This window comes from Episyrphus balteatus, chromosome 3 (genome assembly GCF_945859705.1).
Source record: "Episyrphus balteatus chromosome 3, idEpiBalt1.1, whole genome shotgun sequence".
In the NCBI taxonomy this organism is placed as follows: Eukaryota; Metazoa; Arthropoda; class Insecta; order Diptera; family Syrphidae; genus Episyrphus; species Episyrphus balteatus.
In genome coordinates, this window is record NC_079136.1 from 78362497 (window position 1) to 78506675 (window position 144179).

At 30.4% G+C, this 144179-nt stretch overlaps 1 protein-coding gene across 3 annotated transcripts; it reads left to right on the top strand.

Moving 5' to 3' along the window:
- Positions 1 to 6097: 6097 nt before the first annotated feature.
- LOC129916918 (protein tincar) lies at positions 6098 to 120531 on the top strand. Of its 3 annotated transcripts, none has more exons than XM_055997129.1 (9): positions 6098 to 7494; positions 51128 to 51211; positions 84282 to 84869; positions 94113 to 94228; positions 95063 to 95294; positions 105328 to 107007; positions 115214 to 115538; positions 115916 to 116378; positions 118931 to 120173. In XM_055997129.1, exons 3-9 carry the CDS (start codon positions 84491 to 84493, stop codon positions 119765 to 119767), a joined length of 4032 nt encoding a protein of 1343 aa, XP_055853104.1. In that variant the 5' UTR covers positions 6098 to 7494; positions 51128 to 51211; positions 84282 to 84490; the 3' UTR covers positions 119768 to 120173. The 3 variants fall into 3 exon arrangements, with proteins under 3 accessions (XP_055853104.1, XP_055853105.1, XP_055853102.1); XM_055997130.1 differs by lacking the exon at positions 6098 to 7494 and adding an exon at positions 44978 to 45122 and having other exon boundaries at positions 118931 to 120531; XM_055997127.1 differs by lacking the exon at positions 6098 to 7494 and adding an exon at positions 50717 to 50910 and having other exon boundaries at positions 118931 to 120531.
- The last annotated feature ends 23648 nt before the right edge of the window (positions 120532 to 144179 follow it).

The following is a 144179-nucleotide window of genomic DNA, read 5'->3' on the forward strand; positions in this document are numbered from 1 at the left end:
CCCCGTTTAGTCGGGAGGACTAATTTTCTAAAAAAATTTCTCAAAATAAAAAAAAAATTAGTCACAGTATAGCACAGTACCTACATATGCATATATAGCAGTAATTTAGCCGTTATTTTTATAAAAGTTAATAATAATAACAAAATTTTCTAAAAAAAATATCTAAAAAAAAAAAAAATAATAAAATAAAATAAATTTTAATAAGTAATAAATTACTTTTTTGGAGACTATATAAATAAACAACATTTTATGAGTATAAGCAAATATTCTTTATATAATAGGGTCAATGTGGGTAAATGTAAACAGGGGTAAATGAAAACATGGCTCATAACAAGCTTAAGTTAAATCTCTTTGATGCATACATAAGTACAAATCGCGGACGCATGTATCCTTTAACTTATACGTCAAGCTCATTGCTGTCAAGAGAGAATTCATTCGAAGAGCGTGTTTTCTGTGAAAGATAATTTTTTAAAGTGCCATACAAGTCGTTAGTCTTTCAGAAAAATTAAATATTTTTGCAGATTCAATTAAGTCAGTATAATTTGCAAATACTTTTTTGTTTTTAATTTTGATGTAGATTCTATGTGATACAAGCAAATTTTAAAATACAGGACATTTATGTCGATTTGCATGTGTTTACATTTACCCCAGAATATTTTTCATAATGGGTAAATGTAAACAACGTATTCTGGGGGTAAATATAAACATATATTTTTGCTGAAATTATTGGCTTTAATAAAAATAACGTATTTTAAGTCAATTACTATTGCTAAAGTGCCGCGAAGTCACATTTTAAAGTAGCCAACACCATCATTTTCAGTGGATGATGACGTAAAAAAACAAAAAATATGACGTTCAGAGCTGCTCAGGATGCATATTGGGCGCCTATATAAAGAATCAAAGGAAGAAAACAAAAACTTTTATTGGAATTTGAAAAAGTTTTTGTCAAATACCTTCTTGAACGTTTTTCAAGTTGTTATCCATATGATAAAGAGAAAATTCTAAATTTTAAACCACCGTTTACATTTACCCCGAATTTGTAAAAAAACACAAACACGGTGGGGTATTTGTAAACATTCCATTTTTGACAGTAATGTAAACAATTTGGGAAATATTTGTTTATATTTATAAAGAAGAATTGCCATCATTTCATATTTGCATTTGAAGATACCATTCAAGTTGTTCCGTGAAAACATATAAAAATCTAAAGTCGAAAGAAAAAAAAGACATGAAATTGTTTACATTTACCCACATTGACCCTATCATTTATTTAAATAAAATAACGGAAATATTTATAGTTATGAATGATACCCTTTTCAAAAGCCAGATTCTTATAGTCTATTTAATAGAACCGAGCTCCAGAGCAAAAATAGAACAAATTCGTTCAAGACTTTTTATTGGCGATTATGATTCCTTGGCATACAAGAATACTCCAGCCAAAAGTGCTACTAAATCCATTGGTGCATTTCTGAGAAAACGGCAACACTGGTCGGTTTTCAGTTTTTTTGATTTAACTCGAAAACCAAGCCTGACTTTGAAATGGTTCAAAGACACTTTTCATAGCAAATTAAATTTTCTGTCAAGTTAAGATGGTTAAAAAATTTTAAAAATTATTTTTGTCTAAAATTCTAACCTAAAATCAAAGAAAAAAAAGTTAAAAAATTGACAATTTTATTTTTTTTTACTAAATCAAGGGGCATTTTGTGTATGTAGCCGGGACGTCCAAACTTTGTACTAATGAAATAAAGTAGAGGTAAAATCCTTTGATAATATGCAATTTTTAATTTTTTTTGTCAAGAAACAACTTAAATGTACCTATTCAAAAATTAGCACTTTTTCTAAATTTTTGACTTTTTTAGTTAAAAGCAAGTTTTTAAAACTCGATAAAATCGTATTAATTGGTAACTTTTAGACTTTTAAAGTAAACATACTTCGAGGGATTGATTTAATATAAACTAAATATGACAAACAAAAAAATTTATTTGCATCCTTATGGCCTTTTGTGCAATTTTGTGTATGTGCATTTTTATAAATTCGGGTCGAATGGATGGACGGAGAGCCATTAGCTTTGGTCTATTGCATAGAAGAACATTTAATACCAACTCTTTTACTGTTTTCAATGGCCTGAAAAACAATTCTTGTAAAATCCGCGACCAACGAAAAGTTTCTCTTGAAAAACGAAAAAAATACTCTAATGAGTTTGAAACAAAATAGCTCCGGGAAATTAGTAAATCAAATTGCACTTTTCGCGGGACAAATTTTTTTCATGGAACGTATTTAGGTGAATGTCCTTATCGTAAAAGTGAATTTTTTGGGATGATAAGATATCGGGAACAGCCGCCATCTTGGAAAAGAGGTCGGTGCCGTTTTTATTTTATAACTCCATTTTTACTCATTTAAACCAAAAATGTCCGAGGGTAGACTTATTATCAATTAAATTATCTAAAAAATGATATACAAATGAATTCCGTGAGTTAGTTAAATTCAATTTTATAGTCGGTCAAAGTCCGGGTTCTTCTCGCAAGGTTAAGACAATATGACATTTTTTTAAATATCTGAAGAACTTTTGATTTGTTGGGGATTTTCTTAAAGTATGAATTATAGCACTTTGAATTATCTATGAAATGAGTCCTTTATCGTTACTGTAACCAACATAATGTATAAGCCATCTAACGTCGAAGTTCACATTCTACTATCCAAAAGTGAGAAAATAACAAGTTTTCTTCTATTAGACCGAGCAAATTTTTGAAGTGGAGGTATAACCAAAATATAAGTAAACAGTTTTTTAACTATATTCGTCTAAATATTGAATTCAAAGTTTGAAATCTTTAATGTTAACCTTTATATGGTTTTCGAGGTTTTAAATGAAGTGAATTTTCCAATTAATGTGAATAAGCTCAAGTAACACTATTTAAAATTCTAAATATAAGAACTGATGCCCTGTCATTTTTCCTAAACATGAACACCTCAATCTCAGCATTACGATAAGTATAACTCAAGATATGAGGTGTGTAAGCCGTTATGTTTTCGAGACTATTGTGTTTAATTTTTGATTGTTTATTTGAACTATTGAAATCCCAAATATGTTCAGTTAAAAAATCGTATATCATGACTTCCACGTTTGGTTGCCTCTACAATGTGATGGTTACAAAAACAATAAAGGGTTCATTTCATAGATAATTAAAAGTGCTATAATTCATTCTTTAAGAAAATCCCAAACAAATCAAAAGTTCTTCAGATATTTGAAAAAATGTCATATTGTCTTAACCTTGCGAGAAGAACCCGGACTTTGACCGACTATAAAATTGAATTTAACTAACTCACGGAATTTATTTGTATATCATTTTTTAGATAATTTAATTGATAATAAGTCTACCCTCGGACATTTTTGGTTTAAATGAGTAAAAATGGAGTTATAAAATAAAAACGGCACCGACCTCTTTTCCAAGATGGCGGCTGTTCCCGATATCTTATCATCCCAAAAAATTCACTTTTACGATAAGGACATTCACCTAAATACGTTCCATGAAAAAAATTTGTCCCGCGAAAAGTGCAATTTGATTTACTAATTTCCCTGAGCTATTTTGTTTCAAACTCATTAGAGTATTTTTTTCGTTTTTCAAGAGAAACTTTTCGTTGGTCGCGGATTTTACAAGAATTGTTTTTCAGGCCATTGAAAACAGTAAAAGAGTTGGTATTAAATGTTCTTCTATGCAATAGACCAAAGCTAATGGCTCTCCGTCCATCCATTCGACCCGAATTTATAAAAATGCACATACACAAAATTGCACAAAAGGCCATAAGGATGCAAATAAATTTTTTTGTTTGTCATATTTAGTTTATATTAAATCAATCCCTCGAAGTATGTTTACTTTAAAAGTCTAAAAGTTACCAATTAATACGATTTTATCGAGTTTTAAAAACTTGCTTTTAACTAAAAAAGTCAAAAATTTAGAAAAAGTGCTAATTTTTGAATAGGTACATTTAAGTTGTTTCTTGACAAAAAAAATTAAAAATTGCATATTATCAAAGGATTTTACCTCTACTTTATTTCATTAGTACAAAGTTTGGACGTCCCGGCTACATACACAAAATGCCCCTTGATTTAGTAAAAAAAAATAAAATTGTCAATTTTTTAACTTTTTTTTCTTTGATTTTAGGTTAGAATTTTAGACAAAAATAATTTTTAAAATTTTTTAACCATCTTAACTTGACAGAAAATTTAATTTGCTATGAAAAGTGTCTTTGAACCATTTCAAAGTCAGGCTTGGTTTTCGAGTTAAATCAAAAAAACTGAAAACCGACCAGTGTTGCCGTTTTCTCAGAAATGCACCAATGGATTTAGTAGCACTTTTGGCTGGAGTATTCTTGTATGCCAAGGAATCATAATCGCCAATAAAAACTCTTGAACGAATTTGTTCCATCCAAAAGGGTCTATTCAATAGACTATTAACTTAATTTTCATTTTTAAATCTTGTTATTTCCAAATTAACCAGAAACTAAATTCACTGAGGAATATAGCTCTCACTCCCTTTTCTGATCCTCTACTCTATAACTTAGCGTTGATGCGGTAAGGGTATGTCAAGTCGACTTTTTGACTAAAAAGTAATTTGCATGGCCCGCTTCAAAGGCATGAATGGGTTTTATTTTAATTTAAAATTGGAATTTTAGTCCTAGAATGGGGATGTAAAGGGCTTTATTTCAAAATATGCATTCGAAATATGATCGGTAAAAGTGAAATAGTAACGGAGTTATGAATAGAGTAATGAGCGACAGAGTTATGAAAAACCGAAATTATGAAAAACCAGAGCTATGAATACCAACCAAAAAAACGTGGTTTTTGGGTTGGCAACCACTAATGGGGGGGACGAAATAAAATGAAAAAAAAAAAAAAAACAAAAACATCCATGCCCTGACTAAACCCCTGATCCTAACAAAATAGTTTATACCTTTTTGAAAACGGTGTTTAATTTAGACAAGAACCTCATCAAATATTTTTACTTTAAGGCTATATCTAAAAAAATGGCCTTTTAAGTCAACATTTAGGTACATATTTCAAATGAGAAAAAAACTTAACCCGCATTGGGCGCCATCTTGCAACAAAATAAAAATCTGCAAAAATTATCAGATTTTTTTAAATTATTTTTAAATAGTTTTTATACCTAGGAATTTGATTCTTAAATAATGAACGCCCTAATATGTACATTAGGGTGGTCCTTAGAAAAAAAAATGGGTTTGAGATAAAAATTTGAAAAAATTAGGGCATTTTTTTCCTGATTTGGAACCAATGGCGTCGCACTCAATTTTCGCAAAAAAGGAAAATAAGTACCACCCTAATGTACACGTATCAAATAAATTCTATTATTTTCTGAAGCCTATGTTAATTTTATCCAATTATGAGTACTTAGGTACAATTTGAAAAGAAAATAATAAATTCACTATACAAAGTGTCACACCCGTGACAATGAGATTGCCGAACATCACAAATTGATTTTTGTTTATTTTTAAGGATTTCTTAATATTTTATTTTTAATTTTTAAACACTGTAAAGAGCTACGCAACATAAACATCTGTTTAATTTAACAAAGATTTAACGCAGATACACACCCTCAAGCGACAAAGGGAAACAACAAAATTTAAACACTTGTTCAATGCAAAAACAAATTTCATACACCAACGTTGAAAATCAACTCGCACATTTTTATATACAAACAAGTTAAACGACGAACGTTAAAATCCCCACGCAGCGCAGGTAGATACAGCATGCAGAGGATTGCGGAAGTTGTGATTCCGATGTACCAAGCATCATCAACATCACCAAGCTGGCTTCGCTTCTACGTAGTGTTCAGTTCAGAGGTTTGCAAACCAAACAAATAATTCACTCTGAATTTCGTCCTTTCTTGTCCACCCCCGCAAACTGGAAATAAAGATGCGCCGATGGAATAAAATGGAAATTGGAATGCGTCGACCTTCTCTCTCTCTCCAATTCTCTTCTCATTCTCTGGCACTCTCTCTCGAACTTGCCGGTATGCATTCAAACTCAAAGATTCATTCGTAAAGTAATCGCTGTCGATGCCAGTTCGGGTGGCGGAATTTTTTTGTCATCAGGACTAAAATAGATTATAATTTCTGCTGTGTATCTGTATCTCACTCCTGGAAAAAAAAGCCAGACGGTTTTCAAATTAAAACATACATAAACTCATTTCTGAATGTAAAGAAATCCATATCGAAATAGGGACAATTTGATTAAAAATAATTCCCACCCGTTCGCACATTATCTTAATGTTAAATTTAAATATAAACAAATGTGCAGTTTATTGTATACCTACTATAAATTATGCCGGTAAAAATAAAACGCAAAATATATGTATAAAGAGCTTCCATTATAGTGAATGAGTAAGCTTGTGTAGTTGTTGTCTTATATCGATTTTTTGCTGTGGCATAGAGTTTGAGTTTACCACGAGTCCTTCCCAAAGCCATAGTGAATGCTCTAACAGTGGCAACAACGACCTTTTTAAGGGGTGGCATAGTCGGAATCGACGAAACTTGGAAAGTCAAAACTCACAATAAGGAAGAACCATATCTAGGGTTTTTCCAACAAAAAAAGAAAACCAAAAAAAAAAAACGTTGGTGGTTGTTTGTAACTATGTGGGATTCGTGCTATCAACCGCCAAGGATCGGATAGTCAACATCGTAGATTTTATTCGTCTGTTTTTCAAAAAAAAAAAAAAGGGTGGCAAAAGAAGCAGGAAATATTCTCTGTTCTGTCGACGTCAGTCAGTCGTTTCTTTCTCTTTCAAACTTCCCACCTGTATAATAGTGATTAAAGCTTTATATCCTACGTGTTCTTTATTTTGTGGGTGGTGTATATGGATAGTAGACGTCAAGTCAAATGGTGTGTGTAGACTTATCCTTGTGCAAATTTGAGATAAAAATCTACTTTTTAAAAATATCTATTATAAAAAATGCATTTTGCCATTATTGCAGATTCCATGTGTAACTAATTTAGTGTGATTGAAAGCCCCCCAAAAAGAAACAACAAACCCCCCTTGATAATTATAATTTGTGAGGAAATTCGATATAATTCCCATTAACCGGGTGTATAAGATTTGTGTATAGTAAGGGTTGGTTCCGGTTTTAGTTTGTTGTGTCTGCTACTCTTATTGATATAGGATACATAATTTTGTGAAAGAGTGAGCGTAAACGTACCTAGAGGAAAGTGGTAAGGTGCCATTTACTTAATAAATAAATACTGTGGTTGATGTTGATGAAATGTAAATATTATTGTCAATAAATTTTGATAGTGGTAACGTGGGATATCTTTGACATTGATTGGATATCTACGTTTAAATCAAAATTACAGTGCTAATTACAATTTTGGTTAAAGGTGTTGAATAAATACAAAAAATAAAACCTTTTAGTATCGTGCGTTCGCATATGAACAATTATATTTTAATGGATAAATGCAGTTGAACATCATTGCATGTCTTATTGGTAAGTATCTAGTACCTAGATAAGTACTTAATAAGCACCTTTTCTTTATTTTTATGTATATAATTTTACTTTGATAGTTGGAAAAGAGCTAAACGCATTCCAGTGTCGAAAAACTGTCACGAACATATAGATGTTTTGCCATTTTAATCGAAAGTTTTTAAAAAAGTACTAAATTCGGAGATAAGAAGTCACTTGGGTTAAAATAACATGATACCAACCCGGTTTTCGTCCCTCGTACCTGCATGACCGTTCTTATAAATATAATCGAAGAAATAAGAGAAAATGTGGATTGAAACAATGTAATTATTCTAATGCTGCTAGACGTTTTCTTACACCAAAAAAAAAACAATATCAATTTAACATTTTTTAAATATCAAATTAACATTTTTTAAATATCAGCCAAAAATGCTCTATAAAATGTGTTTTATGATATTTAAAATGTTAAAACAACATTTTTATTATCAGGATGATATTTAAATGTCACATTTTGGAATTTTTTTTTGATATTTTATTATCATTTTTTCATATCAATTTCTCATTCCAAATTGTTGAAAAATATTAAATAAAAAATTCTTAATGTGTACTAATTTAAAGGCGCTTTGTGTTTTTTCGAAGTAAAATGTATGATTTACTGATACTAAGATTTTACTTCACATAGTTTGGGAGAAAATAACAAAACAATTATATCACCTATAATAGAAAAAATAATATCACCATTATTTTGTAAAGAATATTCCCTTTCAGTAATGTTTTGAAAAAAGAAAGAAAATTCTTAAAATAATAAAAATAATAAAAATGAAAAGGAAAGAAATAGGTTTCATTAAAATAAACTAAAACGTAAAATCTAGTCAACATTGATATTTTAACTGTCAAAGTGAAATTTTCACTATCCACTTAAACTTAAAAAAATGTCAAAATGATATTTTAATTGTCAAAGTGAAATTTTCACTATCCCACCTGAAATTAAAAAATGTCAAAATGATATGATAAAAATCAAAATTGATATTTTAATTGTTGGACGACTTTTGTCACTGAAAAATGTTAATTTGATAGCTGTTATTATCAAATTTTTTTTTTCGGTGTAGTCATTTGATACTGTTAACTTATTTTATGTAACAAACTGATGGAAAAATTTCAACTTACCTCATCTTTAACGAAACTAACTTTTTCGTATTTATCGTCAAGATATCAAGCAGTTGTTGCTAATAACCAAATGTCAACATTCTTTGCACTAACCAGAGGTTTTCCTCGAGGATACATTTTGGGAACTCTTCTGTTTACCATGAACGATGTACTTGTACATAAATGAGCTTAATTCATCCTTTCACATGTACAACTTTGTTGTAGAAGTCCTCTTGAAAATTGTGTTTGGGAAATAATTGAAGACTTAAACAATGCGTCGCCCGAGTACCTATTGTTTTGTAGTAAACGCCACAATGCACTTTTTCAAACTATATGTGTAGTAATATGTTTAAAAATTTGGTCTTTTCAATTCTGTTATCAGATTTTTCTTATCGTGTACCGTTACTGAGATAATTGGTATCCATTTGGTCGTATATTCACAAAATATATTTCAACTGATTTTAAAAATTAGTAACGTTTTAAACTTCTCTCAAAACTTTTTCCTCCACATCTAATGGCTACAATTTTTATCAAGAAATTTTTATAATTTTTGTTTTACTTTTCAAAACCTTTTTTTCTTTTGATTTATGTATTTCTGATTATGAAAGATCAATTTATTCTCTTAAAATTGCTTAGTTTTTTGTTTATAAAGTAGAATAATTTTAATTTTTAAACAAAAACATAAAAAAAACTTTAATTTGTTGTAAATCTCAAAACAATCTCAAACGTTGGTTTAGGTTTTTGTACGACTTCTAAACTTGCCCCAAAGTTAAAAAAAAAAAAACATCTAAAACATTAAACGAAAGTCTTTAGCTTTATCCTCAAAGGTGCAAAAAAAACTCGAAAATTTCCATATTATCTTACAATGGGGAATTCAACATGGACACAAATGTTAAATCAAATAAAATGTTAAACCAGATTCAAGTTTGTAAGTAGGTACGACGATTTCAATTGGGTAAATCAAAAATATTTTAATATAAATGTAAAATATGTTGGATTTGGATGAAATTTTTGACCACGAACACAAACGATTTAATTGAGTGGAATACATTTGAATTAAACTGTTTTTTGTTACTTTTTCCTGTCTCTAAACGGATTTTGCTTTTGGATTCCTGATCGATTTATCACCAAAAATGTTATATACATTCATATTATATGGAACGTCTATATATAAAACACATTTTTCTAAATATTCAAAAACTCAAGTGCACTTAAAGTAGGCGACATCCCATCCCCTAAAAAAAAAAGGAAAGAAATTTCCATAATAATTCAATTTGAATTTTGTCCACAACTCAGAAAAAATTGAACGCATACCTATAGGTACTCTTTTTTTTTCTCCTGATTTTCCTTTTGAGAAGATAGGCATAGCGGGTGTTTTTTTTTTCGTCGTCTTCTCAAACAAAAAAAAAAAACCATAACCCCAAAAGTTATACGAAGGGGAACATTACTTACTTACTTATTTCACTCAAATTACAGCTGAGCTCAGCGGAAAATTAATTTTTTTTTGTACTTTTTTTGTGAGAATACATTAACCACAGAAGTCACCGACTGATGACTTCAAATTAAACTCGTAAAAGGAATGGCAAGGACTAAACTTTGAAAAATGTGCGGTGGAACACAAAAGTGTATTTAACGTGGAGAGAGAATGTGTAGAGGTACATCTCCACATTGGAGGAGCTGTGGGATAATGTATGCAAAAGAGGAGAAATATGAGAAAAAATTTTTATACGTCAGAGGTTAAAAGGATGGTTGTATGTAGAAATAAAGGAAGATTATAAATGAATGAAATTCATTATCCTTTTATGTGTTCAGTTGTATTTTTGTTTGGTATGAAAGTACTTATTACAAAAACCATAACAACTTTGTCTCAATTTTTATCAAAGAAGCCTTTTTTTGCACGAAATTTCTTGATGAAGATGATTCAACAAGTTTCGTGTTCGTGTTTCATGAAAAAATTAATATTTCTCTGAATCCATACAAATTATTTATATTTGTATATAAAATGCAAAAAAAAAAGTTAAGAATTTTCCTGGAAGATTCATGATAAATTTAAACTGCAAAAACTTATACATCTATAAGGTGCGCAACTAAGATTTCGATGTTTTATGAAAATGCAATTTAACTGTGATTCACCACACCAGCATAGATCGTTTGGTGAAGATAAAATTTTTCATCTTTAATGCTATCCATAAGTCAGTTTTTTGGTCTCTTCATTTAAGCCGCAATAGCTTTGGAGGTGGTTGGGTTAGCTCCGAGAAAGCCAGAACTGCACCCTCCAAATTGTTGAACCAATCAAGTCTTATTCGTTGGCCCACCTTTTGTCCACTCAAAATTTTCCTTTGTCCTTTTCAATTAAAAAAAGTAATTTTTGGGGATTTAAGGGGACTTTGAATTTTTGAGTACAACATTTGTTTTTTGAATATCTTCTTAAAGTAGGGTGGACAAATGACGATTTCTCAAATTTGGAAGCTAACAGCTTATCACAAAGTGGTTAGTTTTTTAAACAAAAATTAAGAGAATCTTAAGTTCCCAAGACCCTAAACGACTGAAACAAACGAACTCAAAAAATGAATAGTAGCTCTCTCTACTTTTTTTTTCACTTCATACCTACGACATGCAGTCAATATTATCTATGTCAATAAACACTTTAAAAGTTAAAAAAAATTAACATAGTTAACAGTGTAACACTAAAAAAATCCGTACCAATTATTTTGAACCAAACTAGTCTCACCTTTTGTCCATATTTCTCCACCCAAAATTTTCGTTTGTCCAGAGATTTGAATTTTCGAAAAAAAAGTAATTTTTCAGTACCTACAAAATTTGTTTTTTTAATATCTTCTTAACGTAGGGTGGACAAACGACGATTTTTGGTATATATATAAAAAACTCCAGGTAGACAAACGAGAGAAGTTTGAAAAAAGTAATTATTGGGGACCTTAGGGGAGTTTGAGTATGTACATTGTACACTGTGGTGTATACGTAACTTTTATTGGAAATTTTAAAAATTTGTATTTTTATTATCTGATAAACATAAGGTGGGAAAACGATGATTTTTGGTTTGTATTCATTTGTCGGTGTACAAGCGATGGCCGTTCGAATTTTTGAAAAAAAAAACTTAATTTTTGGGAATTTTAGAAAAAAATGATTTTTTGTATGATAAAAAATTTGTTTGTTGAATTTCTCCTAAACGGAGGGTGGACAAACGAGAGCAAATTGAAAAATTTTCTGTTTACCAAAGAATTATTTATAGCTTTAATGCCCCATTTACACAAATGACAATTTTCCAATTTTGTTTGCCAAAAATGTTGATATTTTTTGTATAACAATCATTAAAGACGCTTATACTTTAAGAGAATCCTTTTTTTGTCAATAGGTACCTGTTTTAATGAATAAAACCAAAAATTCGATATTAAAGCTAACGAGATTCATTAACTAAACATTTAAGACATAGTTAAGGTAAAGTAACTAATGGTCTTTTGTATATGTGTACCCTTGGAATACAGTTTTCTCAAATTTTCCATGGGATTTGGTCCTAGTGAATAAATTGAAGCAGCTTTTTTTTGCTTCCATTAAATTTGTTTACGTTCCTTTTTATAGCTTCAACTCTATGGAATTACCCCTTATATAAATAGGAACATGAAAAAGTATCCCGAATTTTTCTTTTTTCAGATGTATATAAGAACGTTTCCCTTTATTTCTTGCTTTGTAAAGAAAAGGATGCCTATTGCATGAAGTATCGTAATAAAATGAACAAAAAAAAAAAGGAACGAGTACCCCAGGTTCTTGAACTGGGAAAATAATGACCAACTTTATTTTACTCATAAAAGGAACTTAATTTAAGGAAAGGAAATAGTGACGGGGTAAATACGGCAGTGCATGTTGGGTCAAGACAAACATAGAACATACTAAATTAACAACGTTAACCTAAATGTCGAACTAAAGCGTGATATTTTAATATTTGGATTTTACGTAAATTTTTCAAAAAGTAAATTACCCCCTTCTTACCTTTTGAAGTTTGAGGACACCTTTTTAAACTTTTTTTTTCTTGCTAGCTTTTTTTTTAAATTTTATGCGAAACACCCTATAGGCTATAGAGAACATGAGTCCTATTGTTATGTTTGTTAGTTGAACCCAAATAAAATGGACCTTTACTGTATAGTTTTAATTATACATTTATACCATATACCATATTATGAAAAGGTGTGAGTTTGTATATTATTTATAAATTATAATCATTCATTCATAAAGAGTAATTAATACAAAATCAACCTTTCTTGTTTTTCTTTTTTTGTTCTGTCCAATCCAAGTCATTTGGTATTTTTCTTTTTTGAAAGCTTAAACTAAGTATATAAGTACCAAAAGAAATTTGGGTAAACATTTTCAAACTTTTCAAATGCTATCTACTTACTGCATTGAACTATATAAAAAGGGAAAAGCCGATTAATCACGCAAGGGTTTGTATTTCAACAAAGTTACCTTACACCTTTTTGGGTCCATCGGAAAGTTATTAAGTATTAAGTTAGTATACCTAAAACTTAATACATTCTTTTTTAACCTTGGGTTTGAGGCAGTGATAAGGAAATGCGTTTAGTTGTAATGGTATTAAAAGGAATGAAAATATTGAAAAGAAGTAGATATTTCATTAGGAAAAAAAAAAAAGAAGTAGACTTTTTGTTAGGAAAAAGGACTTCTATTTCTCTAAGTTCTATGTCTAAGAGCAGCTTAATGAAATATTTAAGAATGTTTGAAAAGATTAAATGAATTAAGAAAGCAGAGGCCTAACACGAGCAGATGAAAAAAAAAGTCATTTATACTATTCGAGTTTCAAGCCACAAATCAATTTATTATTTCGCATAGACAAACTAACCTAAATACTAACAAAAACAAACAAAATAAAAAGAGCAAAATTACAATGGTAGCGCCAATGGGCAAAATAAAAAAGACAAAAAAAGACTGGAGAATGTAATTAAACGAAGTTACATTCATTGAAAAGGATGTTTAATTTGCGGAACTGGCTCTAGAGTTTGTTTTCTTTCTTCGTCCGTCTGAGTGAATTGTAGATATTTTCTTCTACGAAAAATAGGAAAAAAAGGATTACTCCGACAAATGTAATTTAAAAAGTTTTTTATATAGCTTTGTTTGTTTTGGTTTTTTGTTTCTTTTCTTTTTTGTTAAGATGTTGTGTTGTAATAGACAAGAGAAAACATTTCTCTTGTCTGTGGGTTGTAATTTCATTGTAGGTCTAGTTTCTAGTTTTTCTCGTTCAATTGAGATTTTAGAATTTTTCATTTTAGTTCAATGAAATTTTTTTAAAGAATTAAACTTCACAAATTGGTGTGGAAAAAGCATTAGAAGAAAGATATAAAAACTTAATTGAATCTTCGCCAATCTTTAACATTTTTATGTAAAGATAGATATGTTTTCTAAGTGTTGTAAAAGAACAATTAAGGATTAATTTCGATCTTTAGAGCCTTTTAAGAGAAATATTGTGACAGAATATTTCGTTTGGACCATTATGTCCAAACGAAATATTCTGAAACACCAACTGAAGGGCTCTTAGAATTTGGGAACTTGTTCATCCACAATCTTTACAGTTCTCGATTTAATGCAGGTTTTGTGCAATTTAAAAAAAAAAAAAAACGAATTAGACACGTTTGGTTACAAAGTTTTGAGTTCGCTTCACGGAGCTTGGAACATTTTTTTTTCTGTTGGGGCGCAAAGTGCCGCGATTGTATGGAGATGGTGGACAAAAATCAATTTTCCAAAAAGGAATTGACTTTGCAAAGAAAAATTGTTGTAGGTATAATAAAAACAAATTCTAAGAAATTTGACGAAATTTTCACGCCCCCTGCCACGCCCACTATTGTATATGATTATTTATATCTAAAAAACGGCGTGCACCATTTGAACCAAATTACGAATATTTAATTATCCAGATGAATTCAAAAATGAAAAAATAGTTTCTACTCTTTCCGCCCCCTGCCACGCCTACTTTGTTTATATCTTAAAAACGGTTTGTACCATTTGCACCAAATTTAAAAAATTTGATTACCTATCTAGTTGAGTTCAAAAATATAAACTTGTTTTGAACCTTTCCACCCTCTGCCACGCCCACTTTAGTTGCTAAAAGCTAAAAGCTAAACGATTGCAAATTATCCTTTTTTCGTCTTTGACGACGCTTCTAAATGTAGTGTTTGTATCTTCCTTGACTAATTCACCGTTCATCAAGAGGCGATACATTTTGCATATTTAAAAGGTGTGGGCAAAATGTTTTTAAATTTTGTCCCCAATGGCGTAAGCTTCGACTTGGGAGGTCAAAGAGCAGTATATTGACACTTCTCAACGTGGGAGTTAGTCAGTTTATCGGATATAGATGGTCCAAATATTGACAACTCATTAAGACACACAATTGAACATGCCATTTCTATGATAGAGAATTTGAAACTTTCGATTTGGACCCAAATTCTAACAACATAAGAACCTTTAACGTTAAGTCGTGAATGTAACTGTTTTTTATATTTTTTTATTTTCTTAAATAACATTTTTTGTCCAAATTCCTTGTACAACTAAGATTAATCTTTTATAATATCTTAAATTCCTTGAGAAAACATTTGAAAAAGTAGCAATAATCAAAAAGGTTTAAAAAAAAAATGTTCTTAAGTATTTTTTGTTCTTTGTTATTCTCCAAAGAAAATGAAGAACATTCTTTTTAATGATACCACCTATATTTTTTGTTGGAATCCAATTAGATTTCATGTTGTAAGAACATTAAATAAAAAAAAAAATAAAACAACAACAACAAAATCATAAGAACTTTGGAATGTTTTCAAAATCGATTACCGTTACTAGAACAACAGCTGTTTCAAACCAACCCACCCAATATCATAATGACCGTACCGTCAATATTAATTTATTTCCGGAAACGAGCCAACATTCTTTTGAACACACAGATTGAAGCAAAAAAGATGCTCCCTTCCTTAAAATGGAACTGAACTGATGACTCCTGCAGGAAAAAGTCTTGTAAAATATGTATAATAAAGAAATTGCTTCACTCCCTCTTGTGTGTGTCGTTTCGTCATTTCCGATACCCATCAATTTCAAACACCCCCCTAAAAAAAAAAAAAAATTAGAAGATGTTTACCAAGCATTAAACAAGCGGGTAATAGAAAATATTTTAGCTATAGGTACTAAAATATATGTATAAATAAGAATGTCAATTTTTATCAAACACGATGGGTTGGGTTATGCTCTTCTGTTCCTGCGTTGGTGACCTTAGGCAGGTTTCCCAGAATAACCTATAATAATGACAATCTGTCAAAAAAAAAAACTACGTAATAGAGGGTGGAGTATCAGAATGAGTCAACCACACCCGTAGCCAGGGAGGGTTTTCCTGGAGTAGGGTAAAGGCGTCCTGTATCCTGGTATCCTTATCTTCCTACCTGTACATAAAAAAAAACGAATAACCTAAACTACGGCCCTGGAAAATATTTTAAACTGGTTCTATTTCACTTCAAAATCACCTTAATTACTTATTCCTTCATTAAAAACACCGTGGACAAAAATGACAAAGCCATATGTATACTTTCCGGATACGGGGTGTGTCTAGCGGTCTTATTTAACATATAAATGAACAATTTCTTTTAATGAATTTATGCTGTGCTAAAATTATGCGGTTCAAATCAGCCAGGCAAATGCTAATTATAAACATCTTACAATGTCCTGCTGCAAAAAAAAGGCAAAGCAAAAACAAATGAATGAAATGAAAAACTGAACTGTGCTGTAAGGAAACCTGGTGAAAAACAAAAGGAGAGAGAAAGAGTGAGCTTCATGTTTATTTAACCCTCCTCGTTTTTTTTTGCCTCCTAAAGACAATCCTCGTTTTGTTGCATTTATACAATTGTATGACTGCAGTTGTTGAAAAACTCAGACTCAGACTCCTTTTCTCTGTCAGTCGCTCACTCTCGTAGCGTTGTCGTCGCTCGTCGTCGTTGGTTGTTTGAAAAACCCTTGTGCGCGACATAACGAGAACATTGAGTGTGTTTTGTAAGCCGCTTTTGAATGAACCGCTTAATCCACTTGCACCGCATTATGTTAAGGGCTGACACTTAATTGTCCTCAAATAGAGGAAAAGAGAAAAAATAAAAAATAAAAGGAGAGGAAAGCCCACACACATAATGGTTAGTACTATATAAAGCCACAGAAAAATGCAAAAAAAAGTGTATAAGGACATAGTTCCTGTTCAGCAGTTAGAGATGTAATAATGTTTTGTGGGGTTTTTTAAACTGTTATATTCTTTTCATTATCATTGTCATCGTCATAAGATTAAGCATGTGGAAAATAAGATATTGTGCATATATAATCACACAGTCACTGACAAAATTTATTGGACGCATTGCAGATTTTTTGCAGAATCGCAGTTAACATTTGAAAAGCAAATTATTCGATTTTTATAACTTTAAGTCTATATGAGTTAAAATGGGAAAAATATTACTTACCTGGAATCCTGAATTTATTAGTATATGCTGGGTAGAATGAAATTTTGTGCTTCAGCTTGTTGATCCAAAATTGTATACTAGTGCGTTGAAAGCTCATCAGTATGGATAAGATTTTGTGGAATTTTTACTTTTTTTGTATGCCTTTTCTTTGGCTATGTGAAGTTGGCACTCCCAAATGTAATTTTTTTTTAAATATGTCTGAATGGATTGCACAAGGTAAGCCAAACTTTTTTTTCGCTAGTCCACTCTTAGTTCTAGAATTATAATGAATTTAATTTTTTTTAACTCAAAAACTACAAAAAATAATTTTTTTTCAGTGTAAAAATCGTTGATTTTTTTTACTGCGGTTCGTATTCCCTTAGCTCAGGATATCCATTAGCCCAGAATAGTCCAACAATTTTTCCTACCATTTTTTCAAAAGATAACAAAAACTTTTTTTTTTTTCATTTCAGAAACCGAAAAAATTAGGTTTTTGTTCCTTAGATTTAGATTGGTTTATTTGCCCAAGGCTAGCCAAGTATAGCTCAACTTTTATTTTCGATAAAAATTATACAAGCATTATTTTTTATTGAACTCAAAACTGCAAAAAATATTTTTTTTTGTTCAGTGTAAAAATCGTTGATATTTCACTGTGGTTCGTTTGCCCAATATTAGCACCAGCCAAACCACCATTTATATTCGTCATCCCAACTTTACTTGGTTTCAAAGGCCAACTAGTTTCATAATTTTTTTAGTAAAAAAAAAAAATAAAATAATGCGCATACGCCACAGTGAACTTTTTAAATTTAAAAATTTGGAAAACGGAAATTCACTGGTGTGGGAACTGCGCTTCAAATGTTATTTATTTGAATTAGAATTCTTATATTCCTGTTAAGAAGCTTAAGTTGATTTGTTTTATTTCAAGTGTTAAAATCATTGATTTTTTTGGTGAGCACCTAGAAAGCTAACATGCTTATAAAATGGTGTGTGAGGTGATTTCTTTTTCAGTACACGAATAGTACTTTTTAAACCTTTTTCAACTTACTATGGTAATTCCAACAAATTACATCACAATTTTTACACTGAAAAAAATTTTTTTTTATATTTTAAGACAAGTTTTTAACTAAGGGTGGGCTAACGAAAAAAAAAAATTGGGCTATCCTGGGCGAACCTTGGGCAATCGAACCAGGCATGTTTGAAAAACAAAATTAGCATTTGGGGGTGCCAACTTCACATAGCCATTTTCTTTCGTTATTTTTTTGCATTTTCGTTCGTTTTTTTTTTTGCTTTTTCTCTCATTATTGCCTTTTTTGTCTCATATTTTTTTTTATCTTTTTAACCTTTTTTAAAGTAATGCTACCTACATATAAAATAGTGAAATATACAAACAAAAAGCTAAATTACTCAATATGCCGATCTAACTCATTCGCAAACTTTTAAAAAACATGTAATGGAATCTTAAAGACTCAATATTTGTCTGATAGAAAATAAATATTAAAATTATTAAAAAAAAAAAACATTTCGAAAAACATTTTGAAAATTTAATTTTTTTTTTGCTGAGTACCTACTACTCCGCCCTGAAATAATGATCGCTTCCTTGTTGTAGTCAAGTTGCTGATAACATATAAAATGAAGTTTTAGTTTTCTACAAGTAAAACCACATGTCAAAAATGAAATTTAATGTAATCACATCCTGCTGTCAGATTTGTTTGCTGAAAAAGGAATTATACGTTCAGAATAGGATGAAAAAGTTTTTGATTTCATATTCTGACTCATTTCTGAGATAGTGTCGACACTTTTTAAAGGTTCAGTTACATTTGCCATACTTTATTTTTAAATTCCGTATAATAATATGCAAACTACGAAAAGGTTAAATGTACATGAACTTATAGGTTTAAATAAATTATAAATCATTTATTCAAAAGTTGTCAAGGTAAACCTAATGATTTCGGCTCCGTTTGTCATTGTCAAATCGTATATAATCATTAATAGAAATAAATTTCTGTCATCTAAATTCTAAACGACACACAAAACCATCATCATCATCATCGCAACACAACACACACAACTAAACAAAGCAAAATGGAATTTGTCAACCATAAAAGATTAGAATGAACTTTTCAGTGCACAAACCAAAATGTCACAGGATATAATATTGTAAAGCTCGTTTTTGCAATAAATTGCCTCGTGTGATATTTGAGATATTTACCATAGGAGTTAAAGGACACAATTGGATATATGGAAATTTATTACCATCCTGCCTCGTTCCACTACAAAATAAACAAAAAAAAAAAAAATAAAAAAACAAACAAAAAACAAAAATGAACACTCAGTTCATATATAGAATAAACGATTTTTGTTGCTGGTTGAGCATTCATTTGTGGCAGGATTAAGTGTAGTAAAATATGCACATATGCAAACATTTATAAGAGTATATTGTTTTTTGTTGAGAAATTGCTAACGATAACGAGCATCTCTCTGTGTAAATATTTGCAATTGAGTTTTCAACTTTTTTTTTTTTTGGTTGTTATTGTCTTTTTTTTTTTGTTCAATGCATGCATAAAATATTATATAGATTATTTTATATAGATTAAATAATAAAAATTAATCGATGGATTTTTTCATGTCATTCACTTTCAATCCCCAAACAGGATATCAACAATTATGAATATAAAATGAAAAACAGAAAAAAATTGAATTTAGCTGTGATAGGGAAATCTTTTCAATTGGAATCAATCAAATTAAGTGATGTATTTTTTTGGATTGATTTTATCAATATTTGCTTTAAGATTTAAAATGTAACAATTTTTTAAGTTTAATTTATTAAATATAAAGGAAAACATGTTGAAAATTATTGTATATTTAATATGAGCGATTGAATATAAATTAATGTTGCGTTTAAGTTCATACGAAATCAGTTAGTGAGCTGCGCCAAAAAGATCTATAAGGAACACCAGTTTTTTTAAATGGAATGAGTACGCCCCATTATTTATAAAGTATTTCCAACAATTCATTGTTTCAATAAGTTCTTTGGTTCAAAAAATCATCATCTAATGAAAAAACAAAAATGACAAACATCCAAATGATTAAGTTTTTCATTTGATCAATTTTGTTGGCCAATTTTGGATGTTCACCCTAGCTAATAATAAATGTTTGTAAATTCATTTCATTTGTTCCACTTCTCGGTATCTTTTGCTTTCTTTTCATTCGATCAAAATGCAATATTACACTTCTGATGCAATCGTTTTTTTGTCAATATCTGCAGCTTAAAAAGGCACAGCACCCTGAATCAACAGTCATAAGACAAAAAATGTATCTTTTTTGTTTGTTAAAATTTTGGATTATTTTATATCATCACGCTCTGCTTAGGGTGTGTAAAGTCGCCAGGTAGGCACCAATGTCATCAAATTTTAAACTAAGTACCTTGCATGGGCTGGACTTTGAATGCTTACTTTTAAGTTAATTTTTTTTTTAACTTTGAATGTGTTTGGACTACCACCAAAAATTTTGTTTTCAAAAGCTACAGTTACTGACAAAAGAAACATTTAAAAAAAGTTATTTTTCAAAAATGTCTCAAATGGCCTGACCAAGCCGGAAATGCACTTTTTAAACCTAAACTTAAAATTAAAATATTTAATTACCCTCAAGAATTACAAAAATTATTTTTTTGCGCAACAAATCAAAAAAACAATAATTTTCTTATTTTTGTCCTCTAACTTCATCCTTATTTTATAGTGGAGTAACTAAAGCTCAAAAATTGGCAATATTAGGGAACCCGGCCGAACAGCTTAGATTTTGATGATCTTTTTTTTCAAACGTTGGTAATTAAAAATACTTTAAAGTCTATAGATTAAAAATTGCCGGTGTTGCCGTTTTGATTTTTTAAATTTAATTGAAGATTTTTGTGAACAAAAACAAATTTTTTTCGAAAATTTTTCTTCAATTTCATAAATTAATTGATTCCAAAAGATTGTCTATAAAATTCAAGGAAAAAAATATATGGGAGTGAGGGACAATCTTCCATAGTTCAAGCGATAGATGCAATTTTCTTATTAATTGACTTTAAACACAAAAAAAAATATTTGAACACAACGGCAACACCTACAATATTCAAATATACATTTTTTAAAAGCTAGAAGCTTAGTCATATATGTAAAATTAAAATTAAGTTAATTGAATGAACGGCTTTTGAAAGAATGGTAATTGAACTCAGATTTTTGAAAAAAAAAATTATTGAAAAAATTTTAACATGTCGTTTTTTAAACTTGGTCGTAATATAAAATGCATTTATGTTCAAATTTTTTTGGCCGCATTTATTATGATTTCAAATTATAACGAGAAATGTCAATATGTATTACGGTTTAGGAAAAAAATTAAAAAGTATTTCATTTTCGAAGAACTTTTTTTAATAAAAGTTTTGAAAAAAAAATGTAACTTATTTTTTTTTAAAGTTCAACATCTAAACATAAAAGTATTTTTTATTCATTTAATAACCCTTACTGTTGAAAGTTAAAAAGCAAAAATTTAAAGTTCCTATTTACCATAGTCTTTGAGAAAATTAATTATTTCAATGCAAAAATTCAGTTTTAATAAAAAAAACCATTGAAATTGAAGTAATTTTTCATTTTTTTTTTTCAAAGTGTGATATATTTTACCTTTTTTGCTTCGAAATTCAACTGATAATATTTATGGCCAAACATTTTTTTTAAATAAATTCATATTTTATTAGAAAAAGTTTGGAAAAAAGTCTTTTTAAATTTTTCTAATAACATTTTTTTTTTTAAATTCTGAGTTTGAGGACCATTTTTTTCAAAAAGTATTGGTTAAATTTAGTGGATTTAAATTTAAGAGATAAGAATGAGCTTCTGGCTTTTTAAAAATGTATTTTAAAATATTGTAGGTGTTGCCGTTGTTTTCAAAATATTTTTTTTGTGTTTGAGGTCAGAATGTTAGAAAATTGCATTTATCGCTTAAACGATGGAAGATTGTCCCTTACTGCCTTTTATATATTTTCCTTAAATTACCTAGAGAATCTTTTGCTATCATTTGTTTTATGAAATTTAAGCAAAAAAATGGTTTTAAAAAAAAAAAAATTAATTTTAATTTAAAAAAAAACAATACGGCAACACCGGCAATTTTTAATCTATAGACTTTAAAGTATTTTTAATTACCTACGTTTGAAAAAAAAATCGTCAAAATCAGAGCTGTTCGGCCGGGTTCCCTAATAATGTGCTTCAGATACTCTACTATTAGCAGAATTTATAAAAACAAAAAAAATACTGAGGCTATAAAAACGAAGTTTATGGATTTTAATATCATACAAATTTGAATGCCGGCCAAACCTATTGTTTTTTTTTTTTTTATTTGTTTTTTTTTTTATCATTTCAGATTTCAGCTACAAATTTTTGGTTGAGCAACAAATTAGCATTTAATTAGCTTCAATTACTAAGATTTATATTTGTTTAGTCCGCCAAAGTTGGGGACGTGAGTGTAGGCCAAAAAACGACTCTAAAATATGAAGATGTAATAGATCTTTCGTAAAGAACAACGATCTTCGAATGAATATGATCTAAAGGAGGATCACTGCACGAACTTGTTCCCATAAACACTTTTTTTTTTTCTAAAAACTATTCAACTACGGAATTATTCTCTAGACAACTGACCAGGAGGTGGACACACTACAAGACAAAACTTACTCTTCAGCTTGACCAGCCTAAGGCTAGGATCACACATGCAATTTTGATCGCGCGACTATATTTAGTCTCAAAAATGGGTCCTAAGGATTTCAATGCTTGTGAATACATGCTTCCAAAAATAGCATCGATTAGAAATTAGAAAATTGTCCCCATAGGCAGTGAAACCTTTGCGATGCATTTTTAAAACTGTATCGCGCGACCAAAATCGCATTTTGTGTTCCTGGCCTAAGCCTAATCTAAGCTTATTTCATTTCTTATTCCGTTATTTCACGAAAACCAAAAACTGACTATCCTGGCATTCTGTTTATAAAATGAATGTGTTATCGGGACAGGGTGTAACACACAAAACGATATTTAAAGGTGTGCCCACATCACATTTTACTGTGTCAGCTCATTCAAAACCAAAAAAGAAAAATAACTGAAAAGGGAAAACTAAAACACAGTTTTTGTGTTTAATGCTTTTTATACTCATTAAAACGAAAGGATGCACATGGATTGTGGGTGGGCGCTTCATGGGTCTGCTAATGGTTATAGCAGCAGCTTGAAGTGAAGTGATTTCTGCAACTAAAAACTTAAGAAATCTTAAAACGACAAAAATAAAAGAAGAAATCAAAAGCAAAAAAATCCAGGACAAGAGTAGAAGAGGTACCGTATACTAAACAGAAATAAAAAAAAAAGGAAAAAATATAGACGAATATAGTAAAGTGGAGTAGTGGGAAAGACAAGTTAAAAAAAAGGATGTTGATCTTATTGTGATTAATCTACACACTTTCCGTTCCATTAATTTTTGAGTGCGACTCTCCCCCATTTTGCCAACTATACTTTCTCGGAAGTATAAAAACAAAAGAAACCTTTCATTCCTTGCTTTCTACCAAAGCACCAAGGTTCCCTTCGCTTCTCCCATCACCAATTTTGTTCGTTGTAACCTGCAGTAATGGCTTCTGGCAAAACGGTATTATACGAAGACTTGTGAAAGAATATTGTACATATAGATCCATATAGTGTGCTACCATCAAATGGACACGAAATGGTTTTTCTCTCTACTATTACCCATACATACAAACATAGTTTTTGTTCAATATCCTATATCGAGTTAATGTTGCCATAGAAACACCCTAAAACTTCAACTTCTATTATGGACGATGCACATTTTAAAGGAAACTCCGATTGACTATGCGCATAGAAAATTATATTTCATTCTACGAGTATATCTCGACAAACACTCGTACCATCAGAAAACTTAAATGGGAAGATGGTATCCTTTTTACGGAAATACACAATATATATATGTTATGGTGTTGGCGATGGGGGTATCTCAAATATTTGAGATTGAAATATACAAAAAGACATATAGAAATATACATATACCATTCTACCATTTCATGTGTGCTGACTGCTTAGCCTCCCAAAGAAATAATCAATCATCGAGAAATATCATTGTGACACAGTAGAAGGATAAAGGAAAAAAAAAAGGTAAACAGCTTTGGAAAACTTTTGTTTTGACAAAAAAAGGTTCTAGGATAGGTTCGATAAAGTTGGTTATATATGTTTCACATGTTGCCTTATGGTAATCCATTTTTGTATTTCCTCCAAAAAGATCAAACTTGCATTTTGCAAATCCAATACTTTTACCCTTAAAAATGAGGAAGTTAAAAGAACAAAAAACCTTTTCGTTATAAATCAATTCAGGAAAATTTATTTGATTCCCCTAAATTGCCTAGCGGTACACAATTATGTGAACATTTTTTTTTCGAATGTGTATATTTCTATTTTCTTAGCACGAGTGTGAGTTTATTATCAAAAAATATAGAAAAGAAGAATCATTCTATCATGATTGAGTCCGAGTATCAGAAAGCTTATTTAAATATAATATTTTTTCTCAAGAATGTTTATTTTTTGATGCCAATACCTATTGTTCTGTTGGGAATGTTTGGTAATTTATTGCTTCCAAAATATGGAAATAAGCTTAAAGGAGTTTTATTTTAGAGTCGTAAATCAAATGAATATGTAAAAGAGCGATCAAGAATATTTTTAAAATGATTTAAGGAACATTCGTATTTTGTTGTTTGCCCAAATGGTATACAGCTAAGGAAATTAACATGCTTCCATTGCTTTAACTCTTTCCACACTTCGATTTTCAAATGTGTACACGTTGTACATAAATGTGTTAAGTTTCAGACGCGACTTTTTCAAAGATCATGAAGCAAATTAAATAGAGTTAATTAGTGTATGTGTTTTTTTTAAATCAATTTTAAATAGACTTTAAATAATAAACTCAGAGCAAATTTGAGCTGTCGTACGGGAGACGGAAACAATTCCGAAATTTTGAATCCACAAAACCCGAAAATCCCTAATCCCGAAAACCCACAATCCCGAAAATAAAACAGAAAACGTAAAAAAATTTTAAAAATTGTCTGCTCACTGAAACTTTAATTGAAACATAAAATAAAACACCAATTAAATAAAAATTTAAACATTTGATACAATAATTAAATTTAAGAATTAAAACTCACAAATCACAGTTATATTGATTTTAGTTTAATGATTTTTCCCCAACTTAGCTCGATCACAACACAACACTCCTGAACGCACAATAAGATTTTGAAATCAAGTTCAAAGACATATTAGCGGAATTGTACAGTTACATATGTATATTGTTTTTTACGTGTAAGCTTCAAAACTTCAAAACACTTATTATTATATTTTATATTATATAATTTTTCGAAATCAAACATTGGATTCACTTTTCAAATTATACGCCAAAAAACAAGAAACTCGTTTGTTTTGCCTTTTTCGATATATTCTCATGGTTGACGTGAGAAAATTTGCTGAGCAATATTGTGTTCAGAAAACGTCAAAAAAACGACGTTCTGCCTATCCGTATCTGCAGTGGGAGCTTCCATGTATTACAAATACAACATCCAGCTGCGGATAAAACTAAAACTTAAATCTGGCTGCGGATAAGAAATTGACATTTTTTCGAGTATCGATACTCGATCGAAGAACATTTCGGATAATTGGATAACTCAAAGAGTTTCGAAAGCTATGTTCGCAGAATGCAACGCACTTTAAAACACATACAATTAATTCTACATTTCATTTATATACATATTTACCGTTGATTGAAACTTGACCTAGGTACTCTACTCTTTAAATGCTTTTTAGTGAAATAAAATCAAGGAACGAGTCGCACAAAGTTGCTCAAAAACTACAATAATTGTTTTTGACATCGAAAGAAATATGTTGTCTGCATAATTGCTTTTAATTTTGGGGTGCAAAATTTTCATTTCATTTTATGATCTATTTGAGACTTGAGAATCAAAAATATGGATTCGAGATTAAAAAATCAGAATCTCGATTTTTATCAAGATTCACACATAGGTACAAATCACACGCACTTTCAAACACACTTCTCTTTTTGACATTTGCTGAACATTTGTTATTGTTTTATTTTCAAATGTTAAGTTTATATGAAACAATTTCGTTAAAAATTATTACAAAACTAGATTTCATCTACCAGGAAAAATCTGAGATTTTTACACAAAAATTTAAAAAAAATTCAATTTCGATCTTTCGACCCTGCATATAAACGGGCCACCGACTCACCAAATCTACGAGCATACCCCAATATGTCAAAAACTTATCCGAACGTAAAACCAAAATAAAAAATCAAACTTTGAACAAATGCAGATGAATTTACAAATGGAAAATCAGGAAAATCCATTTTTAGCAATTTTATTTGGTTTGTTTTATTTCTAACTTTTCAAAATAATAATCTTGAATAAAATTTGTTTTTTTTTTTGTTTTTGTTTTATTATCTGACAGCTAGACAGCCGTGGATGGGCAACTGCGGATACGTTTTTTTGGTAAATCGAATTTGGCCAAAAAAACAAGCCTAATTACATTAGAACTTCATATTTTTATTTCAATCCAAACTAAATACAATTTGACTGGAATATTTTGTCATTATCATCAATTTGTGGAAAATTTAAAACTTCTAACGTTTTATGAATTTTTGAGCGTATTCAATTCTAAATAAAAACATTACTCGTTATCCCTTTTAAGTGAAAATTTCACTAAATTGATATTATCATTTCTTTTATGCTTGGTTGAAGAGAAAGGATACATCATGCTTTTGAGTTGTATACGAAGATATGTATATCATTTTTAACATTTAAAGTGTTTTCAGTGCTTTCGATAGTCACTTCAAACACAAGATACAATGTTATGTATAGGTACCGTTTTATCAACGTGTATATTTTGTAACTTAGTTTTTGTTGTTTCATCAAAGGATTATGCGTCTTTAAGCTAACGCAAGATAGCTATATCTACATTAATTACTGACCTATGCATAATAGTATTAAATTTAACTTTCAATGATGCTCAAATCTGTTTTCGGAAAACAACTATAGCTCTTCACATCGGTGTACCTAGTAAAGGTAGTAGGTATATGTTTTTAGATTGGGATCATAGACATTGTTATGCAGCAGTTACGTAGGTACTTAAAGAGTCCTTGAAATCTCATCATATATGTTTCGATTTCATAATCCAGTTGAGTGATTTTTCCTCTTTCCGTATAAGTATAATGGATGATGGTTCTACTAAACTACATGCACATGTGAGGGCATAAAACACTCAAAAACACTTCAGTTTTAGATTGATATTTGATACTTTCTTTTCATAGAACCCAGATACTCGTATTGTGAACATTTGCACTCCAAAACAAAAATTATATCTACTCATTGCTTTCTCTTTTTTTGGGCAATAGGTGAATGTTCATACGATAAACTACGCAACAGCAACAAGCGTTGGTATTGTAGATAAACAACAACAACAACAACAACAACATTCCCTCTGTCAGATATATTCGCGAAATTTGATTCCTGACCGATCAAGTTGTTCGTCTGCCTTCGTTAGCTTACTTTTCGGATTGTATGTTGTGCCTTTAACTGGGACAGGGACAACTTGAAGCAGCGTCCACCAATATAATGTTGTTGCAAATCATATCGTCATCCTCATCACATTCGAGAAGAAGTAGGTACAGTTCCGTGATAGTGATGATGAAGTGGCGGGACACATGTCGCTAACAAAAGCGGGTTTCTGTTTTTTTTTTTGTTTTTGTGTGCCTGTGCGTTTTCATCGCATTTCAGCAACAACGAAGAGGGTTTTTATTCCTTTGCTTTGTTTGTGATTTAACAGCAGGTGCAAAAATGTAACGAAAACTTACCTGATTTTCTAAAAGGGTACCACCTGTCGTTTGCATTGTATTTTGTGTCCAATATACATATAGACATACACGTCTACACCAACATTTTTGGCTGACTTAAATTGAACTCCATTCTCAGGTAGATTAATGTGTTGATTGGGATAGGAAAGGAACCTGCACTTTAAACAAGTTATTTACTTGTTTTGTTATTTGTTCTTCTTTTAGGATAATTTTGAAATAAATCTTTTGTATGTTATGCCTGTTTATAAAGAAAAAATAAACGATAGACAACACCGACTGATTACTCGCATTTGCTGACATGAAAGAATAAATTAGTCCTATATGCGTTTATTAGAGTTTAATATAGATAAACTATTACTTTTATTGTTCCATCAATTTTATTAACCTGTTCTTATTTTATCTTATGATCGTCAAAGCATACATTTGGTGTATGAAATATCGCTGTATTGTACATAAATGGTGTACCATGCTGGAAAGCTGTAGTTGCAGAGTTTCGTTGGTTGACTTAATACTGCTCTTCTTATCATTCAGGGGGTAAAGGCGATGGAAGTTAAAGTTGGTTTTCCTGAGGACCAAATGAGAGTGATTGTTGAATCTCAGGAGCTGGCAATCTAATTCCATCTGGAAGTGTCAATGTGATGCTTCAACAGTTTGCAGCTGATCGACTACCTCACCCTCATATGTTCGTCTATGGTACAATATATGTAGTTCCGAATTAGATGAGTTGATTCGGATATCCCATATTCTGAGAACTCATACAGTTTCCGAATGTGAGCTTCGACCTTCCTGGCAGCTATCATATGCGAGATTAACTTGCAGTATGTAAGTGAATCGTCGGCGTAGGGAAGGTTCTCGCACACTCTTGCAGGTGTTTCATCTGATTGGCCAATTTTTTAGACTTTTGGGCAACTTTCTAATGGAAGCCTAGTTTATGACATTTATGCATAAGGGCTTCTGTCCTGCCAAATGCTTTCTCAACATTCAGAAAGCATGTGACGAACCCCACATGCGGAGCCGTAGTGTGAAGCAGTAAAGTGGGAGAGTTGTGACCCCATCCGAGATCATGACTATCGTCGATAATGGAGAAGAAGAAGAAGAAAGCATGCGACAGTAACTTAATGGTTGTTTAAAGCCGAACTGCATGTTTTGAATGATGTTGTTATCACTAAAAAAACTTCTTTAGCTTCCTGTGTATCGACTCTTCCAAGAACTTATTTAGATTGTTAAGAAGAGATATTAATCTGTAATTGGAGATTGCGTTCTTAGAATCGCCACTTCTGGCATTGGTGATTTCTGACCAACAATTCCGTTAATGTGCTGAAAGGCATTAGGCCCGGGCTTTATTGACAACAGTCGCAGTCATTTCTGGATCTGTGTGTTGTTGTGGTGTTGAATGAAGTTACGGACCATGATTGTAGCGCATTGGAACTCATTCCTTATTGTCCGGTATTTGGCGTTTGATGTGTTCAGATCCGTATAAATTTTGTACTTGTTGCAGCAGATGTCTTCGGTTGTTTTTGATTTTCCATCAATTTCACTATTCTGCAGATTCCTACTTTTTCTGCTACCAATTTCATTCATTTGTATCTGAAAAAAACTTATGTGCATATTTAAAAATTTGAGTATAATTATCTCTGATATGATGGCGTTTTTAACCCAAATCCTTTTTATATTATGAAATGAACTTACATATACATATTTATTACTGTCCTTTAAGGGGGGAAATCCGTCTAGAATTTTTTTTTGAATTATTTTTTTTTACGTTGTAAATTCATTTATCAACCGAAGAAACTATTTTCAGTGGTCTTAACCTTAAATGAGACTCGAAAGTCCCTAGATAGTCCTGAAACCAATCTGTTCCGAACCTACCACAGTACGAAAACGAAAACTTTAAACGCATTTTCCTTGAAACTCGTTTTTTTCTGCGCCGTGCAACGTAGGTAACTCAAAAACTAATGAAGCTATCGAATTGAAATAAATTGGAAATGACTCGCTAATTCATTGGTCATTTTTTTTTTAACAATTTGTTTATAAGAAAACATTGTGTTTTTTCGTTTTTTTGGTCTCTAATTTTTAATTTGCCCGGTTTTTTACTAAATTAAGGTTCATGCAATGCGTATATATATACTTTATTGGAAAAAAATTGCACGGCGAAAACTCGAGGCGTCAACTTTAAAGAGCTGTAGAGTCGCCATTTTTTTTTAACTTAAAAAAAATTGTATCAATACTTCATAATGTCAATAATAGCATATACTTTTCCATATTTCAATAAATGCTTTCGGGTTTCCAAAAAAAAAATTATTGAAAAAGCTGTCGTCCAGAGGCATTTCCCCCCTTAAATCAAAAAATGTTTATCCCAAAGTTAATTCCTTTAGACATCCTTCAACTTAACAATGTTATAAATTTATTTTAATGCAAGCATCCTCTTTATATAGCTGGGCGTTCTGACCAATTCCTAAACCAACAATTTTTAAGTGGATTCAATAATAAATATACAATGTTTTTGTTAAAACATTTCTCTCTCTGATTTTGCAAAAAGCTTCAAATATTGCATTATATTCTACAGCTTTTATACTTATAGACCTCTTTTAGTCTGTGCTGAGTGCTCTCTCCACAACAACATATTCCAGCACTTAAACTCAATTATTTCATTAATTAGCCCACGCTTCTGTTATTATGTATGTATGTGTGAGTGTCAAATGAAATTTTAAAACCTTTATTAAACCAAAGCAAAACAAGTCCTGTGGTTTTCCTGCAAACAGCAATCCAATCTCGGCAACAATCAACGATGTATGAAGAAGACGACAGACACCATCAGGGCTTCAAAACTTCAGGGCATATAGCAAAGCAACGTATAAAGCATACACAACACACACACAGTCTAATATATATTTATCTAATATCTAACATCGATTTAAAATCTAAAGTAATATAAATATACCAACTATACTATGCTCCAGCTCTGAAGTATTCCGAGAACAACATTATGAGGACGATGGAGGCACGGACGATGACGATGATGATATGGTTACTATAAAAATGGAATGAGTCACTCTTGTATTGATGTTAGAAATATTTACCCACTTCCTTTTAGTATCACTGAAAACATATTTCATCGCTCAAGCTGTTGTCGTTGATATATTTGGTAGCAAAGAATGGTAAACTCGCAGAAGGAGTATGAAACTACCCTATATAGATATCATCACAGAGAGGCCACCTACCTATAACTTACTCGTTTCATTCTAAGGAGCCAACCAACAACGTCGTTTTCTCACAGTACCTAATACCTACTCCTTGAATTGCATTTTATCGATCGTTTCATATCATAACCCACAAAGCTTCCCTCCCTCTCCTCACTCGTTTCGATTTGAGTCAAACTAAACCAAACGAAAGAAAAAAAAAAAATACTCCACATTTATGTTCCTCCCCAATAATCAAATGCCAAGTTCAGGGTATATGTTTTGGCAGGCAATCAAAAAATCAACCGCAATCATGGGCTTTAGAATTTCACTCAATTTTAGTTTTTTTTTTTTTCAGGACATGTATTGGATTCGTGTGAAAAATGTTTTAGTTATAAGTGTTATCAAGATTATCAGATGTTTGTTTGTTTTTTCAACCTAGTTCTCACTTCATATGTACAGATTTAGGTATCTATCTGTCATTCCTTTCTTATTCAGTAACCCTTGCAAGTTCATCGTTATGGCGTTACCATCGTAACGGGTGTGACGCTGCTACTTATAACTTCTTTAAATATTCAACCATTATTCAATACCTAAATTAGCTTCGTTACGGGCGTTACCTTTGAATAGAAAATCAAATTTCTATACCGTTACAATCGTTACGGGTGTGACGCTAGTACCTACTCATAACCTCGTGAAATATTCAACTATTATTCAATATCCAAACAAGCTACGTGCGTTACATTTGAATAGAAAATCAATTTGTATACATTTACCATCGTTACGGGTGTGACGCTTGTACTCTTAACCTTGTGAAATATTCAACCATTATTCAATACATTACGGGCGTAACCTTTGAATAGAAAATTAAATTTTCATACCTTTACCATTTTTACGGGTGTGACGCTGTTACTCATAACTTCTTGTAATACTCATCCATTATTAAATATCCAAATAAGTCACGTTACATGAGTGACCTTTGAATAGAAAAATTAAATTTCCATATTGTTACCAACGTTATGGGTGTGACGCTGGTATTCATAACCTCATAAAATATTCAAATAATATTCAGTATCCGAACTATCAAAATCATTCACACTGTTATTGGCGCGACAAATACACGTTACGGGTGTGAAGTTTTATAATTAGTTAGGAGTTTTCCATATTCAATAAAAATGTTGTTCCAAGATTCCTCTTTACAAATCATTATATTATTTCTTTCCCTGGGTTCTAGAGAGATGTAAAAAAAGTCAAAAACTCTAGATCCGAGCCTTTTTTTTTACAACTTTATACTTTACTGAAAAAAGTCCCAAAACCTACTATCTAATTTTAAGAAGCAAAAACATACGACCCAGTTGAACATCTTATTTTATTTGCTGTTTTAACTCGTCTTTTTTCCATCGAATTTCAGCACCGCTAACGGTATTTGCCGCAAAATTGAGCGTGGAGAGATAGGATGGAGAGTTAGTCATAGGGTTCATACCCCATCAGGATTTCAGAATGGGAAAAATAAATAGAAAATACAACAAAAAAAGAAAACGAAGAAAATCTTTTAGTATTTTTGTGTGCTTTTGACATTTTAGCCATTTAAGTTGATTTGATTGGTGAGGGATATTGGGCAAAAGTACCTCTACCTTTTATACAAACATATAGCCATACTTTAAAGGGCAAACAATCCAAGTAGGTATGGAAGGAATGGTATGAAATGGGATAGTTGAAATGGTTTTGGTTAGTAGATATAGATTTCAGTATATTAATTGGAAGTTATAAGATTGATTCGTTAGTACTTGGGTTTTATATTTGTTGTAGGTATTTGGAGATATGTAGGTATATTTTTTTTATAGAATGAAAAAGTCAAATGAAAAAAAAGCACACGTTTGTTAGAGATCTTAGAAGACTTAATTTATCCGCTAAGAGTATAATGAAGTTGAACATGCCATTTTACTTTTCCATTTTATTAGAAAATTTTAAACTTTATCGAGGAACTAAGTAGTAAAAAGATTTTCAAATTGTAAGAAAACATTACCTATTATTATTACCGTTATTTTGCGAAGGGATCTTGAATGCTTTCAATTAGCTAATTATTGGAGTTTTTTGTAAACCAAAAGAGACCTAAGATTACACAGCCACAAAAAACAATAAAAGTTCTGACCTGGGTGGGAGTGCAACTATGCTAATCATATGTTTTTTGGGTCGCTAAAACTCAATCCGAAGTCATTTCTGCCCCATTACTTAAGGTATTCGAGATAACATCCAAAATTGTCACAGCCACACAAATTTTCCATACAAAATTTCTTTAACGAAATCTTGAACGAAATTAATTTGTTTTTGCTTGAAAACTTATTTTCTGATGTTTTTTTTTCTTGAATTTTTCTATTTGTATTTTTATTATTTTTACTTTGCTATAATAGCTGATGGTATTTTTTCGTTAACATGTCCGCTGTTGACTTTGGAGACTTGAAAATTTTTTGTTTCACAGCTCTAGCGAAAAATTGGAGAGTTTTCACTCATTTGTTACTTACTTTTTATGTGCATTTTTCTTGGTCCTGTGCAGTGCTGACGGTTTTTTCACTTTTTTATTTATTTCTTGTTTTATAAATTAATTTTGTTGGTTTTCTTGATTTTAAATAAATTTCGATTTTTTTTTTTTTTTGACTTTGACTTTGACAGAATACTCGATGATATTTTTTCGTTAGCATTTTCGCTGTCGACTTTGGAGACTTGAAAGTTGTTTGTTTAGGCTTTATCTAGAAAATCTGACATGATCGAGTGAAACGGACTTCGGATTCGGTTTTAGCAACCAAAATAACATATGATTAACTCTGAATTGTACTGTAAAAAATTTTTTTTTCCAATTAAGGCTATTTTATTGAAAAGTTGACAATAAAGTTAGGCAAGAAAAATCTCCACAACTCGATTTGGGTTGGGGTCAAAATTCTTTTTTAAAAATCTGCTTTCAAAATTTTGCTTTTCAAAATCAGTTTTCAAAATTCAGTTTTGGAAAATTCTGCTTTTTATAGTTCTGATTCACAGCCTTTTTAACATTTTCCAACCCCTTTTTTAGTTATTTGCAGAATTTTGAAAATTCATCTTCTCGAAAAATTTTCTGCTTATTTGATTACTAATTTACCTACTTTACAAATTTTTTTGATAAATCAATAAATTTAAAAATATTTTTTTTTTAATATTGAGTTGAGGTTTTTACTTTTTAATGATAATAAATTTATTTATTTATCAAAGAACATTAATATTCAAAAAAATTAATAAGAAATGGACTGTTCAGAGCCGGTTTTAGGGGGGGGGCAGCCTGGGCCGTCGCCCAGGGGCGCAAGAATTGAGGGGCGCCGCAGGCGCCCCGAACTTTTACAAAAGTTATATAAATAACGAAGTCTTTCCAATCGATGTTTTATTTTTTTTTTACATTCACAAAGGCGAAAACATTCCGAAAACCCAAAAACACAAAATTCCGAAAACCCACAATCCCAAAATCCCGATTTCCCGAAAACCCAAAATCCAGAAATGCCAAAAATTGACAGCTTCTCCATTTCTCATAAAAACTACGTTTCTGTGCGTTGTTCCCCCCTCCAGGGCACTCTAAGTCATTTCAATTAACTGTGAAAAAAATCAGAGTTTCTCGGGTTTTCATTTTACATCGAACACCTCAGAGCTTTAGTTTCATCAGCGAACATCGAACACAAAGGAAATAACTCTGGTTGAAAAAGGAGCTACAAAAAACGCTTGACAACAAATTCGGAGCGACCCAGAGTGCCCTAGAGCTCACAACGAACAAACCTTATACTTATAAAGGTATGTTGTTTTCGATTGGCCGTCCGGAAGCGCCTGGAATCATGAAAAAGCGTGCTGCAAGTTTTTTATTCTCCTAGTGAAAAAACAAAAACAAAATAATTGATTTTTCACCAATACAGATATTAAATTTTAGAATTGGGTGGAAGTGATTCAAAGTTTTTTATTGGATTTCAGAATGAGTGAATCATTGAGTGATTCCAATTTAAAACGACATTAATGTACCTTGTTGAAAAAGTTTTTGAAAAAATATTGTTCAAATAAAACCAACTGTACTTTGTACTGTAACTTTAAATGTGTTTAAACAAAAAAGTCAGAGATAAAGGTAGTCTTGTCAATTGAGCCTAAATGACATGAATAATTAATTTTTTTTTTAAGTTAACCTTTTTAAGTTAATACACTGCACATTTTTAATAAATGCATTAACAAGTATATGAGAGGTAAGACATAATCTGCTATTGCTTTTTTTTAGAGGCGCCACTTGCAATCTTGCCCAGGGGCACCGGTAGTGCTTAAACCGGCACTGGGACTGTTCATTTATTTTATTTATTATGTATCACACAATATCGTTTTTTTTATGTAGAATAAGAAAGTCAGTCTGAGCATTTTAAAAAAATATTGCCGCAGTTAAACAACAAACTATTAAGAATGTACGAAATTTGAATACATTAATGGGGTGTAGTTTTTTTTTGTTTGGTAAGCGCATTATGTATTAGCTGAATTTTTTTTTTTCAAATATATGCTGGAAGAATTTTAAGAAGCAGAATTTTGAAAAACAGAATTTTCATAAAAAAAGCAGAATTTTGAAAACCAGAGTATTGAAGTCAAAATTTTAACCCGCTCCAAATCATAAATTTCCGTTTAGAAAATGATGGCGGCTTAATGTTATGTCCCTATTATATCCTGAGTTCCTAATATATCCTGAACGTGAATGATAATTATCAGCCCGAGTTAGAGGACAAGTTCAGTACTCAGAATGTATTAACCTGGCAACAAGATCTTAGCATTTGATGTAAAATAATTTTACTAGTTTTCTAATTTATTATTAATTTATATTCCTTTCAACACTTAACTTAAAAAGAGATTAAAACTATGAAATAGTCAAACTTCATAAATTGCGCAATATTACTTTGCAAAATTACACCGTAAATCATTCAGACATCCTTTGTACCCATATCAAATATAATAATTTTTGAACTTCTTCACCCAAGCTCACACTCATACTTTGACATCGACACAAACATTATATACATTTGTTGCAAAAAAAAACTTTTTGTGACCTTAAATCGAGTCAAACACCAGGGAGTATAAAACCATATAAAAAGTTATATAGTTTTTGTTTTACCTGCATATAGGAAAAATAAAAGCAAATACCAACCTTTCCTATCAGAGAAAGAAGAAAAACTCTGAAAAACAAAAGCCAGTCACAGTCCCCTAGAGCTTCGTCATCGCCTTAGACTAACTTTGTGGTTTGTCGTTTACCCTCTTTTTGTATATGTACATATTCATTCTATATTCTTGTGTTCTCAAACTCAAACTTTGTGTGTTGAAATTTATGGCTACCTTGCATGCAATAGTGTCGAATATTCTTCACCAGATTAGAAGAGGGGGACTGGAACTCTGAACTTCGAACACCTAACAAACTCACATGAACAATTTTCAGTAAGGTCGTTTTATGCTGGTCCGTTCCGTAGAAGTACTTGTAGCGGAAATTTGTTACCTAGTCATCAGACATCCTCATCTAAACAGCTATTGAGCTATAATCCCGAAAGAATAACTTCTTGGGAGAACGAACACAACAAACTCCGATCCTTCTTTTTTTATAGCTGGGCATTGGTACTTTTTCGGTTATGATTTGTGTGGGTGTGTTATACGAACAAGGATATTAAAACCATCAACATCAAGCCCATACCTAAACCAAAGAACCCAGCCGGAATCAATTAATTGAATTAGATATCTAAATATGTTTTGTTGAATTCCATTGAACTGAAAATGTTGTCCTATTTGAATAACGACAGGATAATCCAAAGGTACGGTTTTTGGATGAAAGAATTCTGGCATTCAAATTTTCAGCTCATAAACTATCGAATAATACCTACGACAGTGTTTTGTTTTTTCTCTTTTTTTTTTCAAAAAAATCTTTTTTAAATTGAATTTAAGGAGCAGTAAGGTAAATATTGATCGAATCTGTGGAGTGCATAAATTGTTTTCCAAAATGAAAATATATACCGATTTTCTATGTTTGACATTGCGTGACAAAGTTAGTTTGGTAAAGCAACTTCCTCCTTCTTGGCATTTCGCAATAAAAAAATACGAATATACGCTTCAATTGAAAAAGGATTTTTCTACCTCATTGTGCAATGGTGTATGTATATGTGTGTGTGTGTACGGGAAGGAACACTTTGAAAAACATAGTTTCGATTGATATAATCAGAGGAAGGTAGGAAGCTAGGTATAGGAAAAGTGCAAACTGGTAGCACACAAGTAAAGTTTTGAAGAAGTTGTGCAAACTGAACAGTGGGATCGAAATGTCTCTATTGTTATACTAAAATCTTAAGATATTTCATTTCGAATTTGACCAACATTCTAACATTGGGTGCATGCACGAAAAAGTGTGACTCACTCTCTCACTCAGGAGATTTTCTATTGAAATTGAAACTTTGTTTTTAGGACAAAAACTAACAGTACCTCCCATATAACGAAAATAGAAAAGTAAATTTTTTTTCAAAAACGGCTCTAACGATTTTGATTAAAATTTTCGAGTGTAATTTTAAAAATGAGACCCAACTTTCGAAATAAAAAAAACATTTTTTGAACCTTTACTAACGGTACCTGCCGTCTTTTTGGTTTTTGTATATTTCGTACACGTCTAACCCAATTCAAGGACAATTTTTATACAAAAGCGTTTAAGTACCTACCTGTAATATTAAAATTATAGAAAATTTTCACTAAACACATTTTTGGATTTATAAAAAATATTTCAAACTTTTTTTTTTTTAAATCAATTTTTCGAAAATTTGTTGGTGAAAATATTTCGAAATTTCGTTTCTTAGTGTTAATTAATATACTATATCAACTTTTTATTTATAAAAAAAATTAATTTTTTAAAAACCGCTCTTACGATTTAAAAAAAAATTCTTAAAATTCCTTCGTTACGACTTTACAGACAGCCAATATTTATTTAAAATATTCATTATTGACAAATGGAACACCCAATATTATCAAATTCTAGCCTTAAATTAAATGTGATGTTGTGTCTAATAAGAGTTAACTGGTTGAATTATTGAGCCAGTTATACAAAGAAAGTATTTTATTAAGTCACTCTGACGTATACGTAACATTTTTTACGACCGGATAACTTGAACTTATCTAGCTTGTTTTTTACAGACTAACAAATAGAACCCAGAGAACTTAGTTTAAGCTTGATAGCACTTTGGTTTGGATTTTTTCCTGTTTTTGAAATATATCACTCTACTGTGCGGTAGACGTTTGGGGATAGTAGAATACGTAACACACAAGTTCAAGAGAAAGAGTTTCCCTTACGAATAGGATTCTGTCAATAAATTGGCAGCCTGTCATGTAAGTGCCATAGTGTGTAGTTTTTTTTGTTTTGTTTTTGCTACGTTTGACTTAATTTACGCCAGAACGACTTTCAACTGCTTAAATTGTGTTTATCAGTTCATAAACCATATATTGGAACTCTATGACATACCTAGATCTTTTATTTTGTATAAACAAGCTTTCAGTAGCTATTTGTATTTATGTACATAAGGTTAGGTACTCGTCAAAAGATTTCTATGAATGATTGTTTTTCTTTTACATAATAACTTGTTCTAGTTTTCTTTAAAGGCTAATTAAGTCTCGAGAGACAATGAACTTGTATACTTTTGGCATTGTTAAAAGGATTTTCTTTTGATGAAAATGGTATCCTATTATAATTGCTGGATATGTTTTTATTTATATGGTATCTATTAATTTTCCTGCAAACCACAAATAAGGTCAAAGAGATTTGTTGATTATATTATTTTAATAGCTCACAATAATAATACCTAATTGGGTTGATGCGGTATTTTAATGCTAGTTAAAGCTCTTTTTAGAATTTTGTATGTTGGCAAGTACCTATAATGTGGTGCCTTTTGTTTATTTAAATTTTCTGAAACTTCCTAAAGGAAAAGGGTGTTTTTTTCTAGGGAAATGAAGAACTAGATTCTATGTATAACGTAAGTTTGGTTGTAAAACTCGTTAAATCATATACTCACAATTAATTTTCATTGTTTCGAAATAAAATTTTTGTTTTAAAATCTATATTTGCATTCTACTAGGAAAGAAACACCCTTTATGTAGTATTCCATATTTAAATGAGACCTTTTGACCTTTGCTTATCACTTTTGTAGGGTGTTAAAATGCACTAGATCCAAATACTAGTGTTTCCTTCGACAAAAAAAACACCCTGTTACTAGTTCTAACATCAAAGAAACAACAAAACATCTTTGTAAGAGTTTAAGTATAGGTATATAACGAAATACTCATAAGGTATTTCATCTTTATAAGTCTGCAGAAAATTTTCATCTGGTAAACAGATAAATAATTAAAGCGTACTTGCTATTCTTCATCCTTTAAAATGTTCTCTCTTCTATCTCGTGTTTTGTGAACATTCTTATGCTTTGTCGTTCTCATTATCCTTTAATATAATGATTAGCTATTCTGCCCTCTCTCTTGTGTAGACTGTAGACCACAAGAACATCCTTCTTTTTAATTACCAAGCAAAAAAAAAAAAGGAAATCATTTATATTCTTTTATTTTTAATGAGCTCTCTATACTACACCTGCAGCTATCAGCTCTCAACATCTCTAGTCGGAAGCTTATCGTCTGCTTTCTATAAACCCAAAATCATATCCGTATTTCAACTCCATGTTGTTGTTCTGTGTTTGTGTGAGTGTGATAAGCTTTCGTCGTTTATTTTCTCGGTCAAATTAAAAAAAAAAAGAATACACAAAAAAGACAAAGAAGAAAAAAAACGTATATCGAAATGGCAGCACGAAAAGGATCTCTTTTCGGAATCCTTAATGTGCAAAACACACCATCGTTAATATCCCGCTTAAACACAACGTTGCAACACATTGCTGCCTCTCTTGATTTAGTAGGCTTGAAGTTTTAAAATTTGTACTTTGTATGAAAAATAAAAAAACAAAAAAAATAACAAAATAAATTGTATCTTGGGAAAAATTTTCGTTTGTTTATTCGCTTATCTTCTTCATACAAACCTACCTTCATCTATATATATTTTCTTTTTTATATTTTCTGCATTCAGTGAGTTCGACATTTTTTTGACAAGAAAACGTGCCAAGACTAACGAATCAAAAAATTCCGTTTTCCAAACCCAACCATCAGAATATAGCTACAGCCAAAACATTCATTCACTTTATATTTTTCGATAACATAAAGCTATCTCGCACAACCGAACACGAAATAAAATGAAATTCTGAAATGTTCATTTTATTCACAAAATAAAATGAGGATAGATGTCTTGTACGAGGACTTGGGTATTAGGTTGTGTCGCTGTACGTGTTGTGCTATAAGGCTATCAAATATCTAAAAATATATGTGGCAATACAGTGCTGTAAATGAAAAAAAATTTGGATCCTTTAGGAGGCAACAATTTTTTTTTTCAAAAAATATGAATATGGCCCCGTCTTACGGGCTCTATTCGGCAAGTACTTGTATTGGTTTCGTGTACGGAAAAAATTTCGAGGCTTTGCACTTTTCAAGAAAATGATTTTTACGATTTTGATACAATTTTGCAAAAGTAGGTACCTAATATTCAAAACAATTGCAATAAAACTGCATTTAAATATGTGGCGTTAAGTGTCTTTACAGGATTGTGTATTGGATAGCCAAAAAATCCTTGAAAAGGACTTCTTGGTTACATATGTAGAAAACAAATCTTTAATTAAAATGCTATTTTTATTATGTTTATTTTTGTTGGTTTTGTGTTAAGTTTTTATTTGTTAATTTTTTGGTGTAAAAAAAAGTACCTATGTGTCATGACTTATTTTTTCGAGATATCAGTCGTAGAAATCAGTCTTAAGAAATTTTTATCAAAAAAAAAGTCGAAAGGTACTAGGTACTTTAACCTATCATTTGGTACCAAAGTTCTATAATTCGGGTACTCTGAAGAGTTGCTTCCAAAATATCCGATTTTTCTGATTTTTCCGTCCCCAACTTCAGACTGAAATGTCTTGAAATCCCCAAAACCAATTTTGAAAATATTTGGCTCACTTATAGAGCTCAATATATGCTTTCATTTGATACTAGTCCCGTCGGTGTACGCGTCGGACCCAGGCTCCATAGAAAAATGGGTCATCTCCTTTAGAAAATAAGTTGAATCTATGTACGAAGCTCAAGAAATATTTCATGATATTTGCTTCTTATTTGAAAGGATTTTTTTTTTCCTGTTTATTTATAAACACTGATGACAAGAAGATAAACAATTTGTCGAATTATTGAGTTTAATAGGGACTTTTCACGAGTCGATTTTTGCCGTGCGGCGAAGCTTTTCGACGTAAGTCGCAGGCGACTAAAGTGACATTCCCCATAGAAAAATCCTAGTCGACCGACATATCGTGCGGCTAAAATCGACTCGTGAAAAGTCGGCCGAACAGCTCTGATTTGATGATCTTTTTTTTCAAACGTCGGTAATTAAAAATACTTAAAAGTCTATAGATTCAAATTTGCCGCTGTTGCCGTTTTGATTTTTTAAATTTAATTGAAGATTTTTGTGAAAAAAAATTTTTTTTTCTAAAAATGTTGCTTAAATTTCATAAATTTACTAATGCCAAAAGATTGTCTAGGCAATTAAAGGAACACAACTATATGGAAGAGAATTACAATCTTCCATCGTTTAGGCGATAAATGCAGTTTTCACAAATTGACTTCAAACACAAAAAAAATATTTGAACACAACGGCAACACCTACAATATTTAAATATACATTTTTAAAAAGCTAAAAGCTTATTCATATTTATAAAATTAAAATTAAGTAAATTCAGGAAAATAGTTTTGAAAAAATGGTAATTAAACTCAGATTTTTGAAAAAAAAAACTTAAAACTTTTTCGCAACATAAAATGCATTTATTTTTAAAATTTTTTAGGCCACATTTATTATTATTTGAAATTATAAAAAAAAATGTCAATATGTATTATAATTTATGAAAAAAATTAAAAAGTATTTCATTTTCGAAGAACTTTTTTAATAGAAGTTTTGAAAAAAAAAAAAAAAAAATTATCTAATTTTTTTTTTAAATTCAACATTTAAATATAAAGTTATTTTTTCTTCATTCAATAGCCCTAATTGTTGAAAGTAAAATAGCAAAATTTTAGAGTTCTTATTTGCCAAAGACTTTGATTAAATCAATTATTTCAATGCAAAAATTCAGTTTTTATCGAAAAATCCAATGAAATTGGAGTAATTTTTAATTTTTTTTTTTTCAAATTATCATATATATTACCTTTTCTTCTTCGGAATTTAACTAATCATATCTATGGCCAAAGTATTTTTAAAAATAAATTCATATTCTATTACGAAATAGTTTGAAAACAAAATTCATTTAAATTTTGTTTAAGTTGAATAATATTTTGTTAAAAATTGCATACCTACCAGTTTTTTTTTTTTTTTTGAAAAATGTTAGAAAAACTGTAACGATTTTCAACGATTCTAAAAATTCCCTTTTATACAAGAATTAAAATGGCATACTTGGTTTTGTGTAAAAGATCATAAAACGGTGTTTGATTAATTATAAAAATAGATTTTATTTTTTTTTTAATTACTAATGAGCTATGAAATTCCTTAAAAAAATCAAATAATAAATTTTTCTCAATTCCGTTAAAAAAAACCTTTAAAATAAGAGTAACACCATAAGAGCAAGTATTTTTTATTTATTTATTGAATGTCAACACAGTAAGACAAAATCTTATAAATTAGTACGTGCGACACAGTCATACATTTTATTGTGTTTTATTTTACTTCTATTTTGCATATTTTTTTTTGCAAGACTTTGGTTGTTTGGTACCAAATCCCGCTAACTGTCAACTTATTGAGTAGAAAAACAAACTTTGGCCAAAAAATGTTCTAGGCTCATAAAAATACAGACGAAACAAGTTTTAGCCTTTTAATTTCTAGAAAAACATGAGCAATATTTTTGGGAGACGGACAGAATCCCGAAATCCAAAATCCAGAAAGGGTTTTCGGGATTTTGGGTTTTCGGGATTCTGGGTTTTCGGGATTTTGGGTTTTCGGGATTTTGGGTTTTCGGGATTTGGGGTTTTTAAGATTTTGGGTTTTCGGGATTTCGGTTTTCGGGATTTTGTCCCCAATCCAATATTTTTTCGTTATTTAATGTGAAACCCTTTTTCAATATTTGATAATGTTGTTTATTTTTTGTTTATCACTTTAATAAAAACAATTTAAACAACATTAAAAACATTTTTAAAACATACTTGTCATCACAGCACTGTAATTCTATTCTTGTACAATTGTACACTGAAACAAACATACACACAAACAAATATACATAACCTAGGATAGCACAAAAATATCCTTATCACATATTCTATATATTATATAGCTAAAGGCATGTCCTTTGGAAAAGCAGCAATGCAAAAGATTTATGATGCTGTTGTCGCAATAGCATTTGCATCCATTTCATAAATTATGTGATTATAATTTATTTACCAAAGATTAAGTTAATAGAATTTTGTTTTTTTTTTTTTTTTTATTAAAATATAAAATAAATACAAATAAAAAACAAAACTAATTTGCAAACCAAAGGTGCTCTTGTACCTCCTCTCAAATTTTTGTATTTAAATTAATATGCAAGACTTGTTTTGCAAATGTGTGGTCGTGTTGTGTTATTTGAGAGAAAATTCAATATAAAAAAAAAAATACGAATGGAATTTCAAATGAATGCAAGCCGAGTAAAATGTGATGGAATTTGTTTTAATATCATAAAATGGCTTTGCTGTTGGCTTAGTTTGACATTGGCCTTGGGGGTCCTTGTGCGAGATTTCATCGACCCATCCAATCTATTTGTTCTTGATATTAAAAAGGACTTTTCGAGCAAATAGATAAGAGGAGTAAATTTTTTAAGGGATATAATCTTATTTATCCTTTATCATATTAAGAGATCTAGGTATAATCATAAAGGTTCGTTTGGAGCTTCATTTTATTTCTTTTTTTCTAGACCGAAAGATGATATTATTTAGTTTGAAGATATTTGTACGTCAGAACAGGAGGAGTTAAACAAGATTTTTTAAGAAGAATTATTATTTTTTGTTTCTGTTAAAAACAAAGCCTTAAAGACTCAAAAGACTATCGAAAATAGATCAAGTCGACAAGAAGTCCTTGATTTACGAATAAGCATTCCTCATTTAAGCTCTTGTAAAGATCTCAAATACATTGACAAATAAATACAAATCTGAGAGAAACAAAAATATGCAAATGTGTTTGGGAATGACATTAATTTTTCAATGAAATTTGTATAGCCTTACTTCTTGTCATTTTATTTATGAAATACAAGTCGTGCGAGAAAAGTTTTTTATAAAAAGCGAAATGAATTCCATAATACTCATATCAAGATAAAAACAATAAAGCCTTTACAAAATATATACAAACATACATTTTACATAAAACGAATGCACCCTTTACACAGATGCATTATATCGTAGACGTAGAGGATAATGCTCTCTTCTTTATAGCAGGTGTAGTGTAGTAGATTGGTTTTGTACGTGCAATGTTTTGCGGATGTGCATCGACTTATGTTACATAAAAAAGTTTTAAAAATAAAAAACTAAAATAAGATTAATAAAGAGAGAAAGAGAAGAATATGAACAGTATTTTTTTTTAGTAATATAAAAAATAGTTGTAACAGTAGGAGAAGCAGCAGCAACAGCAGCAGCTGAGCTAAGAGAGGTTTAGTAAACTCAGTGTCGTTCTCGTTGGTGTCATTTACATAAACCAGTGAATAACTAGAACGTATAAGTTATTATATGCATAGAGTTGAAAGTAATCATTCTTGCATTTTGTAAAATTATCAAAAAGGTTAGAGATATAATATTTATCTGTGTGAAGGTAGGAACAAGTTATTATTTGTTAGTTTTAAACTGAAATAAATTCGAGCTCCAAAAAGTTTACTGCCTAGAGAGTAATGATTTTGTACAATACAGCACATATGGTACCTACGTGTAACTACGATGATAGTTTGGGATTTGAAGGGGAAGAAGATTTGGCATTCTGTAATGAAAATGTTTGGTTTGCTTTTTAAGTATAAAGGTACATACTTTAAAAAGGTGAACAAAGAACAAATTTTGAGTTATACTGAAAACGAGTAGAAAGAATTGTTGTTTTATCTATATGAATTACTATGGATTTTATTTAAATAACTTTAAATACTGCTTGTTTTAACGGAATGAATCGAAAATTATCTCGTATCCAAATTTATTTTTTTTTTGGAAATTATTTGTATTATTTTGTTTGTTTTCAAGTTCTCAATTCAGAAGTAGTAATTTAAAAAAAAATCAATATTTTTTCTCAACAAAAAAGAAACTAAAAATAATATGTACACTCGGGCGTATGCGTATTTTTTTTTACTTTTCACTTGTGCACCTTTGGATTTGCGAAAATGTCATATCAATTTATTTATTTTTTTTTTTTTTCAAAAAATTATTTATAAAAAATTAGTTTTTTTTTTAACGACTCTAATGGATTTGAATTTTTTTCTAAAAATGCATATTTATAAAAAAAAAAAAAATTGCATACCTACTTGTTTTGGAGTTCAATTTGATTGAAGATGTTGGTTTGTTCCTTTGAAGAAAGAATTTTATGTTTTTTAAAATTTTTTTTTACCTACTCCTACCATATTGGTCTTAAAAAGTTTAGCAACTTGAAAGTTTTATTTGTGAAAACTAAGGTGTAATTATTGAAAATGGTGAAGGTGTTTTTTTTTTTTAATTTCTAAATTAATTTTAATTTACACATTATCTCCCAAATGTACGTCACAAGTACATAAGTAATGAACCGTTGATTTTCTGCAAAACAAGAAGATATACATAGATATTTCATTTTATGAGAAATTGCCACTTACAGTACCTTCCCATATCATTTTTTGCTTCATATTGCTGAATTTTTAAAGTTTTTGTCGAAATATCTTAAATCTTGTTTGGCTCATTTAATTACACTTATCATGTAGATACGGATTGACTTAAAAAAGTTAAAGAATTCATAAATTTTGCAAAAGGGAATATGCTCCAAAAGAAGTTTTCTATGGCATTCATAACCGGAAAATTTCCAGTCAGGTCCTTAAATTTTTGTATCGAGGAATAACGTGACATTCTCAACTTTATGGCAAACGCCCCATTTTGCATTAATATAGAAGCTCTGATCGTCTGGTTATTACGTAATGTTCTTAGTTTTTTTTTTCGTAGAAGACCAGACGAGCATAGTTATTCACAGTATGTTTCCAATATCCAATTTTGTTTAAGTCAATCCGTATCTACATGATAAGTGTAAGTAAATGAGACAAAAAAAATTAAAGATATTTCAACAAAAACTTAAATAATGCACCAACATGAAAAATTGTATTTTTTTTTTTTCTTGGGCCTAATAATATGGCAAGGTACTGTATTATACTTACGTCCTTCTTTAGAGTGGACAGTCCTCTTATTCGTTACTGAGTCCTCTCTAATTAAATTATAAACGAAGTCCTATTTTTACTTTATTCTCCTTCAAATAATTAATCAAATTAATGCGCTATGAAAAATTTGATATTAATTCTATGATTTTTCTCAGATTATTATAGGTGCATTTATCTTATATGTAGGTACCTAACCTACTTGTTGCATTTACTTTTTTATTCAAACCTTAAACTTTATCATAAAACCAATGTGGTTCCTTAGTTTCGAAAAACACCTCTGTCGCATTTTTAGAAAACAAAAGATTTAAGTTACAAGTTAAATTTATTATATTGACAAATGTTCGTTTATTCAAAAAAAAAAACTTCAAACAAATAGAAAACTTTACAAACTCACATTACTCATAGCCTTAATGTATGTGTTTTATTATGTATCTATGTTTATAAAGTGTGCTTGAGCATCTTCCTGTCGAAAGAACAATAAAAAAAGTAAAAGAATTCAATTCAATATTTAATAGATTTACCGACCCATTCATTTTATTTTTTCTCCTGGTTACTGGGGGTCTATATAGCAAAACAAAACCACCTGAGGTAAAAGGCGAAGGATATACGACATACGAAACCGAAAAAGTTTTTCAAGTGGAAAATAATCCACATGGCCACCAAATAATCCTGTTAAATAGATATATACAAAAACACACATACCTACACATACACATATCCTTACAACGGCTGATTTTTTTTTATATATTTCAAAGAAGAAGGGAGAAAGGGAAAAATTCATTTGAAGTATCTATCACGCAATAACTCCCATACAAAATTTCTGTTTTTTCTTTTTTAAAGAAGGGTTAGCAAAACAAAGTCTTTTGCAACAGCTTGCCCCCACTTTTAATCCCCACGTTAAATTCAGCCAGAAATAAAAAAACAAAAAAACATGTCCCCACCAGTGTTTTCATCTTTTAATTTGTTGCTGCAGCTTAGATAGTCAAAATACACCACAAACATACCGCACAAGGAAACGCCTCAAGCCTCTATGGGATATCCTCGCGAAGACCACAAACTTTGTTTTACTGCAGTGTAGCCAAATGCACGTCCACATGTTTTGTTCCTTGTCTCAATCACCATAGCTTTGAGGTTCCCGTGGAAGCTTTTATATTTTGTTTCACAGATTGCACGTTAGAGCGAATGTTTTTCTTTAAAGTACAAAACAAAGAGAACTTTTAAAGTTGGCCGTGTAGTTGAGAGTGGTACAGCACGTGACTTGTCTAGCCAAAATAAAAAAACATGCCTTGTCTAAAATTAGTTTAAGCCCAATTCATGTTGCAGTAGATACGACGAAGAATTAAATACTTTAAGAGTTATTCTTATCACTTCAATAAGGCTTAAGTGTTGTGTTTTTGGTGTAGGTATCTTTTTCAAGATGTATTTTATTTCTTCTGGTTTTCAAAACAATGGTTTTTCTTCATTTAAATTTAGCAATATCCTTACAACTATTATGAAGAATACATGCATGGACCGTTTCTATAGCATCATTCTACATCTTTTCAATTTCTAAAGGTTCGCAAAACCTAGATTACCTATCACATCCAGATAAACTTTAATAATAATTGCTAAGTGATAAAGGTAGAAGTTTATACCTACACATTTTAATACATAATATAACATCAGAAGTGACACGTTGCTTTGGCAATTTATATTATTATGAAAGTTTTCTTGAGAATTATTTGGACAACGGTTTTCTTTGTCTTAATATGAAATATTAACTTTGAAGAAAATCACTTGAACGGAAGATAGATACCTACTTGAATTTATAAGACACTTCTAGTAAATTATTGTGTGTACCCATATCAATCAAAATGTTTATAGGCAAAATGAGTTTCTGATTTACTCAAGCATAATGCGTCAAGGACTTTTTCCTAAGAAATATTAGGTCACGTATGGTTTTTCATGTTTTACGTGTTGGGCAAGTTTTTTTTTTTGTTTTTTTGTTTTGTAGAAATAAAAAGGGTGTTAGAAGAATTTTTTTTGTTGAAAAAGGTCAATAAATAGATACCGAGCCTAAGTGTATCCTCTCTTAACTTTTCAATCGTTTTTGAGATGATTTTTAAGAAACTTGTGTAGTGTATACAGTAGAGTGGAGCGTTTTTGGACTTTTCTTTCAAATCACTGCGTGCATGGATTATGCGTTGTGGTTTTCTAAACATATCCTGATACCTACTTTTTTTCATTCGACAATTGAAAAATAAAATTCGGGAAGCCTCTGAAGAATGCTCGTTTTTTACGTTAATCGATCGCCGTGTCGCCATGTCACATTGTCTCCTTGTCGCCATGTTGCCAGTATACTTCTGCAAAGACTTACGTGTTGGTTAGATATTAAAAGATTCTAATTGAAAGTCAGGAGGGATTCAGGGCAAGCTACTCGACAACAGACAATATATTAATGCTTTTAAATATTGGGAGATCTTATTTTGTAAGTGGAAAAAACCTCCATACTTTTTACTTGCGATATAGGTACTATATATCAAGTTATGCATTCGTACAAAAAAAAAAAGTTGAGATAACATTTTTCCATGACATTACGATGGTAGACAATGCCAAAAAAGTGGGTCCCGGAAGTCCGTCTGTCTGTCTGTCTGTCTGTCTGTCTGTCAGTCTGTCAGTCTGTCAGTCTGTCAGTCTGTCAGTCTGTCAGTCTGTCAGTCTGTCAGTCTGTCAGTCTGTCAGTCTGTCAGTCTGTCAGTCTGTCAGTCTGTCAGTCTGTCAGTCTGTCAGTCTGTCAGTCTGTCAGTCTGTCAGTCTGTCAGTCTGTCAGTCTGTCAGTCTGTCAGTCTGTCAGTCTGTCAGTCTGTCAGTCTGTCAGTCTGTCAGTCTGTCAGTCTGTCAGTCTGTCAGTCTGTCAGTCTGTCAGTCTGTCAGTCTGTCAGTCTGTCAGTCTGTCAGTCTGTCAGTCTGTCAGTCTGTCAGTCTGTCAGTCTGTCAGTCTGTCAGTCTGTCAGTCTGTCAGTCTGTCAGTCTGTCAGTCTGTCAGTCTGTCAGTCTGTCAGTCTGTCAGTCTGTCAGTCTGTCAGTCTGTCAGTCTGTCAGTCTGTCAGTCTGTCTGTCTGTCTGTATAAGGAGCTACAGCCTAAACGGATGGACCGATTAATGTCAAACTTGGTATGTAGCGTTATTTGGCGACTCTCCAGAGGGGTTTTTGGAATTAATTTTTTTGGACAAAAAATAACGGTACTTGTCATATACCGATTTTAGTAAAATTGAAATATCTCAAAAACGGCTCCAACGATTTTGTTTAAAAAATTCAAATGTTAGTTTTAAGCTAAGGTCTATCTTCCAATGAAAAAAAATTTTTGAAAATCATTATTAACGGTACCTGCCATAGAACCGTTTTTTTCAAATCCGTTTATCTCCGAAACCGCTTATTCGATTTCAACGAAACTTTTTGTGAAGAAGCACTTATATAATTTAAATATAAACCAAAAATAAAATTTTGAAAAAAATAATTTTTGGATTTTTAAAAAAAATTTGAAAATTTTTTTTTGAAAAATCAAATTTTCGAAAACGGGACATTGAATTTTTTTGAAATTTTGTTTTTAGATGTTGATTAGTGATTTCTACAAAATGGCACACCAATTTTATTTTTAAACTTTTTATCCAAAAAATCATTTATAAAAAATTTGTTTTTTAAAAAACGGCTCTAACGATTTTGAAAATTTTTTTTCTAAAAATGCATGTTAATATATCAATCAAAACTGCATACTTGTTTTGGAGGGCAATTCAATTTCAGATTTTATTTTATTTTTTTTTTAAACGAATTTTATTTTTTTTTCCAAATTTAATATAAAAAGTCTTAAAAATTTAAGCAACTTTAACTCTAAGAGCAAGTACGTGCGACCCCAGTCGTGCAATTTATTTTTATTAATTTTCGATCTACCTGTGATTAGAGTTGAACACTCCACCGTTGAAATTTTTCCGTTTTCATTTTCAAATTTTACTCGGCTCTAGTTTGTTCAAAGAAAAAAATCATATTAGAACAGTTTTAGTTATCAAAAAATTATTTTTTCCTTAATTTAAACAATTAATTTGATATTAGACAGTTTTCAAGATAAATAATTATTTTAAAGAACGTGATTCAAAAATATACATAGGTATTGACAAAAAACGAAGAAAATATTATAGCTCAGTGAATCTGCAAGCCTTTTTTGATTGTCATCAATAATGTTTTTTCCTTAGGTACATATTATATTGTTCATTATCTGATTGTCATTTAAATTTCATTTCTTAAAATATAATTAATTGTCCCATTTTATATTAATGTGTATTTAATGTATATAAGTTTGCACATGTATTCGTATACAGTACATTATATCCATTTAAAAATCTCGCTAAATGCTTAATTGCTTACACTATAATTTTTTTTCTTTATTTATCATTTCTTTTTTTTTTTCAGATATGAAGGACTCTGCCAACTCTGCCAACTCTCCCTGTGATATCTGATAGCGACTATACAACAGCGAACAAAACTTTTATTCAAGTAAGTCTCTTGCTCAATTTTATACCTTAGTCATAATAACAAGGCACAAAGATAATGAGAAAAATTTATGCAAATCCCATTTAAATTGTTTTTAGTGCTTTCGGTAGTAGATACTTGAAAAAGGATGAGGTGGGTCCTTGTCGCAATGTTCCTGTCCTTCTTAATACAAAAGGATCCAAAAGCAATTATTTTCCTAACAAAAAGCTTTAATTTTGCGTGTCACTATTTTATAGTACTTTTTCGTTAAGAGCTCTATCTCTTCTTTTTTTTTTTGTGTGTTTTTAATTTTTTTTTTTTTTTGAAGTGTGTAATCTGCTCTGAATATTCCCGTTACGTGTAGTAGAGATATATATTGTACACCGGAAGGATTCCCCCAAACACACTCATGTGCAAAAGCACAAAGATTTATAGCTATATAATATAACTACTCACCTTTGTATTTGTATTATGCCCACACTATCATCGAATTTTGTTCGAATATCCAAACAAGGCACAGCATTACAATTTATTTCGATTAACAATTTAGCGAATATTTTAATTAATTGTTTTGTTTAGCATGTATACTTAATTGAGAGTTTATTTACTGCTTCTGTATTTGAAACCACCAAAAATGTTGAAAGTATTTAAAAGTTCAACTTGAAATGAGTGTTTACTTTGGGATCTTAATATACTTACATCCATAATAAACTATGTATGTGTGTTGAAATTTTATTACTGTTTGGCGAAATGGAAAAGGATTAGTTAGCTCTTTAATTATGTGATGTTCATTTGTTCACCATCATTGGGATTTGATTCTAATGAAATTAATTTAATTGTTGAGTCTATTAGAAAAAGAGTTGTCAGAGAAATATTTGAGTGTAAATTATAGAATAAAAAAATAATATGTATGACCTGTTCTTTAACAGGTGCAAAGTTTTACTGTACGAAATCAATACAATTGCATTCTATTCCGGTAGAAAAAAAAATATATAGATCCAAGTTTTCTAGCTTGATCAACTGTCAACACATTGGGTTAAAAAAAAAAACAAAAATAACTACAAAATTAATTACGTATACGCCACAGTGCACGTGGACAACGTGCAAATGATATGAATTACAGTTTTGGCCTAGATGCCAATACACCCAAATCGAATTTAAATAACATTTAAAACCAATATGTAGTTGAACAAAATGTTCATCTTCTTGTCGTTAGTGTTGATAAATAAACCGAAAAAAAATCCTTTCAAATAAAAATTAATATCCAATAATATTTTGTCAAACTCGAAAATTCTGTTTATTTTTAAAATACATATTATAAAAACAAATAAATAAGCAAATACAAACCTAAAACAACACAACGTTGCCTCATAAGCAAAGCATCCTATCTAAAAATCTAGAGTTTTTGAGAAAAGCGATTTGTACATGTGTATATACATATGTATTTGTGTTCTTAAGAAACTATAATTTTCGTCTAAAGTTTATGCGAAGAGCTTAAAGTCGTAGAACAAAAATATCTTAAAAAAAAAAATAGAGAGACTTATGTCGTTTCGCATAGTTACTATTCAGCAATGCCTGAAAAAGTGTCGTTTTGCATTGAAATGAAACCGATAATTTTGTTTAGTAACATGAAGGGTACCTTATATACAAAACGACATTATGCTCTCACGCCTTCAGTTTAAGAAGTATTTTAATGACAGTTTGACCAAAAAATAGCTTATTGTTTTCAGATTGTTTCTGATTACTTAACTCAAAATCGCAAAATTTCGAGTTAGGACACTTTGCTTCTGAGGCGACGACAAAAAAAAACAAATAAACCAAGTGTTATTATCAACAAGCCCAAAAAGTACTTTTTAGGGATTTTTTGGCTATTGAATACACAATACTGTAAAAAAAACTTTTCACTCTAGTCGTTCACAACGGAATTTTCCCGGTGTCACTTCTACATACATATACATTATACATATATGTATAATTTATCAATAGTAAAATTTTACAATTACGGCTGTCTACTAAAAAAAGAGAAATTAAGTTCTACATACTTATCAAAGAGACCGGAAATAGCGGTTCAAAAAATATTTTTAAAGTTATTTTTATTTAAATATATGACGTTGCGTCAGTATACACAAATTTGTATTGAATCAAAATCTTTAGAGCGCTTTTGGAAAAAAGGTACATATTTCCACTATGGTTATATGGACGGAACCGTTAATTTTGGCTATACAAAAAATCTCAATTTTCACTCAAAGGAATCACCCAAAACCTCTAATTTACAAGTTTGAAGAAAGTCATATAGAGGAAGACAGACTAATTTTTTTGCATTAATAAAATTAATTAATAAAACTAACAATTATTGAGTTTAAGTTCTTTTTTTTTTGTCATCAATTATAGTTTCCAGTCAATGCTTCGGATGTGTTTATCGACCACTTTGAATATCAATTTGTAAAAAAAGTCACAAAAAAAGTAACAATTTTTTTTTCCAAATTTCGTAGCTTTTACACAAATAAGCTTATTTAAAAAAAAAAACACTGAACTTTCAACATTATAACTGCCAATTAAAAACTTTTGGTTCCATTTATTAAAAGTATTTCGATAAAGCAATTTTTAAAAATTATGTATGTTTTATTATAAGCTTCAAAAGAAAAAAAAATAAAGTTTGTACAGCTTTTGTGGGATCTTTGTTGGTTTGTAACAGAAATGTCACATGGGGCTACATATTATGTAAAACACACATAACGCAACAAATAATAGGTATGACCGCAATAAGATTTTTTTATTCGATTTTTTAATTATATGTAATTTAACATTCTTGTACATATATTTATATGTATTCTGTCCCCTAATGAAAAGTAACTCCTCAATAATAATTATAGTCTTTGTTGCAAAAAAAAACTTACATTACAGTCAATTTGAGCCCTTTGGCAAATTAACGGATAACAAAAGGATTATTTTCCATAAAAAAAAAAGAAAAAAATACCTTAAGAGGGTGTGACAACTGTGGATAATAATGAAAGAATATGAAACTAAAAGTAATAATGCAGTAAATTTTAAGTAGGGCTTATGCAATTTTCATTACATTTCTCGTGTTTAAGGGTTCTTGTTTTACAGGGAGTTTACTTACATATATCCCACAGTTGTATTGTTTCCATTTTTCTTCTTTTTTTTCCCTTTGAAAGTGAAAAATACTGAGCAAATTCAAAACGTTACACCATTAAACATAAATATATATAATTTGGTATTGAATTTTTTGGAATCTTTTCGTGATACAAAAAAGTAATAAACTATAAATTGTCTTTAGCAATTTCATTTGGAGTAATGTATTTCAAAAAGTTTTGGACCTACAGAGCGTTTTTAGGGATTGGGGTAACCACCTAGAAATAATTGGATCCTGACGCCCTCGTAACCCTAATTACAAAAATACTCATGACAGACGTTTTAACCGCGCCCAAACACCCGACAGACGAGTCCAAAAACGCGCATTTTTACGCGTTTTTAGGGATTAGGGTAACCACCTAAAAACAATTGGATCCTGTAGCCCTTGACTCCCTGATTGCAAAAATACCCATGACAGACGTTTTATCCGCGCCCAAACACCCGACAGACGAACCCAAAAATGCGATCTTTTACGCGAACGCAAGGGCTTGGGGTAACCACTTGAAATGAGTCTCATTCTGTTGGTCTTGACTCTCTGATTACAAAAATACCCATGACAGACGTTTTAGCTGCGCTCAAACACCCGACAGACGAACCCAAAAACGTGATTAAATTTAATTGAAGATTTTTGTGAACAAAAAAAAATTTTTCAAAAATTTTGCCAAAAGATTGTCTAGGTAATTAAAGGAAAACAACTATATGAGAGTGAAGGACAATCTTCCATCGTTTAGGCAAACACAAAAAAAATATTTTGAACACAACGGCAACACCTTCAATATTTGCATACACGTTTTTAAAAAGCCCAGGGCCGGTTTTAGGGGGGGGCAGCCTGGGCCGTCGCCCAGGGGCGCAAGAATTGAGGGGCGCCGCAGGCACCCCGAACTAACGAAGTCTTTCCAATCGATGTTTTATTTATTTTTACTTTCACAAGGCGTCCCAATTTTTTTCTATTTTACATTTTCAACGGCGCTCGTATTGTTTTTCCTAAACTTTTTGAAGAATGAAGGCGCTCCCCAATTTTGGGTTAGTTTGTTTGGCTTCCGGAAGGACAATGGTGTCCAAAATCTTCGTTCATCTTTGAAGAACAAGACGCCCCAATTTCTTTTGAAAGACTAAAGCAATCCTAATATTCCACCAACCAATATAATTTTTGCAAAGGCGCCCCTATAGGTATATAATTCACTAAATCATAGCTGGTAATTTCCAAAAAACCCTAAATCCCGAAAACCCAAAAACCCGAAACCCCAAAATCCCGAAAAACCAAAATCCCGAAAACCTAAAACCCAGTCAAAAATTGACAACTTCTCCATTATAAAAACTACGTTTGTGTGTGAGAATAAAAAAATAGGTCTGTTCGTTGTCCCCCCTTCCAGGGCACTCTAAGTCATGTCAATTAACTGTCAAAAAAATCAGAGTTTCTCGGGTTTTCATTTTACATCGAACACCTCAGAGCTTTAGTTTCTTCAGCGAACATCGAACAGAGAGGAAATAACTTTGGTTGAAAAAGGAGCTACAAAAAACGCTTGACAACGAATTCGGAGCGACCCAGAGTGCCCTAGAGCTCACAACGAACAAACCTAATACTTATAAAGGTGTCGTTTTCGATTGGCGTCCGGAATCATTCAGAAGCCTTCTGCAAGTTTTTTATTCTCCTAGTGAAAAAGCAAAAAATTATTTTATTTTTCACCAATACAGATATTAAATTTCTGAATTGGGTGGAAGCGATTCGAATTTTTGCATTGGATTTCAAAATGAGTGAATCATTGAGTGATTCCAATCGAAAACGACATTAATGTACTTAGTAGAAAAAGTTTTTGAAAAAATATTGTTCAAATAAAACCAACAGTACCTACTCTTTAAATGTGTTTAAACAAAAAAGTCAGAGATAAAGGTAAACTTGTCAATTAAGCCTAAATGACATAAAGATTTAATTTTTTTTAAGTTAACCTTATGCACTCTAATAAACTGCACATTGTTAATAAATGCATTAGAGAAGTAAGACATAATCTGCTATTGCTTTTTTTTCTTTTTTTCGTGATTTAAAAATTTTTTTTTTAAATGAATTTTTGAAGTTATACTTCTTATGGGAGGGTGGGTATGAAAATTTACTTTTTGACAAGAATGTCAAAGGGATTATGACGCGATCACCCTGGGTAGCAGGGCTGTCGTTTCACCTTTAGAGTAGGCAGTACTTTAGTATTTAAAAATGCAGTACGCCGCAGTACGGCAAACATAAAACACACAACACGTTGCAAGTTACATGTTTCATGTGGCAAGTTGCATGTGGCAAGTCGTATGTGGCAAGTTGCATGTGGCAAGTTGCATGTGGCAAGTTGTATGTGGCAAGTTGCGTGTGGCAAGTTGCATGTGGCAAGTTGCGTGTGGCAAGTTGCATGTGGCAAGTTACATGTGGCAAGTTGCATGTGGCAAGTTGCATGTGGTAATTTTCATGTGGCAAGTTGCCAGTTGCTCACATTTCAGCTCAGCTCACAGCTCAGCTCAAATTTGAGCTAGGTACCATAGCTTAGCTCATTTGAGCTGAGTTGAAAGTGAGCTGAGCTGAAAGTGAGCGCCCCAACTTCCAACGCCTATATCTCGGAATTTTGAAAAAAATGAAAAAAATTTTTTTGATGCCAAAAGGTAGCGGGGACTCTAACCTACATTTGGGTACAACTCTCATCCCTGTAGGTCCACGCGTTCTCAAACCGGGAGAACTTAAAAGTAAAAAAAAAAATAGGCACGATTCTGAAAAAATAGGCATGATGTGGCGGTTTAACATGGAAGGCGATTTTTTAAAAATCTGACAATGTGCAAAGCGTAGGCCCATGACACAAGCTATCATTTGGCATCACTCCCAAAAATTACTCTCAAGCGGTTAAGCTTCCAGGAGCGTTTAAAGATTCGGGGATTTTTCGAAAAAAAAATTTACTCCAACTTTCAAAACTGATTTTCTCGGAATTTTAAAAAAAGTCGAAAAACCGGATTGTACCGGAATTTTTTTTTATGATAAAAAAATAAATATTTTACTAAAAAAATAGAAATATATTTACTATCAAAAACACCAAGAGAAAAGATCACGAAAAATTATCTGTCTTATTTATAAAAATATCTATGTGTTAAAATAATTCCATTAATAACTAGAAACAAACAACTTAAGCTATGGTGTTTTATAAAAGTTTAAAATATCTTCATATTTCATTATACTTTCCAAATAAAAATCAATGTATCCTCTCAACTAACTTTAACTTTCCTGTACTTAGACTATAGTTTTCAGATCAATAACTTTCGACTTCTACATCGCATGACTTTCAAAAATATACCAAATTATTGGAAATTTGATGGTCTATAACTTTAACATTATTAAAATTTATGTAACTAATACCGGGAATGATAAAATCTTAAAAAAACCGAAAAAAAAATAAATTAAAACAACATAACCTTAAAACTATTGGCCGCTCAGAAGAATAATGTATTACAAAGAAAAAGATAATTAAATTTCAAAGAACTTTGGTCCAAAAATCATTTCTCTAGGATAAATAGTTTTGGATATATAGAGCGATTCGCGTTTTCCAAAATGGCGGATTTCGCCAGGGGGGTGGCGTCCCGAAAACCAGGACTTAAGCTTTTCTAGTGTCCCTCTTTCAGATTTGAAAAATTCAGCCGTCCTATATTTCGTTCCACAATATGCTTGTTTTTTTACTAACTTTCCTGTACTATTATTGTTCATAAATAAAAATGTAAAAAAACGAAGTGTGGATTAATTAATTTAATAATAGAAATTAAAAATATCAAATGAAATTCATTTATATATACTGAATGAGAAGTATAACTTCAGTCGCGTGTACATGTGTACACACACTCTTTTTTTTTTGAGAGGCGCCACTTGCAATTTTGCCCAGGGGCGCCGGTAGTGCTTAAACCGGCACTGAAAAAGCCAGAATCTCATTTCTATCTGTACAATATAAATCCACTAAACTTAATCAAGAGTTTTTGAAAGAATGGTCCTCAACTCAATATTTTGAAAAAAAAACCTTATTTAAAAATTTTAAATGACATTTTTTCAAACTTTTTCGTGGTGAAATATGAATATATTTAAAAAACAATTTTGGTCAAAAATTCATATTTTACCACGAAAAAGTTTGAAAAAATGTCATTTAAAATTTTTGTATTAGGTTTTTTTTTTCAAAATATTGAGTTGAGGACCATTCTTTCAAAAACTCTTGATTAAGTTTAGTGGATTTAAATTGTACAGATAGAAATGAGATTCTGGCTTTTTAAAAACGTGTATGCAAACCGCATACACTTACTTTCAACGCTCGTTCTCCTGTAAATTTTATTTTTAATTACCATTCTCAAGCTAGTGTGCTTCACGTTTCCAATTTGTTTCCGATTCTCTTTCTTATATTCATAAATAACATCTTATCTAAACCTTTTCAACAAAGTATTTAGATCCGTACTTAGCCATTCAACCTGAATGCGGAATCTTTTAAATGCTTTATACTTTAATCCAATTAATATATTACATAAAATCTCATCCTACCTTTGATTGGACATGCACCAAGATTATTCAGCTCAGTCAGTCATTTAATAAATATAAAAAAAAATTAAATATTTATGTTATGCAAGTAAATATTAATATTTTCAACAAAATTCCGTTACCCTTGTGCATGTACCAGCTGAAAAGTTTGTCGCACGAAATCAGGTTAGTGTTTACATTCCAAGCATACCCCCAGCCACCTCAAAGTTTTCGAACTTCATATACATACACTCATAAAAAGGATTCCATCACAAAATCATCCTTTGATGCATCATCAAACTGATCCTTATCCTTAAGTATGCGAGCGTCCCAGAGTGTCTGCAGATTGACGCGCACTTTCTTCCTTGGGTTATACTGCATTGCAAAATGTGTATTAAATTTATACATACACAATGTATATATTTATAGAAGGGTGATTTAAATTCCGTAAGGCAGGAAATTTTGTTACTCAAAAGTATGCACACAAAAAAAAACAAAGATAAACAGGCACAGCCATACCCACCCGCTTCCCTTTATTGTCGGGTATGGTTGTTTTGTGGAAGAAAAAGAGGATGAGTAAAATGTTCACTGTTTTACTGAATAAGGACCATTTCTGTTGTTGTTTTGTTGGTTCTCAAAGCAAATTCCTTTTACAAATGACGGCATCGTAGAACACGAACTAGTTTCGAATATTTCTTAAAATCAACCCAACCCTCTTCGCCATGCCTTGTTTTTGTTTGATATTTACGCTGCCTTTTCCCCATCAACTGCACTAAAAAGTACACAGAATTCTTTTGGGAAAGACTCCATTGATGGTGGATAATATTGATTTTTTTTTATCTTCTTCGAAACCTTCAACCCTCATTTTGATAACCCTCTGTTTCCGATTATAAAATGGATATATGCAGTCTCTCTTGCTTGTCATCATCGCATACTGGTATCTCGCACTATTTCGGGTAAATTTTTGTGGAACGAAATTTAATTTCGTCAAAAAAGCTTACGCCTTATGTGATGGGTTCCTCCTGAACCACTTTTCATCAACCCCCACAAGAAGTGCCGCGATAACGACATTCATGAATTCAAGCATTAATGGAATTTGTTGAGCAGAAGAGTTCATTAAACGCTTGCTCTTTTATAGCACTTTGTTATAAAGGAATCAGGATATTTGTATGCAATTTAAAATTAACATCGTTGTGAAGGCGGTTGAATGGATATAATATCTTTACGAAACGTGAATTTAAACTTAATAAGCTGAATGTCAAATTGTCGCTGTTTTAAAGAGGGTAGGGAACTAAAATTGGAAAAACCAAGCAATTACTAGGAAATTTAGTACAGTCCACAGTAACTTGGGTAACAACTTTAACAACTTTGCGATCGCGATCTAAATGATGTGGAATTAAACAAAAATTGCAGTAAAATAGATAGAAAATTGTTCACCTTTGTTCATAGCTATAAAAAAGGTATTTGGTTTCTGTTTTTATAAAAGGCAGACTGTGATAAAAAAAAAATTAGGGCGATCAAGTGAAAATTTGAGCATATATGAAATAAAACTATTTTCAAAAATTCTGTAACTAAACAAACGTTCCAAGCAACATCATAAGGCTAACTAATGAACTGGCCTTAAACTTTGATAGCGGTAGACTATTTCACGGAGAAAAAAGGGCACCTTAAAATAAAATACACCTAAAATCCCACCCTCCTAAAACAAAACGAATCCCGCTTAAAATAAGTGGAATTCGCTTTTATTCTAGAGTGAACTTCATTTTATTTTAATGTGAATTTTCATCTTAAAAAAAAACCGACCAAAAATAAAAATTTTAAAAATTTAAAATAGGCCGACTTCAGCTTTAGTTGCAGTTTATCATGCTTGTTTCCAACACAGTGAGACAGGCTGGTGGTAAAGCACTCGCCTATTGACCCAACAGTTGTAGGTGGCTTCTATTTTTTAATAATTAAAATGTTTCCAAATAAAAAAAAAAATTGATTTTTTTTTTAATTTGCGCAGTCAAGAAATTAAGAAAATTTTTCCGCTTATTTTAAGATGGCCAAAAACAATGAAGAATTCCGCTTAATGTAATGTGGAATCCGCTTGCTTTTTGGTGTTCTTATTTCTTTGTTTTGGAATTAACTTGCAGTTTAGATTCTTATTCGAGGATGAATACATTTATTAAACGTGTCTTTTTTTTGCAAAAACAATTTTGAGAAAATAGAAAAACTTGTAAAAATTATACATGTCTGCTTTTTTGGGCTAGAATTGTTGTACGTGTTAAACAATCTGTCGACCGAAGGAATTTATCAATGATACTTTTTGGTAAGAGCCTAAATTCTATTCAAACTGAATATGTAACTGTATAAACATTTCGTGAATAAATGAATGAAAATATCCTTAGCACCTTTAATAATGGGAAAACTTAGGAATAATTTGTGACAAAGTTACATAACACTATTCAATAAACATACATTTAATATGCGAGGTATTCGTATATCGAGCCAAAGTCTAGGCTCTAGGTTATTCAGAAAACATTTCAGTCTGTTTGCTTCATGCGTCATATGCCCCTCGTGTCTATAATCTACATAAATCCAAACATAATTGCTTCGTAATCTGGAAAATAGTTATTCAAAATACACACATGCGGCTGCTGTCGAAAGGTTTATTAGAAGAAACACAGATGTCATAAGCAGAGAGAGAACACACTATTAGAATGTAAATTTTGGGGAACGAAATGAACACAATTGTATGTATGTTTGAAAAGGGTGTTCCAAAATTTTACAGTTTGACATAACTGAATTATTTTGAATTTGGAAATTATGCCTGTACATCCACTTAATTTGTAAACTGAAAACTCAAAAAAAAGCCATACTAAAATAGGTGTTTAAAATTAGCTAAGTGACAAGATAAAAGTATTAAACTGTTGTTGAAAAAGGCTAAATTTTAGTTTCTGGTTTGCTGGAAAAAACGTTTACATCCTGTTTAGAACTCGTAATAACGACTTTGCAAAACTTTGTATAGCTTTTTGTTTTTGTGCGGTTTATGTGCATACTCGTACATGTATCATATTCCCCATTTATACCCACACATTAAATCATTTTACAGTGCGTAGCACATTACTTGTGTTCTTTGGTTTTTGTAGTATATTTTTGAGACAGTTAAACCTAATATGTGCTTGTGCTCCCACATTTATTTGCACACGTCGTCGGTAAGGTTTATGAGTAGTGTTTCATCTCAGTTTCTTTTAAACATCATCATATTATTTAAGCTCCTACATCAAAGAAAATTCAAAATAAGAGGTTGAAATTCTTAGAAAACGTTATTAAAATTTGTTTAAGTTTGTCAATTAAATATAATATGTTACATCGTGATGCATTAATTCTCTTTATGAAATATGGTATGGTTAAACATTGTTTTGTCGTTGGTTTTCAAAAATAGTCAAACGGTTTTTCAGATTTTCCATATGTAATATTAAGATTAGTGTTGTTTGGTAAAAACAAAACTTTTTGGTACTTTTTTATGATATTTCGCATTGGAAACTATTACCAGCACAAAAAGATTGTGTAAATATAATGATTCAATATTTGATCAAATCATTACATTCAAGTCTTTTATAAAGGTTTAAATCACAAATCTGTTATTATTTCATAGGTAGTCTGAAAAAGGTGATCAAACTTTAAAAAATTGACAGAGGATGATATAGAAAGAAATAATCATTTGGAATACCTGTCCTGTAAAAAATATCATTCCTAGAGTTTCTTTAAACTTTTAAACATAGAAAATATAGAAAAAACAGATGCACATTTGACAATTAATTACATTTGAATACTGACTGTTTTAAACCTGGGATTATATGAATGAAGTTGGAAAATTTGGCATTTTTTAAAAATCAAAATGATATTAATTTAAATATTTTTTCTCATTTACTGATAAAATTTTTGACATGCATCTTGGGAAATAGTTTAAAATTTCATTTTTTGGTGTTATATCTAATTTTGAACATACTGTGCTTGTTTTTGGTATTTTTAATCCCAATCTTATTTAAGTATCACTGAAATATATGTATATGTAAATTCTTATCAAGAAAATAAACAAAAAATGTAAAAAAAAATCACGTCCCTTACTTTGTAGCTAAATAAAAAAATAATCTCATTTCATTCATTGAATTTTCCGCCAAAATAAGCCTTAAGTTCGCGGACAAAATCTAAAATTATTAAAAAACAATAGGTTTGGCTGACCTCCAAATTTGTAACTTTTCAAATACTTTTCAATTCCACAAACTCGGTTTTTATAGCCTCAACAGTTTTTTGTTATTCTAAATTCTTCTAAGATAAGATTGAAGTTATGTAGTTCCTCTCAGTCATTGTTTATTATTGTTTATTTCAACTTAAAGTTTCAGAAGTGAACTTCCAGTTTGATCAGGCCAGGGGAGACATTTAAAAAAATATTAATTTTTTCATTTTTTTCTTTTGTCAGTAATTGATGCTTTCAAAATCCAAAAAAATTTCGAAAATCCAAATTTTTTTTGCAGAAATTTAAAGTTACCTAGACTGAGATGTAAAGCGAAAACCTAAATTTTGTAGCTTTAGGTCTATAAAAAGAAGTTCAATTTAGTTCTTCATAAGGCCTATATTTATTGTTCAAATATTTGTTGGGTTATAGTAACATTTCTTGTAGCCTGTTTCCACCAAGCCAACTCAAGTAGCACACTGGTGTATAAATTGGTGTAAATTCATTAATTTTGGTGTAAAATTGAGAAATTTGAATAAAATAGTGTATTTATCAAAAAAGATGGTATACAAATTATACCATCATCTTTTCTGTGCAAAATTGCAACATTTCTTTTAAGATTCCGTGCAAAAAATACGCCGATATTCAATTGTTTTTATAATAAACGATTATTGGTGCATAAAATTAATCGATTCTCAAATGAACCGAAACGGTATATTTTGTACACTCTCTTTGGTTTAGGAAGTACACCCTATGGACAAAAAATTCACCAGACTGCATAAGTGGGAGACGTCATATTTTTCCATGGCCGCCATTTAAATAATGAAGACAGCGTTTAATTATTTTACTATAATAGTACTATATCGGCCTAATTATCCCGCATTCTTACTTTTTTTCTATTCGTTTATATTATAATAAGAGAACGCTTCTAAAAAAATGTAAAAACAACAAAAAAATTATTATTTTTGAAAAACTGATTTTTAAAATCTAACAAAAAAATCATTAATTCATTGAAATTTTTGAGGCGCTCGATTTTTAGACGGGGTAGTATCTAAAATCAGTAGATGGAATTTGTTTCGTTCTTAAATTCGGCACTCAAATTTATATTTAATCATTAGTTAATTGTATTGCCATAAAGAATAATTTATTTTCATTTATTTCATAAGAAATAGTGTACATTTTAATTCATCAAACTATTTAAGGTTAAAAAATAAACTTTGGTTCAAATTATAAATCAGAATAATTTAAATGGTGTATTTTATCCATAGATTTATTGTGTATTTTTCAATTTCAAAGGAATAATTTTTCACCAAAAACCAGTTCATTTTTTATACCACTAGCTCTATTTATATACCGAAATCGGTTTAATTTTTTAACCAGCGGAGTTTATTATATACGAGAAAATGGTATATTTTTTATATTTAAAATGCATATCACGAAAGTGCAAAAAATACTCCAAATATTTTGGTGTATTGTAGACTTTTGTGCTACTTAAGAAATGAGATAATTTTCTATACAAATTTAAAAATTTTTATATGAAATTATTTCCACCTTATTTGCAATAAATGATCTAGATATGAAATAAACATCTACAAACTTACCCAATATTCTTGCTAAAGGTCAATAGGTCATATCAGCCTCTACATTACATTTTTAACCGAAATGAGGCGAAAAATTTTGTTTAGAAATTACCTTGTTTTCTCTGTTAAAAACAGATTTGAAATAACTTCCAAAATCAGAAACAATAATTTAAAAAAAAAAATTATAAAACGAATATTTTTTCTCAAACAAAAACATAAACCTAAAAAATATGTACACTCAGGCGTATGCGTACTTTTTTCTTACTAATTTTAAAAAACATTTAAACCTGCTCTTAAAATAATTATGAATTATGTAGCCATACATAAAATTTGCAAAAATTCCAAAATTGAGTTGCTAAACAGTTTTCGAAAAAACATTTTCGAAGAAGATGTAACGACGAACTGCCAAATAAGCAACCACCCACACTACGTCTTTTTTCACTAGTAACTTCAAAGAAGAAATCTCATTTATAATTTAAATCCCTCATTTCGAAAATCAGAAATCTTCATTTTGATTTTTACAATTTTGACTTCAAGAAGAATTTAATTTACAGTTTTGCTTTTAAGTACCTTCGAGAAATCTATGTATTTGGAGTACTTTTATATTTCTTCTTTTGTTTGCGTCTCAAGTATTTATATTATGGTTTAATACATTGTCCGCAATTACCTGATTGATGTTAAAATAATCTAAACTTTTAACCATATGAGTTGAGTAATCTTATGCTTGCCTCTTCCACTGTTTCTAAAATTGAAAACTTATTTATTTACAATACAAAACCGTAGCACTACTAATCTTTGTGGTTTTTAAGCAATCTTATCAATATTTTCATAAACTTTTTTAGTTTTGTATGCAAGCTCTTCAAAATTCATTAAAAACTTGAAACCAAAAACTTATATATAAGAAGAATTTGAGAAAACCAAGAAATTAAAAAAAAAAAAAACAACATCGTTTAAAAACTAAAAAAAAAAAAATAAATAAAGTTTCAGTAATGAATTTACAATAATAATAACTTAAAGTGCTTGTAAAGTAAGTTCTTAAGCTCTCTTACAACATTTTCTTAGAAATTTTCTTCTTGACCCAGTTTGGAGTTAAAAATGCAATTAATCTCAAGTATTATTGAATAAGCGTTCAATTAATTCAACAGAGATAATTCCAGATAGAGTATACAACTTTTTCCCACTTCTTCTTCTTCTTGCCATTGTATAATGTTTGTACTAATACCAACAACAATCTATACAAGAATCATGTTCGTTCAGCAACATTCTGAACTAAACATACCAATAATATTGAATGCAATTGCATTTAACTCGAAATGCATTTTCCAAGTAAAATGTTAGAAAGTAGATTAAAAAAAATAGAAAAAAAAAATAGAAGAAATCGAAGTGAAATAACACCATCGTTGTCGTTCTCGTTGGCTGCACTCTGTTATCAACTCAACTGCCAGAGATCCTTAAACTTTTTCCATTAGAGAACAAACTATTATCTGCTGCATCAGATTCGGTATCCTTCTTCTCCCGACAACAAAATGCAAACAGATTTTTTGAATGTCTTTCACATCGGAAAATGGAACAACAATGTCTGACTTGGCATAGAGTTAGAGTACAAAACAGCCCTGAAGACATGTCCTTTCTGTTGGTTTTGTGCTATGCAAGAAATCAATATGCAGATATGTACAATAGAAGATATAAAAAAAAGGATGAGCAAAAAAAAAAATAACAGAAATGTCAAGGGTTTGTCAAAGTTTTTATTTTTTTCTGTATTTTTGCTTTCTATTTTTACTGTGGTATTCTCTAGCCTGAAGCTCTTATTCAGGGACGCATTGCCTTCGAAATACTATTTTATGCAGTCAAAATGTGTCGTTGTTTTCCTATAGTGCCATTATCTATTTTTACGTACACAATCAAAAGATAGAGTTTATTTTTTTCTATTGTATCTGTTGTCAGAAGTATAAATAATTCCTGTAGAGTTTGTGCATTATTGAAAGGATTTAAAAAGTTAGTGTAAACATTTGTATGAAAGATCCTTAAATTTAACTTTGGGTATTGTTACTATAGGGCAAGTTTAGGGTGATAGAGAATACAAAAAAAACTTTTCGATTGATTTCTCTATAAAACTGATGATGCCAAAAAAATGTGTGAAATATAGTCAGCTTGACCAAAATCATGGGCTCTTAAATAAGCAGTTTTTCAGAATGTACTTTCCAACAGCCAAACCTAATTTAGAAGAAGTATACCCGATTTTACATTCGAAGAGGAAAGGAAAAGCGATTGCTCCAGACGAAATACCCTCTGAGTTCTGGAAAAACATGGCAGGTATTGATTCATTGGCTTTTTGGGACCAATTACAGATTTTACTGTCTTTTCGAAAAAAAAACCCTTTAACCAAAAATTTTTTTATGAAAACTCTTTATTCATACTTTCTATCCCAAATTCAATATTTTTTTACAAAATTTCATTAGGGTGGCCCATCATTTTTGTTTTCACTCAAAAAACATCACTTTAACCATGATATTCTTATAGTAACTTAAGATTTTTGTTTCTTATCTCAAAAGTAACATAATTGCTGAATTTCAATAGGGTACCACCTTTATTACTCTAGTATTACAAACTTTCCATTACCAATTTTCATTGGTGTAAGCAAACTTTTTGCCAATTTTCATGACTGTAACAATTTTTTTTTTATTTGTTGATTTTATGTATACTATTTAACCTGTACTATTCATATTGATTGTCAAGTTGTCATGTTGACTATCAACTGTGGTAACTGTGTTTGTCATTTCAAATTCCAAAATTGACTACCGAAACTGACTACCTATCAAGTTAAAATTTTCGAATTGTCGAAAAAAATATTACGTTTACTATGAAAATTGTGAATTTAATCCAGTGCCAGTTTGCAATGTTGAATGTTATGGTAATTTTGCTAAAGTATTTTTTGTCAGTGTAGTCTTGAGTAGCTTATATTTTCGTAACCACATCAGTTTCAAAATAAATAATTAATTTTGCTCTGAAATTCTTCAAGCAAGTGTTCTTCCTTTCTTGTCTGCAACACAAAAAGTCAAATATCCTTTTTCATCAGATATATTAAAAACTTTAACCAAAAAAATTTAAATCCACAACAAATCATTCTCATTATAAATATGGTTAAACTTCAACGCGTTTTCAACAAATAAGAAGTTTTTTTTCTTATAGAATATAAACGGGTTTGAAATAATTTTGCTCCTTGTCATGAGTTAAAAGTTGAAAACCCAAAAAAAAAAAAAAAAAAATTCGTATTGTACTCTCTCTCTCTCTCAAAATTTCAAACAAACTAACTCTCGCTAACAGGATAACCACATTCATTCGAGGAGAAATTCTTATGTGAAACTTTTTGTGCACTTTTACACTCTCGATTTTCCAAAGATATATTCATTCCTATACGGTTGCTTGCTTATCCTAATCCTTTCTACCGCAACAATATTCTTCTTTTCAGAGGTCGTATGTCACGAAACTTTTTGCTACTCCTGTTTCATTATTTCTGACTTATAGCAATTCACAAAAGTTTGGTGAATTTTATGCTCGAGGAATACATATGCGACTGTGTATAGTTTCTAGAAGAGGCCTTTAATAATAAGTTGAAAGCTACTGTTGCATGAAGAAGGCAGTCAAGAAACTTTTCTAATTACAACACGGATGTCCTTAAGTCTTTTACTATATATCATACATTTTAAGGGTGGTATGTTGATATTATTGAAAAGTTTATATTAAAAGACTTAATATGTAAATAGGTAAACATGAAAATTATAAGAGAGTTCCTTAATAACCTTGAGAAAATGTGCGAGACTTTCATTAAACTGTATAAATATAATATAATCAGAAAAAAAAAAACGTTGCCAAAACTTTTTATTTTTTTTACCTGTTCATACGATTTTATGTTAAAAATAAGTGATTTGAATATTTAAGTCTTTTGGGAAATATTATTTAGTTATCAAGATAATGATCGAAGTTTTATAATTGTAGGCGTGTTAAACCCATACTAATCTAAGCTTAGATAAAGTAGTTTTGAATGATATCATTTTATCTAAACTTAAGGGCAAATTTAATTTTGTTGCCACTTCGCTATGATTCTTGCACAATTATCTTCTTAATCGAGTGCAGCGAATAAAAGCAAAGGTACCTCAGGGCTCAATTTTGGGGCCGCTTTTGTTTTTACTATCTATTAATGAGTCTACAAATGTCATACAAAATTGTGTTTATTTATATGCTCATAATTTGTTTTGATATTTCAATAAATGCTAAAGATTCTTTCTCTTTCGAAAGTGTAGGTATAAATTACAATGTAACAACTGTTTATTAAAGTGTTAAACTGGCACATAAGTTCATGGCATCCCTCTTAAAATTATTTTTGATTAATCATTTCTATATAAATATGCAATAAAGATTTATTATGTGCAAATGTACATCAAACAAATTTGTTACATTCAACAACATTAAAACCTTTTCAACAAACAAAATTAATACATGCTAAAATTTGATTGAAATTTAAGAAACTCATATACAAATTATGCAAAAGTCAACGAAAAGTATATCCTATCGCATTTATATACCTAAAACGTAGAGCAATCCCTCTGCCTTAAAGTTTTTAGCTTTTTAAATAAACATTTGAACTTTTCCGACAAAGCGCCATCTGGAAAAAAAGAAAAGAGTATAATACAAAATTGCACAAAAAACAAAAAATCAACGACACATCACAAAAGGGAACAAAATTACCACCCATCGCTAGAGGCCGTTGTATATGTTGTATATACCACAGCGGCTGTGTGAGCCACACAGTCACTTAGGTAATTCAATTTCTGTTTCCATAGTTTGTGTATTTTTTTTTGTTTATGTTTTTTTTTTGTTCGGATTTTCCACGCTCCAATTCGCTCTGTCTGTAAAGAAGGATAGATGTATTTTTTTTAGAATAAAAACTATACACTTTGTTGCATAAAGCATATATACAAATCCATGCTTAACCTAAAGCCCTAGGCTAGCGATAAAATCAATAAACTTAACTACAATTCACAAAAAAGTGTGTGATAGTTTTGTATATTTTTGAAATGGAAATTAGTGTGTCTATCGCATCAACCAAAAAATTATGATTTAAAACAAACAGTTAAATAAAATATAAATTAACGATTAAAAACAAAACAAAACATAGTGTTAAATGAAATGAAAGTAGAAAATCCAACTAAAATACTATATTATAAATCTTGATTTATTTTATTTAAAATTTGAAAATATGGAAAATGCAATGTAATACAAAATAATTCATGCAAACCTATAAACTTTGTCAAATAAAATCCTTTTTGGCTATTTTTAAATAACTATATTTTTTTGAGAGACACAACGCACATCCGCACTCCATATGACTATATTCTGATCGAATCAAAAAATTTGTTCGGAAAGGATTAAAGCATAGAATAATTTTAAATAGAAATGATACCAATCGATAGTTCTTCAAACGCTACAATTTTTTTTTCGACAATCAGACATTTTTTGCATTAGAAGAACAAAATTTCGCAGCATTGTGAATTACCTAACAATTTTAAAACAATTCGAAAAAAAAACGATTAAAAAAATGAGCATTTCAGAGCAAATAATAAATAAACACATTTTCTTGAACTGTTGTATGTTTCTTTTTGATCAAAAGAGTTTATTATTTGCTCTGAAAACCCGGTTTTGTCTTTGGAAACTTTAAATTTGTTTTTGCAAACTGCAATAACAGGACAAGTTTTTAAAATAACAAACTAGTGCTAACCATACACATTTTTTTCGGAGCAAATTTGGGATGTAGAAGTTATCAAATTCTGGTAGCCTTTAGGTTGGCTTATAAGATATTTCGTTTGAACCATTACTTTTAGGATACCCTATACTGTATAGTACAGAATTTGAGCAAAAAATCTGATTCTAAAAAATAAAATTTTTTTTTTATATATAGCTCAGCATTTTAAAATTCTCCTTGATTGTGCATAAAGCACAACATAATTCCATAATTCCAAAATAAAATTAAAATTAAAATTAAAACTATAAAATCTATTTTCTTATTTCATTCGAAAATAAAATGCACGACTGGGTCGCACGAACTTGCTGTTAGAGTTAAAGTTGCTTAAATTTTTAAGACTTTTTATATAGAAATTTGGAAAAAAAAAAAATAAAATTCGTTTAAAAAAAAAATAATATAAAATCTGAAATTAAATTGCCCTCCAAAACAAGAATGCAGTTTTGATTGATATATTAACATGCATTTTTAGAAAAAAAATTTTCAAAATCTTTAGAGTCGTTTTTTAAAAAACTAATTTTTTATAAATAATTTTTTGGAAAAAAGTTTTAAAATAAAATTGGTATGCCATTTTGTAGAAATCACTAATCAACATCTAAAAACAAAATTTCAAAAAAATTCAATGTCCCGTTTTCGAAAATTTGATTTTTTAAAAATCCAAAAATTATTTTTTTGGAAATTTTATTTTTGGTTTATATTAAAGTAATACAAATGCTTCTTCACAAAAAGTTTGGTTGAAATCGAATAAGCAGTTTCAGAGATAATCGGATTTGAAAAAAAAAAAAAAAACGGTTCTATGGCAGGTACCGTTAATAATGATTTTCAAAAAAAAATTTTTTCATCGAAAGATAGACCTTAGTTTAAAACTAACACTTGAATTTTTTAAACAAAATCGTTACAGCCGTTTTTGAGATATTTCAGTTTTACTAAAATCGGTATATGACAAGTACCGTTATTTTTGGTCCAAAAAAATGAATTCCAAAAACCCCTCTGGAGAGTCGCCAAATAACGCTACATACCAAGTTTGACATTAATCGGTCTATCCGTTTAGGCTGTAGCTCCTTATACAGACAGACAGACAGACTGACAGGCAGACAGACAGACAGACGGACTTCCGGGACCCACTTTTTTAGCATTCTCTACCATCGTAATGTCATGGAAAAATGTTATCTCAACTTTTTTTTTTTGTACGAATGCATAACTTGATATATAGTACCTATATCGCAAGTAAAAAACGCTCATTCACCGTGAACAATTTCACAGGAGTTGCATTTTATTCACAGATTGTTTTGGTACCAGTTGCATATTCATGTTTTCATTAAAAGGATTATTAATTTTTTTTAGAGTTGTTGTTTCGGGTCTCATTCCCTTCAGCATGATAAAATACTTTTAAATAATGTGTCATATAGCCAGATTGCATGAACCTTTAATTTTCTTGCTAGATCAACCATCCTCTCCTGCCTTACTCTTGAATATGAGGCAAAAAAAACTATTAAAAAAAGAGCACGTATACGCCACAGTGCATGCATACACCGTGCAAATAATGTGAACTACAACTTTGGCCTGGGAGCTAACACACTCTAATCGAAATTTAATAAATATTTGAACTTAATTATTGAACAAAACTTCTGACTTTTTTACCAGTGTCACTTCTGTACATACAATTACTCAATGGTACATTTAACCGCACTAGGTCAAACTTTTTATGAAAATTGAGAGGAAAGTCGTCGAAATTGTTACTCATTTAAAAAAAAAAGTCCGAAAATAGAGTTTTTTTTTTCTATCATTTCGGCATATTTCTCGCTAAATTGGATATTTTTTCCAAAATTTAAATATTCAATTTCTCTAAATTTTTTTAATTTTTCTCAATGGTTTAAAAAAGAAAATTCAATTGAAATGATAAATTTTGTTGACATTTTGTAAAATAAGAAGTAAGAGGCCCATGTTACCCAAGATCGTAAATTTTAAAATTAATAATGTCAATCGATTGTGCTTTACCTACAATAAAGCACGTATTTTTTAAAAATTCGATAAATTCATTATAGTTATTTCGATATTTAGGGAGCAAAAAAAAAGTTTAAATAATTTATTTTTATATACAAATGCAAAAATTCAAGCAAAAAACTATCTTATATTTATTTTTAGGAACTTTCCTAAAATCCAAAAATAAAACCCCGTTGGTTTATCCCGAAAAACTATTTTTTCTGAATTTCGTAGTTTTTACACAAATTTGCCTATTTTCAAAAAAAAACCCCAACTTTCAACATTAACTGCCAATTAAAAACTATTGGTGCCAATTATTAGAAATATAGCGTACTATTTCGATAAAACGATACTTAAAGATTGTGTTAGAAGCTTTAAAAGAAAAAAAATATAGTTTGTACAGCTTTTGTGAGATCTTTTTCGGTTTGTTACAGAAAATATCACATGGGGCTACAAGGGGTTAAGTGTGCCAAATTCCTTTCGTGCACACATAGCCATGGAAATGATTTTTGACTCCAAAATTCATAAGGAGCACCGCTGTGCGTCACATTGGGCGTCTTACAAACGTACAAGCCTTTGGACTGCAAACAAAACTTTTTTGAGCTTCTAAACATCATAGTAATGTAATTTTGAGTAAAACCTCAAGTTTTTGTTTGACACGAATCATAACGATAATCACTAAGAAACTTAGACACTTTAACAAATCATATCTCATTTGTTTTGATACGATGATCAGAAAAATTGACAACTTTATTTTTCAGCTTCGTAGAATCTTTTTATTTTTGATTATTCCTAATCTTTTTACTTTGACTTTTAATTGAATCAAAAATTTAATTTTCGTCCAATTTTATCTTATTATTAACTTATACGATTTCTCTTTAGATTAATTTAAGATTGTTTTTTTTTTTTTTGAACAGAAAATCTATTTAATATCTTTTGTGTCTTACGCTTATACGCCAAAGGTTGAGCTTTAAGCAGAAATAATTTCTTACAACTACATAAATTGGAAGCAAACCACTTAAGATGTCTTTTTCATTGTGTTGAAGTATAAAATGTAACTACATTGGACAAAGTGTCTAAGTTCATAATGTTAAATACGAGTACCTACGTCGTTTTCATTCGATATATTTTTTTTTTTTAGAAAGAAGCGAACATTTAATGTACCTAAGTGCAATATAGGAAAAGAATTTAAAACGACAACCGAGTAAAATCAGTGGATTTCAAAGTGCTACTGCACATCAGAGAGTGTTGTTCGTTCATCCTTCCATAGCCATCGCACACATTTTTTTTTACTTAAGATTTTTTAAATCTAAGTGTAAAGGATGTTATCGTTTCAATCCATTTCAATAGATTTTTGTAAAATAGGGTGGAAAATGACTGCGTGTCGTCGGCCGACAGGGATTCTGTATCTATCAATTTTCCCCTCATGAATCGCATTAAAGTCGTGCTGTTCTGTTCATCCTTTCGAATGACTGGCCGACTAGGAGTGGCTCGGGGGGGTCCTCTTCCTTTCATTATCCACAGATGAAATGAACATTTCATGATAGCACTTGTATAAATGATTCCCAGTTATCCAGATTTTATGCAGCGGCATAGGAATTTTGTATAGTTTCATATACAATTGGACACGAGAACATGTGTCCTCCAAGAAAAAAAAAAATGGACAGCTTGTCTGCCAACCTGTGGTCCGAAACTGATTTTATAACTAAAAGTGCCGGATATTTCAGTTTGTGCTAGATTGACGCTTTTCACTGATAAAACACCACTCTACTAAGCCCAGATAGCTTGTCACTCTATACCTTTTACGCCAGTGACCATCTAAAATTATCAACATGCATTCTCTCTGCGAACGCAAAAGAGCGCAGGCAAAAGATTATCATCTGTCCTTCGGATTGGTCCCACATTCATTGTAAAAAAATCGTGTTGCTAAAACCAGGATAACATCGTGAAAAAATGCACACACACAAAAAAAATTTGGCATAAATGCTCCGGCCTTTTAAAAAATATTCCTTTTTTTGTATTGTAAAAAAGGATATAACAAAAAGTTCCCAAGGGAAAAAACCGAAAATCCATGTCCTCTTTTATACAAAGCCATAACGAAAAAAAGCTACTGAATGGTATTTATTGTTTGTTCTTTTTTTTTTTGCAAAATCGGATGTGAGTGATCTCGCACTTATCAGGACGGACCAAAAAGAAGTCGGTGTTGTAGAGTGTGTGTCGTTTGGTTGGAGTTTGGAGTAAGGTAGAATCAGAGATATTTTGTTTTATTTGGTCTTTGGTCATTTGAATTATTCAAAAGTGTTTTTTTTTTTTTTTGTATGAAAATGGGTGTGTAATAATTTAATTTAGGAAGAAAAAAAACTGTACTTTGTTGTTTTTCACAAAGCCATTAATAATATCACGTAGCCCCTGTTATGTTTTATGGAGCTTTAAAAGAGTATATACGAATAGGAACCATAGAATTTTATTTCTTGTTCTCCACATGTAAAGCACAACATTTTATATTCAAAAACAGAAGGGTTAAATGGTAGTGAAAATAGTAGAAAATTAGAAAGTGAAATAAAAGATGATTTTGAAAAAATACTATAAACGAAAATTTACATTACTTAAAATCAATAATGAGAACCGAAAGTCTCAACCATTTGAGAAGAGCCCTCGAACAATCTTGAATAAGTTTTGAATTTTTGAAATTCGAAATCTAAATTATAAAATTATTAGATACAATTATTTTTTTAATTCTTTAAAGTTTCGAATGTTTAAACTTTATTTTATAGTTTTACCATTTGAAAACTTTCTATCTTAAAAACTGTTTTTTTTTTTTTTGTTTACTGTAAAATCTAGATTTTGATTATTTTTTGAAATTTGGTTTGAATAATTAAAATTTTAGATTATCGATTTTCAAGTGCTACAGGTTGGTTTTTTGTAATTTTTGGGGCTTTTAATATCTTTAAAATATATTTTAGGGTAACAGAAGATCAAACGAGCAAAAGTAGAGTAAGAGTTCACAAATATTTTTTGTTCAAATCTCCAGTTCTTTGTTTTTCATATCGATTAAAAGGGGCATGCGGTAATTTTTGAAAATGTTAAAAAAAAACCCGATTTACTTTGAAAAAGCATTTTCGAGTTGACACTCTTACAGTAAAAACTCTCTCACATGTAGTTAAATATTCGAATTCAGAACAAATGTTTTAAAAAAAGAAAATGCAAAAAAAAATTTGAAAAAAAGTTTGGTAAGTGATATCTTAGAACAAATTTTAAGCCTTCAAGTTTTTGGAGCAATTTTTAAAAGTTTCAAAGAGAGTATAAAATCTTTAAAAAAACCAAAAAAAAAGGGACTTAATTTTTTTTCGACCCCTAACTTTAGAATTATTGAGGACAAAAAAATTGGAACATTGTTTGAAATAACCAATAAGATCTGGAAAAACCTTTTCCAGTTTTTGACTCTAAAACCTCTATTTTTGAAAATTAAAAAAAAAAAAATTAGAGCATTACGGAAGAAATCGGAAAAATGGTGGAACAACTTTCAAAAACATCAAATTAAAAAAAAGGGTTTATTTCACACTCTCATTTAATGTGCTGGGTCTACCTCCAGCATTGGAACAGCCAGCGCACATAGGGGTATTTGCAAATTTTACCCGGAAAAAATTATTTTTCCGGTTTATCTTCATCAACAAGGTAAAAGCTTGTATTTAGTACTGGAATAAAGTGTTTTAAGTGTTGATTTCAATGAAAACATTTTTCTTCCTAAACCACTTTTTTTCAAACAAAAAAGTGTCAAGAATGGATCCCAATGGTTTGTTATGGAGTTTATAAATGGAGTTCTATTAATGGTATCGCCAAGATAAAGGTCTTAAAATTTAGGAAAAATCATAAGAATTCAGGTTCTGTAATTCAAGAAGTTGAATCTTTAAAAAAAACTTAAAATATGGATGCTGAATACAAGGTAGCCATTTTTAAACACCTAAAACCTTTAAGAAGGGCAAAAGTGTCGAAGTTGCACTTAGTTGCACTTGTTTTTTACAGATTCAATTAGATAAGAGTTTAACCTTTAGAAAACATTCAATTTTAGCACACAATAATGTGAAATTGTATAACTTATCTCCTTACCAACACAGAAATTTACGTTTTTTACGATTAATTTGTATTAAGATTCAACATATCACTTTTTTATTTATAAAGTAATACAACATTAAGATACAACATCTAGTAGACAGTTTCGTATCTCCTTATCAATATTCCATAAAAACTTTTTTCTACATCCACTTCAAAAAAAAAAAGTACTTACTTAAGCACAGTCGCTAAATTACAAAAAAAAATTAATTTTATCTTTGGGCTGAAAACTTTGAACTCTAGACCGCTGCTGTTAATCACCTGAAGTGATAATCAATTTTAAAACTATAAGAAAATGCTAAGCAAAATATCTACTTTTAGTAGGATGTTGATTTTTCACGTTTGGATCAGTTTAAAATTTCGTGTTTTGTCCGCCTAAATTGACTAAATACCCCTATGTGCAGCGGTACGTTGCAATTGGATAACATTTTTTCAAAATTCAATACAAACAATACACAAAAAGTCGACTCGTGCAAAACCTCCTTCTCCTTGATGGGCTATAGAAAACAGTAATTGATTCACAAGATATTATTTATTGATTTTATGTAATTAAAAACAAAAACAAAAACACAAAACAAAGTCAAAATTAATCAAACAATTAATGCAAATAAATTTGAAAGCAAATATTCAAAATTCCACAAATTTCTCATTATTGCCTTTTTATCTTATCTGTTTGCAAAGAAAATTAATTCATCTTAATCCATTTTCCCAAAAAACTACTTCTTTAATGTTGAAACATTTTCTTTTAAAGTTCAAATGCCAGGAAATGGAAAAACTTTTCCTATACACCTCTAAGAAAAAAAACACTGTCATCACCAAGCAGTAGAACCAACAACCAAACCTCTGCTATCACTCCTAATACCCCTGAGAGAAAAACACCCGTAAAAGAGAATTCACCTCTTTTACGGTTGTTCAAGAAACTTCTATCGCCCATAATTGTACCTATTAAAGTGATAACGAGCGTAAAATCGTTCCGAACAATAATGATTTCCGTGCGACTCTCCAATAAAATTGTAGCTAAAGGATTATATTTATCTATCCTTGAGTTAAATGCCTTTAGATTCCTAGAAACTATTCAGATATTTTTCAAGCTTTATAGTGTTTGGATTGATGGTTATGGAGGAGTAATTATTTCCCTATTCCTTTAGGAAGAAAGCGCTATCAATTTCCGTTGACCTCTTGGCATTCAAAAGACGCATCTTCTTCAAAAGCCCAGGCATGAATATGAAATTGAATTAAAAATGCTCCATATCTATTTAAAAAGGGGGGCTTTTTTCCTATGAACAGTGGGTACCTACATACACTTGTCATTCGCATATATCCATGCGATGAAGAATCATTGACTATGAGAAATCAATGGAGGTTCTTCTGTAATGAATTCATCGATATGGTTCCTTCACCACACATTTCCATATTCCTATAAACCATCAGCAGCCGATGAGCTGAACAAAATGAAGAAAACAGGTCAATAGTAGAAGTAGGTAGTATGAATAGAAATGGTTGGAAATATATGTTGAATGGGATTCTTGCATTCCTTTAGAGAGTTAAACGTGCTATCTGAGGCAACAAAAAAATTCTTGAAATACTTATTCCAAACCGAACTTATTCAATAATACAAATGCCTGATGATGCCTTTTCTTCTCGTCCTTCGTTTCGTTTGGCCTTCCTCCTCTTCTGAATCTCCATCTCCATCGACCTGGATGAGCTATGAGCCGTTTATTTATTTCGTTTCTCTTCAATTCGCATAAAGCAGCCCTCGTTTTTCTTATCTGCCAAGTGTATCTGTGTATCTCTATAATATATCTTTGTTGGATTGCTGGTAATCGCATCGCATTGAATGGGTTAAACTTTTTTAAAGTATTTAAAACTTGAAAATGTCGTTTTTCTTTTTTTTTTTTCTCTTTTATTGGTTTGCACATAGTACGTTAAAAAAAAAGAAATCAAATTACCGAGATATTTCCGCGCTGAACCCATGGCGTGATTTTCGCTTTTTTGTTGAAAAGTTTTGTATGGAAAGTATTTTATTTATTTTTATAATTATAATTTATAAAGCATTGCGGAAAAAAATTTAAAGAAAATTACGAATTTTATTTAAAATTCACTTGAAATGCTTTTTTATAATTTTGTTAAGAAAATTGTATTCAAAACATTCGAAATCGAATTATTGTGACTTCAATAGAACAGAATATTGACAATTCTTGTAGGAGTTAATTTTTTAATGACAGAAATAGAGAATAAAGCAGGTACACGGAGAAAAAAGACCACCTAAAAATAAGCAGATTCCACATTACCTAAATGAAGCGGATTTCTACATGGTTTGTTTCCAAGATGACTTCCATCTTAAATTAAGCGGACAGATCTTCTTAATTTCTTAAATGCGCAAATTTAAAAGAAATCCACTTAATTTAATCGGGAAGTCATCTTATTTTGATGTGGAAATATTTTACTTGAAAAAAAAAATGAGCTCACTAGTCAAGCGCTGCAGCGCGCTGTTGGAAATAAGTATGATAAACTACAGCTAAAGTCAGACTATAACTAAACAATTTTTTTTGTTTGTTTTTTACGATGAAAATTAGTATTTAAATGAAATTAAGTCCACCTTAAAATTAAAAGATTTTAAGCGGATTCGACTTATTTTAACATATACCTTTTTGTTTTAAGAGCTGTCAAATAACTTTTGCCTACAAGCTGCGAGGTGTGTTGAATGTCGTGAATCTATCTATGTGTGCGTGTTAACCTCATTTACCACAGTGGTGGCTTTCACATATATTCACAGACACTGTACTGTACAAACAAAAGGGTTTTGGTAGGTGAGACGTATGAAACTTTCCAGTCTGGGTATAGTTTGTCAATGCTCTAAGGTCTAATCCTATTACGATATAATAAGATATTAAGGTCGTGTCCTAATTGCGTAAAAATTTTCTAAAACAGTTTAAATTTTTGACGTTTGGTATAACGGGGATTAATGTTTTGGTGTCCGAACTGCGTTAAAAGAGAATGAGTTAAATGGGATTTTTAGTTAAAATTCCTGCAAGATTTAGGAAATTTCCCTAACCACTTTTGTATTTTGTTATTCAAGAAAATAAATATTTTATACGATAACCAGTTTAAAATGTATAAAAATAAAAATTTTATTCGAATAAAGTACAAATTTCTTAATTTGATTTACATTTATTTTATGTTTTGCATCGATTTTCTCCCCTATCATTACGAAAAAAAATATCATTGTGTATGTATATCTTGCTTATGCAGTCTGCGAGCACTAGTTTACAACTTTCAACAAACTAAATAAAAAAAAACAAAATAAAACAAAACAACCAATTCGCATTAATTTTCATTAAATTTCATTAATTTTAAAATCAATAAATAAATTAAAAATAATTTCAAATGCAATTTTTTCTCTGTCTTGAGAAACGTCAAAATTTAACCACTAGTGTTAAATCAAATGTCATGATTTAACCAACATTTTAACGAAATTCGGACACGGCCTAAGGGTAACACAGTCTAAAATTTAACAACTGATGAGCGCCCTCCTCCTTTTACTTTTGAGGGCTCATACTTTCAGCATACACTGAGAGAACTATTAAAATAGTTATTTTTTCTCTGCGTGTATGTTGGTATAGATGTCTGTAGCAAAATAATAGGCGCGGAAGTAATGACTTAGGTATATGGTTTATTTTTTTGCCTTATAACGTGGACCACACTAATGAGTAATGAGCATCCCAATTCATTGGTATCTATAAAAAATGATTCTTTAGAAAGAAACCTTTAAAAAAATCAAAAATATGTTTTAAAAATTTAAAAATTCCTTTTAATATGAGCAATTTTTTTTTTTTTTTTCATATTTCTTAATATTTTTCATTTGAAAATATACAATTTTATTGCCTTAAGGTCCTTATGGCTAGAACCCAGCGGCGCCGGTCATATAAAGAAAAATTCCCATACCTACCCCTCCCATACGATTTTTTTCTAGTCTCGAGTATTGATTAGTAATTCCAATAACTTGGTATAGGTGTAGGTACTAACTATATAAACTTTTTTGTTTTTTTCAAAAACTTAAGAAAAAGGCTCTAACAATTTTGAATTTTTATGTTTTTCGAAAAATGCATCTTAATAATAGAACTAAAATTTCATACTTTTTTGGATATCAATTTTATTTTAGATGTTTTTTCCTTTAAAAAGGTAAAAGGTAGGTATGTTTGTTACCTAATAACTTTGGACTTAGTGAACCAATTTTGATAAATCTTTTTGTATTGGAAAACTGGTGCCTGCAGTGTGGTCCCATTTCAATTTCGCTTAGTTCTGCTTATAGAGACTATGAGAAAAACCATAAACCCCAGTTTTGTTTTGTTTTGTTTTTTTTTTATAAGAATTTAGCATTTGAATTCAAAGAGGGTTTGAACATTTACTTTCTTTGTTTCGTAATGAATTTATACAAACTTCAATCAAAATTCATTTGTTAATACTTTTTAAAGGCAACCGTCAGATAATAATAATCATAAAGAAACATGACATATTTATCTCTAAAAAAATATATAGGCATAGGAACCCATTGCAAGGACACTTGTTTTTTTATTTTTAAATTTTGTATACTACTTTTATTTTGTTAAAAGCAACACTGACATTCTATAAATAATTTGTTTATTCCACTTGGATAATTTGTTAAAGCAGCATATAATTAGTGACACAGACACCTCATCCCAGACTTAAAAAAAAATATGACAGGAGGTGCATATAACGCGTATTTAGAAGAAGGCTTAATTAAAAATCTAATTAATTTCCTCATCCAAAAGCTATTTTATTCATAGAGTCTTTCCTTACATCAAAAAGCAGAAAAGAAAAAAAAAATGTACGTATGTTGTGAGGGTGTGGAGGTGGCAGCGAATGAGAAAGTTATATTTTTTTCTGTTTGTTGGGATAGAAAAAAAAAATCCTCTTACAAAAATGCATTCGGACAAGAATAATGCTTGGGTAATTATATAGATATACTATATAAGTAAGAAGATAAAATTGTTGCTGTTACTAAGGATACAAGCGGATACTGATTAGTATAAGGACTCGTTAGTCCTGCGTTAATTAACGTCGTAAAGCGCACCCCTGGTGGCTCTGTTTCGAGATAAGCAATTTCGCTTCCTTTCATGTTTTTTTTTTTTCAGGAAGTGACTTTAACTTACACTTCTTCAAATATTTACGCATTTCAATTAGCCAGGGAGATTAGGGAATAAATTTAATTAAATAAATTAGATTATGTGGTGCTGTGAGGCTAAATAGTCAAATAAATCATGAATGATTTAATAAAGGTTTCTGTTTTTTTATGTGGTAGAAGCCATATACATAATAGAAGCAACATTTATTTTGTACTTAAACTTATTAAATAACATAATTATGAGAAAGCTTTTGCAAGATTTTTGAATAATTCCGGCATATAGACATCACACATCGCTATATTATGCTTTTTGAAGATTAATAAGGATTTCAAAGAGATTTAAATTTTTTGATTCAAATATTGTTCTTGTTAAATAAAAAAACTATTTAACATGGTGCGATGGAAATATTACGAAAGAACATAAGTATTCAATTTCTGTTACTATGAACGATTATAAAATCATGAGATGCTCTATAAAATTTATTCAGTCCAAAACTAATCGAATAATAGACAAACTGGAGTGAATCCAACGGAATATAAACCTAAATAACATTAAATATAATCACTACTTCAGTACTACAAAAACCAAAATCGACGAAACAGGAATAAGAACCCATTGAACATGAACGTACATACTTATTTATATGAATATCTAATGCGTTTTTGTATACTTGTGTGATTTTGGTTTATACATTTTCTTTAGGCCAAGTATTATTAAAAATAAGTTTTAATCAAAAACAAAATAGGGATTATGGAGCAAACCAAAACTTCAGTCGTTCCGTCATTGTCGCTTTAGTGCGCCCGCCCGATGGATTTTTTTTATTTTGAACGGAGATTTGTATGAAATTCTAAAAGCTGTTTTTTTTTTTAGTATATTACTTGGAACGAAATTTCTCAAGAAACGGATCTTAACTAAAAAAATGTTGGTCATTCTTTTTTTCTAATTTTGTCAAATTTGTTTCAATAACTACCTACAATTATTATAATAAGGACTTGTTTTATTGTGCGGCTCAAATCGTTTTATAATACAATTACATATATTATTGAGTTATCATTTTTCATACTTGGTAACGGGAGTTAAAATTGTTTAAACCGAAAATAAGTTTTTTTTTTGAAAATGTACCTAAATACCTCATTTTAAAGTATTAAAGAAATGTGTTTACAACTGATTAGATTGAGGTTTACATCCTGTTGAAAAAAAGAAATTTGCAAGTATTCTTAAAAAGCTCTAATTCAGATGGAGCTCTCTGAATTAGAGCTACATTTTCCAGGACTCGTAGATAAACTTTTGCAATGAACTTCGATCAGAGCTCTGGATTTTCTTTAGTTCTCTTTTTCCGAGAATGCACCCATCTGCAACATGCAGCTTGAACTGCGGTTCATCGAAAAAGATGACATTGTTCCACATGTCCTGGGCCCAATTTAGAAGTCTAAGAACTGATCCCGAAAAGGACCAAAACAAATTTCAAAACAATTTATCAATCCGTTTTCAAAAATCGATTTTTCCAAAAAAACTTTTAATTTTTGTTAAAATAAAAAAAAATTAATTTTTTTCTAAATAACATTTATAAATGCTATAAAAATGTTTTGTACAAAAGTTTTCGTTGGAATCAGTTAAGTCCTTTATGAGAAAAGCCGAACAATACCCGTCCAAAAATTACAAGACCCACTTCTTAAGCATTCTCTATAATCGTAATGTCAATGTAAACCGCTCCAAAAATTTTCAAAAATATTTTCATAAAACCTTTTTCAAAATTAACGCGTTTGTTACAGCTATTCTTAATGCTTAATAGTAAAATCAATTAATGTAAAATATTTGCTCAAGTTTATGGTTTTTTTTATAAATAACTTTGAAATTGGAATAAGGCACTACAAAAAATCAATAATTTTACTTTGATATTATTAGTCACTTGAAATACCTAGGACAAAAAAAAAACCGATGAAAATTTTTCTTACAATATAGGTACCTATTACACACTTTTTTGTCTCTCCTGAAAAATAAAAAATTAGAAAGTGAACAAGAAACATTTTAATAGACAGACATGCAGACTGACGGGAAAATACAGCCCTTATTTTTCTACATCTTATTAAAACCCCCGTAGCAAAACCTAAAATTACACCCTACACCACAAAATAAAGATGAAAAAGTACTTACAGTATTTTATTCTTGCCCTTACATTGTGTAGATAGTTTTTTTTTTTTTGCATTTAGCCATAATAATGAAAATAGAAATGATGCATCCATGCTGAAATCCCAGCCACAAATTTACTCCTTTAAGGCCGTTACTTAACTCTAAATACAGAAAAAATTTCACTCACTACGTTTCAACTCGGTGAACCTATCTTGAATAAGTTTCTACGAGCTGTGAAAAATAAAATAAAACAAAATAATATTTTATTTAAAAAAAAATAAATTCCAAAACTTTGTTTCATCCTTTTTACGCAAGGGATACAAAAAAACTTGTATTTTAATATTTTTTAAATAAAACTGAAATAAAATTCCACTTTAACTGAAAGGCAAAAAATAAAGTGGTAGTCCTTCATAATATTCACATTAATGTTAGATTGTTTTTTTTTTTTTTAATTTGCAGATACTGTCGACACTTGCAATATTATAAAATCACAACAAATGCACGCAAAGAACTCAGCATATCATGGAAACAAACATAATCATTATAGAAATTTAAGTGAAACGAAATTCAGAAAAATCTTATTCGATGAGTTAAATTAACGTTTTGAAACTATTTGAAAAAAAAAACAACGTCAAAGCATACAGAATTGCGAACAGAAGACCAACACAATGTCAATAACTGGTTCTCTTGTTGGTTATGAAAACAACAACGAAGTTGGCAATAATAAAAAATCTACATCAGCATCGTCCCGTTCAATTCTGAATACCTCCGCCGGCTCAATGGCCAAGACGTGCCCCAGTCTCAATTCGAGCATAAACAATTCGGTCATCACGACGACTAGCAGTAATCTCAGTCATCACAATGCAAAATATCCAAATTCAAAAAGGAAATCAGCAAAGTATCTACAACATCAGCAGCAAGCGCCGCCCTACGGCAAGGATCACAAAAACTATCTGCATTTGAATTCATTGTGGTCTATATGGTATGGCGTATTGCTGACACTTTTTCAGGGATATTTGGCTGTGCATGGCGCTTATCGATTTTTGGGTGAGTATTTTCTTTTTTTTTTGGCAGAGTTGCCATCTTGATACAATTTCCTACTTTTAGGGTGAAGAATTTTTAACATTTAATGGTTTGCTTGCTTTAAATAAATAAAAAATATATTATATTTATTATCTATCCTATCAGCCTGTACGACCGCCAAATTTTTGGTCACACGATCAAGGTTTGGTCGAAAATCATAACTTTTAATGTCCGCACCTACGAAACTTAATTTTTGTACACCTTCTTGTATTGTAATTTTTGTTAAATATTTTTATTTCCTGCGAAAAACTCAAGATGTCACACCCGTAACGTAATATTTTGGAGTTTTACTATCAAAAACATTTATAATAGTTGCTAAATAATTTGATAAATTTATTAGTAAAACTGTCACACCCGTAACAATATGGATACAACTCTAACAAACTTTTTTCTAGAATCAAACCAAAAACATAAATGCAAATGTCTTTTACTATCCAGAACATTTTGAATAGTTGCTAAATAATTCAATAAATCTATCAGTAAAACTGTCACACCCGTTACAATATGGATACAATTCTAACAAACTTTTTTCTTTAATCAATATAAACCAAAATAAATAAATACAAATGTCTTTAACTATCAAGAACATTTTGAACAGTTGCTAAATAATTCAATAAATTTATCTGTAAAACTGTCACACCCTTATTGTTACGAGTTACCTAATTGGATAAAACTCTAAACAAACTTTTTACAAAAATAAATGTAAACCGCAAACATAAATACAAATTTTTACTAAATTAGAGAATTCTGGCAACAATGTTATATTGGAATTAGAAAAGTGGTTTTTTGTGTACCTACTCTGAGTATTCGTAAAATTGGATTTGTGTATGGTTGATGCGTTTATATAGATTTTGTATCTCTAAATGCAGCTGTTGTATTGTGTCAAAGTGCTTTGTGAATAAATGTTAAAATAAAAACATATAGAATTTCCGTTTCGATAGAATGTATACGAGTCGAATATTTACATATAGACCGAGAGCCGACAGCATATTTTGGCAGTTTTGATATAACCGAAATTTGAGTGTGCACATATCTAGATATGCACCACAGTATGTCAACGGAACAAGTCTGGCAGTGATCTTTTTCAGCTTTCCCTTGCCAGACGCATCCAAAGTGCAGCAAAAAATCAATTTTTGGCGTTTTGGTATAACCGAATAAATGATACACCAAAAAATCATAAAAAATCCCCTGATTTCGAATCTGTGGGTACCGCAAGTTTCTTTTTCAGCTTTCCCCCCGCCAGACCGCTTTAAAGCATTTTTAAGTGCATTTTTCTTATAAAAAACCTAATTACTTATTTTCTGTTAGGTATAACCGTATGATGGTAACAAATTAATATTCTATGTCTATTCCAGGTCTAGAAAATATAATTTTTAGCCAGCTATTTTTCAGCCTTCCCTCTGCCAGACGCATCCAAAGTGCAGTCAAAAATCAACTTTTGGCGTTTTTCTAGGTATTACCCCAAAAAATGATACACCAAAAAATCATAAAAAATCCCCTGATTTCAAAAATGTGGGTACCGCAAGTTTCTTTTTCGGCTTTCCCCCCGCCAGACCGCTTTAAAGCATTTTTAAGTGCATTTTTCTAATAAAAACCTTGATTACTTATTTTCTGTTAGGTATAACCGTATGATGGTAACAAATTAATATTCTATGACTATTCCAGGTCTAGGAAATACAATTTTTAGCCAGCTTTTTTTCAGTCTTCCCTCTGCCAGACGCATCCAAAGTGCAGTCAAAAATCAACTTTTGGCGTTTTACTAGGTATTACCCCAATAAATGATACACCAAAAAATCATAAAAAATCCCCTGTTTTCAAAAATGTGGGTACCAGAAGTTTTTTGTAGCTTTCGCCCCGCCAGACCGCTTTGAAGCATTTTGAAATGCATTTTTCTAATTAAAAACCTAATAGCCTATTTTCTGTTGGGTATAACCGTATGATGGTAACAAATTAAAATTCTATGTCTATTCCTGGTTTAGAAAATATAAGTTTAAGCCAGATATTTTTCAGCCTTCCCTCTGCCAGACGCCCTTAAAGGTTTCCCAAATAGGTTTTTCCATAGAAAAAACACCTAGTTTCTGTTTTTTTCTTATAAAATTGAAATAATATTTTTTTGTTTAGAGTAACCATATGATGGCCAAATATTAACTTTCTCTGCCTTTTACTGATTTAGAAAATGTAAGTTTAAGCCAGTTTTGTTTCAGCCTACCCTCTGCCAGACGCCCGAAAAGGTATTTCAATAGTACGGGAAAGTTAGATTTTGCTATATGGGGCATGAGGGTCTGGGAAAAAATCCGAAATGCATTTTGACTTCAGGGCTCGAAAGGCATAAAGACACGAGTCGTAAACCAAATTTTGTTCAATCGCACTTAGAGTCATTTGGCCGCCATTTTTGTTTAATACAAATTTTAGTTTTTCACATAACTCGCGTATTTTTGAACCTACAAAAAAAAAACAATGTATGACAAACTTGAAATAATTTACATTTTCTAAATCAGTAAAAGGCAGAGAAAGTTAATATTTGGCCATCATATGGTTACTATAAACAAAAAAATATTATTTCAATTTTATAAGAAAAAAACAGAAACTAGGTGTTTTTTCTATGGAAAAACCTATTTGGGAAATCTTTAAGGGCGTCTGGCAGAGGGAAGGCTGAAAAATATCTGGCTTAAACTTATATTTTCTAAACCAGGAATAGACATAGAATTTTAATTTGTTACCATCATACGGTTATACCCAACAGAAAATAGGCTATTAGGTTTTTAATTAGAAAAATGCATTTCAAAATGCTTCAAAGCGGTCTGGCGGGGCGAAAGCTACAAAAAACTTCTGGTACCCACATTTTTGAAAACAGGGGATTTTTTATGATTTTTTGGTGTATCATTTATTGGGGTAATACCTAGTAAAACGCCAAAAGTTGATTTTTGACTGCACTTTGGATGCGTCTGGCAGAGGGAAGACTGAAAAAAAGCTGGCTAAAAATTGTATTTCCTAGACCTGGAATAGTCATAGAATATTAATTTGTTACCATCATACGGTTATACCTAACAGAAAATAAGTAATCAAGGTTTTTATTAGAAAAATGCACTTAAAAATGCTTTAAAGCGGTCTGGCGGGGGGAAAGCCGAAAAAGAAACTTGCGGTACCCACATTTTTGAAATCAGGGGATTTTTTATGATTTTTTGGTGTATCATTTTTTGGGGTAATACCTAGAAAAACGCCAAAAGTTGATTTTTGACTGCACTTTGGATGCGTCTGGCAGAGGGAAGGCTGAAAAATAGCTGGCTAAAAATTATATTTTCTAGACCTGGAATAGACATAGAATATTAATTTGTTACCATCATACGGTTATACCTAACAGAAAATAAGTAATTAGGTTTTTTATAAGAAAAATGCACTTAAAAATGCTTTAAAGCGGTCTGGCGGGGGGAAAGCTGAAAAAGAAACTTGCGGTACCCACAGATTCGAAATCAGGGGATTTTTTATGATTTTTTGGTGTATCATTTATTCGGTTATACCAAAACGCCAAAAATTGATTTTTTGCTGCACTTTGGATGCGTCTGGCAAGGGAAAGCTGAAAAAGATCACTGCCAGACTTGTTCCGTTGACATACTGTGGTGCATATCTAGATATGTGCACACTCGAATTTCGGTTATATCAAAACTGCCAAAATATGCTGCCGGCTCTTAGACTAATAGGTATACTATTTTTTTGCTGAGTGCTACAAAAAGTATTTTTGTATTTTTTTTTTTTTTTTTTTTTTTAAGACTGTAAAAGAGGACATTTAGAAATTTGAAGTGGCTTAAAATGGCTTTTAGGATTAAACTTTAAATGCACTTACCTAAATATAAAGTGTGATATGCAACTATAAAATTTTAAAGCTTGAGGTTTTAAGTACGATGTGTTTTACCATGACAAATATAAAAACTATAACTTATTTCAAATTAGATATGGATTTTTTTTTTTCAATCTGCTAAACAAAACTTGCACAGAACTGAAATTTGTTAATAACTTTGATATAGAGCTGTAGCAAATCGTACGTATTCGTTACTAAAGTGCGGTTATTCACTTCAGTAACGAGTAACGAAAAGTTACTTTCTAAACAGTATCGTTACTCGTATGATTCGTTACTGGTACTGAAGTAAAGAAACATACGAGTAACGACGAGACTCCCATTTCAATATTAAATCCGATGTATGATACACTCAATTTGTTTTTTTTTTTTTTCAAAAAATTTATTTATTTTCAGTTTCAAAAGGTTCAACACAAAAAAAAAACAGAGAAATCGAGATTTGAAAATCCATCTCAATAGAAAAAAAATGAAAAATTGTTCCACATGTCTGTATTGAATTTCGTTAATATTCTGATAATTGTCTTTAAAGAATTGTTATAAGATAACTGAACGAATATAAACATAAAATTAAGTAGAAAAATTAGGAAAAAATTCAAAAAAGTTTCCACTTTTGAATAAAAAAAAATGGAAAAAATTCAATAGGCATACCTTCAAACTCGTATAACATGAGAACGCCGCAACCAATTTTAATGTTTATGGCCTTAAAATGTAGCGAAGACAATATAAATTGTTCTGTTTTCTTTTTTTTCAAAAAAAAATTTCCACTCATCATAGTAAACGTACAAAACATACTAAAAATACGAAACATGCGAAGGCAAAGAGTAGCGATATTATTGTTGCGGGTAAAAGAGCCAAAAGTAACATATACATGCGGGTACTCATTTTGTTGTTACTTTTACAGCCCTACTTTGATACATAGTACAGTAAAACCTGTTTAATTGGACCACCCTTTGGACCAAGAAAAGTGGTCCGATTAGAGGTTCCTTTTTAATCGGACCTGTCCATTTAGAAAGATGTTTTTCTCATTCATACTTGTAAACCACGTAAAAAATTACTGCCAATACAGGTACCAACAAATTTCAAAGGCTTTTATTACTTTTGCTTTCTTTTTCAAATCAATTTCACTATATAACTTCTTTTTCTTTCCAGGCGCCATCGCCATCTCAGATTTGTTTGTATGTAACTATTGAAGTTCCACCTTTTGATTTTATTTAAAAGTAATTTTAAAAAAAGTATTCCGTAGCCTTTCCAATCAAAAATGTTGTAAATACATATATTTGTATAACATATTGTATACCATTTTATACCAATCTTTCCATCCTTAAATATGCTTCAATCCCAAGTGTAATCATACCTATGTATATCTCTCTATACACAACTGCTTACAAATGTCGGACAATGGGAAAAATCACACAGACCATGTTCTAGTAGTTGGAAACGATAAATTATTGTGTATATATTCCCACAAGAATAAGCCATGGCCCCGACCAACAATTTATTACAGCCGTTGACGACAGGACAATAATTAAGCACGAAATTAGTTATCCGTATCTCTTAAAATAATAAATTTCTGGCACATATGGTACTGTGATCCAGTGGCGTATTGAGGGGGGGGCTCAGGGGGCTCAAGCCCACCCCAAGCCTCCAAAATCATGTTACTATTTAGCTGATTTCATCATAATCTACATGATTAACTGAAACTTTTTCGTAAATCGTAGAGATTTAGAGACAGCTCAAATGATCGAGCCCCCTCCAAATTCTAAAATGGTTGTTTGTGTTTGTTTGAGTAAGTGCCTCAGTTGACGTTGAGGTTTGGGATTTTCAGGATTTTAGTCCAATTCAGAATTCTTCAAATAATGTGTTTGTTGTTTTGACGTCGATTAACATCACCGTTAAATTTTGCAAAGCTTCTTATGCAATCACGTCGTATTTTATTGTCTTGAGTATATTACTTTTTTTCAAAAATAATATTTTTCTCAAAGATATTGGAAATACAAATTTTTTATATCTCAATATCTTAGTGGTCAACATAACTAATGGTTTATTTAAGCAAATTCCAGTTTGTGCTTCTGATTTGTATTAAAAAAGAAACATATTATTAAAAAATATATATTTCGGATTAAACATCAAAAGAATATTTCATTGAAAACTAGTTTTTGAGACTTTTTCGTTCTGCATTTCACTTTTTGAGCATTCACTTGCGTTGCCGATAGTGAAATTATTTGTTCTACATTTTTTCGCTCATTTCGATTTTCTGATCGAATTTAATTCGCTTTGTTTCTGCTCGTGAACTTGGTATCTTTTTCAACGAATCTCTAATTTTTGGACAAAATATTATCAAAACTTATATTTTTTTTTCACTTACCTACATATTTCATATGTCTCGCAAAATGTGACTTCTTATTTTTTCTTTCAAATTCTGCTTTTTTCCAATAAAGTTGCCAATAAAATTGCATCCATGTTCAAAATAGCAGTAATTTAACTCTAGAAACAAAATAAAAATGGATGATCCTTTAGTTTTGACAGTTCGAAGCATTTTTTAAGTTTTCGAAATCGATCGAAGATCAATTTCACGTGAAATTGAAAAGTGATGCCAGTTCACTTTCGGTCGAATTGCGGAAATATGGGCATTTATACCGAAAAAAGTGAAACTAGACGTGATAGGAATAAATCTGTAATTTGAATTCAGCACATGAAAAAGTTCTAACGAAAAAGTGTTTTTTTTTTTTAAGATTACTATTTTTTTCTCACAAAATAAAGCACAGAAACGTCAAATATCAACAAAGAATAATTCTTAAAGTATAATGTACTTTATTTATTTATATTTCGGTATAGTTAAAGAAAAAGTCAATAATAGTTCCCAAAAATTATTTATTTAAGTTTTTGTAAAAAAAAGTCCGATTCTCCTAAATTTACTAAACACCTTGCTGTTTGTGTAAAATGTTTGGGATACAAGAACTTGGAAAAATAGCTACTTTGAATGCGAAAGAAGACAGTAGTACGAAGTTGTCGGGAGCAGTAAAATGCTACTATACGACTTTTAGTACCGCAGCACAGCGCTTTTCTCTCGATCAAAGATGAATAAAAAAAGAGACAAATTTGTAGTACATTTACCTTATCAAAAATTTTTGAAAAATTTTTCAGCCCCCCCCAAATTTTTTTCTGGATACGCCACTGCTGTGATCGTATTTTGATTTGTATACAAAATAGCAAATTTAATTCATTTTTCATTCATACAAATTTGAAATTATAATATAATAACTTAATTTTTTAAACGAAAAAAGAACAATCAATGTTTATTTGAAAAACGACAAATTAAAGTATTGTGTGATTGATTGGGGGTGAATACTAATAAGTAAATAGTGTCAATTAAAAGCAAATTACTTAATACAGGTCAAAAAAGAACTTTTTTTGTTTTAAATGACCGAGTTTAGAAGAGGATTTTCTGCATTTGGCTTTGAGGAAAAACAGAATCGTGAAAACTCTAAAAACTTTTTACTTAGAAAATTTGATGCTGAAAAAAAACTTACATTCTATCTTTTAGGAATCATTAAGAAGTAAAACTGAAGAATTAAAAAAAAAATCAAGTTACTGTTATAATTGATTTCTAAAATGTTCGTACAGAGTGTTAAAAGTCACCAGAAACAAAAGTTTTAAAATTGAAATTGGTGGCATTTGAACATTATTCAATAAGATTGATTGCACCCTCAGGTCCATTAATGGCTAGAGAAGATATGCATTTGAATTTGAATAAAAAGCCATTTTATAAATGTCATCAAGTTTTGATCAAAAAATTACGCCTCTCTATCTAAATTCCGAGAAAAAATGGGCAGATGGGGCGTATACGTAACATTTTAACATACAAAATTGCTAAACACAAGAATTATGTTGTCAGAAACCTTTTTTTTTTAGCAAATGTTCTTGTAATGTTTTGAATATAATCGCTCCAATTGTAATTTGTACGCTTGTCTTGTTAAGTTTAAGTTATAAGAAATGTGCATAAACAGCGAAAATTAATTATATATAACAAAATTTCTTTGCCTTTTTTTTTTAAATAACAAAAAAAAAATTTGAGGAAAAATATCGACTTATTTTTGACATACATATTATGTATTTACTAACTTAAGTCATCTCAAAGGAATCATAGTGCGATTTTGTGTAACGCAAACTGCAGCAATTAATATTTTATATTTAAGCCTTATTTAAATCTAATCGCCCACAGCTTAAAAATAGCGGTAAATTTTCTAAAAAACAACCATAAAAAAGTCTATTTAGGAAGTTTTTCTAAATTGATTTAAAATGTAAGAAAATATTTTTTTTTCACGCAGTAAACTTTATTTCTTTGTAGAGAACTAAATGAAGTTTTTAAATTGTATTCTTGAATTTTATGTAAAGTGATTTGTTGTTGGAGGTATTGAGAGTCAAATTCAAGAGTATGGTTTTGGTTTGATGACTGATATTGCAGCCTCAAAAAACAAAAAACTTGAAGGTTAATAAATAACAGAAAAAACGTAAACAAAGAATAATTTTCTTAAAAGAGTAATCATTTTATCAGGAAAAAAATTTTCCCACTTTCTTAAGAAAAAAATTTAAAAAAAAATTGGTTTTTGGATAATTATAAATAGTACCAATTTCACCACTTGAAATACTGAAATACCTAAAATATTTAATACAAAAGTCCTAAAACTAGAAGAATGAAGCTTTCGCATGCTTTTTGTTTTGTCATGATAAGATCATTTTTACTGAAAATCACTAAAAAAAAAAAACGATTTTTTTTTGTTCCTTTAATTTTTTGGGCTAGTGTATATTGTAACAAAGCGTTACAACCAACCGACGCCAATCCTCCTCCATAAACCTACACAACAGTCACCCTGTATACCTACCTGTGAAACTCATATTCACCAGACGAGGTTTTTGCCGTGTTATTCCAAGACAATTATTTTTGTTTTAAAATATCCTTAAGCATATGACTTGTATGACTCTCCATTAATCACTCTCCATTAAATTGAAAGATGTCACTCAAAAAGTTCATTGTATGTTTTAAGATTTCCTTTGGGGTTAAAGTTTTGTTCATAAATGCACCAAATATTGAAAAGTCATAATTTGAAAAAAAAAACTCAAGAGCTTATTATGTTCTTTCAATATTTTAGCGTGTCATGTAATATAATCTTTACTTTTTTTTTAAACAAACTACAAAAGTGTTAACAACGCCTTTTCCAAATTAAAAAAAAAATACATATTTATATTATCAACAAAAAAGCTTCTTCCTTTAAATTTAAATTTTATTAAAGCTATCATAAATATAGTTATGAATAATGTTTTAACAAAAAAAAAAACTTTTTATCTATTTTTAGGTTGCTCACTCATCCAGTGGAAAATAGAACCAGTGGCCGAACTTAATTTACAAATTGTCCTTTGTGGTGTTGTTTTTATATTACTGCCACTATTCTTTACATCAGCAGTTTTCAAAGTAAGTATTTTCTAACCGCAAACAAAAAAATATGTGTGTCCTTTGATTGTAGGTAGGTAATTGTGGTGACCATACTGGGTTTTTTTTGTAGATACTATTATAAATATAATAAATTATGCTTAATCAATTATAAGTGCGTTAAACTATTAACATTGAAATAACTTTGGGCAAGTTATTAGTCGGAAATAATGGATGAATGGATGGAATTTTCTACCGAATCCGAACAACTAAAATAAGAAGCCACAAATAATTTCCTAGAAATGGTCACCTTAATATTAAAGTATCGATAGTGGCCCTATTCTTTCACTATGCTTGACAACTATTTAAATTTATGCATTTTCCAAACAATCACCGCGTGTTGTTTGTCACCATAATCGATTCCATTATTTTTGCCGTGTGCACATTTGTGCATCGAGAATCTACATTACCCTATCTATCTTTTTGGTTGCCAACAAATTCCTCTGCATCATAACAACACCCCACAAATATTGTCGGTGTTCCAGCCAGCCGCCAACTAATGAATAAACTCATAACAATGGAAACCCCGATACGACGACGTTGGTATGGTGGCCGGAAGCAATGTGCAATTATGTGCGATTTTGATAAAAAAAAGCCTTTTGAACAATTGCTGCCGCCGCTACCCATATTGTCCTGGCCTTTATGATTCCCTTTACCTCACATTGTTATTTCACCAAACTTACACTATTGATGCAAAAGTTATTTATATCCATTTTGGGGTTAGCCCTAGTTCACTAGAAAGCATCAACCGAGCTCAGCTTTTTTTTCATTCATTTATACTATCTCTCTCCATATTTTCTTTTTTAACTCTTTCAGGTGGGCAACTTGGCCAACGATGGAGTCAAATTGGCTGGTCTGACAGAAAAGAGATGTTCCTTATCGCCGCATGACGGGCTAGTCGAGGAAGCCCGTGGTGGTACATTACGAGCTCTCTGGACTCATGGCGGTCCAACGGCAGCCTTTATCCACATACTGATTGCAATGTGTCTTTTGCTGCCCCGGCTTCTATTAGAGGCGAGAATAATTGAAAACGGACTCCTTCCACGAGGTAATTTAACTGAAACTATATGACAAACATGAAACAAAAAGCAAATGAATCTTGTGTGTGTGTGTGGGTGGGTGAGAGTAATCGAACTATATGGCCATTTAATTCGGACATCATTGGAGCTTCGTTAAATATATACACACGGATGAAGGTTGTGGGATTATGCCACCAGAATGTGATTGGTATTTGTCAAACAGGGGAGGTTCTGAGCAAATATAAAGGTGATGAACGGTGAGTCTGATGATAAAAAAAAAAAAAAAACAGAATTTCGGTTCGGTACTCATAGTTTGGTCAGTTGGTCGTTCTTTGGGGAGCTGGGCAAACGGGTTTAAATGAACCTCAATGAATAGGAGAAAAGTTTAATCAATTGATAAAAAGTGTCAGTTTGTGTGTATAAAAAGAGGATGGGGTTTTAATTTATTTTCATACAGACTTGATTCGACGTGGGTCTTTTGTGTCTTTTGAATAAATTATGGTTTACATGGAAAATATTGAAAATCAGACTCATATTTTTATAGAAGAAGAGGATGGTAAGAAAACAGCAAAAGAAAAAGTAATCAATCAATCAATTGGAAATTTGCATGAATTTTTCTCATTTTTCGATTTAAAACTCATAGCAACTTGTATATAAATGAATAAAATGAAATTTCTTTATGCATTTCTTTAAAACTATTTATCAGTGCATAAACAAATATTCTTATGGAAGAAATGTCTTTTTTCATCATTAAAAATTTTTTAATAACATTAATTTATTTAATGCACATGGTTATTTCAACTGGTAGTAAAATTATAATTAACTGATTGAAAGCTGCAGATAACTTTTGCGTTGAAATGAAATCAATATTATGCTTATAGATAGGGACATTTTTAAATATTTCAGAAATCAGCATTTAAAGTTTTTCATACAAAATATATTATGCAAACACGAAGTTTATTTTAGGCTCAACAAAAATCTAAAGGCCATAGAAAAGTGCTGATAGCTATACGATTGAAATCGGTAAAGATCAAATAATGTTGCATGTTTTGACAGTGAAATGGCAGTTGAATTCAAAAATGACATTTCACTTACATTGAATATCAACAATGACATGTTCACACCAGTGGCGTAGATAGCTTTTTGCTAAGGGGGTGGATAGATCTAGTTCGCAAATTTTTTTTTAAATTTTAATAATGCTTCTTTGTATTGTTTTTATTCTCTTTAAATTGGAGAAAGTTCTTTCGGTAGTTGACGTAGAAACCAGCAGTGTAGCTAATATCTTTAATAAAATATAAATACCAGGACAACTTTTTTCGGTGCAGCTTTCGAGCGCTTCATAGGGAAAGTTCATAGGGAAAGTATTTTTCCGTCTGATCAAATATCTTTTCTGAGTTTTTAATTCTTCACACAGAGAAAAATATGACCAGGACCACCTAAATACCAACAGATTTCCTTATTAAACTATTTTATGAAGAAACCTTATTAATATCAACAATTAATAAGGTTTTTCCATAGAGATTTCTTATTATTTTCATGTACAAAATCTTTCAAAATTTTTTGTAAAATTTTCATATTTTTTCCAACTTGGCACTAGAACAAAAATTGTGACCAATATTTCTATAGTAAATTGGAATAGGTGATCCCGTACATGATCGTATTTTTTTTTTATTAAAAAAACAAAACCCACTTCCATGGATCAAAACTGGGTTTTATGGTTTTTCTAATAGTACTGAACAGGCACCAGCTTTTCAATACCTACAAAAATAATTATCAAAATTGGTTCACTCGGTCCAAAGTTATGAGGTGACAAACACAAAAAAAAAAGTACAGATGAATTGAATAACTCCTCCTTTTTGGAAGTCGGTAAAACAATTAGGAAATCCCGATTGTTTAAATAATATTTCCTTCTTGGATGAAAACTATAAGGAAATCTTATTGTTTTTGTTCTATTTTATGTGGTCAATTTTTGGTAAAACTCAACAGTTTCATTAAATTTTTTAGCTGCTTTGTCTATTTCAGACGAAGAATCCTTAGAAAGAACCGGAAACCCTTCTAGTGTGTTTTCATGGTTTGTACATTTTTCTCCAAGGCCCATTACATAGAAATCGAGAAAAAGATTGAAAACAGTAACACGAAAATATTCTTTACTGTACTTTGAACCGAAGGGTTCGAACGATTCTTTTGTCGCTTCACTATTCTCTTATGTTTAACGCCTATGTCAAGGATTTCAGCTAATTTTTCCCATATACAAAAAACTTTCGAACATGAGTCGTCTTCTGCCCGTTTAATTTTTAGTTGATCCCTTAAATCTTTAGCGAGCTCCATTGCTTGGACCAAGTCTAAATTCACTCTTTGAAACACCGACTTAATGGCAACGAAAGTTGGTAAACCATATTTATAACCTTTAAGCTAATCAAGAACTCGAAATCCATAGCGTTTTTTTTCAAAGTGCGCTTCTTCAACTTATTTATTCATGACTGTTTATACTGCACAATTATCGATCCCAATGGGGGGGGGATATATCCCCCTGATCCCCCCCTATCTACGCCACTGGTTCACACTTAACTGAGAATGTGGGTGAGTACCATGCTGGCCAACAATTTAAAAAAAAAAAACAGGGTTTATTAATCTTTATGCGGACGCAGCTTAAGAATATCATTTTTAGGTAGATATGTACCATCAATTTTTTTTGCTGCTGATCCTCACGTAAGACCCGTCAAAAGTTGCGTATTCAATTACGGGAAAAATACTCAAAAAAAATATTCAAGGGTACTTTTGGGCCTCTACCAGCAGCACAAAGAAGAATTTACCCTCAAAAATCGGTCAAAAGTCCTAGTTAAAAATTTCGGAAAAAAATTCACCTATCATATAGTGTTTTTAAAAATTACCTAAACCCAAATAACGCGAAGGGAGAGCAGTTGAAAGTTAGACTTTATTTGATTGTTTGGAAATTTTTTTCATTGTTTTTTTTTTTTTCGTTCCGGGCAAGGTCGCACTGATAATTTTATGTGCATTCTTTTAAGTTTTCATTTATTTTTTTTAATTTAGCTAATTTATTTAACTTACAAGTTTTTTTAAACTTAAAAAAAAAATTTTTTTGAAAATTTTAAAACTAAATTATGTAAAGGTATCTACAAAGGTTTTGTGTAGAAAAAATGTTTGAAATCAGAAAAACCGTTTAGGAAAAATTAACACATTAGTTATTCTAATCCATCAAACTAAGCCGAATATCAAATTTTGTGTGTTTAACTGCTATGATACTTCTGTACTTTTTAAAATTCACTCTTAAATATACTTTTTTATGCTTACACATGTGTTTTTATTAGTTTTCAACAAAAAAAAAAAAGTCTTAAATAATTTTGTCTGCAATGGTAAGGCTAGTGCCTGATTGTAAATATGCCAGTTTTTCTCAATTTTCAAAGTTTTGGAAAATATTAAAAATCGCTTTTTAACATTTACTTATACGAGCAAGAAACAGAATAACAATATATACTTTTTTTAAGGTGCAGAGATCGTGAAGATATCGTCGGCACAACGCCAAAACCGCGAATCTGCATTTTTGGACATTTTCACTGTAATGCGTCATTTTACTTGTTATCGGTCCCTCTATTTACTGCGTCGATCCCCATCCATCATCTGTTCCCTTGAAGCCTAAACTATCAATTTGCGTTGCACGATTTTCCATAAGATTGCATGAGTTTCCAAAACTTCGAAGCCGTTTTTCTCAAAACAACAATTTTGCAGATTCGTGGTTTTTTCTTTGTGCCCACAATATTACCTTTGTCATCTTTGCAACAAAACACTTTTTGACAGAGATTTTTGTAGACCCTAACAAAGTTTAGCCTTCCGCAAAGTTTAGCACTCGATTGGATTTAGTTCACTATAGTCCAAAGTTTAAACGCGAAGCCGAACAAAATTTGCACACCTAAAATCAAATTTGAGCTGTGAAAATAAAATAATCCTGCGAGTTAAAATGTGAAATTATTTTTTTTCCCACAAAAAAGTGGAATTAATTCTCAAATTCAGTGTGAATCCACTTTACATGAAAAAAGTGAAATTATTTCCAATTGTTAGTGAAGTTATTTCCCATTTGAAAGTGGTTCCCGTGAAGTTAGTTTCCTGTACCTTTTTTAGTATGTATAAATAAATAATAAGCATTATTGTTAAATTCTTTTACTGTTACAGAAAATGAGAAATTCTTAAGCTCTATAATTGCATAGGAGCCCTTTGAGTACATACATTGTAGGTAAAATTTGTTTTTTACCATAATTATTTCCCATAATTGTTGTGATATAATTTGTTGGACAAATTCAGTTTCCTGTTTAGCACCCCAAAAAAAAATAAAGTTAGCCATTTAAATCAATTAGACCAAAACTTTCCTTTTCCAAATGAGTCCGAATACAATTTGACTGGATTACTTATTCAAATAATAATTTATTTTTCATTTAATTTTGTGATTTCAAATTTTCAATCATAACTATTATTACTGTCCTCTTCAAACTTAGAAGTTATTAGCTGTGACTCTAAATGAAAACATGGGCACTCAATCTCACGATATACCAGAGTCTTTTTTTTTCCTTTTTTAGTATTTTTAAACCTCTACTCTGTCGTAAGTTTTCATTGAAAATAAATAACAAAAGAAAGAAAAAAAAAAGAAAAAGAAAATGTTGGCAATAACAACACCATCCAACCCGATATCATTCAGGACGTCGACCCAAAAGAAAAACAAGACCTAGATTATAAACATTGGGTTTTTGCTTCCTTCCATATCGGCTTGGGTTGGATGGATATTTTTTTTTTCTTTTTATTTTCACGCGAGCGTTAATAGAAAATTCCTGGAGACTTGGCAGCATCAGTGTGGTTCGCTGGATGCTTTGTCCCTTCATCTCCTTTTGCTGGCTCGCCCTCTCTCTCGGGGGGGAATTCAGGAAGCACATAAAGTTTATTTATTCTTTGCTCGTTGTTTCGTTTCATTGATGGCTTAGTGGGGCAAGTAAGCAAAAACCAGCTGCAAAGCTGAAGCTACAGAAGTACCAGATTTGTTGGGCGGTGGCTGTGATGGTGTGATGGTGGAATGAGGCAATACATTCCACTACGTCATCACGTCCTTTTTTCTCATCAGACTTGAAGCTGCTGCATTCGCCTTTGTTCGATGTTGTTATCTACCGTGGGAGATTAATTTTAATGGGGAAATATTAGTTGGGACATGAAGCTGGCTCTGTTGCTCTATTTTTTTTTTTTTAATTTGCTTTTGTTATTTTTAGGGCGTTATGGTTTGAGAAGAAATTAAATTCGAATTTAGTTTAAAATAAAATGATAATAACTTTTAATATTGTACTTCACACCTCAAAAGACATCGTTGTATCTTCGACGTGTCATCAAACAATTCTTTCGAATAGGGCTTTCAAGCTCAAAATTTTGTTTGATATAAAAGAAAGTTATATTGTGAAAAATTTCTGAATAGTATGTCCTAATTTATAACAAAGATAATCGCTCCTTGGAAGCATATACTCCAGCCCAAATATCATACCATTTTGACTTTAAATGATGGGTATGGGCATTAGATTGAAATTAGGAAATATGTGACGCGTCGCGATGGCTGTGATAGTATGTATTGCGCGGGCCTATTTAACAAGATTTATGACAATCGTTTAAGCTTTATTATACTTGATTGTTGTGCAAATTATGTTTATTTACGATGATGGTAATTTGGAAAATAAATGAAGAAGGGGGTCCGAAGATAAGCCATGGCACTTTGGCAGACACAGAAATGTCGTTATGGCCTGCACCACCATCGTCAGTATAGCAATTTGATGGCTGATTTCATGATAGCTCAAAATCTGCAATCATCCAACCACACCACTAAGTCTTTTGGCCATGTTTTCTTACTTCAGTTTAATGTTTGTTTGGGATTTTATGAGCATTTCTCTTATTCTTGTGTGGCTTTAATATCATTCATCACAACAATGCCTTTTTGTTTGAGTTAAATATATTTCGTGTCGTCTATAGGATAAGTACTGTGCCTGCATTTGTCGGGTTGTTAGAATGTTTTAATCGTTAAATAAGTAAAACCCTTAAAGATCTCTATATAATTTTTACTAGAAAAGGACAATACAATAACTGTTGTCATCTTGTTATATTTTTAAGAGCTATGTGATTTTACATCTTAAATACGACAAAGTACGGGTTTATAACTTGTGATCAACGATTCTAAAAGAAACTATATACAATACATGTATCTATATTTTATGACGCTGATTTTTGTGCTGGCATCATTAAATTGGTTTTGTGTATATTTTTACAGGATTGTGTTATTTGAAAGCAGTTATTATCAGTTAAAAAAAAAGGAAGATGTAAAAGGATTTTTTTTTAGCAGTACTATCTTTACGGATTCGATAAAATAAGCAGCTCATAAAAAATGAGATTGTAATAACACCGGCACACAAAAAAAAAGTGTCATGCACCAGGAACCAGACCTATCTTTCTATATGTTTTTCGACCCGCTGAATCCGAATTTCAAGTCCGTTTGGCCCGTTTGCATTTTTCTTAAAACTGTAAGGTGACCGGGCTAAATGGACTTGGAATTCGGATTCAGTGGGTTCAAAAACATAGTAGAAAGATATGTCTGGTTCCTTTCAAAACTTAAATAATATGGAAAAACTACCTAATAAAAAAGTCGGATTTCTTAAGAAAATAAATTTTATCTCGGTTATTTATGAAATATTCTCAACAATGTTATACCATTTTGAAAAGAGAATTGAACACACCAACTTTTAAGGTAACTTGCCAAAACATCATAGTGCATTTTTTTTACACTACGGTTCATTGAATTAGAGTCATGTAAAAAATTTTAGTACTTAGTTGGGCAAAAAAGTAATATTTGCTTTAAACCTGATGCAGCTAAGTTAAACATTTTTAATGCATTTGGTAGCAGGGTTATTCAAGGTTCCGTAACAAAAGAAAAAACTGAGAAAAATTAAGATTTGTAGTCACGGCACATGAAAAACCGTTACAGGGTGACCATTTTTTCGACTTTTTTTCAAATGCCCATAACTCACAAAATATATGGCTGCGATTTTTGTTATTATTTTTCTGATAACTATCACCACCGATCTACCGTGTTCGTTTCGACGTTAACTTTTGGGACACCCTGTATAATAGATTTTATGAGACATTTCAATTATTACGAATCTTAGATGTATTTTTTTTTTCAACGCATTTTCGAAATTTTCACATTTTTGAAAACGCAATTTCGTATAAATGGTTACTTTTAAAAGAAAAATGCTTATGAACTTTTTAAAAGAGAATTGTTAGAATAACGAAGAAAAATATGACAAAAATAATAATAATTTTTAGAGCTACTACTTCTAAACAAAACCACTTTTAGATTAGTTGTAATATTTGAGTAATTTGTGACGCATTCGTCGGATTTATGGGGGCTCTGTGTTTTTGAGACATTATAAAAGCGTTCTATTATTTTTGAAAGAATGAAAAAAGTAATTATTTTTTTAAGTAATTTATTATTTAAGCCTATCTACTGCGGTGTAGCTGATAGCTTCAAACGCTATTTTTATATAAATTGTGCACTTGTTTTTTTTTTTTTTTTGTTTTTTATGCATGGACGTAAAGCGTTTAGGTTTTTTCGCTCAGGATTCTCGGTCGATGTTTTTATGAGCTCGTAGCTCTGAACAAGCTGTGCACAATTTCTGAACAAAAAATATACACAATTTTGAGGCTCTGAAAGTTCTAAGCAAAAGAGAAATACAGTACATTTTTTGAAAGTTCATATCTAATGCGGTAAACAAAATAGTACGTATACACCACAGTGTACATGTACATAGGCAACGTGCAAACAATGTTAATTAAAACTTTGACCTAAGGACTAAGACACCCTAATCGAAATTAAATAAACACTTGAACAAAATGTTTATCTTCTTGTCGTCACTCGTCAGTGTTAATAAATACACAGAAAAATCCATTCAAATGGAAAAGAATCAAAAATTTAAAAATTTCTTCAGCCTGTTTAAAAACAGAATAGTAATTAAACACACATCTAACAGAAATAAAAACAAATAAAAACAAAAATAAACTAAACATAAACAGCATTTTGTATTTTAGTTTTGGTTTAAGTAACCAGGGGATTTCAGGGATTTTTGGCTTTACACAATCCTGTAAAGCGGTGTCACTTCTATATTATATACAGAATTATTTAATGGTACGAGTATAACGTAGCTCATTTGTTTGCTTATTTTGAAAACGAATTCTTCTGGAAAAAAACTTTAATTTCATTTAAATTACTATAATAACTAATGAGCCCACTGTCGTACCTGGGCGAAAAGCTTTGGAGTTGAGGTCACTTGAACTTTAAAATTGAATTAAATTACTATACTTAATCAAAGTTTCCTGGTTAAAATTATACAATTTCTAAGAAATAATAATTTTAAAATGAAATTAAATTTTACAAACATTTGTTTTAAACGAAATTAAATATAAAAACAACACGGCTTAAGGAATTCATATCTCTTAATCCATTTTAATACCATTTTATTGTTTTAATTTATATTAAAATCCTCCTAGAATCCATTTAAAGTGTTAATAATGAAATAATAAAAACAAAAAAATATATAAAACAACCATTTATGAAGACATACACTGAACCAAATCCTTACGTAAATACAACGAAAAAATTCGTTGAGCCAACGAAAATTTAATTAATTTTCAGCCGATGAATAATTTAATTGGCTCAACGAAATGGCTTTCATACGTTAATGAAGAACTTCATCAATCAACGAAAACTGTAGTATTTTAATGAAATTTTTCATAAAAATTTTTGATCGAGAGTTAATGAATTTTTACATCACTTTACGAAATTTTTCATAGATTAACGTAAAATTTAATTAACCACGGTGATATTTTTCGTTAGTCAATGTATTTTTTGATTAATTTATGAAAGAACTTTCGTTAGCTAACGAATTTTTTCGTAAATTTAATGAACATTTTTATTAAATTACGAAAAAATATTTGTTAGCTAACGAAACTTTTCGTTGTATTAATTGTACTTTTTTATTGGACTTGTTAAATTATTAATTTAATATAGTCCAAACCAAAAATTGGCGTTTCGACCCGGTGGAGCTCACTTAAGTCAACTGATGAGTCCGACTTATCGTGAGACACCTTGTCAATACGCAAATATTTTTTATATTCAGCTCAGCTTACATAGATTTTTAAACAAAAACCTAATGTGAACTATATAAAGCAAGATTCAATTTTTAATCATTAAAACAGAAATGCACCCAAGTCTACGTTTTTTTTTGTAAGGCAACGATTTTTTTCGTTAACTGATGTATTTTTTCATAAGCCAATGTAATATTTCATTAGTATATGAAGAATTTTCATAAGCTTATGAAGATTTTCGTTAGTTAATGTTGAATTTCATAAGTTAATGAATTTTTTCGTTACTTAATTAAAACTTTAATAAAGTAAGGAAAAAATTCTTATTTTTATTCTTTAAAATGAGTATGAAATTTTTCGTTAATTGATGAATCTTTTCATTGAATTGGATTTTTTGGCACTAAAAAGGGAGAAAAAGTGTATGAAACGTTTTCATTAATTGATGAAGGTTTTCATATTACGAAAAATTACATATTTTCGTTGAGCCAACGAAAGTTTCGTTGGGCCAACGAAAATGTAGTGTAGAAACGATTTTCGTAATTTTACGAAATTTATTATTTTCAGTGTAGTATGTGCGTGCAAAACTATAATATCCGAATGCGAAAAAATGCAAAAATCCCTACAATCCTTTGGCGACAAAATAACCCAGTGACCTGAAATAATGATTATTCCACTTTAATCGGATTGCAAAGTGCAATTATCAATCCTTCTTCTTGCGAAATAAAAACGTTGTAGGTATATATGTATGCTCCCGTGCAACGAAACGATGTCTTTAACTGATTATTATCATTCCATGCTGCATTTTGTTCAACCTTTATCCTATGACTCTGCCTCTAGTCTGGTTTTTCATTCATTTCCTTTTGTTTTATATTTTTTTTTCCCCCACAGAAAACATCTGGCAAACCGAACTGGATTTTATAGCCATAAATCGGAGGAATCTTGTCGTACTGTCGGTTATATCATCGCCATATCAAAACATATCAGAGGACGAGGTCTACAATGACACTGTCTTCCTAGCAAACAACAATAAGCTATCCGAAAGCAATGAAGAACAATACAGGATATCCTATCCAAAGTCAGCGTTCTTTGAGGTGCCTGACCTACTCGACGCAAACAATAGCAACGAGAACAGTGCCAGTGAAGAGGACCTGAACAAAATGCGCTCAACAATGCCAATGAGTTCTGCCACCACAACCACTGCTCTGACAAATAAACAATCGACTATTAGAACGACGCCAACTACGACAATGACAACGACGACCACCACCACGACGACTTCTACAACGCTAATCATTCCAACAACTGCCAAGGGAGCATCAACTATCACCAAGTCCTCATCATCTATTGTCAGCGGCAGCAGTGGCGGCCACACCAGCAGCAGAGTATCGCATAGGCGAAATGGTAATCGACAGCACAGGAATAGGTCACATAGAAAACATTCCTCAAAGTCCGAAGAATCCCGGACATCACGCTCCGAAGAGACCGACAGGGAACTCGAATTGCGCCACTCAAAGGCTATTGACTTTAATCGCTTAGAGGACCTGGAAATGGTAACCGTGTTTGAGAACCCATCATCAGGACTGGGAAAGTCGTCGTTAGTGCCCACATCGTCACAACAGCGACCAAACAGTGTGGAAGAAGAGTTGGAATACGGAGGAGGAGGCATCATGAGGCAACCCACGACCACCACAACCAGACAAACCACCACCACACTCAGAGACAGCAATATCCACATTGTGAAACCAGAAAAACTGCCTGAAATCATTCCGGCCACACCGCTCGCATCCAACTCGAAGATCTTTGAAATCAAAACAAAGTCGAAAAAAGTCAAACGCATGGCAGATGATGAATTGCAGGTGGAGATCGAGCCAGAGTACTTGATTGGGGAGCCGCCGTTAAATGAGTCCACTGACATCGTTGGCATTGGTGTTGGTGTTGGAATCGTCGATGGCGGCGGCATCGATGGCAATGGTAATACACCACCTGGTCTTGTCCGACTGGACGGATTCTCGGGAATGTTGCAGACCTTTTTTGGCATCGAGAAAGAGATCGATGTCACGGTCTTTTCCCATCCACCGAGTGCTGAATTTATGAATCTGGTTGTGGCGCTGCTTGTTTGGTCCGTCCGCTATCCCGCTGTATTCTGGTCGACAACTAAACCCTTTGCTACCATATTTAGCGTTCAAATGGTTGCCTCGTCTCTGGAGATTATTTTCAGTTTTATAGGAATATCGAACCTGTATAAATTGCAGATCTTCAGTGAGGCTATACCTGTGCATAATCCCGGGTTAATACTAAATGCAGTTGTGACGCTATCCTTATTCATATTGGCTACCATTTTGGTGTTGTCGTCTTCGATGATCATGTACTTGTATGGACATGGTAGGCTGGCGGCAAAAATGCGCGATCGTTCGCTTATTACGATGAAGACGAGTGAGACGTGGATATATTTTGCACATTGCGCGTCGTTGTGCTTTGTTCTGGCTTTGGCAGTGGTTAAGGCACCGCTTTTAAATGACTTAAGTGCTACCTACAGAAATAATTTGCACTGTCCGACTTTTATTTCGGGTAAGTAGAAAAAAAAAAATTAAACACATTTTTTTGGTTAATGATGGTTTGTTTTGCGGGTAAGTTTTTGGGTTTATTTAGGTACATTTTTGTTTGTGGGTTTGGTAGAAACAGCAAGTCAGCAACAGGTTAAAAAATGTGATCCAGAGGCGATGAACTTTTTAAGTTTTTAATTTAAATAATTAAAAAATTATCTGAAATAGTAATACTCCAGTCAAAGCGTCATTTGACCTTGCGATGAGAGGCACTGTCTGTTTTTATTTCATGGATCGATGGGGGTATATTTAAAAGGCTTAAACCCAATTTCTCACCACCTGATCATTCTTTTTAGCGGAGTTATACACAAAAATGCATTTTTTGGGATATTTTACTTCTAAGCTAATATCTTTGCTCCAGATTGTCGTAGACCAAAAAATAAACATACATTCTCTTCCTTATAATATTTTCTATTGTTGTATGTAATTTCATTGTATTTGAGTGAGTAAATATAAAATGGCAGCCATTTAAAGTCAAATTCTTGTTGTTAAAAGACACATTTTTGTCATTATTTCGAAAAAAGCTTATATCATGATTGACATTTTTCTAACCTATTTTGTAGCCCTGTTCATGTCCTGCATTTTAAAGAAAAAATGAGGTCTTTATCACCAAAGATGGCCGAGCTATTGATAAATGAACGCATGCAAAACCGGTGCGAAAACACCCAAAAATATCGTTTTTTGGGAATAACTCGACTTCAGAATGTCCTACGGCAAAAAATAAAGCAATGAATTGTTCGTTACAACATTTTCTATCAATTTAGTGCACAATCTTTCTGTTGAAACAAATAAAAAATAAGTAATATTAAGTCAAAGTCGTTTTTTTGTTTAGTAAACTCTTGCCTTATTATTTTGCAAACGGTGAGAGTATTGGCGAACAAAATAAATTACTGTTGTAGTCCTTTAAATTATCTACAATTAAAAAAAAAAAATTAGCTTTCTACGACCCACGAGAGCCGAGTTATTATAATTTTAAGAAAGCATTAATCCGTACGAAAATTCAAAAAAATTTCCCTTGTTTATGATTCGAATACTTGTTCTCAGTGAGAGGGGTTGTTTCATTGTTTCTTGTTATAAGAGAATTTGTCTTATGTTTTTTCTTTGGGCATTTGTACCTTTTTTAAAAAATTAATTTCTCGGCTCTCGTGGGTCGTAGAAAGCTAAATTTTTTTTTTAATTGTAGATAATTTAAAGGACTACAATAATATTTTATTTTCTTAGCCAATACTCGCACCGTTTGCAAAATAATAAGGCAAGAGTTTGCTAAACAAAAAAACGACTTTGACTTAATATTACATATTTTTTATTTGTTTCAACAAAAAAATTGTGCACTAAATTGATAGAAAACGTTGTAACGAACAATTCATTGCTTTATTTTTTGCCGTAGGACATTCTGAAGTCGAGTTATTCCCAAAAAACGATATTTTTGGGTGTTTTCACACCGGTTTTGCATGCGTTCATTTATCAATAGCTCGGCCATCTTTGGTGATAAAGAGCTCATTTTTCCTTTAAAATGCAGGACATGAACAGGGCTACAAAATAGGTTAGAAAAATGTCAATCATGATATAAGCTTTTTTCGAAATAATGACAAAAATGTGTTTTTTAACAACAAGAATTTGACTTTAAATGGCTGCCATTTTATATTTACTCACTCAAATACAATGAATTTACATACAACGATAGAAAATATTATAAGGAAGAGAATGTATGTTTATTTTTCGGTCTACGACAATCTGGAGCAAAGATATTAGCTTAGAAGTAAAATATCCCAAAAAATGCATTTTTGTGAATAACTCCGCTAAAAAGAATGATCAGGTGGTGAGAAATTGGGTTTAAGCCTTTTAAATATACCCCCATCGATCCATGAAATAAAAACTGACAGTGCCTCTCTGCGCAAGGTGAGGCCCTTTTTTCCGACGCTTTGACTGGAGTATAAGGGCGAGAAATGAGTTTTTTTGATTTATATATTTTATACGAGTAAATTATATTATTAATGTATGTATCTTTGGACATTAATTTTAAACAAATGTGTTGATAGATACCTATAAAGATAGAAAGAAAGAACTTTTTTTGACCGAAATTAGAATTCTGCAAAAATAGATTTTAATTTTTGTATTTCGTAAACCAATCAAGGTTATTTTAGTGAGACTTTGTGGAACAGAACAAGAACAACACATTTGCTTTAAAATTGGAATATAAACAATAATTTAACGTTTTCAATTTTTTTTTCATATAAAGTAGGTAAAAATAAGTTACAAAATAATTAGTTTGCTTTGATTTACAGATATGAGTTCACAGAGAACAGGTTTATGCATTTAAGTAAACAAAACACAAATTTATTTTTTTCAAATTTTCGAAAAAAAAAAATCAAAACCTTGCCGAATTAAATCCATTTTAAAAAATTTGCTCCAAGTCCATCGAGTGAGTCATCAAGAGAAAGGTCTCTTTAAGCTCTATTTATAGCTGAAAATCAAAAGTTTCTTGGAGGTCTTTTTGCTGAATTACTTACAATCGAAATATTTTTTGTTTTCTTAATTTCGGAAGCAGATATTTTCGGATCAAAGTCTCGAAATAAGATTTGGTTAACAAATGCATTTAGGTAGACAAAATTAAATTTTATTTATTTTATTTTCGGATTTTCGAGAAAAAATTAAGACTAACCCCTTGCCTAAAAAAAGTACATTTTCATTTCTTGGAGGTCTGGTTGCAGAATATTTACTATCGAAATATTTTTTTTTTGTTTTTTTTTTTTTTCTTACATTCGGAGCAGATATTTTCGGATCAAAGTCTCGAAATAAGATTTATTTTACAGATATGAGTTCATAGTAAACAGGCCTATGCATTTAGATAGAAAAAATGAAATTTTGTTTTTTTTTCGGGTTTTCGAGAAAAAATCAAGGTTAACCCCTTGCCTAAAAAAAGTACATTTTCAAAAATGATCTACAAATTCATCAAGTGAGTCATCAAAAGAAAAGTCTCTTTTAGTTCTATTCAAAACTTAAAGCCAAAAGTATCTTGGCAGTCTGGTTCTTGAGATAAATTTCTCAAAACAAAATAGGGCCCATTTAAGATTTATTTTGAAATTTACCTAAAAATTACTTAATTGGTTAACTCAAAGCGAATAAATCAATTGTAAAGCTTACATGTAATAGTGTATAAGAACTTATCACTGCTTTGAACAACGATTTATTGTGCATATACATGTAAGCTCTAAAATTCATTGATTCGCTTTGATGTTAATCAATTAAGTAATTTTTAGGCAAATTTCAAAATAAATCTTTTGTTTTGATTAGTTTATTTCCAACCAAACATTTTTTATTCTTTCTTTTTCTTACATTTAGAAGCCGATATCTTTAAACCAAACTCTCGAAATTGGTTTTGAATTAAAGATATGAGTTCATTATCAACATGTCTATTTTTAGATTTTCGAAAAAAATCTCTTCCCAAAAAAAAAAAATTTAAATTCCTCCAAATTCATTGAGTGACACATCAAACGAAAGGTCTCTTTAAGCCTTAAAACTGAACTACATAGAAACACAAAGTGAAAAAAAGTGAAAAAAAGTACTAATTTTTCTAATTTCTATTTTTTCAAATAATTTAGTGTTTAATTGAAAAAGTACAAATTATTTATATTTGCTGGTTACAAAATAAATGAAAATAAAAATACACAATGTGCCAGAAAGATACATTTTATGAATTTTAAAATTTAAATGAAATAGAGACAAAATGATTTTTAGTTAAATTATGTTTATACTTTATGGAATAAATTCGGGCTTTTAGTTAAGCTTAAACAAAATTATAATTTTAACAAATACTAGGCTTTAAAATACATTTCGAGCTTTTAGTTTGGCGAAAAAAGAAGAAAAGTATTATTATTCAATGGAAATTGGAGGCAGTTCAGATTAAGATACGCTTTAAAAAAAATCTCTAAATCATTTCTATTCCAATTCTTTGTATCCGTAAATTTCATTAATATAACAAAAACAGCATCAAACGCTTGCTGTTGAAAAAATTTGAACAGTTAAATTTGATAGCTGCTTAAGCTACGGTTAAATTGTCTTTGATGTGAACTAAAAGATTGAAACTGTGAAAAATTGTACATTTTAATCTTCGAAGTTTTTAACTACTTCTATGATAGAGCCATTGAGATTCCGAGAGCAATCATTTTTTGCTCTACGTTTCTGGGTTTTAAAAATCATAATTTTAGACTTAGAAGTATTAATCTTTAAGTCCCACAGATGACCAATTTTACTTCAACTTGTTAATTTTTTGGACTTGTTCCTGCAGTTAGAAACCACAGTACAGCAGTCATATTAAAGAGAAGTTGCTTATTAACTTTTATAAATTTGGTTGATAACCCAGTACCTGCGAGCCTCTATTAATAATGTCGAAGACTGCTTTTTAGTCCATGAAAAATGCTTAAAAAGATTTGTTTTTTCTCAAAAATTATTTTTTTTTTAGAATGGGTTTGTGTATGTCTTAATGTATGGTTTAACCCTTTGTTCTCCAGTGGTTACAGCATGAAACCACCTTTTCAATAATTTTTTCCTTGTCATTCATTGGGTTTAATGAAAAACCGCCACATTTACTGTTATCTATACAGTTCTTTACAATAGCAAAAATTAATAGTTTTGTAAAACAAGCTTGCATTATCGGATATGTGAAGATCATTGAAAGTCTTTAGTCATTCGTGCAAGGTGCTTGAAGTTTGAAATAATAAATTTGAAACTTTCCGATATTGAAATAAAATGTTAGGTAAGTTTTGCCGTAAATAGATTTATGTGTGGGTATTTATAGTGAGTGTACATAGTTTCGTTCATAAAATTTGGCCATTTTATGGATAACGTGTAATTTTTGTTTTCTGCAGCACAAAAAAAGAACCAAATCGTTCAAAATGGTCCAGTTCAGTATTTAAAGTGGCATTATGTTTGTCAAAAGAAAAAAAATTGTTTTGCCAAGTTTCATAAAAAATAAATATTGTATATAATAATAGTTTTTCCATAAATTTTGTTTCATTTAACAAGTTTTATTTTTATAATTTTCAGAATAAAAAATCACTTAAAGCCTAGTGGTTAATATGTGAAACCACCAACAAAAAACATGGAATATAAAGCCGTATATTTTTTTTTATATTCATACAGCTTAAGTTAATGCCAATTATCATTATTTCATTATTTTTTATTTTAAAATAAGAAATTATAATGATTCGGGCAACAAAGGGTTAAGTCTAGCAACACATGTGAGCGCGGACATTTGGTCTTTAGCCTGAAAACCAGCTTCAAAGCAGCTTATTGTATTGTTACTTTCAACAAAATTCACAAATCTTAAACAAATCATTAGAATATTCATTCCTCAGAGAACTAAGAATGGAAATTCCTCTGCAGTTTTCAGAAATCTTAGGACTACTTTTTTGTTTAAGATTTCAAAATTGGGAGGAGAGCGAAAATAAACTAACATTTCTTTGAACAATAAATATATAAAATATATTCTAATAACAATTAATTGAATGGATTTTTGTAGAACTCGGCAAGGATACCGTCTAAGCCTTGTTATCATTCATTTTCTTGAGTTCAACAAGCAGTTCAAAAATTGAGTATGGAGCATCCAATTCTTTAATATGTGTATGAAAGTTAATGCATAGCTTACTTACATCTGGAATAAGTCCGGAAATAAAAGCTTTTAAAAATAAAATGCAATTACGTAGATACTAATAGCATTTATAACTGCCAAATTGCTCACGTTTTTCCAAAAAAATCTAGGAGTTGTTTTTTATTAACTACATAAGGTTTTCAAAAAACAGTATATTTAGGAGGTTTTTACCCTAAGCATTACCTTACAACCCTCATTTTTGTAGATAATTAAGTAGTGTTATTTCATTTGCAGCTAATTGCTCAAACTTCTTCATCAAAAACTAAAGTTTTTTTTTCAAAAACATGTTCAAAAATTAATAGGTATTTAATATTTTTCACCAAACACACCATCATCATCGCCTGCAGGTTAGTTTTATTCATTTGATGATGATTAAAAATTATAAGCTTATATGCCACAAAACAAATAGTCCAGTAATTTTAGGTTTTATCTGCGGAAAAATTCCTACTGGGCTGAATTTTGGTATACAGCTTAATGACGGCTTTGTTATGAAGATGTGAAAAATCGACATTGATATCGTGTCCGCGTTAAGAGTTATAGGGGTCAAAAGGTCACAAAAACTGGTTTTTCACGATTTTCAGCAAAACGGTAAGTCTTATCAAAAAATTTTCAATGCAAGAATTGTAGACCAGATTATTATATATAAAAAGTGTCATGACACTTTTTTTCCTAAGACCCACCGTTTCTTAGGTATAACGATTCAAAAAGTTGAAGTTTAGTTGTAATCGTCATAATCCTATTCCTGAAAAAAAAACTCCTAACTGAAAAGTTCCTGAAATTTCATTATTTTTTTAGCTTGAATTTCGTTCCTCAACTGTTAAGAATATGGGGAAACAAAAAAAAAATGGAAATTTTCGCCATTTTTCCGATTGGGGCCCTTCTCCCGAAACCATTTCCCTGGGAATTTTTGTTTAGAATATGTCTGAAAATATACAGGGTGTGCAATAGAGAATGGACAACCCTAAAACGGCTTATAGCTACACTTATGATTGTTCTAAAAACAGATAGAAAAAAGTTCTATCGCAACCAGTTCATAAAATATGGACTTTTTTTCGTTCAGTGTATTTTAAATTTTATCATCTTATGTTTTCGTTCACTACAACCACGAATGAATGAATTTTATTTATTTCTTTTTTTTATAATTTTCTACAATAATTGGATGAGTACATAAAAGCTTTAAAAATTTCATAGCTATTGCACATTTTCGTAAAAAAAATTTTGAAATCTGTTTTTTGATGCAAAATGTAAAAAAAATATTTTATGAAAAATTTTAAACACTTGTGGTATAAAATAAATCTATAGAAACCTAGGTGGCCATCTTTCTTAAAAATATTCTCCTTATACCAGAATATTTTTAAGAAAGTTGGCCACCTAGGTTTCCATAGATTTATTTTATACCACAGGTGTTTAAAATTTTTCATAAAATACTTTTTTTACATTTTGCATCAAAAAACAGATTTCAAAATTTTTTTTACGAAAATGTGCAATAGCTATGAAATTTTTAAAGCTTTTATGTACTCATCCAATTATTGTAGAAAATTATAAAAAAAAGAAATAAATAAAATTCATTCATTCGTGGTTGTAGTGAACGAAAACATAAGATGATAAAATTTAAAATACACTGAACGAAAAAAAGTCCATATTTTATGAACTGGTTGCGATAGAACTTTTTTCTATCTGTTTTTAGAACAATCATAAGTGTAGCTATAAGCCGTTTTAGGGTTGTCCATTCTCTATTGCACACCCTGTATATTTTCAGACATATTCTAAACAAAAATTCCCAGGGAAATGGTTTCGGGAGAAGGGCCCCAATCGGAAAAATGGCGAAAATTTCCATTTTTTTTGGTTTCCCCATATTCTTAACAGTTGAGGAACGAAATTCAAGCTAAAAAAATAATGAAATTTCAGGAACTTTTCAGTTAGGAGTTTTTTTTTCAGGAATAGGATTATGACGATTACAACTAAACTTCAACTTTTTGAATCGTTATACCTAAGAAACGGTGGGTCTTAGGAAAAAAAGTGTCATGACACTTTTTATATATAATAATCTGGTCTACAATTCTTGCATTGAAAATTTTTTGATAAGACTTACCGTTTTGCTGAAAATCATGAAAAACCAGTTTTTGTGACCTTTTGACCCCTATAACTCTTAACGCGGACACGATATCAATGTCGATTTTTTACATCTTCATAACAAAGCCGTCATTAAGCTGTATACCAAAATTCAGCCCAGTAGGAATTTTTCCGCAGATTGGGCTTAAAAATGACTAAAATGACTGGGCTAAAACCACAAATTGCTTTTTTATTTGTTCACCAAAAAGTTAAATCTCGTACCATGGTGATGGCAAAAAAGTAAAAAAAAAAAACTAGTTATTTGAATAGAGTACATAAAACGAAAAACAAAGTTTTTAATTCATTTTTATTCAATAAATCCAACTCTAACTTCAATATTGATTTTTTTTTCTCATTTTTACTTTTTCCCCCCACCAAACCACTCAAAAAAAAAAACATTTTTATATAGCTCTGATGTCTGTTGTCCACATTCTACTCTGGATAGTAATTTGGCTTGGACTAACAGCCAAACGTCGTTGGAGCTTCAAACTGCCACCCATTGAGCACTATGGTATAACAAAAGGTGCTACTCAACCTCTTTTAATATCGACCCGCAATAGCAATGTTAGTGCTGGTGGAATGGAACAAAAAAGTGCAATTAGTACCACATCGAGCACGGACGGAGTTGAGGACATCTATTGGCCCAAATTGACACCAAGTTCTCCGAAATTAAAAGTAACATTCAATGAAGTAACGAGTACGTGTGACGATGGTGACGAACAAGATGGCAAGCGGTAAAAAATCGTTTTTCCCTCCCCAAAAATGAATACAAAATTTGTTTTGTTTTTTTTTTTCTTAATTTATTTTTTCTGCACGAAATTGTTGTTTTTTTTATCATTTTGTTGCACATTTAGCAGCTTAATTTTTTTCATTTTTTTTATATAATTAATTGATTGATCTTGATTGTGTGTGAAGAAACTATTTGGTTCCGCTTGTCGCCTGTTTTTATTTTATTTTTATTTTTAAATTGTTATATTATTTTTGAATTTGAAATGTATTTTAAATGTTTTATTTGAAATAATGTAAAAAAGTTTCATAAAAGTATATAAATTTAAAATAATAATTTTTCTTTTTTTTTTAAATTTTATGTATAATTTAAAAAAATATATAGCCATTCGCCCCGTGGAGCCACGATATGTATTGCCGGTGTTGCGGGGGAAATTGATGACGGAGACTATGCCACACTAAGAGGTGCTTCAACAGTGGCCGGTGGCAGTATTAAAATACTCCACTTGAGTGAATATGATGAACTTCCACCCCCTCCGCCACTGTTGATGCCACCGCCCCCGCCACCACATGGTGAGTACTTGGACGATAATACCTCGGAGGAAGGAAAACTTTTGGCTTGTGTTCGTGATGATAGTGTTACGTATGCATCGACTAGAGATTTGGAGCCACCCCATCATCCCCATTCAAATTCACATTTGCCGCCGCCACCACTTTCAAATGCCACATCACCCATAGGAATTGCCCCACAAGCTCAACCTGAAAATATGCAACTAGCTTCGTCACCAGAGCATTTGATTAGTCCTTTGGCTCCGGTTACAGTCACTCTGCACACAAATGAAGCACATGTAAGTTTTTCAGTTTCAAATATTGTTTTAATATTGCACCATCAGATAGGTGGTTACACATTCCATTTATACATATTTAATATGCGGGTTCTAGATTGGAAGTTTTGGGTTTCAAGTTTAAAATATCATCGTTGTGCTACAATGTTGTTTAATTTTCCATAGTTAAGGTTTTAAGTTAGCCACTAGAATGTTTAAAACTTGCGCTCGATTAATATTCACATTTTCTCTTGTCTATATTTTTTAAATTTCATATTCTTATTTGAAAAAATTTTGTTTTTCTGTTTATTTATTTACGTTGACGAAAAGAAGAATACAATTTTTTCAATTATGGAGTGCAAGTTAGTGTTTATTTAATTTCACTGTGGCGTATACGTACTCTTTTTTTTCTATTACCAACTCTTTTTTAAACAAATGCAAAAGTAGGAGAGGAGAAGACGGTTTATCAAGCTAAACTATTTAGGTTCAATACAATCTGCCCATAAGATACTTAAATTACTGAAGAATAACGCTGCGCTGATTGGAATCAGACCTGACACGAACACTCCTTTAATGAAAAGATGTACTCTACGATGTGTCACTTTTGTATGGCCGAAAAAAAGTACTCTAATTTTGCAATATAGTAGTGGTCAAAAGTTGTTTTAGGGTCTATGGTTTAATAATAAGTAAAAAAGTATGATAAGATCGTTCGTCTTTGGCTCGCACAAATCGGTGGAAGTTGTTAAGAAAAAAACGATTTTTTATGAAAAAATGATTTTTTTTCCTTCCCTTATTATTTCGCAGCTTCTTTACTTAGTATTCAGTTTCAACAAATATAAGCTTAAAATTTTTTTCTTAGAATTATCTTTCACGAGAAAGCCTAAAAATATTTAATATATTTTTTTTTGTATCCGAACGGCGCAGTTAAAAAAAAAAACAACGTATATTTCAAAAATCTTTTAAAAATCCAAATTTCTTCGATTTCTTCATATATTTTGAGCGAGCCAAAGATATTAATAAAAATTAAAATTGTAAACGCAGAATGCAATTTAAATAAGCAATGTAACTTTTAAAAGATATTACACTTGAAAATTTCATAGTTTAGCATTTTGACACACCCAAATGTACACTGATATGAGGTCCGTTTGGGATCGTGTTTTTATCAGGGTTGTAAAAAATCATTTATATTAATGCATTTTTGTTTTCCATTACAAATTTAAAAAAAAAATTGCAAATAGTAGTAAATTTGCATTAAAAAACAGTATTGCAATGGAATACGTACTTGAATTAAAAAAAAATATTTATTGCAAATAAAAAAATGTAAAAATTTCACACTGTGTTGTGTATTGCTCCGAAATAAAATTTAAGTTTCAAATCCAAGTTTTAGTTTTTCTCAAAAGAACACCCTTTTAACTACAATAATTAAATAAATTCTTTGGGTTACAAACTCTCCCATTTCCAAAATGTTCACACATTTTTTCAACAAAAAAAAAAAAATTGGCATGCGAAACTTTCGTTTATATCAGTTAAGCCATTTATGAGAAAGGGAGATAGTAAGAAAATTATTTGAAGACAATTGATGAGCATAGGCAAATTATGTCATTTTAAACCAATGTATTGAAAAGCTTGGTATGTTGATGTGAGTCGCAAGTTTTTTTTAGTCTTTACTTGTGCTCCAGTTGGAAACCCCAAATGCAAATATTTTTTTTGCAAACATGCATGGTTACAAGGTTACCCCAGGATAGCCCTACATTTTTTTCCTTAGCCTATCATATTTTCAAAAGACGCAAAAAATATTTTTTCATTTCAGAAACCAAATTAATTATGGTTTCTTCTTCCTGTAAAAAATCGTTTGTTTAAAACCGAGTTTTTGTTTTGTTTGTTTGTTACTCCAGATAGCCCAACTTTTAGTTTTCCTAATTCCACCCTTATTTCCAAATTTTTCATCATTTTCTTTTTTCATCACAAAAATGATAACAATAACTTTTTTGTTCAGTGTAAAAATCGTTGATTTTTCACTATGGCTCGTTTGCCCAACGTTAGCATTTTCTCGTAATGCCAACTTTAATCATAAGCACTAAGCGGTTTTAATTTATTTCACCTTTATAAACTACAAAGTGGTAAAAAACTAGAAAAAACAATATTTTTTTAAGTTAAATGTGCAATTCCTGAACCTTAATTTCTTTTTAAAAGTTACACATGTTTAACAATTAACAAAATATACATATCGCACTAGTATAACAAGACTGTTAAAACTCAAAATTTTTTTTGCTTGAGGTTACATCATATTTTACACAATAACATTATATTTATATATCTATAATATTTTAAATAATTGCTGAATAGTTATTTGCATTATTTTTATAAAGGAACTTGATAAAAAATAATTTATTTATAATTTGGAATAGTTTGTAAATAAACAGTTTTTCGCTAATTCATAGAGATTTGAGTTACGACCAGTCTTGTAATACTAGTGCGATATATTTTCTTGAAAAGCCTCACCAAATCACCACAATACCATTTGTTTTAAATGATGTTTTATATTTTTTCACAACATTTTGTACTTATTTTTACAGATCGCTTCCAGCTCTACTCCACGATGTCTCAGACGAGCCGATTCTGGTGTCCCCAATGAAGCACTTACACCACGTAGCGATACAACTTCAACAACCGAAAGCACAACATCTCCACCAGAACGTGCACCATCCGAATCTTCGAGTGGTGTACATTCTGGCGAAGAACGCGAAGAAGTTGTTATCCGTCCACGTGCTATATGCAAACCACCACCAAAACCACCTCAACCACCAATTGCCGAAGAGCCATACGGTCGCTCAACCAATATGAGAATGTCCAGCTTCAACAACGACACAAATGGCAATGGCAGCAATAATAGCCTCAATAGCAACAGCAAATCCAACAGCGCTACTCTGCCGCTCCAAAGAACAATGCCGGAGCAAAAAATCGATTATTCCCATTGCAGTACAATGCCACTGCCATTGGGGTGTCACAGTCAAGCGTCGTTACAATACAAACCCCAAGGCTACTCACCCCAATCGGTGACGTCTTCAATTGGAGTGGTGGCGGCCAAGCAACACGTATCGCACACTACATTACCGAATGGTGTACGTTACTCGAATCCACATTTCCTGCGACGCATCCCGCACATTACAAAAGCCGAATCTCCATACGGACATTTGGGTCTGGGGGCCGGCCATCATACATTTTCGAAACTACTACAAGACCCAATGCAAATTCACAGTCTGGTTAACACATCCATTCCAGAAGACAGAGATTCGGCCAACTATTCGATGTCCTCCGATCAAGATTGTCTCTATGCGACGACGACGCACCATCATCATCCACACCAACACCAGCATCATCAGCATCAGCACCAGCACCAACATGCAAACTGAGGGTTACTATTCGTATAGGAATCACTATAGTAATTAGTTAATTATAATTTTAAAACCACCCCCATCCCACTGAAATCACACACATACCAACATAAATAAAACACATGTATACTATACCTCTGCAAATATGAACTCACACATTAACATCCAAGAGTTTAGTTATTATTTTTTATTGTTTTATATGCCCCCTTGATAGTATTAAGTTTATATTTTTGAGATCCTTTTAGATGTAATAGTTTAATTTTTATTGACCCCCAGTATTGCCCCAAAAATGTGATTATACAAGTTACCGATTAGCACAAATCTTAGAAACATACGGAAGAATTTATTTATACTTACAGTCCAGTTCAATAATACTAAAAAATGAGGAATTAAGGTAAGCTGAAACAAATCATATCATACTTAAGTAGATTAATTAATTTTTTTCTTTCTTTTTTAATATTAATAATTTTTTTTTACCAAAAACAGTCTGAATTTAGCTTAGTTTTTTTTCACAATAAAAGTTTTAAAAAAAGCTAATTTCAAGTGTTTTTCGAAGTAAATAAAAAAACTATATAGTAATTGAATGATACAATGAATACCTAAACAAAACTTGGGTAATAGACAGTGAGTTTTTTGTTACATAAAAACACTAGTTTTAACACTTTCACAAATCTGAATACCGTCTTGTTCAGAACTTCCTTCGATCTTTGATCTGCTTAAATGCCTTTTCAGCCCTGAAAAAACAGCGATTGGCAAGGGTTATTCTTTGTTTTATGTCTACATCTGCATCTGCACTATTGAAATTATTATAAGCGACTTTAAAATAGATTAAACTAATGGTAGGTATTTATCGATTTGAAGTATTTGGGTTTTTTCTCTATAAGATCAGAAGTTAAAATTTGTGTCAAATGAAAGATAATATTGATACTGAAAATGAAAAAAAGGGATGGGAACTTCTATGTGGCAACCCTATTTTAAACGAAAAGTTGTGACATAGCTACATTATACTGTCATATATTTATATTTAATCAAATGGGTAATTCCATGAAAAAGTTGACACGAATTTTGAACAAATTATGCAGTCTTTTTTACTTTTTTTATTAGCAAATTACTATTTACAAACGGCAACTCTTTATGCAAGTTGCAAGAAAAGATTCTTTAGTTGTATTCCCTCATGGATAGACATAAGATTCAGGGAGTTTAATAATCTTTAAGCATTTTTATAGCATGAGCTTGCCAACAACAGAAGAATTTCACATGAAAATGACGGAAAAACAAGCAAACTGAAAATATGATGAGTCTAATAGTGACGATGACAATATCCTCTTGAGTGCTAAAATAAGTTAACATTTAAGCAAGCTTCGTTACACACTATTCGGTTAAAAAAAAAAACTTGAGTGAAAATGCATCTTTTCTTTACTTTTGGGACCACAAATCGCAGGTAACATGAGTTACCAAAATAATGTAACGTGAGTTACCTAAATATTTTAAAATTTTTCCTCGAAATATTGAAAAAATGTTTGGTTTTGTCACTCATATTAAAAGCTTGTAATTTTGTATGTATGGAATCTTCATTGAAAACAAATTGAGATTCTTAATTTCACATAAAAACTTCATACTGTCGGACTCTTAAAATTCGCGTCCGATTTTTGTAACGTGAGTTACCATCAAACTTTTATTTTTCCCAAGCAAATGTTAAAAATAAAGAAAATTTTTTTAGTTAATTATGAAAGTAATAGTTATGCTCCATTCATGGATAGTAATTTCGTATCAATTTACATTAAAATTGAAAAAAAAAAATTATTTATGTGTTGGAAATTTTTGTGAATGTAACGTGAGTTACCATGGAATTGCCCAAATACAAAAATTTGCAAATATAGAAATTTGCAAATGAAAAAAAAAACAACCAAACTTTTCACTCTTAAAAATCTATGCTGCCACTTCTAAAATACGAGAAAGTATTCCGCAACCCTATATTCAAATACTTAAAAACACTAAAAATACTAATTTTTGTACTAAAATAGGTAAGTTAAATGCATTTAATACTATCAAATATAATACATTTTGGCTGAAAAAAAAAATATTTTGTGATTTTTAGTATTTGCGTAGGGTTGCCGATTATTTTTTGTACTTTAGAGGTGGCGCATTTTTTTTGATAGAAGAGAGTCGCAGTCGTAGTTTATTGTTTAATTAAGCCTTTTAGTATATAAAAAAATTGTAATCTTAGATCTCTTACCGATGACTCTTAGATGGAGTAAAAATCACATCTTCATCATTTGTTGTTTTCTAACCCAAGAAAGCGGTTTGTGCATTTTTAAGAATTTCCTGCATATCCCTATTTGGCTCAACAGTGGTTGTTGGTTAATGTTTCTTTATTTTCTTTGAATTGCCAGAAATTGAGGCAAAAAATACTCCAATGTCTCACTAAAATGTTTGGTAATTTGCTAAAAACATTAAAAAATCTTCGTCATATACCCCGAATACTAAGTAGGTTGAAAAAAACAACGACAAAAAACTTTGAAAAATCATATCTCGAAAACCTATCCATAAATATTTTTTTAAATAAGATTTTCGAGTTTTCTGGGCTCAAATCTATACGAAAAGTATAACGGCATTTGGTGTCCAAAAAAAATTTATTTTTTTTTTGTAAACTAGTGTTATTAAAGAATTTATTTATTGAAAAACAAACTGAGTATAATTAAAATACATTTGTTTATGGGATGAAAAATTATTTGAAAAACAATTTTTAAACTACACTCAAAAACAAACTTGATTAAAATATGAAAACTTAGTTACAAAACTTTTAAAGTTTAAATTAACATGAATTAAGTTAAACTTAATATGCCGACCAACAATTTTCGATATTCAAATAATTCCATCCATCAGTTTTATGTATGTCATTCAATACATTATAAAAACATTGTTTTTTTTTTCAATTTAAAATAAAAAAAAAATATAATTCTACCCTGAAGTTCAAGTTGAAATATCCGTTATTAACAAAGATCTATACAATTACTATGGATTCCATCAACCCTTAGGTGGTGCCATTTTTTTGTCTATAGCTACCTGTTATCATTTCTTAGTTAAAAAGATACTTTTTTTTTCGTCTGATCCTGAATCCTTTATTCATCATTAATCCACAAAAGAGAAGTGATGTCACTCTCTCTGAAGTGCTCATTGTCTATAGATAAGGTAGTAGCTATTTTCCATCTCCTGTTCCTTGTTCTGAGTTTAACTTGTTTACTTCATCTATCATTTACTTTCTTTCAGGTAAAAAAGTAAGAACAAATAAAAAAGAAAAAAAAACAAAAAAAATACAAAATTCAAGAAAGAAAGACATTTTAAAAAATACAAAGGATACTTTGTAATAAATTAAAGGATTTACGCGATTCATTCTTCTATAGCCCTTTTTTCCTTTTACCATCATAATAAAAGTTTCACATTTCCTATGCCAATCGTTGTCGGTCGGTCGTCCTCGTCGTTGTTCGAAACCTTGAGCTTGAACAGCACCATAAAGTGAGTGAGTTGAGAAGTACAAAAAAAAAAAAAAAAAGTATGAATAATCGTTCCTGTCAACAGATTGCATTTTTAAATCTAACCAAAGGATAATCCAGAGATATTGGATGTCCTTGGAGATGAGAATACTTTATACTATACCTACCAGACTTATAGTAAAGTAGAAAGCGAGTGAAAGAGAGATTGCAAGTTTATCAATAGGGTTTTTCTGATGTTATAACAAAGGATAGGAAATATTCTCTTGTTCGTTATCTTATGGGTTGCTGACCTCCTCCACTCTCTACGTCAACTTTATTCCTTGAACCTGTACCTACGACACACAGGTACTGGGTACTTTCCTGGTGGATATAGGATGATTTTTTTTTTTTTCAATTTCAATCCCAATGTTGATGAATTTATTGTACGATAGGATCACATCGGATTTAAATGTTGTTGCTGTTTTATTCTTAAAAAAAAAACAAAGAATTTTGAGATTCAAAATGTACTTTGATGCAAAGAACATCTTATAATGTATTTTTTTATTTCTTTTATGAAGGATATCAACCTGATCTATATACACATCTGAGTCTATATAGAAATAATATATCATAATGTAGCTGTGAATATATGTACACGGGCGGTGTGTATTGACTTTTTTTGAGTTTGGATATGTAAATCTGCACTAATATATCTTACACATTTCCCAAGAGGCATATTAAAGCATTAAAGAAACCATGAGTTTGGTTTCTGTTTTAAGTCTTGGTAGCTTTTGTTTTGGAAAGAAAATACCTTTAGTCTGCATTGAAACGTGACAGTTGGTGAAACGTGCTTTGTATGGAACGAATTTCTTATGCCAATATTTCTTTTCCTGGAATATGAAAATGTTGGAATTATTATACACTCAACATTCAAGACCATATTTTTATATTTCAGTTAAAATCGAAATGCGTTTTGAAATGAGTTATGTGTGTGTGTTCATGTTCATATTCGAAAAAAATGGTTGCATTTCCTAAAGTTAAATAAGTGAACTTCATATATTTTTTTTGAATTGATAGTTCATTTTTCGCTATCGGATTTGATTTTCCAGATATAAGAAACTTAATCTTCAACACGCTTGTTCACTCTGAACATATCTGTATACCAAAACTTCTTTCGAGACTCCGAATGTAAGAAAAAAAATGTTTGGATGCAAATGACTCAGCAACCAGACCTGCAAGAAATTTTTGGTTGATGTACCATTGGATGAATTTAGAGCAATTTTTTTTTAAATGCAATTGAATTTGAATTTTTTTCAAAAATCTGGAAAAAATAAAATTGTTACCACGCGCGAAGGCCTGTTCACTATGACCTCATATCATGTAAACCAAATCTTTTTGCCAGACTTTGGTCCGCAGAATTCTTCCTCCGAATGTAAAAAAAAAAAATGTTTGGAAGGAAATGAGTCGGCAACCAGATCTGCAATACATTTTTGGTTTTCAGTTGTGAATAAAGTTTAAAGACAAATTCAATCAAGACTTTGAGGTGGTTTTTTTTTATAAATGTTTGCCTATCTTTTCTCCGACGTTTCGACTGTGTTTACAGTCTTCTTCAGGGAGAGTATTTTGTCTTCTTATCTTAAGAATTCAATCTTAAGAACCTCTAGCTTTTTTTGGTTTTTCTTTGTTTTTATTTGTTTTAGTTTTAAATTTGTGTTCAAAAAAAAGATCACGAAGATAGAAATTAGAGTTTAAAGAGACCTTTCATGTGATGTCTTGCTCGACGAATTTGGAGAAATTTTTTAGAAATGCAATTTTTTCGGCCTTTGAATTTTTTTCGAAAATCTGAAAAAAAAACTGTAATTTTTTGCATAGGTTGTTTCCCATGAAAATCATACCTGTAAACCAAATTTTGTTTCAAGGTTTTGGTCCGCTGAATTCTCTTTCCGAATGAAAGAAAACAAAATTTGATAGATATAACTCAGCTACGAGATTGAGACCTTTAAGAAACTCCTTTGGATCTCTTGTTTTCTTCTCATTCCCGCCTCTTTGGTCCTAATAGATTCAAAAAAATTGCAAAGCAAATATTTTTTTTTAATTTTGTATCCATATAATTACAAAACATATGAAGGAAAAAACCCTTTTCATATTTTGTATACACACTCAAAGCTGTGAACAAAAAAATTATTAAAAAAAACTTTTTTTCATCATCAAAAACTATCAACTTGAATTGAATCATTTTTTGACATCACTCGTGCTCCAAACATTTATTAATCCTGTGAACTAAAAAGTTTTGCATTATAGACCCACCTGAAGAATGAATATTGAAAACACTTTTGCATAAACGGACCATCTGTGCTGCGATTTAAAACATTTTTGCCAAGTATTTGTCCTTTTGAGGAATTTTCAAACTTCTTTTTTAACTGAAACCTTAAAATTCGTTTAATTTTTTTTTTTTTCAATTTTGATATAATTTATTATTTGGTACAAATTTAAATAACAAAGGTACCTAATTTTTACAGAAAACTAAGCTTTCACGATGAAAATAAGAATAGCATTCATAGCGTATCCATTTTGCATTTCATTTCCATTATTGAAATTATGTTTTAGGTTAAAAAAAAGACCCTTTTCTAATCATAGTCAAATCATTACCTTACCCAAGTTTTGAGATTCATTCCTGTATCAGAAAAATCATAAAGCACTTTGTATTTGTCCAAAATGTTTATAAACAATCAATTTCTTCTGAGATATGTATTAAAAGCTAACCTTTTCTACTTGAAATTTTCACCATAACCTTAAAAAAAATTACTAAAACATTTTTAATTTAATTTTAAAAACTTGTTCTACAAAACAAAAATCATATCAAACAAAACAAAAATGACTTGATCCACAAAACAAAAACTCTTCCAATATTAATTCCAAAAAAGAAACACAAATCTATTTATGAGTCAAATTATATAACAAAAAAAAACAAAAATCACCAAACAAAATTTTAATTAAGTTAGAGTCAAATAACCATGCTTTTAGCTTCACTATTGCTCTCAGTCAAAAATACTACTACTACTACTACTATAGAGAAACCATTCGCTTAAGCAATGTTTAACTATAAACAGAAAGAACTTCAATATCATTAAAACTAAATTAAAAAAAAAAAAAAAACAAAATAACTTTATTAAATAAATTCTTAAAAAATAAAACCAAAAAAATGCATACAATTTATAAAACAGAAAATATTTGATACTTAAAAAAGAAAAACGATAAAAATACAAAACTGTTTAACCTCGGAAAAGCTACAAATTTTGAATTACAAAAAAAATAAAAAACAAAAATTTGCAAGCTTAAATTGCAAACTAAAAAAAAATAAAAACTTAGGCAAATATCCCATTATGCGATACCAAAAAAAAAATATAATACGATCAGTAAACATTAATTAAAAATATCATGAAACTTTGTTAAATTATAATAAGAATATTTATGTATATTATTAAATATATTATTATTATACATACATATTATATTTGAAAAAATGAGGTTAACAGATGTAATTTTATATGTGTCTATATACAAAAAAAAAAAATAATAAAACAGAGATAATACTAAAGAAGCTGATTAGAGAAGATAAAAATAATATTGTTTAATTTAATTTAAATCAGAATATTTAAGTCAAGAACAAAAAATAAAAACAATCGTTAATCCTGATAGTATTGCTTTTAATATTAAACAAGTTTTAATTTTTCTCTCTCTTTTTTTTTGAAAATAAAAAAACAAATTTAATATCTACCATATACATATATCAAAAAGACTTAAAAAGAAAACATTAAATGGAAACTGAAAACGGGACAATATCTTTTTTAACATCAAATCATGTAAACATATAGAAATAGAATCATCACATCAGTGGATATCTTTTTACTAAATTTAAGAGCAACAAAAATGGATGTATTTAAATTTAAGTTTAAGTACTGTTAATTTTAAAGTAAAATAAAATGGTAAAGGTGAAGATGAAAGTTTATTGATGGCAAAAAAAAGTATTAAATCAAATGTATCTTTGTGTTTGATAATTTGATCAGCTCATTCCCAAAATCCTTACAAAATTAATACAGGTTTTTTAAAGTTAACTTCCCACTTTGATAAATTTGATTCACCATTCTACAAACAAACTTCACACTTTTTCAAATTAAATTCATTCATTTCGAAATTGAATTCACCCTTTTGCAAATCAAATTCATCCCTGTAAATTATATTCATGAATTAACGAGAATCAATTAGCATGAATTAAATTTAATTCATGTTTTGTAAATGTATTTATATAATTTTTAAAATTTTGGATATCTTCTTTTAATATATTTATCCGTTCCAATGAATTAAAAATAAATAAAACAGCTTCGTATTTAAATACATATTTAGTTTAAGGTTTCCCTGGTTAATTCATGGGTTGTCCCGGTTAAATCACGGTTTGCCCGGCTAAAATCACGGATTGCTCCGGTAAACTCACGGGTTACTGCGGTAAAATCACGGGTCGCTTTGGTAAAATCACGGATTATCCCGGCAATGTCACGTTAACCCACGGTGAATTAAGCACGGGTCGCCTCGGTTAATTCACGGGTTACCTCGGTATTTTGCGAAAAGAGCTGACTTTTCAAATATACACGCCTGAACAAAAATGGATTATTATTGATAATCATTCATTAAATTGTTGATAGCTCATTAAATATGATAAAAAGAGTAGTTCTGAGTATAATATTTTGCAAAGTATAAAGAAAACATGAAAATGTCATAAAATCCTAATTTCTTCAGAATTTTTTTTATAGAACTTATAATACAAATATATTTATAGATTTTTCCATGACAAATAAAATTAAAACTATTCTAGATAGTAAAATACAAATTAAATAAGTTTTCCACTAACTAAGTAAATATAATTCATCAGCAGAAAGCGAAATTGTTCAAACTCGAATCTTTTTTTAACCTGTCATACAAACTTTCATCTAAGGTATAAAAAAACAAAAACAATACAAAATTTCTTCAAAAACACGTTCTATTTTTTCATCTTACAAATTTGTTATATAATTTCAACAACTAGCACTGAATTTTATTTTGTGAAAAGACTGATTAGCATACTTTAAAAAAAAACTGTAAAAATTTCTAATAGTTACATATTTGTAAATTTTCATTTTAAATATTTCGGACATAATAAATTACATTTTTGGGTCAAACATACCATTGATAATAATATCACCAATTTTACATAAGATATACAATACATACAAAAAAAAAAAACAGTAAAAAAACGTATTCTTCAGAATTATTATTATTCGCGATTTAAAATACAATTATTTTGATATCGATAACCACCAGTCACCACATAAATGCAAAACTCATTATAGTACTTAAATACTGCACCACCTGTTAAAAATATTCATTTTAAATTAAATCATTAAAATCAATGAATTAAAAAAGCGGTTAAATAAATTCTGCTTATAAATAAACATGTACATTATATTAATTTTTAATTTATTAAGAAAAAAAAGTATTATACATAAATTTATAGAATTAATAATAATAATACATTTTTTGTACAGTTCAAAATATTAAAAAAATAAAAAAAAAAGTCTACTCATATATATGTTCCTTTGAAGCAGTTTTTTAAAACAAATAAAACATTATAATTATAATTAAATTAGTTTACATTCTAAGTTGCTTTTTATTTCAGAGAAATAAAAAATATTGATTTGTTATAAAATAAAAATATAATTTCTTTTCTAGTTATATTAAGTACTAAACTAAATAATAAATTAACATTTTTTTGTAATATATATTATAAATAATAAAATTCAAAATAATATAATGTTTGTATATTTATTTTTTATTTATTGAATAAATTTATTTTATACTAAGGCTAAGTATCATTAATAATAATAATTATTATTATTTTTAATTTTATTTAGTAAATTTATAAAAATTATTTTTTCATATAAAATGTTTAAATAGTATTTAAATAATTCATAATTGAATTTAGCTATATATACATACATTATATATAAATATATATATAATAAAATATAAATACTTACTTAAAAATAATTATTATATTGTAAACGATAGAATACAATTTTAAAGAAAATGATAAATAAAAAACCACCGCTTTACGTACTGGGAAAAAAATAATGTTTAAATATTTATTTGAAATTTATTATTTTCGTGAAAACTATACAAAATTAGCAAAATCTTTTCAGGAAAACGCTCCAAAATTAATACAATTTTAAAGCTCTAGCATAGTTTCCAATCCGAATACTGAAATGAAAAATTGTGCAATAATTCCCATTAACTTTTGTTTTTGGACTCACGAAAACACGACTATACAACTAATGTTTCACTTATGCCTGAGAAATGTCATTAAACCTGTCATGTGCCTTTTCCTCGATTTTAACGTAAGCGACAACAGAGCTTACAAAAAACCTCTATTGCTATTTGTTTTTAGGCTGATTTGAGATGATGTTAATTTGTATTTGTTCTCGGGAAATTTTTGATAAAATTAAGAAAACAAAAGGTTAGGTAGGTACCTACCTTCTCTCTTAGTATTTGACAACATTACAATTAAATGTTGTCCATTACTCATGATTTTTTTGGTGCTTAGATAAATTGAATCATTTATTTTCAAAACATGATAAGTCCATTTGCTCAAGAAAAGTTTGTCACAGCATATTTTTTTGTTTAACAAGTTTGAGCTATGCTTTAAATGCAAATATTATCCTTATTAGACTGATTCAAAAAAAAACCATTAAAAAGTTATAAAATTCCAAACTCATAAACACAATCTTTCCCATGTAAATCATATGGGAAATAGAAATTTGCGATGCGGCGGTACTTAATGTTAATATTAAAGGCTGAAACTTTTACAGTATTTTTTTTTTCGTCATTTCCAACAATATTTTCGGTAATGCTTTGAACAAAAAAAAAATTTTTTTTGAATCAGTCTAATCCGTATATATCAAAGTATCTGCTGATTAAGATTTGAATTCATAAAAATTAATAATATTAACCTTTTTGTGGGTTTAACAAAAAACATTTAAAATGGATTTATCATATTTTAAAAATAAGGGTTAGGGTCAAAATTCTGCTTTCAAAATTCTGCTTTACAAAATTCTGCTTTCAAAATTCAGCTTTTCAAAATTCTGTTTTTCAAAATTCTGTTTTTCAAAATTCTGCTTTTCATAATTCTGTTTTTCAAAATTCTGCAAAAAATTAAAAAAGGGTTCGGAAAATGTTAAAAAGCGCGCGCTTTTTAACATTTCCCATACCCTTTTTTAATTTTTTGCAAAATTCTGTAAAATCATCTTCTTGAAAAATTATCTGCTTATTTCATTACTTATCTACATAAATTGCATTCTTTGAATGCATATTAATTTTTGTTTTATAAATGAATAATATGAAAATATTAAGAAAACGTTTTTAATACTAAACAATCCCGAAAATAATTCAAAACTTTTTAATTTGTCAAATAAACATCGGTTCCAATACATAAGTTATAGATATTATTTGAAAGAAAGTCAGTCTATGCACTTAAACAAAAAAATTTAGGAAAGTGCCAATGTTGAATTACATTTATGAGGTGTATTTTTCTTTAGTCAGCGCATATGCTATAAAAAAAAAAAACAGAATTGGCAGAATTTTTTTGTTCAAGTATAATTCTGTTAGAATTTTGAAAAGCAGAATAGAAAAAAAGCAGAATTTTGAAAAACAGAATTTTCGTTAAAAAAGCAGAATTTTGAAGCCAGAATTTTGACCCGATCCCTAAAAATAAGATTCAATTGGCGGGAGATGCTCGATTTATTGCTTTATTATTTAGGCCGAAAACCCAAAGCAAATTTTGGAAAAGGAGGTATAACCAAAATGTAAGTACGCAGTTTTATAACTAAAAACTGAACTAAAGCTTGACCTCAATCTCGGCAAGATAAGTGTTAACTGATAAATTCGCTACAGTTTTCAATATAAACAAATAATCAAAAAGAAATTGCAATAAAAAAGCCATATAGTGGAAATTAAGCTCAAAAAAGAGAGGCTGAGGCCGAGATTATCCTGGGCTGTGGACGCCTCCTAAAGTAAGTAAGTAAACCTCTATTGGTTAAAATTTGCAGCTATTGCCACATTGTCTTTTAAAACTAAAATTAAGATAGTTGTGAACAAAATAAATAAATTATAGGTTATTTAAGGTAAGGTGTGTGGGTAAGCGATAGGAGCATTTTCTCACAAATGACTTCAAACATAAAAAAAGTAAACAGAACAGCAGCATCTAAAATACTACTTTAAACTTTTTTAAAAAGCCAGGGTAAGAGGTTAAAATTGGTGTCTATTTATTTATTTATTTATTTAATGCGTTAAGGACTAACGTTAAACACTTATTATATATCTTAAAACTAGTATATTTTAAATTTACATTACATTCTCGTATTAAAAAAGGTTTGTTTGAATTTAATACTTTTAAAATTATCATTAACAGAAGAGATCATTAAGTAGTATTTATTGAATACTAAAATCAACTGATTAAGAGGACTATATAATCCATAATTTACTCTACTGAAAGTAAATGGCTAAAACTGAAATGTAAACGATCCAAAGTTGATGGCGATGTTATAGAATCGTTTATTATTTTAATGATGTAACAAAGCTGTAAGTATTCTCTATGCTTTGAGAGTAGAGGGAGATAAAGTAGCATAAATCTTTGATTGTAGGGAGGTAATGAGATTTCGGGGGATCATGGTAGAAAACGGAGAGAAAATCGGATAAATCTTCTCTGAATACCTTCTATTCTGTCAATATGTATTGAATAGTATGGTGGCCATACAACACATCCATATTCGAGTAAAGGCCTAACAAATGATACATATAATAGTTTTAAAACGTATGGATCATGTCATAAAAAATATAAGTTGATACTGGGGGTCTATTACATAATACGAAACGAGCGGCAAGTAAACGATACTGAAGTAAACGATAGTCATAACAAAGAGCGATTATGTAAAACGAGAAAGGCGTTTGGCCAAAATAAACCGAAACAAATAATTTTTTGAGACTCACATGCATTCTAACGCCAGACGCAACAATATTATTACACCTAAACAAAAACGAAACTCAAACGATAGGCAAATGGCAGTCGTAAATATTAACTAGTATCGTTGGAAGAAAACGATTATCATAATCAGTAGTCGCATTTCAATGAGAACGAAGTAGTTTCAACAATTATCGTTTTACAAAATAGGGCCCCTGAAATGAAAAATAGTGTTGCCACTCTTAAAATGGGAACTTTTATGTGGCAACCCTATTTTTAAGGAAAAATTGTCACATAAGCAAGTTTAACCATGAGGGCAAATCCGTGTGATCCAGTCGTGCATTTTATTTTATATTAATGTTTGAAAAACATTTTAAACTTACTTTTGGTTTTTTTTTTCATTCAATAGACGTTAAATCCAAAGAGTTTGAAATTTAAGTATGTAGAGTTTGAAGGTGAAGTATGTCTAAGCTTAAGATAAAACTACATATCGTCGCTGTAGTTCTAATACCTCGTAACCCCGAAAAGTCTATTTTTCAGGAGAGGCAAAAAACTAAGTATGATATGTATGAGGCTCAATACAAATGATCTGGTTTTGATTAAGCGAAGCTCTGAAAATATCGATGTTAGGTAAACAGCAGGATCAGGCACGTAGCCAGGGGGGGGCTGAAGCCCCCCCCCCCGAAATGATTTTCACTATACAATTTTTAATAATGTTCCACGTAATTAAAGAACTAAAAATTACATTTAGCAATTTCGTTTAGAAAATTCTTTAAATAGGTGTGTTTTTTACTACGACTAGGCTAAATTGGACAAAAAACACAATCGGGGCTATGCAATTTAAATTTTAAATACCTACAACAACACCTTAGCCCCACGGTCTTGTTTAAGCCGAGGGGCTAAGCTGGGCTTGACTTAACCCCTCGGCTAAGGTGTCCTTGTATTTAACAAGTAAATTGCTTAGCCCCGACTGCGTTTTTTGTCCAATTAAGCCCAATTGTAATAAAAAAAATACACCTAACATATGTCTAAAACATTGCAGGTACTACTACAACTACCAAATATTACTTCATATAAGTTGGCAGGGGCTCGTTCCAAATTTCAATTTTTAAAAATTTATTTTTATACATTATGTAGTTAGTATACCTATTTGGTTGGAAACTAAAATTTATGTCAGTTGGAGCTGCTGTGGGGCTTTTAGGAGAGAACAAATTTCAAAATAGATAGAAATAAGAAAATCAGCAAAACCGGTATCATTTAGGCAGACCAAAGCTTTATTTGCCCTGAATTGTTTTTGCCATTTTATTAAAGAAACTCGGAGAATTTTTTATTCGTATTTGTTTTCAACTTTATGAGCCTATGGCACGGTAATGATTTGAAATGGTCTTTTATGTATTTTATTTACTTAAGGTATCCTATTTTAGAAATATTGGTGAAAACAAAACATATCCTAATGTTTTTTTGGTTTATCTACCATTATACTAAGACTTTGCTTTTAATGGCTAAGAAATGGTTCTCTGAAAAGTATATATCTACTATTAATAAATGGCGAAAAAATTATTGACCAGTAGATTATAAATTTTCCAAATGTTTAATATAAGTAGAAGAGAGTTTTAAAATTAATATAAATAAAATAAAAAGAAATTCATTAAAAATGTTGGCTAAGAAAGTTCAGTTGAAATAGATTCATTGAGACAAAGGAAACATTTTAACCGAAAAGGAAAAAAACGTTTACCAGTTGGGAAGGTTATTGCATGTGGCCTTGAGTAGTGTAAAATTTCTATTCTAAAATTATTTTACATATTCCCAAAGACAACAATACGAAGGCAGGATATTTCATGAAATTTTATCAAGTGAAATCCGTTAAATAACACGGTGTTACAAAAATGAGGTTTTAAAATATACGCGGGCGGAGACCTATCAGGTTTTGTAGAGCTAGTCGCACTGAATACGAAACGGTATTTGAAAATCCCCTAACACCCCCAAAATCTGGAGTTACGGGCAAAAAACGGTTTTTTGGACCTTCACCCATTGAAAAAATTCTAGCTTCGACAATTTTTTACCCATTTTCGATTTTTTTACAGTTTCTGATAGAAGATAAATATACCTTTTTAACAATGTATAAAACATGTAACTCGGTTAAACCACTTAGAATTTATAAGATGTCAAAGTTCAAAAATTCAATTTTTTTCATTTTTCATTTCCCAATTGATCGAGATATTTTTTATGAAAATCACTTCAAAATTGGCTTAGAAAAAAAAAATTTTCGATTTCAACCCAGATACAGAAATTCGAACTTTTAGGTATAGAACAAAAATGTTGTTTCGGCACGTAGTAGGTTAAGGTTGGCGCCAGGATTTGATGAAGGGTTTTTGTAGAGGAGATCAATACAAACATTTGTTTTCTTTGGGAGGGGGGTCTATCTCCCCCGTTTAGGTGGGAGGGGCATTTTTCTAAAAAAAATTATCAAAATAAAAAAAAATTATTAAAAAACAACGGCAACACTTACAGTAATAAATGATACCATTTCCAAAAGGCAAAATTGTGCATTTGATTTTAATTTTTAAATCAATATAATATTACCAATAGATTTTGAAATAATCGATTTCAAAGTTAAAAATAGGGGAAACATTTTTTTTTTAAACTCATTTTTGTCCAGACTGTGAATTTTAGTAAATAAATTACTTAGACAGAAAACTGCCTCAATTGATTCCTTATCGAATCGTGAAAACTAGGTATATGTTTTTATGTCTTCTAGTTTTTGGGAAAATTGAAAAATTATTTTATCAGATTTTTCTTTTTTCAAAATATTTTTTGTTTTTATTTGTTTTTATTTTTCAATTTTCTCAAAAACTGGAAGACATAGAAACATATAGTTTTCACGGTTCGATAAGGAATCAATTGAGACAGTTTTCTGTCTAAGTAATTTATTTACTAAAATTCACAGTCTGGACAAAAATAGTATAAAATGAGTTTTAAAAAAAATTGTTTCCCCTATTTTTAACTTTGAAATCGATTATTTCAAAATCTATTGGTAATATTATATTGATTTAAAAATTAAAATCAAATGCACAATTTTGCCTTTTGGAAATGGTATCATTTATTACTGTAAGTGTTGCCGTTGTTTTTTAATAATTTTTTTTTATTTTGATAATTTTTTTTAGAAAAATGCCTCTCCCACCTAAACGGGGGAGATAGATCCCCCTCCCAAAGAAAAAAAATGTTTGTATTGAGCTCCTCTACAAAAACCCTTCATCAAATCCTGGCGCCCAACTTATCCTACTACGTGCCGAAACAACATTTTTGTTCTATACCTAAAAGTTCGAATTTCTGTATCTGGGTTGAAATCGAAAAATTTTTTTTTCTAAGCCAATTTTGAAGTGATTTTCATAAAAAATATCTCGATCAATTGGGAAATGAAAAATGAAAAAAATTGAATTTTTGAACTTTGACATCTTATAAATTCTAAGTGGTTTAACCGAGTTACATGTTTTATACATTGTTAAAAAGGTATATTTATCTTCTATCAGAAACTGTAAAAAAATCGAAAATGGGTAAAAAATTGTCGAAGCTAGAATTTTTTCAATGGGTGAAGGTCCAAAAAACCGTTTTTTGCCCGTAACTCCAGATTTTGAGGGTGTTAGGGGATTTTCAAATACCGTTTCGTATTCAGTGCGACTAGCTCTACAAAACCTGATAGGTCTCCACCCGCGTATATTTTGAGTGTTACACCGTGTAATCATTCTTCGGGTTTCCAGCTGCGGCCAATCCCCAATACTTACCTAATTATTGTTTTAGCCTTTTTTCATGTGAACCGACTTTATTGCTTACTTTTCAAAATTGATTTACAAAATCTAGAAAAAAAAAATATGAATATAAACCAATAAATAAAGTTGCTAATAAAAGAGAATGCCCCCCCCCCCCCAAAAAAAAAAACGGGCGATTAAAATGAGACCTATATATGGTTTGAAAGACCATCAATCGTAAATAACAAATGAAGAATTGAGAATGAAAGGCGTTAAATGTGAAAATGACAACTTAAATTTTGGTATTATTGCCTTTCATCTAGTGTCATTATCTTTAGTTTATAAGTTAGCTAAATCTCTCTCATTTTTCATATATACAAAATTATTAAATAAAAACTTCAAACGACGATTACCTACAACTCGAGGCTCGAAATTTTCCACTTAACTTCTTCTCATCGCCAAAGCTTCAAATATTTAATTTTATGCCCATAAAACCATCTCAGGAAGTTGCAATGACAAGTGTTTTTTCATGCAAAACTCTGTATTTGCAGGGAAGTTATATGATGTTATCAACAGATCCACATATGTAATGGGTTCTTAGACCATCATGTGTATTTTGCATAAAAACAATCAAAAAGCATGTCGATGATGAATCTCATGGAACTAAAACCAAGAAAATCGGACTTTCCTGAAAATAGTTATGCATGAAAAAACACCATACATAATTTGAAATAAAGAATCTTCATTGCAACTTTCACGGATGGTTTTATGAGAAAAAAAATTCATATCGGTTAACTACTGTTTTCATTACATTTAGCAGGTTAGCAACTGTTCACAAGATTTTGAACCAAGTCCCTCCCGAAACGAAATCCTGGCTACGTGCCTGAGCAGGATCTTTTCTATTACATCCGGATTTTTTTCTAGAATATAATTGCATCATTAGTCCAAAATCGTCTTTTTCAGGGTAACGAGGTATTAGTACTACAGCGACGATATCATTTTAATATGAATTTTCATCTTAAAAAAACAACAAAAAATACATATTTAAAAATTATCGTCAGAGTTCAGTTTTTCACACTTATTGCAAACAGTGAGATAATGTGATGGTAAAACACCACCTTGTGACACAACAGTTGTAAGTTAGCAGTAGTTACCAGTTTTTCTTTTTTATTATTAAAATGTTTGAAAATAAGATGATATTCCGCTTAAATTAAATGGATTTCTTTTAAATTTGCACATTCAAGAAATTAAAAAGATTTGTTCGCTTAGTTTAAGACTGAAGTCATCTTGGCAAAAAACCAAACAGAAATCCGCTTAATTTAATACGAAATCCGCTTGTTTTTAGTTGCTCTTTTTTCTCCGTGTATATGACCTTTTTCTTTTTTGATTTCAATTAACAAAAAATATTTGTAGTACATTTTTAATACGAAAAATTTTGAGAAAAGACGTATTTATTTCTTCTTTTTCAAAATTCTGAGTTTAAGGACCAGTTTTTCAAAAAAATTTTATTCAATTTTTAAATTCAAATTATTTGATATCAGGCTAAAAGAGATATAATAAACTTTTGCGGTTTAAAAATGTATATCTTAGGAATGTAAGTGTTACCGTTCTGTTGATTTTTTAATATTTAAAAATGTATATCTTAGGAATGTAAGTGTTACCGTTCTGTTGATTTTTTAATATTTAATTAAATTGTGAGAAAGTTATTTTTAAACTACTATAACATATTTTTTATAAAAGGTGCTAATCATCCATTCACATTAAAAAAAATGTTGCTGTACTGTTTGTCATCTTCTTTTTTCTATCATCTATTTTACTTGCGATATAGGTACTATAGGGCAAGTTTAGGATTCGTAAAAAAAATCGAACTCGAGATAATAATTTTACATGACATTACGATGATGGAGAATGCCAAAAAAGTGGGTCCGGCAATTCTGTCTGTCTGTCTGTCTGTCTGTCTGTCTGTCTGTCTGTCCGTCTGTCTCTATCTGGAGCTGCAGCCTAAACGAGTGAAGTGATTTTCTTCAAACTTGGTAGTTAGCAGTTTTTGGTGATTCCCTAGAGGGGAAATTGAAATTTTTTTTTTATGACCAAAACTAACGGTACCTGCCATATAACGGAAATAGAAAAGTTAATTTTTTTCAAAAACGGCTCTAACGATTTTGATTAAAATTTTTGTGTGTAATACTACACATAAGGGCCAACTTTTTAAATAAAAAAAATATTTTTTGTACCGTTATTAACGGTACCTGTCATAGAACGGTTTTTTTCGTTTCTGAATATCTCGTACAAAATTAACCCGATTTAAATGAAAATTTTTATACAAAAGTGTGTTAGTAAAGATAATATTAAAATTTTAGAAAATTTTCAAAAAACGCATTTTTGGTTTTTTAAAAAATATTTCAAAATTTTTTTTTGAAAAATCAATTTTTTGAAAACGGATCAATGAAAAATTTTGAAATTTAGTTTTTATGTGTAAATTAATTATTTCTTCAAAATGGCATACCAACTTTTTTTTTGAAAAATGTTAAAAAAATTTTATATATAAAAAATTATTTTTTTAAAAAACGGCTCCTACAATTTTCAAAATTTTTTTTCTAAAAATACCTTTTTATACGAGAAATAAAATGGCATATTTGTTTTTTTTTTTAAGATATTTTAAAACGGAGTTTTATTAATTATAAAAACAGATTTAATTTTTTTATACTACTTATGAAATTTCTTCAAAATATCGAATTTTAAATTTCTTGAATAAAAAGCTTTAACATTATAGTTACTTTAAGCATAAGAGCAAGTACGTGCGACCCCAGTCGTGCAATTTATTTTCAATCACACTAGAAACAAAAATTCACAAAAATATTATGACATGTTGTTAACTAAAATTTATAATTTTTTAGACTTAGATAGTATGAATTCTTTTTAATTAAAATACCTTCAATTGAGATGGATTTCATATATTCGCAACTATAAGCTGTATTTTCATTACCACCGATTTTTGTGGCAACGTTTTCAATCGAATTTATACACCAATTGTCGACTTGGGGTAATAGGCCTGGTTAAAAATATGGCCAGTATTATTTATTATATTGTTAAGCACACAAAATGAATGAGTGAAATTCCTTAAACAAAACAAATGGTTTAACCACTATATCCGGCATTCTACATATGTTTGTATGCGTTCAAATCCACCACAAAACTATAATGGTTGTTGTCTCTAACATTAATTTTGAATTAAATACCAGCACTATTTTAGAGAAAATATTATTTAAATCAATCGTATTATACTAAGAATAGAAATAACCCAAAAACCCATTAATTACATTACAATAAATATATCTACATATAAAAAAGCTTCAATATCATGTTTCAAAAACGATAAGTTCATGTGTGCCAACTCTATAGTCAACAAAGCGAGAGCAAAACTGAATGAGCCATTGGCACATCACAGAGGCACAAATAAATTCATTTATCAATTATTAATAAATTTAGAACTAAAATTATTGTATATTGAACTGTAAATCAAAGCGAAATGCCTACCATCAGACCAATTTAACGAATTATTATGGTAGGTAATGCACCTGCTTGTAGTTGTACACAATTTAAAGTGATTTATGTGAAAATCCTTTTCGTTGAATTTAGATGTACCTATTGGATTTATAAATACACTGCGCGTTACTTGATTGCTTATAGTTTATTTCTCGGTGTTTAAAGATTTTGTTTTACCTCTATCTTCCATAGTTATTAAAGCAAAAAAAAACCTTAGGGGCATTCCAAAAGAATACGTACAGACAAATTTATCGTCACGTACATACAATTCTGCCTTTTTACTGTTATTATTTCCATAATAAGGCCAGTTATGTATTTCGAATTTCATAATGGAGATGATTGTCTCGTTTGGAGTAATTCCTAATAACTATAAACCCGTTTTGCGATTGCCAACTATCAATTGATAACTGATAAAATTTGAAATTTGGTACCTATTTAAAATCATAACTTAGGTATGCGAAAACTGATTAACTTTTTAATTGAATTTTTTTAATTACACATAAACTAATAACGGTTGGAATCATTCTCTGATTTCAAAACTTTTGTTAATAATTAAGTAGTAAGATATTGAAATTCAATTTTTAAAGTTTGAATTTGTCTTCGAAGAACACTAATTAATTTTATTATTGATATGCAAATTATAGAGATATTCCCAAAAACTGCTTATACAAATTTTAAATACATATGTAAATCCATTGGCTCAGAGTGTACATGATAATGATTCAGGAATCCTAATCGACGATAATATTCAAAACTAATGAGGCTCATAATCTATTCGACGAGTTACAAACACATTGCTGGCTGATGCTGGTGCCTAGAAACGGCATCTCTTAACGCCGCAGATGCGTTGTATTTAAATTTCATTGTTCTCGGAAATCAATCAAAATTTTCTGTATTTATGATTCATGCAACATTAAGTATAACATATCAAATAGAGGCAACATAAAATTAAACATATCCAAGTAATCCAATGAAAACGCATATTTTAATCTGTATAATTTTGGAAAATGGGACATTTTGGATTCGCAAAAAAAGGCTAAATTGGTTCTTCTTTCAAAAAAAAAAATTAAAAAACTTTAAAGTAAAGGTACCTATTGTCTTTTTTTTAATGCGATGATGGTTTCATGTTGATAAATTTATTGCTCTCAAGGTGAAAAATTTTATAGCCAAAGGGATGCTTTGCTAAGATTACAATGTAGCAATAGTAAACAAAGGGTAGGTACTACACGCTACGAGAAAAATGCTGGTACAATTTACTGTTTAGTAGGTGTAAGTGGATAAATCACTTTTAAATAGATATAGATAATGTATCTGAATTGCTTTTTATATGAAACTAAAGTGAAAACTACGAAATAAAGCATGAAGGTGCAAAAGTGGTATTACATGGAAAGTGTCAAGCGACCTGTTTTTAGGGAGCTGTTGTAAACTAATTTATTTTAGGAACATCTTAACACTGATTTGAAAATTTTACGGGAAAACCAAAAGATTGAGTATTTGAGATTGTTTTCAACACATAAGGTTTAATGATGGAAAAAATCTTGACGGTTTTTTGTCATGCATCTGATGGTATATCTCACCGAACAGTGGAACAAATCTTTGCATCGTTTTGGAGAAAGCAAGATTATTGCGCTTGATATTTCAAAGGCATTTGATAGAGTTTGGCATCAAGCTCTCTTATCGAAAATGCATGCATTCGGTATCGATGATTCTCTTCTTCATTGGATTAGAAATAACCTTTCGGGCCGTTCAATACAAGTCGTATTGGATGGTTTCAAGTCTGAAACCCACAAAATAAACGCTGGTGTGCCCCAGGGCTCCATTTTGTCTCCGACTCTCTTTCTCATTTTCATTAATGATTTGCTGTCTGAAACTTCTAATCCATTAAATTGTTTCGCAGATGATAGTACCCTCAGCTTTTCATATTCGTTTGAAGATTCACACCCATGTCCTTCGGATGTGGAACTTCAACGACAAAATATGATAAGCTCATTAAATTCTGACCTTGACAGCATTGTTCAATGGGGAATTAGAAATCGTGTAGAATTTAATGCATCAAAAACACAATGCTGCTTACTATCATTAAAACGGAACCTTCCACCCATGCCACTATCAATGAGTGGCACTTGCATCGAGGAAACTGAGAAACTTTCCATTCTCGGTATGAGTGTAACAAACCACCTTCTGTGGAACGAACACATATTCGATGTCGCCAAAAACGCTGCGAAATGTTTAGGTTTTCTCCGAAGATGCAAGAAATTCTTCTCATCTTCTGATCTAGCTGTAATCTATAAAGCTTACATTCGAAAAAAACTTGAATACAATTGTCACATCTGGGCAGGTGCTCCGATAACGTATTTGAGTTTCTTGGACAGAATACAAAAACGTGCTTTCAAAATGATAGATGATAGATCGATAACTGAGACAATTGCGTCCCTAGACCACCGACGTAATGTGTCATGTCTCTCCTTGTTTTATCGCTATTTTTATAAACAATGTTCAGATGAAATAGCTAGTTGCATTCCTCCCCTAAAAAAATATTACCGTAATACTCGCGCTTCTAGGAATGCTCATCAGTTTACCCTTGAGCCCAACTTCGGACGTACCGTCAAATACAGAGATTCTTTCTTTAGCCGCACCACACGAATGTGGAATATATTACCCGCCTCTGTTTTTCCCTGCCATTTTAATGTCCAGAGCTTAAAAACTAATGTGCATCGGTTTCTCCTTTTAAATCCCTCCCTATTTTCCTGAAGCTCGCACTGTGTTTAACATATTAAGGGTATTTAACTCCCTTTAGTGCGCGTTAATTATAAAAAAAAAAAAAAAAAAAAACATTTAAAATAGAAGTTGAATTATGCACGATTAAATCCATCCATCTTCAGAGCTCATTTCGGAAAAAATAATGTTTGGATGCAAATAACTCAGCAACCAGACCTGCAAAAAACGTTTGGTTTTCAGTAATGAATAGAGCTTAAAGAGACCTTTCTTTTGATGTTTCATTCGATGAACTTGGAGGAAATTTTTTAAAATGCATTGATTTTTTCTCAAAAATCCTAAAAAAAATAAAATTTAATTCCTTCTTCCTAAATGTATAGGCCTGGTTATTGTGTACTCATATCTGTAAACTAAAACTTATTTCGAGACTTTGATCCGAAAATATGTGCTTCCGAATGTAAGAAAAAAACAAAAACAAATATTTCGATTGTAAAGCAACCACACCTCCGAGAAACTTTTGGTTTTCAGCTATGAATAGAGCTTAAAGAGACCTTTCTTTTGATGACTCACTCGATGGATTTGGAGGACATTTTTGAAAATGTACTTCTTTTTTCTCGAAAAAAAAAAATAATAATTTTTGTACCTAACTGCATAGGCCTGTTCACTTTGAGCTCATTTCTGTAACCCAAAACATGTTTCAAGACTTTGGTCCGCATATCACTACTTATCCTTAAACTTATTTGGTGATGTGGAAGCGAAAAGATAGCCGTCCAATAATTACGAATTATAATGCGTGGGTAAGTGGTGCATGGGGAAAAATATCAAGTGTCTGTTAAATAAAGAAACATTTCTTTTTGTGTTATATGTATGTATTTTCAAAAAATATAATTAAAAGTGAACCCAAAATAACAAGATATTCAGGGTGTTGCATTGAGTCTATCATACAACCTACTATTTTTTTAACTGCTGTAAGTATGTACCTCCTAAAAATAAATTGAAAATTATTGAATTCGCAAAAGAGCGAACTTATTGGAAAGCTCACAAGACTTTAATCAATAAATTGAGGATAGAAACCCCGCGTTACCCAACAATAAAACATATATTTATATTGAATATTCTTTAACAAAATGACCTACAAGACAAACACACACAATGAGATTCTTTTAACACACATAAAATCATTTTTTCGATTTATGACTTATCATCTATTTCTATACTTGTAAACCTACATTAATTTATCATTCTTGTGCTATTCTAATAATAAAATCATATCCTAGATAACAAATACCAACTTTCCTTCCTTCCCAAATATTGAATTCTTCCACTTGTTTTGCAAACAGAATTTCAATTAGATCAATATGAAATTGAATTTCCTGTCACGTTTTAATTGCTCTTCGGATAACCATTAACCATCTATTAACGCTGTATGGTTATAACCCTACATTTCAATCCAAAGACCAAAGTTCAAAGTTTTTTCGTAACTGAACTAGCTTCATGGTTTGACTGCGTATGATTTCAGTTATGATGAAAGCATGCAAATTGTTGCGAACGTAAAAACATTTTGTAGTTACATATACCAATATGTTTATCTGCTTTAATATACCTAATGTAAAAGCGTGAAAATAATTCGTAGGTCAAATGATGGGGAAAATGACAAAATCGACCAATACCGTTATTTTCCGTCATGCAGGACTACCTTATATCATAGCTCCTTGATTCCGATTCCTCGCAGGTTGTGTATTTTGTCATCGCTTTCGGCATATTGTGTGAACGAAATTCGAATTAAAAAAATACCTACATACCACTGGCAATATGATTTTGTTGGGTCTCTACTAACGGGGAGAACATAAATACACATACACATGTATAGTTTTATATTTATCATGAAACAAAACTGTAAGTAA

Bases quoted from the DNA above. Each gene is read 5' to 3' on its own strand.
- LOC129916918 (XM_055997129.1), top strand. From the start codon at position 84,491: ATGTCAATAACTGGTTCTCTTGTTGGTTATGAAAACAACAACGAAGTT. The intron at 94,229-95,062 runs GTAAGTATTTTC...TAACTCTTTCAG, and splicing joins TTACATCAGCAGTTTTCAAA to GTGGGCAACTTGGCCAACGA. The intron at 107,008-115,213 runs GTAAGTAGAAAA...ATTTTTATATAG, and splicing joins CTGTCCGACTTTTATTTCGG to CTCTGATGTCTGTTGTCCAC.